The following is a 143,386-nucleotide window of genomic DNA, read 5'->3' as shown; positions in this document are numbered from 1 at the left end:
ATTCTTAACTGGAAACTCGTCGTCAAAATCTTCTCCATCAAATTCGTCTTCATCATCCCCAGCGACCCTGAGACAACCTGAACAGGATAATAATAACTTAGGCCATCGAATTGGTAGTTCAATTTTATTTTATTATTATTATTATTATTATTATTATTTTTCGTTTTGGGCTATTTATGAGAACTTTTTGACCATGTTAAACAAAATAGATTGATCATTGACCTTATAAAAAAAAACAGTGTGCTATGTAAAACAAAAAATAAAACTAATAAATTATCACTATTGGTACAACTCTTTTTGGATATTTGAAGAGTGACCTAATTAATATCAATGTCGATATTTGGGGAGTGCGTATAAAATCTAATCTAAAATTGGATATATAAAAATATTAAAAAATTACACATTCTGTAATAAATATTTTTGACTTATTGAAGATTTATATAAATGGTGGAATTTTGAGGGGGAACGAATCCTAATAATTTGAGTAATATTTACATGGATAACTTTTTAAAATTGGCTTATACATAGTAAATTGTTTTTCTAAGGTGAATGCAAATTGCAAAATATGAGGTTGAGGGACATCGAATGTAAAATTTATCGGACCTTTCTATTAAAAGAACATTATTACTTTATGTTTAGGGGGAAACAAATAGAAACAACAATTACGAAACGAACTAAACATGCATAGCTAGAAATTACGAAATAAAACGAAAAATTAGATTATTCTTCAATCATATTTAATCCGATACGTGGTTGAGCTTGAGGTTTCTAATCAAGCAATGGAAAACAACAAAATAATAAGTACGTGAAGCCACGAAATTAGTGGTTTGTGAATAAATTCCAGTAATTAATTAAATACATGAAACGAAAAAAAAGCTCGCTTCAGTTAGTTATTGTATATATCGAAGGATGTGTTTTCTACGAACTAATAAGAGTAAACACGATTGTGTTTTTTGACTTAGATTTTTTAAATTTATTTTTAGGAAGGCTCTTTCTTTTTGTTAACAGATTTTTATCGGTATAAAAGTGAGAAGCTAGAGCTGATTAAGCTATTAGTAAGCTTTAGATTTGGGAAGCACTACCATGTGACAAAAATCTGGTTATGTAGATGGGAAAAAGTAGTTGTAAATGGTTTGACTAGAAAAAAAAGAAAAAAAAAAGAAAAGAGAACTCTCATATTTGACTACCATGCATGGTATACCTCCTTTTACCACCCACCGGTGGTCTTGTACTTTGGGAGCGGAATTTGGTTGGACTCGATAAGCTTAATATCTTCGACGAAGATAATAAGAACGGGAATAGTGTAAAGGAAAAAAGAGTTTCAAAGAGGATATTAGAACTTTGTCTAAGTGTGAGTGATGGTTTGAATGAAAAATAAAAGAATGCAAGGCTTGCTTTTTATAAGGGGAAAAGAGTGAGGGGTGAGGTGGGATGTGGCTAGTTGTCACGGATGTGCTTTGTTAAATTTTTATGACATTTGAAAAAAAAGATGACGGCAAAAATGCTCAAAGTTTGCTATAATCGATATTTATACTCATTTTTTTCTTGGGCAAAAATACCCGATGTTACAAATTTAGTTACGTATAAATACTTTTGCCATTAAAATTTATGTTTGAACTTAACGGTGCAAGTAGTTACGGCGCTAGTAAATAGTAACATTTGGTATTTTTGCAAAAAAAAAAATTAGTATATAAGTAGTGTTTGGTCTAAACATTTAATATTTTTGCCGCTATTATTAGTTAATTGTCTCCTTATTAGGAGCCACAAATTTTGACGAAGCTATTTCCTGTAAAAATAAATATAAATAAAGATTAATACGCGAAATTTCTTTAATAATTGAACAAGTAAATAAAAGCATCGGTAATTATTATTTTTAAATAGAATATTCAAAGGATGAGCATTTTTGGATAAATTCTATACGATGCTTGTAACATAATTAAATAACATCGGAAAATCCAAACGGTTAATAAATATCATTAAATGAATGGGCATATTATGATAAATAAGTTATGGCATCAACCAACTATAGGAGTTAGTGCTGACCGAGCGATTAGTAAGCTTTGGATTTGGGAAGCACTATCGTGGGACAAAAATCTAAGCTTGTTATTTAGATGGGAAAAAGTAGTTGTAAATGGTTTGACTAGAAAAAAAAAAAAAATTTGTAAACAACTAGCCACTTGAGGAGAGAAGTTTTAAAATAATAGCCCAACTATTAGTTTATTAGGGAAATAGCCCAAATTATTTTGAGTTTCCAAAATTGTCCTTTACCCCCAATTTTATTTACAATTCGTACGTTCATTTTCTCCGGACCCACCTCTTCTTCTTCTTCTTCTTCGTCTTCTACGCGTCAAATCCCCAAATGCTTATTCTCCCTGCAACAAACTCTAGCCTAACCCTAAACCACCATAACGAAAATCCTTACGATTCCTCTTCATTCCTCTTCCCTCGCAAGGTCGCCGATCGCTCACATCCGAATCTTGTGGTCGTGTGGTCATGCTTCGCGTAGCTGTGACTCCGACGAGATAGAGCCTGGCGGGAGAGTCTTGGTGCTCAGCCTCGGCGGTGCCGGAGAGATCGGCGACGCTCAATGGCAGAGGATCAGCAAGAAGTGCCTCGCCGAGGCCGCGATCAGCGCGCTGATCGTCCACACCATGCGGCTCTTCAGCCCCAGCGCGAACTCCTAGTCTCCGGCGGGATCGGATCCCGCGAGAGGCTCTCCGCCGTCGTCGCGGATCGCGCGAAACCCTAGGATCGCGCAGCTCCTGAGGCTCCTCCCGAACTCGGCTCACCGCCGCTGGGGCCCAGCACCCACGGCGTCCCCGTGGCCGACATCGTCACGCCGGCGTTCTTCGCCGCCACCATCGTCATGCCGTCCCCGTTTCGGTTCGGTTTGGTTTGTTTCATTCCCGAATAACTTACCTTAAAAAGAGAGACATTTCAGAAAATATTTCAAGGTTTAAGACTAGTGCTTCCCCCTTTTTTTTTTTTTTTTCCAGACATTTTTTGATGTTGTGTTTGTTGTTGTTTTGCGTTCTTTCAAAACATGTTAAACAATTAGATTTTGCTTGACCTCTTGCTCATCAAGTACAACAGAATCAAAAAAATATGCTTTGCATTTGTTTTTTCAACGATTAGGGGCTGTTTGGTAACATTTTTGTTTTTTGTTTTTCAAAATACAAATTCTGTTTTGTTTTGTTTTCTAATTTTTAAAAAATAAAAACATGTTTGGTAATTGCGTTTTTGTTTTTTTTTTTTAAAACGAAAAAACAAAAACATGTTTGGTAATCACATTTTTATTTTTTTATGTGTTCGCTTGCTCGCTGGACCAGACCGGAGCGGCGGAGATGAAGCACGCCGTGGAGCGCTCCGGCGGATTCATGCTCTTGTCCGACTCCTTCGACTCCGCACAGCTCCGCGGCTGCCTCTCCCACGTCTTCGCGCTCGACGAAAACGACCCAAAAAAGCTCGCGATGTTCCTCGATGCCACCGCCGAGATCGTCACCACCGCGGACGTCAAAATCTCCGGCGCCCTCGGCCCCTGCGTCTCTCTCCGGAAGAGCCACAGCCTCGTCGACGACGGCGAGACCGGCGAGGGCGGGACCCACGCGTGGCAGCTCGGGTCCCTCACCGACAAGACCTGCATCGCCTTCTTCTTCCAGGCCAGCCCGGACCGAGAGCCCTCGCTCGGGTCGGCCTTTTTGGGCCAGATCTCGACCTGGTTCCGAACCGGGCCGGAGATTCGGAGGCGGGTCGTGGCCGCCGCGAGAAGGTGGGTCGCAGCAACCACCTCAAACTGAGAGCTCTGCCCGCGACGGAACCGAGGATCTCCGAACACCACCAGGCTGGGTCGTCCGACTCCGAGCACCACCCAAGGTCTGGGTCGTCCGACTCCGAGCACCACCCAAGGTCTGGGTCGTCCGATTCCGAGCACCCCAGATCTGAGACCTCTTCGTTTTTGTTTTCGTTTAAGAAAATAAAGAGACGATCGAGAGTTTTTATTTTTAAAAATTTGAAAACAATTTTTTTTTATTCTCCAGTTTTTGTTTTATTCTCTCTCCTATTTTAAAAAACAAAAAACAAAAATAATTTTACCAAACACGTTTTTTTGCCTAACGGTCAATTTTTTATTTTTTAAAAACAAAAAATAAAAAACAAAAAACAAAAAACAAAAATGTTACCAAACAAGCCCTTAGATTTTACTGAACATTTGGGACTATGTCTTAGTCAACGAGCATAAAGTAATGTTGCTCTCCAGGTCAACACAAAACAAGTCATGTGCAGTGGTAGGTAAAAAAAGCTAATCAGGCGTCAAAGAGGTAGAAGAGAAATCAAGTTTCGTTGTCTCTTGGTTATTACTAATTATTATGATAATTAATAAAATCCTTGAAATAGACGCGTCTTTGGGATGAACCTGAAGAGAACAAATCAAACGACTATTCTATATGAAAAATTTCATTTTGTAGACCCAAAAGTTATGAAAATATCTCAATTAGACTCACTAGTTCAGAAATATCTAAAATTAGACTTTTGTACCAATATCGGACAAAAATACCCCCAACCCATTAAAACATCTCTCTTTCTTATTCTCACTCTAAAAAAAAAAACCGCCCCCCCTCTCCTCTCAAAATCCGACGATCTCCTCTCAAAATCCGACGAGACCCAACCACCACATCCACAAATCCGACCGTCTCCGACCATCATCTTCAACCACCATCATCTTCAAGAACTCAAGAACTCAACCACCACCATAAATGTCAAAAAAGGTTTTTTTTTTTTGTTTTTTTCAAGGTTTTAGTTGTGTAGGATGATATAATACAAGATAAGTAGTTATTTAAGTTGATTTATATGTGATTTAGAGGTAAAACTAAGTTTTAGGGTTGTCAAATTTTCTGGAAATTTTTGGTTGAACATGAATACATTAAATAAAAAAATACCGGATTTTTTCATTTTTCTGGCAACCTGTCGGATCCGGTCGGATCCCGCCAGATCCCGCCAGATCTGGTCGGATCCGGTCGGATCCTGCCAGATCTTGCCAGATCCTGTCGGATTCTGGATCTTGCCAGATCCTGCCAGATCCGGTCGGATCCTGTCGGAATTTCAGCTTGAATTTCATCGGAAATAGTACTTAAATTTCATCCTAGACTATCGGATTTCATCGGAAATAACGTTAAATTCCGGGTTCTTTGACCTAAATCAACCAACTTTTTTTTTCCTACACAAACTATATCAACATAACTATAAAAGATGAATGAATGAGCATACTAACCCATTTCGACGGGATTGAACGATTGGATACTCGAAAAAGATGAAAACAAGAGGAAATGAGAGAGAACGAGAGGAAATGAGAGAGAATGAGAGATGAAAAATGGTTATACTACCTTGAAAGGGTATTTTTGTCCGAAATTGGTACAAAAGTCTAATTTTAGATATTTCTGACCTAGTGAGTTTAATTGGGATATTTTCATAACTTTTGAGTCTACAAAATGAAATTTCTCTTCTATATCTTCTATATCAGGCTGTGTTGCTATTTAGTTAAAAAAAAAAAAAAAAAAAAAAAAACAAGGGAAAGAATGGTTGGAGATTCGTACTTGGTTTGTACTAAGCCTGGTTGGATGAAATGATTTTGGAAATAAGATTTACTGTCGTATTTACTATTAGACTAACTAATAAGTAAATCGTATTTACTGTTAGATTAACTAATCTTCATTTCTGATACTTTTACTGTTAGATTTATTGTCATCAATTGTTCACAGAAATAATAAGTAAATCGTATTTACTGTTAGATTAACTAATTCTCAACTCTGATACTTTTCATGTTATGGTAAATAAGATTTATTGTCGTTTTTGTTATGGTAAATAAGATTTACTTTTATTCTTGTTACGGTAAAAAAGATTTACTTTTGTTCTTGTTATGGTAAATAATATTTACTATTATTCTTGTTACGGTAAATAAGATTTACTGTCGTTCTTGTTACAACAAATATGATTTACTGTAGTTTTTGGTATTGTTAAGTAGATTTACTAATTTTTTTGTTATGGACGATATTATTTACTATGATAGTTAATAATATTAATCTAAGGGTACTATTGGAATATTAGAATGTTGTCATGATAAATTGGCTATTTTCCTAAATATGTTAATAGTTGGGCTATACTTTTAAAGTAGGGGTGTTGTTTTTGCTAGTTGTTTAGCCGGCCAAAAAAAAAGAAAAAAAAAAGAGAACTCTTATATTTGACAAGCATGCATGGTATACCTCTTTTTACCACCCACCGGTGGTCTTGTACTTTGGGAGCGGAATTTGGTTGGACTCGATAAACTTAATATCTTCGACGAATTTAGTTATGTATTAATACTTTCGCCGTTAAAATTTATGTTTGAACTTAACGGTGCAAATAGTTACGGCGTTACTAAATAGTAACATGTGGTATTTTTGCAAAAAAAAAAAAATGAGTATATAAGGGGCCTGTTTGGTAGTTAACTCAAAAAGTTTTTATTTTTTATTTTCTAATTTTTGTAGTTGTACTGAAAATTATTTTGCAGTTATTTTTAAAAAGATGTTTGGTACAGTTTTCATTTTTGTTTTTGAGAAATTGAAAAAACTGAAAAAATTGTTTGGTACAGTTTTCATTTTTGTTTTTGAAAAAATGAAAAAAAATGAAAACTATTTGGTACACCTTTTGAAAAAATGAAAAAAAATGAAAACTATTTGGCGGCGATGGTGAGGCTCGGTGGTGATTGAAGAAGATGGCCGGATTTTTTTATTTATTTATTTTTTCAAGTCTTGCACGCGGGTGAGGAGAAGGAAGAGAGAAGAGAAGAATTTTTTTTTTTCCAAAAACACCTTTTATTTGTTTTCAGTTTTCTTTACTTTTTTACAAAAACAACTTCAAAATGTTTTAAAAATTTTTTCCGAAAACACCTTACCAAACACATTTTTCAGTTTTGTTTCCTATTTTCACCTCTTCAAAAGTCAAAAACTCTTTTTGAGTTGATTACTGTTTTGTCTAAAAATTTAATATTTTTGCCACTATTATTAGTTATTTGTCTCCTTAGGAACCACATTTCCCTTGGGTGTTTATGAGTTGAAAGGGGGAAGAGGGATATTTTATTTATTTATTTTATTTTTTATTATTAGCATGAAAGCACGTTCGTATAGTGAAGGACTAAGAAACACTGTCTTGATCATTTTTCCATACTTGCAAAATAAAATAGGAAATAGTATAAGCATGTTCACGTTTTAGCATGCTTCCATTTTTTTTTCTTTCTATTTTTTTTTACTGTTATTTGGACTCTTCTTTCATTGTGAACTATACCAGTTTATTTCTATCTATAGAAACTAAACTACGTTTTGGCATATTAATTGTATATGATTATCTATTGATGCAAACAAAAAAAATTAAAATTAAAATTAAAATGATAAATAATCAAGTAGTAAAAACATGAATGTAAAAATGGAATAAAAATAAGGGTAAATTAGCAAAATAGCCAAATCAAACTTTATGATTTGCTATATAGCCAAGGTTTTGTAATACTAAGTAAATAGCTACTCGGATGACGTGACCGAATAATATGTTTTTTCATATCCAAAATTTACCCCTGTTGCGTTTGAATTTCGAATTTTTATGAAATTTCTGATTATATAACTTCCCGTTTTTTTTTTAATTTAAATTCCTCATATAAGTGTGAACATGATTTAGTCAACTTAATGATTCCCTTTATTTTAGGAACTAATTTGAACGTGGCAGTTGCAATTTATTTGTTTACTATTATATTATTTTCTTATATTTACTACATGATTTATCTTGTCTTGTTTTATTATTTAAATTTCTTGTTTCTAATGCACATATATTTCAAACGTTGTTATATCTCTCTTCCACGCCAGGTTCATCCCAGTTTATTAATGTATTTACGTATATTTACATACTGTTATAATGCAGTATATTTACATGCTGTTATTTACGTATATTTACATGCTATTATAACGCTCATAAAGGATGTTCCTGTGGCGGCTATGAGCATGATTGCACTTCGGGGTAACTTTGAATTCAGGGTCCAGAGATCTAACAAAACCCGATATAGTATTGTTTGTTTGACCTACATCCTTGTAAATCCAAAAACACCAATTTTAAACTCATTTACAATGGTATTATGTGTAAATAATGACTTACAAATAATCTGGGCGTGTCTGAAATTTACACATATTTACTGAAAAATATGTCAATCATACTTCCTTCTAATATCCAAAGACACCAATTCTTCAAACACATTTACAATGGTATTACTCATACACTAACACACATTAAAACAGAATCAATACACTACTCAACAAGATCTAGATATAACACATCAAGTTGTAGACATCATACCCAAACCACCAACATTTAAACATTTAAAAAAGATTTACAATAAACATTTAAAAATGGAAATCAAAAGAAAATATATTCGTTAACCAAGTTCCCCTATAATTTTAACATATTTACAATCACTAAATGACACATGCATAGGTGTATTATAAACACAATAGTCGGATCCCCCAAAATACATTGTGAAGATTAGGGTTTTGTGAAATTTTTCGGATAAATGAACAATAATCCATTGATTCATTACACAGAGGAAGAATAATAAGCAATACCATCTTATTTCATAACCGATTCCTAAAAAAAACACTTTTTCCATGTTTTAATGGGTAAATCGATGTTGAACATTAGTAAATACGAGTTACAATCGGAATGAATTACACATGCATACATGTTTGAGATCCCATCGCTGAAATCGGTAGTCGGACAAGATGGATGCAGTTCGTCGGAGAAAGTGAAGCGAGTTGAAAAAAAAATTTGGGAGAAATTTTTTTTTTTTTTCTTAATTGCCGTGTGATAAGAGGTTGTGAGTTGATAGGTTTTAAATTTGCAGTTATTACTCCCCTCAAATCTCGGAATCACGTTTTTTTTTAAAAGTCAACTGCTGTGACTTATGGGCGGGAATCATTTGGGCGTTTTTGTAAATTTAGGAGTGTATTAAATGATATCTGGCTATTTACTTAGTATTTACAAAACCTTTGCTATTTAGCAATTTTAAAGGTTTGAGTTGGTTATTTTGCTAAATAATTGTAAAAATAATACTTCATTGATATTGATCAAGAAATGAATGATATATGAGAGGTTGAGCACATCCCAACTAGGTTGACACCCACTTAACTCTCAACATTTAACATTCAGTTTGTATTTACAATTACAACCATATATCCAATGGAATAGAAACAAACAACACCAAATAATAATTAGCTAACTAATGAGGAAAAAAGAGCCGGTGGACCTTGGCGTTCTCGGCTTTCTTGTTCTTGAGAACCTTTGTGATCCTTTCATTCACAGTCGTGCCTGTCTTTGTCGTGTTTTTGGCTCCGCGAAGCTTTTCCAAGAGCACCTTCATTCTCTTCCCGGGTTGTTCTTGCCCTCTCATCGCCGTTGACTTGTTCTTCGCCTCATCCTCTGCATCGCAATGCTTTTCCACAGCAACATCTTCTTCATACACTTCCCGCCTCCCACTTGTCCCGCCTTATAATAGTAAGACACTTAATCCAAAAATATCTTAGATTAAAAAGCCTAATAAAAAACATATGCTTAAAATATCACCAAAGTTGGTGTAATATTCTTGATGAAAACGTAATATCATTGGAGCAAAAAAAATATTTGGTGTAAAAGTTACATCCAATTTAGTGTGTGCATTGGAGATCGTCTAAGTAACAAAGTTTGAACGTTCAGCTGATTAATATTCTGGCTAAAATATTCATGTCACATGGTTTAGAGAGATACACCTTCGGACTTCATGAAATGCAATTAAAATCACCACATATCTGATATTCCATTCATCCTCTCATTACAATTGTAAACTATTACCCGCAGCGAATTAGCACGGGCAGCCAGCGAAGAAAAGCTGGGAAACGGAATCGGAATCATTATTATTTAATTTAAAATAACATTCCGTTATAGAGTTCCTTATTAATTATTAGTCCTGTTTGATAAAAGCTACAAGCTTAGCGAACAATTCCACAGCCTTCTCACTCTTCGGATTACCGAAATGAAAGCAGTGACCTTCTCCGAGAGTCTCTACGATCTCGACGCTCCCGGGCCAATCTCTCTTCCTCACTTCCTCCACGTAGCGCTTCCCGGGTCCCGCCAGAACGTCCTTCTCCGCCACGAACACCAAAACCTTCTCGCACCCGATCCCACCCAGATCCTCTGCGGTCGGGCTCACCGTAGGATTGCCCGTGCCGGCCTTGTTCCCGGGCCACATGTACATAATCATCTCGTCGTAGTGGGTCCCAGCGAAGTAAGGGTGGACTATGGCCGCCCCGGAGATACGGACCCCCGGTAGCCCGGCCCGGCCGAACCGGGACACGATATCGTGGGTTATGGTCCCGCCGGCGCTGTCTCCGGTGACGACGACGCGGCTGAGGTCCGCGTGGGCGTTGAGCCACGGATCGAGCCCGGCTCCGTCGGGGTCTGGAACAGAGATTCAGTCATATACCCAAAATATATACACGCGTATATACAAACACATACAAAGGAGAGAGTGAGAGAGAGAGTTAGATAGAGACAATGGCGACAAGGCAGAGTTGTTTTCTCGACGTCGGCATCGGAGGAGAACTGGAGGGAAGGATTGTTGTGGAGCTTTACAACGACGTCGTTCCCAAAACCACTGATAATTTTAGGGCTCTTTGTACCGGCGAGAAAGGCATTGGTCCTAACACTGGCGTTCCTCTCCACTACAAGGTTCGTTTATATATGTGTATACAAATAGCTTTGTTATACTGTCTATTTCATTGCTTTTTTTTGTTCATTTTACGAGAAATTAAATAGAAATGTTTATGCTGTGTAGCTTTTTGCCGTGAGTGAGTTGATTTTTTATTAATTTTTACTTAGACAAGTTGATTTGATCATTTTTGTACGGTCTGGACATGAATGTGATTTCTTAGAGAGGAAAACTACAGGACTCGACATTTCATTTTGTTATTTTTTCTTTCTATCTCGAAATCTGTTTTTTTTTTTGGTATCTTGATTCTCGGATTTGATAGAATCAAATTGTTTAAAAAAAAAAATAGAATTATAGTTTCGCTCCTGTGTGGAGTACTAGAGTGTTGATAATTTGTTAAGAAGTGTAGCTTTTGTTGCAGAGTCAGTGTGATTTTTTTTGCGATTGTGAATTAGGTTTTAATCTTGAAACCAGATTGCAAGAGAAAAAGTAAAATCATTTTGGATATCATATTCTGAGTAGTCTCTGCTGTGAATATTATTAGGGAGTTCGTTTTCATCGAATCATCAAAGGCTTTATGGTTCAAGGCGGTGACATTTCAGCTGGAGATGGCACCGGAGGAGAATCAATCTACGGCCTGAAGTTTGAGGACGAGAATTTCGATGTGAAGCACGAAAGGAAAGGCATGTTGTCGATGGCAAACTCTGGCCTCGACACGAACGGGTCTCAGTTCTTCATCACCACGACCCAGACTTCTCATCTGGACGGGAAGCATGTCGTGTTCGCGAAGGTGGTCAAGGGAATGGGAGTCGTCCGATCGATGGAGCACGTCGCGCTCGCCGCCGGAGATATCCCGGCCGTCGATGTCTCCATCGCGGACTGCGGCGAGATTCCCGAGGGGGAAGAGGACGGGACTTGTAACTTCTTTAAGGACGGCGATGCGTACCCAGACTGGCCCGCTGACCTGGACGAGACTCCCGAAGAACTATCTTGGTGGATGACTTGTGTGGACTCGATTAAGGCGTTGGGGAACGAAAGCTACAAGGTAATTATAAGATGTGGTGTTTGTGTTGTAGCTTGCAGTTTTGTTATTTTTGTTAATGGCATACAGTTTGATAAGATAAACCCGGGTATTTTGAGAGACCTGGAACTCTTTCAAAATCCTAAGCTTCCCTCTAATCTATTTTTCCACCCCAAATGATTGATTCTAACATCAATTTATAGGCTGATGTATTACCAATTATTCATGTTAAACAATACAACTCATGCTTAAAGTTTGATGTTTGTTTCATTATGGTAATAGATGCTTGACTACAAGATGGCGCTTAGGAAGTACAGAAAGGCTTTACGCTATCTGGATGTTTGCTGGGAGAAAGATGGTATCAATGAAGGTAGTTTATATACTTTCCTTGTCGAAAGGCAGATATAAATTTGTTGGATTTAACTAACTTTTAAAAGTAACCCAATGCATCATGGTTCGGGTTTGATCTTATAGTTTCTCTTTTTTCCTTGCTTCTCTGCAGAGAGGAGTACGATTTTGAGAAAGACAAAGGCGCAGATTTTCACAAACAGCGCTGCGAGTTTTTGTTCATTAACATTGTTTCTGTTCAAATGGTTTTGTATCACAGAATTTGAATTGAGGTAACCATTTAAGGAATGCTGAAACAAGTTCGTCCCACAATAAATAGCCCCAGTGTGTAGTTGAACTTAACTGTGAAGTCTTTTTTTCTTTGCTTCTTTTGTAAATGTGTCAAGCCATTCCTGAATTAAATGTGTTTCCCTATTTTAGCATCTTCAGATATATTATATTTGAACTGTCAACAATTTGCGTTGTGTTTAGGCTTGTAAGCTGAAATTGGGAGATCTGAAAGGAGCTTTATTAGACACCGACTTTGCGATGCGTGATGCATTGTTTTGCCAAGGTCAGGTGGGTATTTTTACTTTTTTCCTAGATAAGTAGTTAATTTCTTGATAGCCATATTCAAGTTCATTGTATTTCTAGAAAATTATTTATCCACAGAGTTACTCTTCTCAGCACCGTATTAAAATTGTTTTGATCGCACTTATTCTTTTGGGTTCTCAAATGAAGTTTTTATTTTTTATTTTTATTTTTGACTCTTAATTTAAGTGTTTTTCAAATCAGAATTAACTGGGTACGTTCTATCTTTTGGTCAGGCACATATGTTGCTCAATGACATTGATTCTACAGTTGAGAGCTTCATGAAAGCGTCGGAGTTGGAGCCAAATGACGGTTAGTGAAAATTACGAAGCTTTTTTTTTTTTTTTTTTTGTTAAGCCTAGTATCATAAGCCCGCTCAATGTGGTCATTCCAGCTTCGAAAGTTTGATATACTTGGTTGACTGTGATAAGAGAGAAAAAAAACTCCATGACCATTATTACGAGATAATATTGATGAATTAGTTCGCAGTGAGATTGTGCTATATGGGTCCTTGTTTGTATGTCTAATTCGCTATCAGTAACCAAAAAATTATTAAATAAATAATGAAAGAAATAAAGAAACCGTGCTATTTATCTATTTCTTTTTCTTCTTATTTTGTTGTGGAAGGTTGAAATAACTTGAATGGTCTATTTGCTGGCATTACAATAGCTAAGGTATATGTGTTGACTTGCTAAAGCTCATTTCTGGTTATTTGCAGCTGGAATAAAAAAGGAGCTTGCTGCGGCAAAGAAGAGGGTCTGTTTATCAATCATAAAACTTGCGACGGATTTATTTTGAAAATAACATAAATTAGTGCTCTTGTTTTGGCAAATAATTTCCTATTATTATCATTAACACAACGATGATTTTCCACACAGATCGCTGATAGACGCGATCTAGAGAGGAAAGCGTATCGCAAGATGTTTCAATAACAATTTTACAGTTAGCCGGTATACACACAATGTTTTCATTTAACAGAAGTTTTGTTTGAATGTCAAGTAATTAACTGGATATTATTTTCTGACTCACAGGATGCCCGCAAATTTCGAGGAAAAATGCCATAGTATCATGAACGTATTTGTAGTTAGAGTCAACTGGTTCAGGCTTTTTTGGTTTACTTTTTGACCTTCTGGAGGGAGATTCATATAGGTAATTGATTTTCAGTTTTACATACTGGCATTTACCTTGATGATTTTATTTGTTTTCTTGTCGTCTATTAACCTTTATAACCCCGTACTTTCTGATCTTTTTTTTTTAAAATGTTGTTGTAGGCTGTCCAATATTAAAGGAGAAACAGCTAAATCCCCCACATGATTATCACTGTAAAAAAAATTGAGGCTTGAACCAAAAAAATCTAATTAGAGTTACAGTTCTTTTTCGTTTTTTTTTTTTTTTTTTCCTTTTGTTCTGTGAGAAGTGTTGTAGTTAGAACTGGCAAAACTCGTGAATTTTGACTGGTTGGTATTAACTTTTGAGAATTTTATCTTTGGCAAGATTGTTGGTATATAAATTGAATTAAAGTTTTGGACCTATTATTTCGTGAAGCTTTTCATTTAATGGTTATTTTACATGTTCAATTGTTACTCTTATTATGTTAGGACCTGGATGTTATTAGCCATAAAACGGGAATCTTAATTATTCATATTTCCAATATATAAATAATAAAATTTCCAACCAGAGTGATTAACAATATTTGAGCAAAAAGAGTGATTAACAATATTTTTCTCGAGTTTTATAATCACTGAGTTTCAACTCGCGTTTGAAATGTTATGTCAGATTCCTGACCATTCTGATTTCTGATAAATAAGGTCAAGAAATTTCATTATATAGACCTCTCAGTAGGTGTATATATACATTATACACCATTAGACTTGCATTTTATCTAAAATAGACTTGTTCCACTTTTAAACCAAAGTATCCTTACGACAATTTTAAGACGGTTTCAAAACTGTTTCAAGACAATTTAGAAACGATTTCAAGATTGTGTTACAATTTAGAAACCAAAATTAAAACAAAGCATAGCCCAAAATTAGTCTTCCTAGATGTCCCAAATAAAGGACACTCGGCTCAATTTATTTTTCCTTAACCCAGAACTTTCCGGGGCAATAGCCAAATAGGCTGTCAAGAATATTCTTGTTACCTTCGATTATTAGTATTACTTCTTGAAAATTTCAGAATTTGATTTACAGGATCACCAAAAACACAGCCTGGTGAACAAAAGCACGTCGCAACTCTTTGAATGAACATAAGCACATAACTTCTCCCTGCTTCCTTTCTTTTTTCACTAAACATTGAAAATCTACATACTTTTGTCTCCTTCACTCTAGCAGAGGTCAAAACCATATCGACCAGACATAAATATTAGTGGACCCGTGTACAAGAGAAGACTGGCAAAAATGAGACTCACACAAAATAGAAAGAAATAGGTAAATTGAATAAATAGGAATCCTAATTTACCGGTACAGAACGAGATTGATTCACAAGTTATAGTTATCGAGTCCTAAATCCCGTAAAGCATCGGTGGCGGCTTCCTTACAGCTCTCGTGGTTTTGCTTGGCCCTCCTTATGTGCTTCTCTACGCCGTGGTTCAACATAAGCGTCCTAATTCATAACACAAACAAACAGAGTGATTCTTTTTTTTTCCTTAGCAACAAAGCCACAAAAGTGAGAACTTCAGTTAGAGAAGGGAATCGAAGGAAAGGCTTGCCTGTTTTCGGAGTTCCTCGCAACAAGATTGCGGATCATGAAACATGCGTTCCTTTGCATGAGCTGCGCCACCGGAAACCTTTGCATTGCTTGGATCGCAAGCTCTCCGGCCCCGGCTTCTACGGCCCGTGCTGCGATTTCCGGTAATCTCAAGCACAATACAGTGATGATTGACATGATCTGCGACGCAACGTGGAATATTAATAAACCCTAGTGAACGAAACTCATCGAGATTCAGTAGTTTCTTCTTTACCTCTAGTATAACGGAAGGGTCATCAGAAAATCTGGCAGAGAGATTGATAAGTCTGTCGAGGCCTCTCTTCTCAACAATGATATTCTTGTTCGCATCACTTCCCGCCAACTGAAAAATTGTAACGTAGATTGAGATTCACAAACCATTAAACGGAAGAATTTTATACGCATCTAACAGATTTTCATTTTATAAGGTTCATATGAAGTTCATAAATCTACTCGGCTGTTGAGCGGTAAAATAAAAATCACTATTTTGTGTCATTGTGCTACGTAATAAAAATTATTAATTTTTTTCAAACCTTGGAGAGTAAAGAACAGCAAACCATCAATGCCACCATTGTCTGCAATGGATTTACATATTTCTTCCTGAGAAAAAAAATAGGCCCCGTTAAGAAGAAGGATGGTCAGGTAATAGACATTTGGTAAGAATTGATACTACTGTAATCAATCAATAGCCATTAGATCCCTTCACTTCGCTTACATTAACAGAAAGTGCCCTTAAAGCAGTGCTAGCTGAAACCAAACTCGGAGAGCTAAGCTTGACCTGCAATGAACCCACGAGCGCTCCTGCTATTCCTATCTTAGCAAACTTCCTTGCATAGCCATACATCTGTAATTTAAAAACTATCACGATCTTTCTTTTGCAGGACCAATCCATATCTAATCTACCGGATCAAGAACAAAGCCTCAATAGTGAAAAAGCAGCACATTTAATTCACCCTAGTTATAAGGAAAAAGTGTCTTACTTGTGAAGCCACAACACGATTATCGTCGGGCGGTAAGTGAACATGTATTGCATCATACAAGCTTTGGACGCTTCCGTTGCCGTGCGTATCAAACGCTCCCATGATTAGCACGTCAATTTTGAGCTCCACGAACGACTCTTTCAAAACCTCATTTCCGGTTGAAGCCGCAGCAACCACAGCAAAACCGGCATCGAGGATATCTACATTCTGGGCACAGTCGTTCATAATACCCACCACGATTGAAGGCCCACCACTGGCCCGGAATATTTCCGTGCTTTGGAGATCTGGAATGGGATAAGGATACATATTCAACACCAAGAACAAGCTCACACAGTCTGAGCAGCAATTTTATGTCTTCGAAATTTATATTATAAACGGAAAAAAAAACCAAGCCCCAAAACCACCTCATATTTCCACATTCATATCTTCCACACACCTAGATCTAAGTGGTTATTTCAAACACTAGTTTATGTACATAAATATCACCATCCAAACAACTAGTTGTGAAAGAAAAAAAGGAACATTGTCCATAGACTGAATGGAAAAAGTGACGATCACATACCATGAAGCAAAACCGCCATCGCTTTTAAAGCCGAAAAAAGAGCTTTTTTATGCTCGACTCGAATCTTGCGACACAAGGAACACACCAACTCCAGCGCCCCGTTCCTTGTCGCTATCGCCGCCGCGTTCCCGGATCCTTCTTCGCAACAGAGCTCGGCGAGCTCAGCCAGAGATTCCTCGATCGAATCGAGACGATATCCGACATTTCGATCCTCGAAGGAGTCACAGTCCAGTTCCTTCAATCTATCCAAACACTGTATCACTGGATTGTATTGAAGATCAGCGATTCTCTGTGTTTTGGCAGATTACTTGTCGTTCAAGTAATTTGCTTGGTTTAAATAATTCTTGTCGTTTTAGTATACTGGGTGAAAAAGACTTGTCGTTTCTTATCCTTTGTCTGTATCTCTTTTGTTTAAAAAGAGTCTTTGTACTGTTTGATTGTTTGTGAGACATTTTTATTTTCAAAATGAGAAATTCTTCTTGAGCTCGATTCTGAGTCTCAGTTTCTTCTTCGTCTCCAAATCTTCTTTCGCAATATGGTATCAGAGCAATCCTGCTGAGAAACTCTGTTTTCTTGTTCATCTTGTTCGATCTAGATCTTGAATTTCCTCTGTCAAGATGTCAGCGCCTCAAGATTCTTCGAACTCGACTCTTTCAACCAACGTCGCCGGAAATCTTCAACCTAGGTCAAGGATTGAAGATCAATCCTCGCCGTACTATCTTCACCACTCCGATTCCTCTGGAGGTAGCCTCGTCTCCAACGTTCTGACAGGTACTAACTACATGCCTTGGAGTAGATCCATGCTCATTGTTCTTGAAGCCAAGAACAAGTTAGGGTTCATAGATGGAACGATCTCGAAACCATCACCTGAAGATCCAGAACTCTTGCGCTTATGGAGTCGCAACAATTCAACGATCATCGCATGGATCATGAATTCTGTCAGCAAAGAAATTGCATCGAGCATCCTGTTTGGAGGAACCGCTAGAGATATATGGAATGACTTGAGAGATCGCTTTCAGCAATCGAATGGACCAAGAATCTTCCAATTAAGGCGTCAATTCGTGAATCTCTCCCAAGATCAGCAATCTATTGGCGTCTATTTCACGAAACTGAAGTCTGTTCATCAAGATCTATGCGATTTCAAACCTGAGTGTACCTGTCCTTGTACGTGTGGAGGTAAGGCTAAACTGAGCGAATATGCAGAATCTGAGTATGTGATGCAGTTCCTCATGGGCCTCAATGAGAACTACACACATGCTCGTGGTCAAGTTCTTCTTATGGAGCCTATTCCTCCTATCAACAAAGTCTACGCCATGCTCACTCAAGAAGAGACTCAGAGGTCTGTCGGAATGGATTCAATTGCTCCAATTGATCAGTCAAACACCCTCGCCATGGCAGCGCGTGATGACCAAAAGAAATTCAAAGGGAAAGATAAACCGATCTGTACACACTGCAAGATTACTGGCCATACAGTAGACAAGTGCTACAAGATACACGGCTATCCACCTGGCTACAAATTCAAACCAAAGAATTCGGCCAACAATGTAGAAGGATCAAATAATGGAGGAGCCTTTGGGAATGTCACCTCAACTGATGCCTCCACAGGTCTTTCAGCAGATCAAATCCACCAACTCATCAGTCATCTCTCAAACCAGCTTTCTGCTTCAACAATGAGTCAACCATCGTCCTCCAATGAAGTCAATATGACTATGACTTCATTGCCAACAGGTTTACATGGTTTGGTCAACTCTATACCTTCTTACATTCCTATTCGTAATGCTTGGGTTATTGATTCAGGAGCCTCTAGGCACATATGTGCTAATAGGAATCTTTTTTGTGGTCTTCGTCCCCTATATAATTCCACTGTGACTCTTCCTAATAAGACTGTCATTAGTGTAGGTTTTATAGGAGATGTTAGATTGAGTCCTGATTTCATTCTTAACAATGTCCTGTTTGTTCCCAGTTTTAAAGTAAACCTAATATCTGTCAATGCTTTAACAAAGGAATCTAACATGCTTGTTATCTTTATGAATGATTATTATATTATACAGGATTCCAATCTATTGAGGACGATTGGCAAGGGTAGGAGCTGCAATGGCCTCTACACACTGACTCAAGACAACCTCATCAATTCTACTACATATGTGAATAAAGTCTCAGCTCAAGTGTGGCATCAACGACTAGGACATTTATCTTTCCAAAGATTGGATACTCTCAAACATCGGTTAGGTTTTAAGCCTCATGATGTAGATAAAATGCCTTGTTGTATTTGCCCTCTTGCTAAGCAACATAGACTACCTTTCAATTCTGCAAATAATTTTTCTGTTTCTAGTTTTGACTTGATTCATTGTGATGTTTGGGGACCCTATAAAGTTGCTTCCCGTTTAGGTCATCGTTTCTTTTTTACTCTTGTTGATGATCATTCTAGATTTTGCTGGATTTTCTTGATGAAGCATAAGACAGATGTCCATAATATCATACCTCGGTTTTGTGCTTATGTTACTAATCAGTTCAATAAATCCATCAAAATGTTTCGTTCTGATAATGCTAGGGAGTTAGTCTTTTCAGATTATTTCTCTAAACATGGTATTGTTCATCAATTTTCTAGCGTTGAAACCCCACAACAAAATTCTGTTGTGGAGAGAAAACACCAACATTTGTTAAATGTTTCCAGAGCTTTACTCTTTCAATCTGGTTTACCTGTCAATTACTGGACTGATTCCTTGCTGACTGCTACGTATATTATCAATAGAACTCCTTATGTCTTAGATAATAAGACTCCTTTCGAGCTGTTATACAATAAACAGGTCAATTATGATTCTCTTCGGGTCTTTGGTTGTCTTTGTTTTGCCTCAACTCTCAAGGCACAAAGAACCAAGTTTGAGCCCCGGGCAAGGAAATGTGTTCTTTTGGGATATCCACAAGGTGTAAAAGGTTACAAACTTCTTGACATAAACAATATGGAAGTTTTTATTTCCAGGGATGTTATTTTTTATGAGTTAGTTTTTCCTTTTCAAGATAAAAGTCATAATCATAATCAGTCCCAGGTAGAACCTTTTGAAGAATTACCTCTTCCTGTTTTAACCTCAAATGATGTGCCTTCATATGATAAGTTCAATGATCCTATTATACATGATGATGAGTCAACACATGAGAAAAGTGATAGCCAGGTTACTACAGTGGATCCTATACCTGAGGATAGGTTGATTCCACAATCAGCTCAAATTGACATTCCAGTAAGGAAATCAACAAGGAAGCAAATTCAACCATCTTATCTCAAGGATTATCACTGTAACCTCATCAAGACAGGTCAAAGTTATTCTTCCAAATACACTCTTGACACTTACTTATCTTATGAGAACCTGTCTAGTTCTTTTAAGTGTTTTGCTTTATCTGTTTCAGCCAACCCTGCTCCACAGTATTACCATACAGCAGTCAAGTCTGCAGAATGGAAAACAGCTATGGAGGAAGCGATTGAAGCAATGCACACCAACAAGACCTGGACAGTGATGCCACTTCCGAAAGGGAAAACTTCCATCGGATGCAGATGGATTTATACGAATAAAATGGATTCAGATGGCACTTTGGCTAGAAGGAAAGCACGCCTGGTAGCTAAGGGATATACTCAGAAACAGGGAGTTGACTTTATAGATACCTTTTCACCTGTTGCTAAGCTTGTGACTCTAAAGTTTTTACTTAGCATAGCTGCTTCTCAAAAATGGTTTCTATCTCAACTAGATATTAGCAATGCTTTTTTAAATGGTGATCTTTATGAGGAAGTCTATATGGATCTCCCTATGGGCTATGTTCCACAGGCTAAGACGTTTGTTAGTGAGGATAAGCTTGTTTGCAGGTTACATAAGTCCATTTATGGACTGAAACAAGCTTCTAGGCAGTGGAATTTAAAATTCACTGAATCTGTCAAGACAGCTGGTTTTACTCAATCTAAGAGTGACTACTCGTTATACACAAGAGGATCTGGTTCTACTTTTGTTGCCATTTTGTTATATGTTGATGATATCATCATTGCCGGTCCTAATGACCAAATTATCTATGAGGTCAAAAGTTTTTTGAGTGCAGCTTTCAGATTAAAAGACCTTGGTGATCTGAGATACTTTCTTGGATTGGAAATTGCAAGGTCTAAAGATGGTATTGTGCTGAACCAACGTCAGTATGCCCTTCAAATTTTAGAGGATGCAGGTTTCTTGGACTGTAAGCCAGCCAAAACTCCTATGGATCCCAGGGTTACCTTATCTCTGACTGATGGTGATATTTTAGATGATCCCTCTCAGTTCAGGAAGTTAATTGGTCGCTTGCTTTATTTGACTATTACTAGGCCTGATATCACTTATGCAGTACATACTATGAGTCAATTTGTGCAGGAACCGAGGACGGCTCATTTACAAGCAGTTCATCGCATCTTGCGATATGTGAAGGCTAAACCAGGCTATGGCCTTTTCTACTCCTCAGATTCTTCTATTCAAATTAGGGCCTTCTCTGATGCTGATTGGGCCACATGTAATGATACTAGGAGATCCATAACTGGTTATTGTGTATTCATAGGTGAGGCTTTGGTAGCTTGGAAATCAAAGAAGCAGACCATTGTGACTAGGAGCTCTGCAGAAGCTGAGTATAGATCCTTGGCAGCAGCAACAAGTGAAGTCATTTGGATGCAACAGCTTATGAAGGATTTTCAGTTGGAATCTGCAAGCTCGTCTGTGATTTATTGTGATAATCAAGCAGCCTTACACATTGCTTCGAATCCAATATTTCATGAGAGAACAAAACACATAGAGATAGATCTTCATTTCGTTAGAGATCATCTGCAGTCTGGTTTAGTTAAGCTACTTCCTATACGCTCACACCATCAGATTGCTGACATTTTCACGAAGCCTTTGGCTTGGCCGGCGATGTCCCACTTGTTATCCAAGATGAACTTGAAGATTCTTTTCAGTCCATCTTGAGGGGGCGTATTGAAGATCAGCGATTCTCTGTGTTTTGGCAGATTACTTGTCGTTCAAGTAATTTGCTTGGTTTAAATAATTCTTGTCGTTTTAGTATACTGGGTGAAAAAGACTTGTCGTTTCTTATCCTTTGTCTGTATCTCTTTTGTTTAAAAAGTCTTTGTACTGTTTGATTGTTTGTGAGACATTTTTATTTTCAAAATGAGAAATTCTTCTTGAGCTCGATTCTGAGTCTCAGTTTCTTCTTCGTCTCCAAATCTTCTTTGGCAATAGATTGTTCTTCGCACCACCCTCCCCCGGAACGCACGTGACTATCCCTGCAAGATCAAGCTCTCACAGATCTCAACCCTAACAATGCCGAGCTCCTAAATTTTCAGCATACACTCTAATCACCCTTCTAAAACAACCGGAGAGAGCGATTGAGAGAATTTTCTATATAAACATATCGATCACTTTCGGGGGAAATATCTAGCGGAGTAAGAAATAACTGGAAAAATATGAGATTAGCGGCGGCGAACCAGAGAGATCGACGCCCTGGAGAGAGAGGGGACGGCGTCGCTGAGAGCCTCGTCGGGGTCCATTCCGAGATCGTCGATATTCTCCTTCACGAGCTCGTCAAATGCCTCCTGAGAGATCGTACGGACGGTGGTTTTCGGAGGTCCCATTGTCTTCGCTCTCTCGGTCGATCGTGTCGTTTCGGAAATGACGAGAGAGAGAGAGAGACCTGAGAACTGGGTTTAGCAGAGCTTCAAACTTAAAAAATATGAGAGACTGATTTTAAAAAAATGAGAGAGAGAGAGACGTGATCGGACTTGGGCCATTTATCATCATAAAATAGAATGGGCCAAACGAGTTGGACTGTAGCCTGCTAACTTAAGAGTTAGAATGGTAATAGCCCTTTTTTTAACGGAAATTACGAAAATAACAGTTTTAGGATGAAAGATTTCCTAAATAATTAAGAGTTAGAATGGTAATATTCTACATTAATTTTTTATTTATTTTATGGATACATTAAATCTATTTTCTTCTCTCATTCAAACGGATTTTAAGTAAATAATAAGTTACGTTTACTAATTATTTCCTGTGTCTCTACTCTCACGTGGATCTCTTATGAATTCCTGCACTTTACTGTTTTTCATTGTCTATTATATTTCCTGATATGGAGTATTTGTTTTTCTTTCTTTTTGTTGTGTTTATTTATTCACCCAATGACATAAAAATAAAATAAAGCTTTGCTCTCTCTCTCTCAGATAAAGAGTCCACACACAGACACACACACAATCCATAACGTATCACAGATTCACAAATTCACAAGCTATTCATTTTTTTTCCGTAATTCTTCGTTCCGAAGCAAGACAACAATGGAAGAGCTCGCCACAGATCTGTCTCCTCTCCTAAAAATCTACAAGGACGGCCGAGTGGAGCGATTCATGGAAACTGACACGGTGGCTCCCTCCGTCGAAGACCTCACCGGAGTCGTCTCGTCTGACGTCATCATCTCCTCCGCCGGATGTGTGGTAATCTCTTAAAAAAATATTAACAAAATTTTGTAAGGGTTATATAGCTATATAGTCACCTAGCAAAATGCGATTATGGATTTGGCCATCATTTGGTTAATTTTCGGTTAATAGCCACACCCATTTATTTACAGTATAATAAAATACCAAAATGACCTCAATTGTTCCCGCCCATTTACATACCGAAAATAAAAACATTTAAAACAAATATTCGGATAATAACTAGTTATTAATGTTAGTAACTGCTCCCGCTATTCAAGGTAAGGAAATTAAAAGCCTTTTTAATGGGAAACGCTGCCACAAACCCAAAAAAAAAAAAAAAAAAAAAAACGCAGATCACAGATCACAGAGCAAGGCAACGTTTCAATATATTGAAATTTCGATTTACTTGAAATGAATTGGACGTCATCGCAGATCACAGCATTATGAGGTATCCAAATTATTTTTCCTCAACTTCATGTATGCCTTAATTATTTACATTTCACGATTCAAGCACTTTCATAATAACAGATCGAATAAAAGCCAGTTTCAACACCCCAATGAAAAGAATTAACATTTGACACTGCTCTCATTTGTATTTGTTTCTTTTCTTGTAAATATTTAGACAGCTGCGTGATTAAGTTAATTTCATACTCAATTTTTCGTTTTAATATATTCTTTCACTTGACACTACTTCTTTTTGGAACTTGTTTTTAATTTTCCTCAAACTTTTTTTCACCAGGGAGCATGGAGTGTTTGCTGCAGGCGGAGGAACAGCAAGGCGGAGGGTTATATTCCGGCGCGGCGGCGAGGTCACTTCGCGAAGAACAGTTTTTTTTTTTTTTTTTTTTTTTGTTGCTCACATTAATAGTATGTTCGTGTAAATAGAAAAAATATTTACAGTATGTTCGTGTAAATACGAAGCCTATTTACAGTATATTCACTGTAAATACAAAGCCTATTTACAGTATATTCACTGTAAATACAAAGCCTATTTACAGTATACTCGTGTAAATAAACTGAAAAATTCTGAAAATATTTTGAGCACGAAAATTCTGGAAATTATGAATATATGGAAGACAAAATAATATCAATGAATGAAGAATTAATTCGAAATTAATTACCTAATGAATTGCAACGAAAATAGAAACTAACTACCTAAAGTCAACGTTGAAAATTTCCAAATACATAACAATTAATGGCTGAGAACTTTCAAAATCTGCTCAAAATTCAAATTTCAAATTTGAAAACTTCCCTACTCGGTTTCAATATTTAATTCGAAATTTTTTTAAAAAAATGCCTGATTAAAATAGCGTAAGGACAAAAAGGTAAAACTAATTCAATTAATAAGCTGCCACGTAAGCAAGATGGCTATTTACGGAAAATTAACGAAAGATTGGCTAAATCCAAATTGCTAGTGTTTTAGATGGCTAAACAGCTAATTATTTGATTTTGTAATGCTATAAAAGAACGAAACCAGATAATTACAACAATACTAGCATTACACCGAAAAAGCAGTCGTAGACTCGTAGGTTTATGAATTATTATGGGCCTGAAAATCAGGCTTTTTGTTGTAAACAGAAGTCACAACCGAAACAACACCCTAAGGCCAAATAGTGAATTCTAAAGTTCAAGAATACTGATTTCGAAAAGGAAATTCTATAAATAGCGAGTAACTTCTAAAGCTGGAAAAGTAATCGATTTACCTTAAAATTTAGGACGACTTTTTCCGCTTTTAATTGTTCAAGTTTATATTTGCCTCAAATATTTATATTTTGACGACTTATGATATAAGGAAATTGTTTCAAATGGGTGACTAAAGTAAGTCCTCAATAAAAGAAAATTAACCATGCAATAAGTATACATTAAAAAAAAAAGCTCAACTCGTGATAAATTTATACAAATTCCCTCCTTTTTCTTCGCGATGACAATCAAAGTGAACTCATATCTCCAATTTGAAGTCATTTGGTGATAAGTAGAGAGAGAGAGAGAGAGAGAGAGAGAGAGAGAGAGAGAGAGAGAGAGAGAGAGAGAGAGCTTGCAAGTTGCTCCTTTATGAGTCAACGAAGCCGTTACAATTGATCTATTGGTTGGATATGCGACTATTTGGTATCAAATATTTTTATGGAGCACTTCGATCCTAAACTATTAATTTTATAGTAATTTTATAAAATTCTACACGTAAACAACTTAAAACATATCTACCAATTATAATCACTTGTTTATAATTTAAAATGTATAATATTTTAAAATATAATTTTCAAAAGCCCAATATTGTTTAAATTTACAAGTTTTTTGAGGTCAAAATATAATTTAATTAGTTTCCCTTAGAAAATTAAAAAGAAATTTTAATTTGTAATGTATTTGAGTTGTTTTTGTGTGGAATTCCATTGAAAAAAATCTATAAAGAGGACCAAATGCTACAATATCAATAATTCAGAGATCAAAATACTCAATTTTATTTTTGCTGGAACTCAAAATAGTAGTATTAAAGGGTTAAGTATTACATTCGTAAAAATGGAGAGGTTAATGGTGATTAACTATTTATATATTATTTTTGAAAAAAAAAAACTCTTTAGGAAATTTCCAATCCACTTCATAATGGAGTGAGAAGTGACAAAATGAAATTGTTTTTGTTACAATGTAATTTCATTTCTCACTCTATTATAGAATGAGAGAATAGTGAAACTCAAAATTTCACTATTTATTTCACTCCATTTTGAAATGAGATTTTAATAATATAATAATAATATAATCAATAACCATACTAGTTATAGTTATATATTTTGTGTGTAATTATATGAATTTATCACAAAATTACATATATAATTATTTTAATTTATTCTAATTTTATATAAATAATTAATCTTGATATTTGATAAAAAAAAAGTAATAATTACATTGATTACAAACGAACTATAAAATGAATAACATGAAATCACATATGGATAAAAAAAAATCTTGTATTTTTGTATGATATTGCTTATTAAATTTTGAATCAAATGTATACATGTTTGATGTGATCTGCATTTTAGAGTACAAAAAATTGTGTTTTTTAGATTTTGGGTTGGAGATGATCTTATATATTAATATAGAAACAGACTGATCTATGATTTACCTACCACCATTTTTTAATAAGAAAAGTTACATTAATTGAAATAGAAAAAAAGTTACAATATGATTTACCTACCACCATCAACTACACTAAATCCATAGCGGATCTCAGACAATAATAGAAAAAGATAAACCAGAATCGATTAGATTGCGATTCACTAGAATCTCGTACGTGTTTAGTGTTTTTCATTTGAACTATGGATCCTTGCCATACACCACCGGATCTTATTAAGAGAACGTGTAAATTTCCTTTAAGTTTGATTTGATGGAAAGTGATGCAGATTAGTTATCAGTTTTTAATAGAAAATATTAATATTATAAATCCTAGATATTTTGTAATCAAAATTAGTTTTATTAGTAGTTAGTAATATATACGTACTAATGATATATATACATGTTTATCCTTTCCACTACCCCGCTACATCAGAAAGGCACTTTCAAATTATTATTGCTTTTCAGTCTAAAAAGGGCTTGAAAAAGAGGGTAGGTAAATAATAACCACTTGTTGTTTTAATTTATTATAACTTTTAAGGATCATATTGAAAATTGCTATTCTAAAAAAATAAGGGGAAAAAACCGGTGTCTGAAAATCTTAATAGGGTATGGATAGGATTTGTATTTTATACTATCAAGTGTTTGTTAACATAAGATGCAATATCTCAACCAACAAGATATGATTTTGGAGATAAAATTTACTCTTTCTATACTATTAAGCTGGCCGCCCAGTGGTACCTAGGATAGCCTAGTGGTAATTCTACACCACCTCCTGTGTGGAGGTCGTGGGTTCAATCCCCACTGCAGCAAAGCTGCCTTAAAAAAAAAAAAAAACTGGCCGCCCAAATTTTCGTATAATTTATGTTTATTTTCATTAAATCCTCTAAAATTTAGGATTAAACACGTTGTCTTCTTCTGTCTTACAAAAATTTACATATGTTTTATTTTGCGTGATCCATATATATATATATATATATATATATATATATATATATATATATATATATATATATGGACGGAGTTACAGTAAAGTAAACAGAGGAAAGCTCAAGTCTCCCTCAATTTTTTTTGCACTTTTAGCTCATTTTTAAGAAAATGTACACTTTTTTACCCAAATATTTACAAATTATTAGCTCCCATGAAATTATATTTTTTTTCAAATTAGCCCCCTGGTTTTGTCCTTCAAATTAACATAATAATATTTCAAAAAATTAGTTAAATAGCCAACTAAAATATTTGGAATTGATATATAACTAACGTTTCGTAAATCTTAGAAAAATAACCATAAAAATGACGTGATTTAATAAATAGAAGTGACTATTTACCTTAAATTTACGTACGTAAATATATGAAAGTGAATATTTACTTAAGATTTACGAAACATTGACTATTTAACAATATCAAATTGTAAATGTGGTTATTTACCTAATAGACCCATAATATTTTAGTTCAAACAGTTTGCGGTATTGTCATATGATTGATTTTTTTAAGTCATAAACTAAATTTTGTAATTAGTGTTTGAACTAATATAATGTATTATTCATAAACTCACACGTAACATGAATGAACGTGACCATAAAATTTCACTAAATAATTATAATAAATTTACTTGCATGATTAGTAAATTAAAGCACATTTGGAGTTTTCACATTATATGCTAAAATTATATATCTTCCATCTCTTTCTCAGCTAAGTATACGCAATATATATATATATATATACTTCAAAATCTTTTGTTTGTTAAAATATCATTGCTGTAATAATGTATTTCGTTCTCTATGGACAAGACACCAAAATGAAACGGTGTGAGTAATACTGTTACGGGATAAATTAGTCGGACACCGAGTAGAATAGTCGGACTCCCGAGCATAAAGAGGAATCCAACACCGAGCTCAGGTTAAGTAAACCCAAGGGCCATCCATTGAAAAGGAACGAACCGTTCATAAGTTAAGAACGAAACCCACCGATCAGAACTTCGGAGAGAAGAGAAGAACGTGGGTCAAAGACTAGTCAAAAGCAAAAGAAAACATGTTTCAAACTCTAAAACGCACACCCCGACGGTTCAGGAACCATACGAAGAGTATTAACCGTCCACCTCATCGAGAGGTAAGAGGCAGTTACCCAAAACCGTCCAGAACGTGGGATTGATCACCCCATGTTCCCCAGAATAACCGCCAGAGACACGACCACGAGGCCACACCAGACGAGTATAAATAGAGGCTGCGGCACAGAACTAAGCAGAAACTTTTTCACTCACTTTCTCTCACTTAGAACCTCTAGAAAACACTGCTCTCTTGTATTAGATTCGTCTGTATAAAGAGAAAGTCTTGCCTAAATCATCTCTGTACTCGGAGCCCTTGTACTCGGAGTCTGTGTATTTTCGTGAGATATTGTTGTACTAATTTTACAGGTCAACAGTTGGCGCTAGAAGGAGGGGGACCAGCTGAAGAATATGGCTAGTTCGTCCGCACCCGTGAACGCCGTCTCTAACCAGGAGACGGAGATAGAGCACCATAACCGCACCCTACCTCTCACCTCGGAAGAAATAGCTGAACTTCTTCCGGAACCCAGGCTCGAAGAACAATTCAGACAGATGCAAGAGCGTCTCTCGGTCTTAGAGGCAAATAACAGGGAATTGAAGAGAAGGCTGCAGGCGAAAAAGGTCACACTGCGAAGCGCGATAGTGATCCCAGATGAAGAACCCTCACACCAATCAGGGAAAGAACCCATCGGGCAGGATCCGCAGGTTAAGAAACCTCGGAAACATGCTAGAGATCGGTATGAGAGGATGGAAGATGATTCTGAGTCCGAGAAGGAGCAGTACAGTCAGGAAAAGATTCTTGATCGGTACCAGCCCATCATGGACAAAGGTCATTCAAGCACTTTCAGGCACAGCTTAGAAAGCTCGGAGACCGAAGACAGTGCAAGCACCAACGAAACAAATCTTAGAAGATTGGAACGTCGAATCGAAGAGGTAGCCCTAGGTCAGAAGGAGTCTATTCCGAAAGCTGGAGAAGATGTCTCCCCTTTCACAGCACGCGTGTTAGAACACCCGTTGCCCGATCGTTTCAGGATGCCAAGCATTCCAGTATACGATGGAAAGACCGACCCGGGAGACCATATAGACACCTTTTCTTCTTGGATGCTGCTGCAAGGAGCCGGACCAGAAGTTATGTGCAGAGCTTTCTCTATCACTCTAACTGGCTCAGCCAAAAGGTGGTACAGAAAACTAAAGCCAAACTCCATAGGATCCTGGAAACAGCTATCCAGAAAATTCATGGAAGAGTTTGTCGACTCCAGCTCAGGGAAAACTCCCAAAGAAAGGATGCTAGCGGTGAGACAAGCCCATGACGAATCTCTAAAAGATTTTATTAATCGCTATTCGGAGCAAGCTCTTCAAGTTGACGATCTGAACGAAGACTTTAAGCTCTTCGGGATCTCCTCCGGCGTCCGAACAGAATCAGAATTCTGGTGGTCACTTCAGAAGACTAGTCCAAGGGATTACAACGATTTTCTGAAGAGAGCTCAGAAGTATATCAACGCGGAGGAAGCAAGGCTGGCGGCAAGAAAAGCAAAGCCGCCAAAAAGCTACCGAGAAGAGCACAAGGAACGACATTCTGAGGACAACCGCCCACTGAAAAAGAGCCGGTCGGGAGCAGGACCTCTGAAACCTTTTTCCAGTAAGTTCGATAAATATCATAAGCTCAATGCCCCGATAGAGGAGATATTTAGTCTTACACAGGACAAGGAAGATTTCCCTAAGCCAAGGCCGATCAAGAAAGATATCTCAAGGAGAGATAAAACAAAATATTGTGCTTTCCACGCGGACATCGGTCACCGCACTGCCCACTGTTTCAACCTCAAAGAAGCCATAGAAGCTCTAATCCGAAGAGGAGCGTTGAAGAAATTCAAGGCCGAGCAAGGGGAACAAGAGGAACAGAAAGGTGATGCGTATGCTGAAATCTCACTCATAGTCGGAGGACCACATGTGGGAGGAACTTCAAGGAGCGCTCAAAAGAGCTATGTAAGAGAAGCCTACACAGGTCCCCGACAAATCTTGTTTACAGCCGAGTAGAGGCCTAACAAGATAGCCAAACCTAGCTCGGAGCCTATCACCTTTACGGCAGAAGATGCTCGGTGGGTGATGTATCCTCACAACGATCCATTGGTCATATCAGCTCTTATCGGTAACAGGAATGTACACCGAATATTGGTGGACACTGGGAGTGCTGTCGACGTGCTTTATGAAGACACGTTCAACAAAATGGGTCTTAAGCAAGATGCATTAGCTCCTTCTCCTGAAAATCTTTATGGTTTCACAGGAGACTCAATCCAGCCAAAAGGAGTAGTACCACTCCCAATAACTGTGGGAGAAAGCCCGAAGAGCAAAACCACAAACACGACGTGGGTGGTGGTCCCCGGAAAATCTTCATTCAACGCGATCATTGGCAGGCCAACCTTGCAGTCTCTCAGGGCCATCGCTTCCGTAGAATATCTGAAGATGAAATTTCCTACCGAACACGGGGTAGGCGAAATAGTCGGAACTCAGGCTATCGCAAGGAGCTGCTATGCGAATTATCTCAAAGAGAGTCAGGACAAAGATGTCCACAAAGTTATGATGATCGACTCAGACTTCGACCCACGCCTTCCGAGCCGAGAAGAAATTGGCCCAGGAGACGAAGTCGAGGAAGTCGCTCCAGATCCAAAACAACCTGAGAAGAAGCTCAAGATTGGGAAATATCTTGAATCAGGTACCAAAAGTAACTTAATTACTCTCCTATCTAATAGCTTAGATATATTTGCCTGGTCACAGTCCGACATGACGGGGATAGATCCTCAAATAGCATGTCATAGGTTAAATATAGATCCTAAAGAAAAACCTATCAGACAAAAGAGAAGGGCTTTAAACTCCGAAAGGTATACAGCCCTAAAAGAAGAAGTAGACATACTGATTTCTAACGGATCAATAAAAGAAACTAAATATCCTAAATGGGTAGCCAACCCTGTCCTGGTCAAGAAACCTAACGGTAAATGGAGAACTTGTGTGGATTTTACAGATCTGAACAAGGCTTGCCCTAAAGATAGTTTCCCTATGCCGAGAATAGATCAGTTAGTAGACGCCACAGCAGGCCATGAAATTCTAAGTTTTATGGATGCCTACTATGGCTACAATCAAATCCCTATGTATGGTCCCGACCAGGATCACACGGCATTCATAACTGATCGAGGGCTATACTGTTACACAGTAATGCCCTTCGGATTAAAAAATGCTGGAGCAACATATCAAAGATTAGTAAATCGAATGTTCGCTGAATTACTTGGGATTACGATGGAAGCATACATCGATGACTTGCTAGTTAAAAGCCGAAAAATAGATGAGCATACGAATGATCTTAGAAGATCATTCGAACTTCTAAGGCAATATCGCATGAAACGAAACCCTCTAAAATGTACGTTTGGTGTCTCTGCAAGTAAATTTTTAGGTTTCATCGTTCATGAACGAGGCATCGAAGTGAATCCAGAGAAGATCACAGCCCTATGGAACATGAGACCACCACGAAACATCAAAGAAGTGCAAAAATTGACAGGATGCATAGCTGCATTGAGTCGTTTTATCTCACGGTCTACCGATCGAAGCGTTCACTTCTTCAATGTACTCAGAGGCTCCAAGGAATTTGAATGGACCAAGCAATGCGACGAGAGTTTCGAGTCTCTAAAAGAGCACTTGGCATGGTCTCCGACTTTAAGAAAAATGCAGGAAGGAGAGCCCCTGGAGATTTACCTAGCCGTATCGGAGCATGCAGTAAGTTCAGCTCTGATCAAGAATGAGGGAAAACACCAGGTCCCGGTTTATCATACTTCGCGGCGCCTTAACGAGGCGGAAGGAAGATACCCGGAACTCGAAAAGCTTGCTTTCGCCCTCATCACTGCTTCTCGGAAGCTAAAACACTACTTCCTCGCGCATCCGATTACAGTCCTCACCAATTTCCCACTGCGCCAGGTGCTACAAAAACCTGACGTATCCGGAAGGCTAATGAAATGGTCAATTGAGCTGACACAATATGATATACGCTTCAGCCCCCGACCAGCCATTAAAGTGCAGGCAGTTGCTGACTTCATTGCAGAATTCACGTACAGACCAGCTGAATTCCCAATTTGGGATATGTATGTAGACGGAGCAGTCAACGAAAAGGGGTCCGGGGTCGGAATTGCGCTGTCCAGTCCATAAGGTGACAATGTAAAATTCGCTTTAAAATTCGATTTTAATGCTTCAAACAATGAAGCTGAGTACGAAGCTATGATACATGGGCTACAAATAGCAAAAGATTTAGAAATAAAAAAGCTCAAAGTATATTCGGATTCTCAGTTAATTGTTAATCAAATGAAATGTGAATTTCAGGCAAAAGGCGAAAAGATGTCGCTATATGCCGAGAAAGCTAGAAACCTGGCAAGCAAATTCGAACTTTGCGAAATCACCCAAGTCCCCAGAGCCCTGAACGAAGAGGCCGATGCATTAACGAAGCATGCTACTCAAGGATCCGACTCGGAATCAATCCCAGTAATCAAAATTGGGCAACCTAGCATTGAGCAAGCTCCCCATGTGCTTCAGGTCGATCAACGAAAGTCATGGCAAACTCCGATCAGGGAATACTTGCAGCACGAAGCTCTGCCCAAAGAGAAAAATGAGGCTAGAAGCTTGAAGTTCAGAGCTGCTCGATATTTCCTAGAAGGTGAGAGTCTCTACAAAAGAGGATTTTCCCAGGCTCTACTCAAATGTCTAGACGAAGACGAAGCCGAGTACACTCTCAAAGAGATCCACGAAGGGATATGCGGAAGCCACATCGGATGCGAAGCATTGGCACAAAAAATCATCCGGCAGGGACTCTACTGGCCAACAGTCAAAGTCGATGCTCGGCGCATGACACAAAAATGCGTCAAATGTCAAAAGTTTTCTAACATCCCGAGGCTTCCACCTAATCCATTCATCTCCCTCTCATGCGTCAAAGATCTAATCGGAGCTTTGCCAACAGGCCGAGGCGGATGCAGGTACGCGATTGTGGCCATTGACTACTTTTCAAAATGGGTTGAAGCCGAGCCCTTAAATAAAATAACAGCCCATGCGATTGAGAAATTCGTATGGAAAAATATCATTACTCGGTTTGGAATACCAGTCAAAATTGTATCCGACCACGGAACTCAGTTCGACTGTGATTCCTTCAAAAGTTTTTGTGAAAAATATGGCATTAACAAAGTTTTTTCTACTCCAGTCAGACCACAGTCCAACGGATTGGTGGAGGCCGTCAATAAAACGATAAAACACGGCCTAATAACGAAGTTAGACGAACAGAAGTCAGAGTGGGTGGATATGCTCCAAGAAGTCCTCTGGTCATACAGAACCACCGAGCACTCCGCAACTGGCGAAACGCCTTTCTCCCTCGCATACGAGTCCGACGCGGCCATCCCGACCGACGTCATGATACCAACGGTGAGGAGAGAAAACTACTCAACAGAGGTAAACAACGACATTCTAAAAATTAGCCTAGACATGCTAGAAGAAAAAAGAGAAAAATACAGATTAAGAAATCTCGCTAACCAACAAAAGGTTACTCGGTATTTCAACAGGAAAGTCCGACCAAGATCTTTCAAAGTCGGTGAAAAAGTCCTCAGAAGAGTTTTTCTCCACACCAAAATCCACCAGGAGGGAGCATTCAACGCAAACTGGGAAGGACCCTACATAATCCGAGAAGACTTCGGAAATTGGGCATACCGACTACAACAGTTGAGCGGTGAAATGGAGAAAAACCCCTGGAATGCTGAGCACCTTCGCCGATTTTACGTTTAAAGTTTTTTATCTGTTAAATATTCAAAAAGCGGCTTGGTCGCAAGTGTTGTTTTTATATTTCAAAAAGCGGCTTGGTCGCACGTACTCTCAAAATTCATAAGTTAATTATCTTTTGCTCCAATACTCGTTGTTTAAATCGCATAATTTCTATTACTCTTGGCAAAGTAAACTAGGAGGCAGGATAATCAGCAAACACTTGTTTCAGTTGCTTTAAAAACTTAAAGAAAATCTACTTAGTTATACTTTATTTTGCCAAACTTCAGAAATACTGTTTACTCTTTTTTGCCAAAGTCAGAAACTATTATAAAATAAATCCAACCACGGATCAACTATTCAAAACCCGAACGGGTAAACAAAAATTACATAATAAAAGATCCGACCACGGATCAATTGTTCAAAACCCGAGCGGGTTAACAGAAAGTGAAAAGCAAAAATAAAATACAAGTTCTACTCCTAGTCGCCTCCTCCACCCAAATCATCGCTAGCTCTTGACTCCGAGTCGAGATCGAGGTCCGTCGCATCCAGAGTAGGATTCTTCGGACCAAGGAGCCGAATGGCCTCGGTCATTCCAGCGGTATAGAGATCATCGCGCATGTCGCGATAGTCCTCGAAAGCTTTGTACTCTTCCACCGCCGCTAAGCGAGCAGCCTCAAGATCTGCTCGGAACTTCCGGGCAAGCTCTGACCGAACCTTGGCTGTCTCGTCCCTGGCCGCATCTCTCTCCTTGAGAAATCGATCATTCCGTTGTCTCAAAGAGGTGAGCTCGGAGCCTAGCAGTCCGACAAGACCGGTCATGCTGACGAAACTCTGTGATGATCAAAAGGTTAGCCACAACATATTGTCAAGAAAGGGAAAAGATGCCGACTAGATGAGTAAAAACGTACCGAAACCACCGAGTCGGTGGCCTGGTTAAGCCTCTCTAAAGGCTCGGATCCGAGAACCTCCTGGACCTTCTCGGCAGGAAAACGCTCATGAAGGAAGGTAACAACCGGAGCCAGAGGGTCAGAGGCAGAAGAAGGTTCGGCCAGGCTTTTCACCGGAGAAGAGCTCGGAGGCTCCGAAACCTTCGAAGTAGACAAGGCCGCCCGCTTGCTGGCAGCCGAAGCCTTGGAAGCCTTAACACGTTTCGGATTGGGAGGGATCAGCTCGGGAGCGGACTTCTTTTTCGCCATCTGGGCAATCTCTGTTAAGAAACAAAAATGAAAATGAGAAAAGACTGGAACATATGCAAGTTGATAAGGGACAAATAGAATACTCACTCGAATATGGGTAATAATAATATTGGTCGAGCAGGTCTGGGTCCGACAACACAAATGTCGACCGATCAGCCTCTGAAATATCAAAGACCTCTGAGTGAAGTGGTCGCTCGTCCTCGGGATATTGTGGAAGGGAACCTGGAACTAAACATAAAACATATGAGGAAACCAGAACAAAAACCTGGCCCCAGTTTATCAAATAAGAATTATGAACCAGAGTCACACCCAGTTCCGAAAACGAAGCCCTTATGGGGCACCTCTCATAAGAAGCGTTCCCTTCAACCCAAAAGAAATAGTCTTTCCAATTCTTCTGGCTGGTCGAAAGGCGAGTAACCACCTTAGACTGATCATCATTGGCCCGAGCATAATAGTAACCATGCTGCCCTGGAGCCGACTTAAACGAGTAATACTGCGAAAAATCTTGCAAAGTGACAGGGCGATCATAGACTTTCGCCCATAGCACGGCCATCCCAACAAAAATCTTATACACGTTGGGGACGAGCTGAGTAGGGGAACAACCCAGGTCAGAAACGAACTGGGAAATTAGAGGATGCATTGGCAACCCTCCGATCACGTTCAAAATAGCCTTATTGAACGCTATCTTCCCGGCAGGAGGCTGATCGGCCCTCTCATGTTCTAAAGGTGCCGAGATAATAATTCCATCAGCTATCTCAAATTCCTCCCTCAGCTCTTGTATATATTTCTCGGTAACCCGAGAAGTCCAAACCTTGGCCGAAAACTGGCCCTCTTTCCGTTCAAAGACCAAGGCCTCGTCCTCTTCCTCTGGGAGATCGACCCCAAATGTCCTCCCACTCGGACCCGGAATGCCTTGAGAAGAGCCCTCTCCTCGGTCTTGCGAAAAAGATAGGCTCGTCGAATCACGAGATTCCGACCCGCTCTCCCTCGAAGAAGCGGACGAAGACGATATCTCCAAAACCATGGTATCCCTACACGACAGGGAAGACGAGTCAAAAACCTTTTTCTCGTTATCAACCCCCTCGGACTCAGGACTGGGATACACGCATGATTCATCGTAAGCCATTACAGGGCGGTCCCATCGTATCTCTGGAACATGGTACCAAACGCGACTCCTGAGGAAAGGAAACGTGGACCCATCCGACAAGATAACGCTATCGGGATCAGGCTCCGACCGTCGAACGACGCGAGAGTCGAAACTCAGATCAGGACGCGCAAATCCGCCCATAGCCCTAAGGAAGGTGAGAAACTAAGATCCCTAAAGTCCGAAGGGTCCGAATACGAGAAATAAATGAATATACAGATCACCGAATAACGATCTCAAAACAAAGAAAAATGCATCAGATCAATAATAAAAAAGCCTTACCCGCGAAATTGAAGATCGGAAGATCCGAGCAAAAAGCGAGAAAGCTAAGAGCACAGTCTGAATAAACAGATCAAGCCGAGAACGCTTCGAGACTAAAATTTAGACGAAAAAGCAAAATGAAGCCAAAAGTTGAGAAAAGGCCTTATATAAAGACCACACGAACGGCGAGGATTAAGCTTGTCCAAGAAGCCAAACACATCTGACCGTCGAAGCAAAAGGACGCCACGGTTCAGCAATGCCAAAAGACAAACGACGTCGTACGATGTCCTGCAAAAGAGAAAAGAATGTAGAATTCTACTCGGATCGTCCCGAGACAAATAAGCAAAGATGAACACGGTCATGAGTAAAACCGAAATAGTTCCTTACCATTTTTGCTAATAATACTAAGAAACTGGAGGGCAGCTGTTACGGGATAAATTAGTCGGACACCGAGTAGAATAGTCGGACTCCCGAGCAGAAAGAGGAATCCAGCACCGAGCTCAGGTTAAGTAAACCCAAGGACCATCCATTGAAAAGGAACGAACCGTTCATAAGTTAAGAATGAAACCCACCGATCAGAACTTCGGAGAAAAGAGAAGAACGTGGGTCAAAGACTAGTCAAAACCAAAAGAAAACATGTTTCAAACTCTAAAACGCACACCCCGACGGTTCAGGAACCATACGAAGAGTATTAACCGTCCACCTCAGCGAGAGGTAAGAGGCAGTTACCCAAAACAGTCCAGAACGTGGGATTGATCACCCCACGTTCCCCAGAATAACCGCCAGAGACACGACCACGAGGCCACACCAGACGAGTATAAATAGAGGCTACGGCACAGAACTAAGCAGGAACTTTTTCACTCACTTTCTCTCACTTAGAACCTCTAGAAAACACTGCTCTCTTGTATTAGATTCGTCTGTATAAAGAGAAAGTCTTGCCTAAATCATCTCTGTACTCGGAGCCCTTGTACTCGGAGTCTGTGTATTTTCGTGAGATATTGTTGTACTAATTTTACAGGTCAACAAATACAATACAATCACATCACAACATTTTTTTTATTAATATTTTAAATCACAAGAAAAAAAAATAGTTAAGAAATCCTAGGGCCAAGCCAAGGAATGGATCGAAGATATATCTCATCAGCATTATTAGGGTCCAAGATAAGATCGCGTTCTTGGCCGTTTGTATGTACTTGTAGACAGAGTTTCAGCTTATCTTTAAACTTTGTTTGTCATTCCGTTTTCAAAATAGCATGTCATAAGCTTATTAACTTGAGCTCGTCGTAGAAAGATCACGATGAGCATATTTGACGAAGATATTACTATAAGAAAAATATCCATGAAATTATTGAGACTTTACGTACTAAGGAAGGAGGGGTCAATTTCTTATCAACTACATAATAATGTCGATTATTTTAGTCGGCATGAGTGGGAGAAGTTTGAAAAAAAAATGTATGACAATATACAAAACACTAATAATAAGGCTCCGTTTGGAACCCGGAAATAAGAGAGAAAATAATAGAAAAAAATAAAAATTCTAATTGTGTTTGGAAGTCATGAAAAATATGAGAGAAAATTGACGGGAAAGTAACGATGAGACCAAAGATTGAGCTAACTCAAGTTCAGGGTGGGTTCCAGCCCCCCTCAAATTTTTTTATTTACATTTTTTGCCCATTTTTAGAAAGTTTTACATTTTTTACCCTAAAAAATTTACACTTTTGACCCAGTTTTTTTAAAAATTCATTTTTACCATGAATTTTTTTAATTAGCCCCCCTCAAATATTTTTTATTTACATTTTTTTGCCAATTTTTAAAAAGTTTTACATTTTTTACCCTAAAAATTTACACTTTTGACTAATTTTTTTTATAAAAAAATTCATTTTTACCATGATTTTTTTTAATTAGCCCATCTAAATATTTTTTTTCAAATAAGCCCCCTATTGAGCTTTTCTGGCTCAGTCCCTGGACGAAACACACAAATATGATCCTCTCATAGAAAAATTTGGAGATATTCTCATTTTCTATTTGATTTTCGAAGGAAAATGAAATTCTCATTTTAGTTATACACTTTCCATCGCATTTTTCATATTCTTAAAGTGGACCTTTTCGTTTTGCAATTGTACTTTCGTTTTGTTAGTCGGCCATTGCGAATCGGATCATACTGAGTTAGTATGTATACAATTGTTCCAATTGATGAATAGAAAGAATCACTTTGGTGTTACTTCATGAGATTTTGATCTTACTGTTTAAGCATCAGATTAAGATGATATAAGTGTGTTAGAGAATCATAATTTGCCAGCTAGCTTGATATGATTATGATTAGTTAGAGCTGTTTGTTGAGTTCAGTTGTATCAAACTCAACCTTGCGTTAATGATACAGTTGAAACTTTCCTCCTTTATCTCTTCTCTCTGTTGTAATAACGTATCTGCAAACAAACATGTCATGACTCATAATCTCATTGGGTTGATTCTCTTTGCAGTCTCTTATCGTCTTTGCAAAGCCGATCAAATTTGCAGAAACCAAGCTTCAAACAACATTTGTAGACATGAAATCCGTTGGCACCGTGATCTTAGCCATCTTTGCAATCCTTTTGGTAAGTAGTATTTATGAGTTTACTACATCACATATGTAGTTTATTATTACAATTAATTTTGGAGCAGTTTACTGGTAGCACTACGGAATCAAGAAATGGCCCGGGAGGCGAGTATTGGAGAGAGGTGATGAAAGATCAAGCCATGCCAAAGGCGATCAAGGGCTTGATATCTCATCACAACACCAAAACGAGCAGCGCTTTCACTGATGACATCGAGCCCGTCCCCAATGTTACGGCTTATCCTAACGATCGAAGTGCTTTCACCGATGACATCGAGCCCGTCCCCAATGTCACGGCTTATCCTAACGATCGAAGCGCTTTCAGCGATGACTTTGAGCCCGTCCCTAATGTCACGGCCTATCCCAACGACCTAAAATCGACCGACCATGCCAAAGATCACTAGTCATTTGCTCAAGAGTTTGAGCCAAGCCCTAATGTCTCCGTCTATAATGAATGAAGAAAGTCTGGAGGGCTGGAAATAGGGACCATTATCTATATAATAATGATGATGATGATTTTGATATAAACATAGACGACAAAATTAAGAAGTGTTTGTCTGTTCGCAATATGTAAGCTATAATAATAATAATAATAATAATAATAATAATAATAATAATAATAATGTACGTTTACGTGCGTATGTGTGTACGCGATATGTATGCTACAATAATGTACTATTGGACAACTTCTCAACAAAAAAAAGTACTATTAGAGTGTTTTTGTTTTATTAAATTATTAGTGTGTGTTTTATTTTAGAGAAAATACTATATTAAACGCAAAATATCTGTTTTTTTAAATTATACTCATTTTGGTAAAATAACAAGTAAAAATTACTAAAAATATCGATTATAGAATTTATACAACAGTTGTATCAATATTAAATGTTATTATGATTAATTATGGCGCAAAAAACGGATAAACTTTGTAACTTCAATAAAAAAAAAAAAATGATAATTTAAACAGTAATGAGATACGTACCGAGAGTAAGAGCAGAACTAGAATTTTAAGATGAGAGTGCCAGGTAATATAAATTTTGTATATATATGTGTATATATATAGTTTAAGTAGGGTAAAAACTATTTAAAAATGTGCATATTATGTAGTTAAAAATACTATGTAATTATTAACGATCTGTATAAATATTGTTTTAATTTTTCTAAAAAAAATAGGGATGGCCTATGCAGTACTTAGTTTTCGCCACTCAGACCATACTTTTTATGAAAAAAAAAAAAAAAAAAGACTGAGACCATATTTGAGTAAAACTTTTGCTTAGGAATGATTTTTTTTAACACATACACCATTCAAGACCTGCATCGCCTTCTTAACCTCGAAGGTGGGTCGCAGCAACCACCTCAAACTGAGAGCTCCGCCCGAGACGGAACCGAGGATCTCCGAACACCACCAGGCTGGGTCGTCCGACTCCGAGCACCACCCAAGGTCTGGGTCGTCCGACTCCGAGCACCACCCAAGGTCTGGGTCGTCCGATTCCGAGCACCCCAGATCTGAGACCTCTTCGTTTTTGTTTTCGTTTAAGAAAATAAAGAGACGATCGAGAGTTTTTATTTTTAAAAATTTTGAAAACAATTTTTTTTTATTCTCCAGTTTTTGTTTTATTCTCTCCCCTATTTTAAAAAACAAAAAACAAAAACAATTTTATCAAACACGTTTTTTGCCTAACGGTCAATTTTTTTATTTAAAAAAAAAAAAAAAAAGCAAAAAACAAAAATGTTACCAAACATGCCCTTAGATTTTACTGAACATTTTGGACTATGTCTTAGTCAACGAGCATAAAGTAATGTTGCTCTCCAGGTCAACACAAAACAAGTCATGTGCAGTGGTAGGTAAAAAAAGCTAATCAGGCGTCAAAGAGGTAGAAGAGAAATCAAGTTTCGTTGTCTCTTGGTTATTACTAATTATTATGATAATTAATAAAATCCTTGAAATAGACGCGTCTTTGGGATGAACCTGAAGAGAACAAATCAAACGACTATTCTATATCTTATATTGATGGCTGTGTTGCTATTTAGTTAAAAAAAAAAAAAAAAAAAAAAAAAAAAAAAAAAAAAAAAAAAAAAAAAAACAAGGGAAAGAATGATTGGAGATTCGTACTTGGTTTGTACTAAGCCTGGTTGGATGAATTGATTTTGGAAATAAGATTTACTGTCGTATTTACTGTTAGACTAACTAATAAGTAAATCGTATTTACTGTTAGATTAACTAATCCTCAGTTCTGATACTTTTACTGTTAGATTTATTGTCCTCAATTGTTCACAGAAATAATAAGTAAATCGTATTTACTGTTAGATTAACTAATTCTCAACTCTGATACTTTTCATGTTATGGTAAATAAGATTTATTGTCGTTTTTGTTATGGTAAATAAGATTTACTTTTATTCTTGTTACGGTAAAAAAGATTTACTTTTGTTCTTGTTATGGTAAATAATATTTACTATTATTCTTGTTACGGTAAATAAGATTTACTGTCGTTCTTGTTACAACAAATATGATTTACTGTAGTTTTTGGTATTGTTAAGTAGATTTACTAATTTTTTTGTTATGGACGATATTATTTACTATGATAGTTAATAATATTAATCTAAGGGTACTATTGGAATATTAGAATGTTGTCATGATAAATTAGCTATTTTCCTAAATATGTTAATAGTTGGGCTATAATTTTAAAGTAGGGGTGTTGTTTTGGCTAGTTGTTTAGCCGGCAAAAAAAAAAGAAAAAAAAAAAGAGAACTCTTATATTTGACAAGCATGCATGGTATACCTCTTTTTACCACCCACCGGTGGTCTTGTACTTTGGGAGCGGAATTTGGTTGGACTCGATAAACTTAATATCTTCGACGAGGAGCTCACAGTGCACCTTAACCTCAACGTCAGTTTTCCCGCCAACGGCGCTTGCAACCTTGACCCAACGGTCAGGGGTTTCCTTGTCGAACAAGACAAGAGCACGCTCGAAGGCCTTGTTTTGCTTGTCGGTCCATGACGGCATTGTGGAGGAAGCCATTTGTGTTTTGAGCTTGAGAGAGATGGGGAATAGTGTAATTGAAAAAAGAGCTTCAAAGAGGATATTAGAACTTTGTCGAAGTGTGAGTGATGGTTTGAATGAAAAATAAAAGAATGCAAGGCTTGCTTTTTATAAGGGGAAAAGAGTGAGGTGGGATGTGGCTAGTTGTCACGGATGTGCCTTGTTAAATTTTTATGACATTTGAAAAACTAAAATGGCGGCAAAACTGCTCAAATTTACTCTAATCGATATTTATACTCATTTTTTTCTTGGGCAAAAATATCTCATGTTACAAATTTAGTTATGTATTAATACTTTCGCCGTTAAAATTTATGTTTGAACTTAACGGTGCAAATAGTTACGGCGTTACTAAATAGTAACATGTGGTATTTTTGCAAAAAAAATGAGTATATAAGGGGCCTGTTTGGTAGTTAACTCAAAAAGTTTTTATTTTTTATTTTCTAATTTTTGTAGTTGTACTGAAAATTATTTTGCAGTTGTTTTCAAAAAGATGTTTGGTACAATTTTCATTTTTGTTTTTGAGAAATTGAAAAAACTGAAAAAATTGTTTGGTACAGTTTTCATTTTTGTTTTTGAAAAAATGAAAAAAAAAAATTAAAACTATTTGGTACACCTTTTGAAAAAATGAAAAAAAAATGAAAACTATTTGGCGGCGATGGTGAGGCTCGGTGGTGATTGAAGAAGATGGCCGGATTTTTTTTTTTTCAAGTCTTGCGCACGGGTGAGGAGAAGGAAGAGAGAAGAGAAGAAATTTTTTTCCAAAAACACCTTTTATTTGTTTTCAGTTTTCTTTACTTTTTTACAAAACAACTTCAAAATTTTTTAAAAAGAATTTTCGAAAACACCTTACCAAACACATTTTTCAGTTTTGTTTCCTATTTTCACCTCTTCAAAAGTCAAAAACTCTTTATGAGTTGATTACTGTTTTGTCTAAAAATTTAATATTTTTGCCACTATTATTAGTTATTTGTCCCCTTAGGAACCACATTTCCCTTGGGTGTTTATGAGTTGAAAGGGGGAAGAGGGATATTTTATCTCTTTATTTTATTTTTTATTATTAGCATGAAAGCACGTACGTATAGTGAAGGACTAAGAAACACTGTCTTGATCATTTTTCCATACTTGCAAAATAAAATAGGAAATAGTATAAGCATGTTCACGTTTTAGCATGCTTCCATTTTTTTTTTCTTTCTATTTTTTTTACTGTTATTTGGACTCTTCTTTCATTGTGAACTATACCAGTTTATTTCTATCTAAAGAAACTAAACTACGTTTTGGCATATTAATTGTATATGATTATCTGTTGATGCAAACAAAAAAAATTTAAATTAAAATTAAAATGATAAATAATCAAGTAGTAAAAACATGAATGTAAAAATGGAATAAAAATAAGGGTAAATTAGCAAAATAGCCAAATCAAACCTTATGATTTGCTATATAGCCAAGGTTTTGTAAATACTAAGTAAATAGCCACTCGGATGACGTGACCCAATAATATGTTTTTTCATATCCAAAATTTACCCCTGTTGCGTTTGAATTTCGAATTTTTATGAAATTTCTAATTATATAACTTCCCGGTTTTTTTTTTTAATTTAAATTCCTCATATAAGTGTGAACATGATTTAGTCAACTTAATGATTCTCTTTATTTTAGGAACTAATTTGGACGTGGCAGTTGCAATTTATTTGTTTCCTATTATATTATTTTCTTATATTTACTACATGATTTATCTTGTCTTGTTTTATTATTTAAATTTCTTGTTTCTAACGCACATATATTTCAAACGTTGTTATATCTCTCTTCCACGCCAGGTTCATCCCAGTTTATTAATGTATTTACGTATATTTACATACTGTTATAATGCAGTATATTTACATGCTGTTATTTACGTATATTTACATGCTACTATTATAACGCACATAAAGGATGTTCCTGTGGCGGCTATGAGCATGATTGCACTTCGGGGTAACTTTGAATTCAGGGTCCAGAGATCTAACAAAACCCGATATAGTATTGTTTGTTTGACCTACATCCTTGTAAATCCAAAAACACCAATTTTAAACTCATTTACAATGGTATTATGTGTAAATAATGACTTACAAATAATCTGGGCGTGTCTGAAATTTACACATATTTACTGCAAAATATGTCAATCATATTTCCTTCTAATATCCAAAGACACCAATTCTTCAAACACATTTACAATGGTATTACTCATACACTAACACACATTAAAACAGAATCAATACACTACTCAACAAGATTTAGATATAACACATCAAGTTGTAGACATCATACCCAAACCACCAACATTTAAACATTTAAAAAAGATTTACAATACACATTTAAAAATGGAAATCAAAAGAAAATATATTCGTTAACCAGGTTCCCCTATAATTTTAACATATTTACAATCACTAAATGACACATGCATGGGTGTATTATAAACACAATAGTCGGATCCCCCAAAATACATTGTGAAGATTAGGGTTTTGTGAAATTTTTCGGATAAATGAACAATAATCCATTGATTCATTACACGGATGAAGAAGAATAAGCAATACCATCTTATTTCATAACCGATTCCTAAAAAAACACTTTTTCATGTTTTAATGGGTAAATCGATGTTGAACATTAGTAAATACGAGTTACAATCGGAATGAATTACACATGCATACATGTTTGAGATCCCCTCGCCGAAATCGGTAGTCAAAGAAGATGGATGCAGTTCGTCGGAGAAAGTGAAGCGAGTTGAAATTTTTTTTTGGGAGAAATCTTTTTTTTTTCTTAATTGCCGTGTGATAAGAGGTTGTGAGTTGATAGGTTTTAAATTTGCAGTTATTACTCCCCTCAAATCTCGGAATCACGTTTTTTTTTTTAAAGTCAACTGCTGTGACTTATGGGCGGGAATCATTTGGGCGTTTTTGTAAATTTAGGAGTGTATTAAATGATATCTGACTATTTACTTAGTATTTACAAAACCTTGGCTATTTAGCAATTTTAAAGGTTTGAGTTGGCTATTTTGCTAAATAATTGTAAAAATAATACTTCATTGATATTGATCAAGAAATGAATGATATATGAGAGGTTGAGCACATCCCAACTAGGTTGACACCCACTTAACTCTCAACATTTAACATTCAGTTTGTATTTACAATTACAACCATATATCCAATGGAATGGAAACAAACAACACCAAAAAATAATTAGCTAACTAATGAGGAAAAAAGAGCCGGTGGACCTTGGCGTTCTCGGCTTTCTTGTTCTTGAGAACCTTTGCGATCCTTTCCTTCTGTCTTTGTCGTGTTTTTGGCTCCGCGAAGCTTTTCCAAGAGCACCTTCATTCTCTTCCCGGGTCGTTCTTGCCCTCTCATCGCCGTTGACTTGTTCTTCGCCTCATCCTCTGCATCGCAATGCTTTTCCACAGCAACATCTTCTTCATACACTTCCCGCCTCCCACTTGTCCCGCCTTATAATAGTAAGACACTTAATCCAAAAATATCTTAGATTAAAAAGCCTAATAAAAAACATATGCTTAAAATATCACCAAAGTTGGTGTAATATTCTTGATAAAAACGTAATATCATTGGAGCAAAAAAAATATTTGGTGTAAAAGTTACATCCAATTTAGCGTGTGCATTCGAGATCGTCTAAGTAACAAAGTTTGAACGTTCAGCTGATTAATATTCTGGCTAAAATATTCATGTCACATGGTTTAGAGAGATACACCTTCGGACTTCATGAAATGCAATTAAAATCACCACATATCTGATATTCCATTCATCCTCTCATTACAATTGTAAACTATTACCTGCAGCGAATTAGCACGGGCAGCCAGCGAAGAAAAGCTGGGAAACGGAATCGGAATCGGAATCATTATTATTTAATTTAAAATAACATTCCGTTATAGAGTTCCTTATTAATTATTAGTCCTGTTTGATAAAAGCTACAAGCTTAGCGAACAATTCCACAGCCTTCTCACTCTTCGGATTACCGAAATGAAAGCAATGACCTTCTCCGAGAGTCTCTACGATCTCGACGCTCCCGGGCCAATCGCTCTTCCGCAGTTCCTCCACGTAGCGCTTCCCGGGTCCCGCCAGAACGTCCTTCTCCGCCACGAACACTAAAACCTTCTCGCACCCGATCCCACCCAGATCCTCTGCGGAGTTGTTTTCTCGACGTCGGCATCGGAGGAGAACTGGAGGGAAGGATTGTTGTGGAGCTTTACAACGACGTCGTTCCCAAAACCACTGATAATTTTAGGGCTCTTTGTACCGGCGAGAAAGGCATTGGTCCTAACACTGGCGTTCCTCTCCACTACAAGGTTCGTTTATATATGTGTATACAAATAGCTTTGTTATACTGTCTATTTCATTGCTTTTTTTTGTTCATTTTACGAGAAATTAAATAGAAATGTTTATGCTGTCTTCCTTTTTGCCGTGAGTGAGTTGATTTTTTTATTAATTTCTTACTTAGACAAGTTGATTTGATCATTTTTGTACGGTCTGGACATGAATGTGATTTCTTAGAGAGGAAAACTACAGGACACTGACATTTCATTTTGTTATTTTTTCTTTCTATCTTGAAATCTGTTTTTTTTTTTTTTTGGTATCTGGATTCTCGGATTTGATAGAATCAAATTGTTTTAAAAAAAAAAATTAGAATTATAGTTTCGCTCCTGTGTGGAGTACTAGAGTGTTGATAATTTGTTAAGAAGTCTAGCTTTTGTTGCAGAGTCAATGTGATTTTTTTTGCTATTGTGAATTAGGTTTTAATCTTGAAACCAGATTGCAAGAGAAAAAGTATAATCATTTTGGATATCATATTCTGAGTAGTCTCTGCTGTGAATATTTTTAGGGAGTTCGTTTTCAATCTACGGCATGTGGTCGATGGCAAACTCTGGCCTCGACACAAACAGCGCTGTGAGTTTTTGTCTTTGCAGAGAGGAGTACGATTTTGAGAAAGACAAAGGCGCAGATTTTCACAAACAGCGCTGTGAGTTTTTGTTCATTAACATTGTTTCTGTTCAAATTGTTTTGTATCACAGAATTTGAATTGAGGTAACCATTTAAGGAATGCTGAAACAAGTTCGTCCCACAATAAATAGCCCCAGTGTGTAGTTGAACTTAATTGTGAAGTCTTTTTTTCTTTGCTTCTTTTGTAAATTTGTCAAGCCATTCCTGAATTAAATGTGTTTCCCTATTTTAGCATCTTCAGATATATTATATTTGAACTGTCAACAATTTGCATCGTGTTTAGGCTTGTAAGCTGAAATTGGGAGATCTGAAAGGAGCTTTATTAGACACCGACTTTGCGATGCGTGATGCATTGTTTCGCCAAGGTCAGGTGGGTATTTTTACTTTTTTCCTAGATAAGTAGTTAATTTCTTGATAGCCATATTCAAGTTCATTGTATTTCTAGAAAATTATTTATCCACAGAGTTACTCTTCTCAGCACCGTATTAAAATGGTTTTGATCGCACTTATTCTTTTGGGTTCTCAAATGAAGTTTTTATTTTTTATTTTTATTTTTGACTCTTAATTTAAGTGTTTTTCAAATCAGAATTAACTGGGTACGTTCTATCTTTTGGTCAGGCACATATGTTGCTCAATGACATTGATTCTGCAGTTGAGAGCTTCATGAAAGCGTCGGAGTTGGAGCCAAATGACGGTTAGTGAAAATTACGAAGCTTTTTTTTTTTGTTTTTTTTTTTTGTTAAGCCTAGTATCATAAGCCCGCTCAATGTGGTCATTCCAGCTTCGAAAGTTTGATATACTTGGTTGACTGTGATAAGAGAGAAAAAAAACTCCATGACCATTATTACGAGATAATATTGATGAATTAGTTCGCAGTGAAATTGTGCTATATGGGTCCTTGTTTGTATGTCTAATTCGCTATCAGTAACCAAAAAATTATTAAATAAATAATGAAAGAAATAAAGAAACCGTGCTATTTATCTATTTCTTTTTCTTCTTATTTTGTTGTGGAATGTTGAAATAACTTGAATGGTCTATTTGCTGACATTACAATAGCTAAGGTAAATGTGTTGACTTGCTAAAGCTCATTTCTGGTGATTTGCAGCTGGAATAAAAAAGGAGCTTGCGGCGGCAAAGAAGAGGGTCTGTTTATCAATCATAAAACTTGCGATGGATTTATTTTGAAAATAACATAAATTAGTGCTCTTGTTGTGGCAAATAATTTCTTATTATTATCACTAACACAACGATGATTTTCCACACAGATTGCTGATAGACGCGATCTAGAGAGGAAAGCGTATTGCAAGATGTTTCAATAACAATTTTACAGTCAGCCGGTATATACACAATGTTTTCATTTTACAGAAGTTTTGGTTGAATGTCAAGTAATTAACTGGATATTATTTTCTGACTCACAGGATGCCCGCAAATTTCGAGAAAAAATGCCATAGAATATCATGAACGTATTTGTAGTTAGAGTCAACTGGTTCAGGCTTTTTTGGTTTACGTTTTGACCTTCTGGAGGGAGATTCATATAGGTAATTGATTTTCAGTTTTACATACTGGCATTTACCTTGATGATTTTATTTCTTTTCTTGTCGTCTATAATGACCTTTATAACCCCGTACTTTCTGATCTTTTTTTTTTAATTGTTGTTGTAGGCTGTCCAATATTAAAGGAGAAACAGCTAAATCCCCCACATGATTATCACTGTAAAAAAATTGAGGCTTGAACCAAAAAATCTAATTAGAGTTACAGTTCTTTTTCGTTTTTTTTTTTTTTTTTTTTCTGTGAGAAGTGTTGTAGTTAGAACTGGCAAACTCGTGAATTTTGACTGGTTGGTATTAACTTTTTGAGAATTTTGTCTTTGGAAAGATTGTTGGTATATAAATTGAATTAAAGTTTTGGACCTATTGTTTCGTGAAGCTTTTCATTTAATGGTTATTTTACATGTTCAATTGTTACTCTTATTATGCTAGGACCTGAATATTATTAGCCATAAAACGGAAATCTTAATCTTTCATATTTCCAATAAATAAAGAATTAATTTTCCAACCAGAGCGATTAACAATATTTTTCTCTAGTTTTATAATCATTGAGTTTCAACTCGCGTTTGAAATGCTAGTTCCGATTCCTGACCATTCTGATTTCTGATAAATAAGGTCTAGAAATTCCATTATTTAGACCTCTTAAATCTACTTTTAGACCAAAATATCCTTGCGACGATTTTAAGATTTAAGACCGTTTAAAGTCAATCAGAAATGCCAGCATAGCTAAAATAAAAATCATTATTTTGTGCCATTGTGCTACGTCATAATTTTTTTTTTTTTTCAAACCTTGGAGAGTAAAGAACAGCAAACCCTTGCCACGGTTTTGTTTCCCTGCTCGCCACTTTCGTCAATGCATCGAAGCACTGCATCAATGCCACCATTGTCTGCAATGGATTTACATATTTCTTCCTGAGAAAAAATAGGCCCCGTTAAGAAGAAGGATGGTCAGGTAATACACATTTGGTAAGAATTGATACTACTGTAATCAATCAATAGCCATTAGATCTCTTCACTTCGCTTACATTAACAGAAAGTGCCCTTAAAGCAGTGCTAGCTGAAACCAAACTCGGAGAGCTAAGCTTGACCTGCAATGAACCCACGAGCGCTCCTACTATTCCTATCTTAGCAAACTTCCTTGCATAGCCATACACCTGTAATTTAAAAACTATCCCGATCTTTCTTTTGCAGGACCAATCCATATCTAATCTACCGGATCAAGAACTAAGCCTCAATAATGAAAAAAGAGCACATCTAATTCACCCTAGTTATAAGGAAAAAGTGTCTTACTTGTGAAGCCACAACACGATTATCGTCGGGCGTTAAGAGAACACGTATCGCATCATACAAGCTTTGGACGCTTCCGTTGCCGTGCGTATCAAACGCTCCCATGATTAGCACGTCAATTTTGAGCTCCACGAACGACTCTTTCAAAACCTCATTTCCGGTTGAAGCCGCAGCAACCACAGCGAAACCGGCATCGAGGATATCTACACTCTGGGCACAGTCGTTCATAATACCCACCACGATTGAAGGCCCACCACTGGCCCGGAATATTTCCGTGCTTTGGAGATCTGGAACGGGATAAGCATACATATTCAACACCAGGAACAAGCTCACACAGTCTGAGTTTCTAAATTTAAGAGACTATTTCAAACACTAGTTTATGTACATAAATATCACCATCCAAACAACTAGTTGTGAAAGAAAAAAAGGAACATTGTCCATAGACTGAATGGAAAAAGTGACGATCACATACCATGAAGCAAAACCGCCATCGCTTTTAAAGCCGAAAAAAGAGCTTTTTTATGCTCGACTCGAATCTTGCGACACAAGGAACACACCAACTCCAGCGCCCCGTTCCTTGTCGCTATCGCCGCCGCGTTCCCGGATCCTTCTTCGAAACAGAGGTCGGCGAGTTCAGCCAGAGATTCCTCGATCGAATCGAGACGATATCCGACATTTCGATCCTCGGAGGAGTCACAGTCCAGTTCCTTCAATCTATCCAAACACTGTATCACTGGATTGTTCTTCGCACCACCCTCCCCCGGAACGCACGTGACTATCCCTGCAAGATCAAGCTCTCACAGATCTCAACCCTAACAATGCCGAGCTCCTAAATTTTCAGCATACACTCTAATCACCCTTCTAAAACAACCGGAGAGAGCGATTGAGAGAATTTTCTATATAAACATATCGATCACTTTCGGGGGAAATATCTAGCGGAGTAAGAAATAACTGGAAAAATATGAGATTAGCGGCGGCGAACCAGAGAGATCGACGCCCTGGAGAGAGAGGGGACGGCGTCGCTGAGAGCCTCGTCGGGGTCCATTCCGAGATCGTCGATATTCTCCTTCACGAGCTCGTCAAATGCCTCCTGAGAGATCGTACGGACGGTGGTTTTCGGAGGTCCCATTGTCTTCGCTCTCTCGGTCGATCGTGTCGTTTCGGAAATGACGAGAGAGAGAGAGAGACCTGAGAACTGGGTTTAGCAGAGCTTCAAACTTAAAAAATATGAGAGACTGATTTTAAAAAAATGAGAGAGAGAGAGAGAGAGACGTGATTGGACTTGGGCCATTTATCATCATAAAATAGAATGGGCCAAACGAGTTGGACTGTAGCCTGCTAACTTAAGAGTTAGAATGGTAATAGCCCTTTTTTTAACGGAAATTACGAAAATAACAGTTTTAGGATGAAAGATTTCCTAAATAATTAAGAGTTAGAATGGTAATATCCTACATTAATTTTTTATTTATTTTATGGATACATTAAATCTATTTTCTTCTCTCATTCAAACGGATTTTAAGTAAATAATAAGTTACGTTTACTAATTATTTCCTGTGTCTCTACTCTCACGTGGATCTCTTATGAATTCCTGCACTTTGCTGTTTTTCATTGTCTATTATATTTCCTGATATGGAGTATTTGTTTTTCTTTCTTTTTGTTGTGTTTATTTATTCACCCAATGACATAAAAATAAAATAGCAGTGTAATTCCTGGAAAGAAATTGACATTTAATTCTGAAAGAAAAAATAAAAAATTTGACATTCAAACAGTGGTGAAACCCCTCTCTCCGCTCGCCTCTACGTACCCTCTCCCACGAACACCGAGGAACAGGTTCGTTAGATCTTGGGGACTCTCCTCCGCACAATTCTTTTTCTTTTTTTTATCATTTTTTACAATTAATTGGCCAGATAAGCCTTACAAACAGTGGCAATTACGTTTTAGCCAACATTTTGTTAATTTTTTGTAAATAGCCATTGCGCCTACGTGGCAGGATATTAACTGTTTTTTGTTACTTATTTGCCCTTATTAATTATCATCACTCATTATATGCGGCAGTTTTTTTAAAATTTAAAAAAAAAACTGAATAGTAAAGTAGTTATATAGGAAAGTAGTCATGTAATTTGACTCATTAAAATCGCATTAATTATGACGCTGGTTTTTTTTAAAATTTGGTATAAACTGAATTGAATAGCAGTTATTGTATTCTCGAAATATTTTGGATTTGGTTTGAGAAAATTTTGCGAGCTTACTTACACGTTATCTGATGTTAATTGATTTGACAGCTTATTTACAACACGAATACACTGTAAATAGGCTTTGTATTTACAATAAATATACTGTAAATAAGCTTCAAATTTACACGTATATACTGTAAATATGATTTCTATTTACACGAACATACTGTAAATAGGCTATCTATTTACACAAATAAATAAGCAAGCACTTGCAAATATCCCCACCGCCAACGTCCTCGTCACCTCCGGCGACACCTTGTTTTCCCGCGCGGCTTCGTTCTTTCCAGAAAAACGCCGGCGATTCTCTGGCCGCTGTGATTGCAGCTTCAACAGCCAGCTTCCGGGGACGGTGTTCATTCCGCTCACGCTTTTTGCCGCCTCGCCGCCGGTTCCGGACCACGTTCTTACACAAGCGTTCCAGATCGGGATGAAGAGGTTCATCCAGAGACTCGTCTCTCGCGGAGGCCTCCATCGCCGCCGCTTCGTCCACGATCGAGTTCCACAGCGCAGTTTCCGGCCTCCCGATCCGTCGCCTCCGAGCGTCCTCAGTCCGCCTCTGAAGGCACGATGTCGCCATGGATCCCGGCCATCCGATGCAGATGTCGGTGAAGACTCCTCTCGGATCCACCACGCCCTGGACGGTTTTGGAGTACGAGGTCTCTGGTTCTGCTCTTTTTTTTTGGGATTTCGTTTTGAATTTGTGGTTGAATGAGAGAGAATATTTGTGTATCTTTGGTATTAATTAAGGAATAGCGTAATTATGGCCTTGATAACCGCGGTAGTTATTTGCCGAAATATTGATTTAATTAATTTATTTTGTAGGCTGTATGGGCGGGAACGGTTATGAGGACATTTTGGTATATTTGTACATGTAAATAAATTGGGCTGGCCATTTACCCAAAATTAACAGAATGTTGGCCATATCCAAAACTGTATATTTATAGGAGGCTATTTAGCTATAATACCCTTTATTTTATTTTATTTTTTCCAGTAGTCATAAATTCAGTATTTTTAAAATAAAATTGGTAAGAAAAATTTCATTGTATGAACCAATGATTGAAATACCGTTACCAATATCGTACCGTGACTCATATTTTGCTGGGTTACCGGAAGATATCAATGGTTTACCAGAGTATCAAGTGAGGATAAGGGTAAACTGTACCGATGAAGTTATCGTTACCGGCGTAGTTTACCAAAAAATACCGGATTTACCGAGGGGTATCCAGTGAACACATCATTATATATATATATATAAATATATATATTCTTTTTAAACATAGGATAAAAATGTAAATAATCTACAATATATTCATTACAATACATCACGTTTTGCATTTCTATTATTTAACACCCACGATCATGAACTTAAAATTTCAAAATTTTCAAAGGTCGACCCACGATCATTGGTTGAAATTTTTTAAAATTTAAAAAATTAGCCCAATTTTTTTTTTTTTAATTTTTTAAAAAATTGACCTAGTTTTCTGGATTTCGGTAATCAATCCAGTTTTCTTCCGGTTACCGGCGGTATTCTCGGTATCTAACTGTTTTGTTCATACCGCTATCGACAAGTGCCAAAAACCGGCATACCGACCGGTTTTCTTCCGGTAAGCCCGGTATTTCAATGAACCTCATTATTAAAAAAAATCATTAGATATATTATTCCGAAAATATATGAAATTAGATTTTTTTTCATTTTTAAGACGAAAATGACAGTTTAAATTTTTAATTTTACTATATTTTCATTCATACATTTTATATTTGATTACGTGAAATATTTTAAGCTCATATTACAAATAATTTGCATATTGTCTTTGCGATGGCTTGAATCCATATTCTCACGCACGAGTAGACCTCACAAATAAGAGTTAGTGTTATCTAAACTAGATGCTTGGATGTTATTTAACTCATATTTATCTTCGAAAATCATTGAAAACCATCGAAAAAAAAAGTAATCATAAATTATAAAAGATTATAGATTTTTTAAAGAATTTTAGGTTTAAATACTCTCAAAATCATATTTGTTCTGACATATTTTTTTTTTTTCAAAAGAATCGGTTATTCGAGATATTTTACCAAATATTAGGTACAATAAAATGATATTTTTTCTCCCTGATGACGACTTTAACAACTTGTCTCCCGAAATTTTAAAAAAATGCATTTTCCCCCCTTTACGTTAGACTTTAATTTCTTTTTAGTCCTTCTGTCAAGTTTAACATTAAAATAGCCTGAAAATGGCCACGTGCTTCTAACGTGTGGCCTAAAAATAAGGGTATTATGTAAACGTATTTTCAATGTAAAATAAAGTTCTCTCTCTCCTCGGACGAGGATCAATTCTTTAGCGTCACTGACAAAGCTCCCATACTCGACCCGATCAGTCTCAGTGGCAAATTATTATTGGGTGGCGGTTTACTTTTATCTTAAAAAAATTATTATATATGGTTATAAAAAATAACACATTTATACCCTGTGTTTCAGTGAAATGTCGAGTTTAACCCTCGGTTTTCAAAAATGTAGAGTTCATACCCTCTGTTTAACTAAAATGACGAAATTATACCATCTGTTTAACTAAAATGACGAAATTATACCCCGAAATGAATAACAGCGTCACAAATTTCCCTTTCATTGATATTAACTCTTATATAAAAAAAAAAAACAAATCAGTATTTTTAAAATAAAATTGGTAAAAAAAATTTATGAACCATGTATTGAAATACCGTTACCGATACCGTACCGAGACTCATATTTTTAAAATAAAATTGGTAAAAAAAAATTTATGAACCATGGATTAAAATTAAACTGTACCGATGAAGTTACTGTTACCGACGTGGTTTACCGAAAAATACCGAATTTACCGAGGGGTATCCAGTAAACACATCATTATATAATTTTTTTTTAAAACATAGGATAAAAATGTAAATAATCTACAATATTTTCATTACAATATATCACGTTTTGCACTTCAACATACCCATTGGAGTAATCAACTCTCTATTATTTAACACCCACGGTCATGAACTTAAAATTTCAAAATTTTCAAAGGTTGACCCATGATCATTGGTTGAAATTTTTTAAAATTTAAAAAATTGGCCCAATTTTTTTTTTTTTAATTTTTAAAAAAATTAACCTGCTTTTCGGGATTTCGGTAACCAATCCGGTTTTCTTCCGGTTACCGGCGGTATTCTCGGTATCTAACGGTTTTGTTCATATCGCTACCGACAAGTGTCAAAAACCGGCATACCGACCGGTTTTCTTCCGGTAAGCCCGGTATTTCAATGAACCTCATTATTAACAAAAATCATTAGATATATTATTCCGAAAATATATGAAATTAGATTTTTTTTCATTTTTAAGACGAATATGACAGTTTAAATCTTTTTTTTTTACTATATTTTCATTCATACATTTTATATTTGATTACGTGAAATATTTTAAGCTTATATTACAAATAATTTTCATATTGTCTTTGCGAGGGCTTGAATCCATATTCTCACGCACGAGTAGACCTCACAAATAAGAGTTAGTGCCATCTAAACTAGATGCCTGGACGTTATTTAAATCATATTTATCTTCGAAAATCATTAAAAACCATCGAAAAAAATTTAATCATAAATTATAAAAGATTATAGATTTTTTAAAGAATTTTAGGTTCAAATACTCTCAAAATCATATTTGTCTAACATATTATTTTTTTTCTAAAGAATCGGTTATTCATGATATTTTACCAAATATTCGGTACAGTAAAATGATATTTTTTTCTCCCTGATGACGACTTTAACAACTTGTCTCCCGAAATTTTTAAAAATGCATTTTCCCCCCTTTACGTTAGACTTTAATTTCTTTTTAGCCCTCGTCAAGTTTAATGTTAAAATAGCCTGAAAATGGCCACGTGCTTCTAACGTGTGGCCTAAAAATAAGGGTATTATGTAAACGTATTTTCAATGTAAAATAAAGTTCTCTCTCCCCTCGAACGAGGATCAATTCTCTACCGTCACTGACAAAGCTCCCCTACTCACCTGATCAATCTCAGTGGCAAATTATTATGGGTGGCGGTTTACTTTTATCTTAATTTCGGAAATGATTTTAGGCACGTGTTACGACCCACGATCCTTCCCCACAAAAGTGATAAACACTGTTTAAAATTATACACTTATCAATACTTGAGTGGATCGTTGAAACTCGTGAATCGGGACGAATAACAGTGCTTTAAAAAAAATTATTATATATGGTTTTAAAAAAATTATATCTTTACATCAGCCATTTAAAGAATTTGGGTCTGACACGTGGCACATTTTGAATTTTTTTTTTTTTTTTTTTTTTTTTTTTTTTTTTTTTTTATCTTCTCCACTGGGCCCAGCAGAAGCTCCTCCCAATGGTGGTCTACTTCCACGGCGGTGGTTTCCTCATCGAGTCGGCCTCTTCGCCGACTTACCACCCCCTCCTCAACTCTCTCGCCGCCGCCGCCCCCGCAGTCGTTGTCTCCGTCGACTACCGCCTCGCCCCCGAACACCCCCTCCCTGCCGCCTACGACGACGCCCTCGCCGCCCTCCGCTGGCTTCCCTCCCCCTCCCTGCCGGAGACAGCGCCGGCGCCAACATCGCCCACCGCGCCGCCCTGCTCTCCGGAGGCGTCGGGATCCGCGGCGCGGTGCTGGTTCACCCTTACTTCTGGGGCTCCGACTCCGGCGTGAAGTCGGAGATGGTGGACGGGCTGTGGATGGTGGCGAAGCCCGGGACGGAGGGGATCGACGACCCGTGGATCAACCCCGAGAAGGACCCGGATCTCGGGAAGCTCGGGTGCAAGAGGCTCTTGGTGTGCGTGGCCGAGAAGGATATTCTCAAGGGAAAAGGAATCCGTTACGACGACGGGCTTAAGAAAAGCGCGTGGGGTGGGACCGTGGAGGTCGTCGAGTCCGGTGGCGAAGATCACGTGTTCCATCTCCGCCAGCCCACGTGCGATAACGCGTTGGAGCTGATGCGCAAGATATGCGCTTTCATCAACTGCGACGACGATGCTTGATGATATTGTCGTTTTATATATACATGTATTGTTTGTGGTTCTACCACCGTATTTTTAAATTAATGTAATGAATAAAGAAAAACATTACTACACATTCAATAATGGTCCCGTTTGGTTCAGTTTTTCAGGGATTGTTTTTGCTTTTTGAAAAAACAGAATTGAGAAAAAAAAACGTTTGGTGAAACAGCTGTTTCTAAAAACTTTAAAATCGTTTTTCCATTTTGAACGTAACTGCCGAAAGCTACGAATCGTAGCTTTTGCTAAAAGCGATTAAGTATCCTGAACCAAATTATTGGAATGTCCTCATTATTTTATCCCGAAATTATTTCCTAATAAGCCTCTAACAACCAGACTTCTTCAACTAACGTACACATAATCATCAACAGATTATCAGAAGAAATGGTAAACAATTATCTGCTTAAATTTCTCAACAGATTTTTATCAAAAATATTTGTATACATAAATTAACAGATTATCATAAATACACAAAAATACATACAGTTTCAAATACAAAAATGAAAACCTGTAAGCACTTACGGATTTGATCGAACATTAAGCTGGGGAAGGGGAAGAAACGGGAAAGAATTTATTCAAGGTTAGTCTATTTTATTTTTTTGTTCTTCCAAATAATCTGAGTATAATGTCTATACACTGAAAACTTCTTGGTATGAAGATATGAAACATACCTATTTGCCGGTATCAATTGACGTATGTTCCTGATCGAGTCAGCCCGGCCGTTCGTCCGCGGCGAGCTGGAGAAAGTGGACCCACGTCTTCGATCGCTAGCGTTCTCCCTAAAAAGAAATCAAAACCCTAAAAATAATCCCGGATTTGAAGTGATGAACCGTAGCGCCGATTTCTTGCGATCTTCGACTCCTCCACCGCCTGCTTCCCTGCCGAGCTCTGCTCAGAAACCCCCAAACTCCCTAGCTGAAAACCCTCAAACCCTCGAACCTAGAAATCAAAACCACCTAACAAAAAAATCAGCTCAACGAAGTTGATGAAAAACCTAGAGCTCAACCGAAATGAAGAAAAAATCAAAGAATGTAATCAAATAATCGCTCGCTCAGTCGAAGAGAACTTAGAAATCAAAACCCCTAAAAAAATTTAGATCAACGTAGATGAAAACCTAGACCGAAATGAAGAAAACAAAATTAAAGAATAGCTCGCTTCCCAGAATTCGCTCGCTCGACTCGAACAAGATAACCAGAATTCGCTCGCTCTCTCTCTCTCTCTCTCTCTCTCTCTCTCTCTCTCTCTCTAAAAATGTTGCTACCAGTTTTTCTTGAGAAAAAGTAAAACTTAACTCCACCGACTGAATGAAATGAAGCTGGGAATAAAACTTAACTCTGGTTAACTTTGAGCATATCATCTTACTTTTTTTTTTTTTTTTGCCAATTTTATTTTTCTTTCTTTATGGAATTTATGAATGTATTTTTAAATAGAGTAAAACTATTTTTTGCCAATCTTACTAGTTTATTTTCATAGCAATTACTTTGAGTGGCCTATTTTCATTTAAAGCTTAGAAAATCCTTATGATTTTATTAACTTTATATATTAATTAGGTCTGCCAATTTTTGATTAACAGCTTCAATTGATAGTTTTATTTATTTATATAAATGGTCTGACCATATTTAATTGAAATCATAGTTCAAGTATTTTAATATTAAAAATAATATCATGCATTGCTCATTATTTTTCCTTCTTTTGTTTACCCTTTTTTTAAGTATCTATTTTCTTTAATATTATAATGCGAAAATACATGCGAAAATATTTATGTAGTACAAATAACTATTTTTTTAAATATTGTTTTATTGCTTTAGTAAAAATTTATCTGAATTTAATGCATACTTGTAGATGACTGAAAATCAAAATACCCGATCTCGACCAAAAGCAATATGGGATAATGATGCGGTTGAAATCTTATGCGGCGTCTGTATTGCGGAGATTGAAGCTAGAAATCGACCGGGAACAAGCTTCACCAAAATAGGACGGGAGAATATGGTGAAAAATATTTCTCAAAAAACACAAAGAGTATACGTTAAAGATCAGTTGAAAAATAAGCTGGAGTTATTGAAAGGTGAATGGAAACTCTGGAAGCAATTGATCGGAAAAGAAACTGGCCACTACTACAAATATTATGTTTTAAGACATTAAAAACATGACTTAAAAAAGATTCAAAGTCGTACCAAAAAACGACCTCTAAGTGAGTGACTTAAAAAGTCCATATATTTTAAGACGTTTTAAAAACGTCTTCAAATTTATAAGAAAAGTGACTTTAAAATTGTAAAAAAACGACTTAAAACTAGGGGTGGCAATTCGGATTACGTGTCGTGTTCGTGTCGTGTCTTATTCGTTTTCATGTATTTTTTGACAGACCCCCATTTATTAATCGTGTCTAGGAGCAAAACCCAAACACGACCCACTATTTTTTTTTCAAACCCAGACCCAACCTACTATGACCAATTTATTAATCGTGTCTTAATGGACCATGTAACCCACGAACACACTTAGACTCACAGACCCATTTAGACCACTAAACCCATTTGAACACTCGAATCGGTTTAGGCCCTTAGACATGTTTACTTCAAAATATTGAAATTCTCTATAACAAATTAGTCAGAATAAGTAATTAATAAAAATACTCCATATAATCAACTAAGCCACCAACATAATATTTTTACTACAAAAGAGAAGTTCAAACACAATCCGTTGGGTCATTATGGGTCTTTATCGTGTTTACCCATTAACAACCCATTTAATATTCGTGTCTAATTGGGTCCCAATGGGTTGTCGTATTCGTGTCGTGTTCACCCGTTATTTAATCGTGTTAATCGTGTTCGACACGGATGGACCCAGATCCATTTTAGGTCGACCAAAACTCATTTGTACCGTGTCGTAACCGTGTCATGTCTCGTGTACGGTCCCAAATTGCCACCCCTACTTAAAACATTGTCCACGTAGGCAGAAAAATGCTTAGGTGGAGCCAATTATTAAAACGTTTAAAAAACATCTCCAAATGCATAAGAAAGTCGTCTAGAAATTTAATGAGAACGTCTTCAATTAGGGATCCACGTAGGCATAAATACTGACATGTAGGCATTTTCAAAGACGTTTAATTAAGTGTACCTATATAGTAATTTATTTTGTGTATAAATAAATGATCTTGTGCAGATGTATAAGCAAAATAACAACACACATAAGAGCCAATATTTTTTGTTATTAATACAATTAAAAAATTCAAAAATTGTAAAAGAAATTACATGTTGCTAATAATAATAAAATATATTAGTAGTTCTGGATGTTCTAACTTTGAATAAATTAGGACTCTGTATTTTTTTTTCTTCAATATTTAGAAATCCCTTGTTGGGTTCTTGTTAGCGGCAACGAACGGCAGATTAGTGGCTCCTTGTGTCATGAAGGACAAAAGTTTCCGAATATCTTTCCGTCTCTGTACGTTGTACCTGTAAACAAATTTTCAGGAAATGAAATGGAAAATAATCAAGTCAACAAATAAAACAACTTTCACGATCCAGCCAACAATTACAACAAAGCATTCAATTTTTCTCGTTCTCAGCATTACCTAGAACCACCGCAAAAACTCCTTTCAAAACAAAGCAACATCGTCGTGTCGTCGCTCAGCCACACGTCCTGCACGTCCTTGAGATAGTATTTGAGGAATTTCATCGAGCACCTGGGAGGCTTCGTTAAAACTCTTCATGAACAACTCAAAATTTGGCCCTCAATATACAGACAAATGAAAAATAACTAATATAAAGCGAGACTTAACTGAGGAAAATGAAAACATGATTTAAATATCCATAGAGATCAAGGATGTAGTGAGGATGGCCGTCGTAGTCTTGTTACCCACGACGGCAGTGTGCTTGGAGGGAGGCAAATCTCCCGCATCGTTCCTATCTCTTTTTATATCTTCACTTCTCCTTGGGCGGTATATGCTTGAAGGCTCATATTGAGTATTTGTTAGGCTAGGGTTCCCAACTCTTCTATTCTTCTCTCTTAGAAGCCGCAGTATCTTCCGGAGCTATTAATGGCATGACCGACGACTCTCGTACTCGTACTAGTAAAGAATATAAGTAAAAACTAATAAATGGAAACAAATTTGACGGTTTCAATTCAAGAGGCTAAATTATAGTTTTTAAACCCATTAAGAAAAATACAAATTAAAAAAAATCAGTTTATTCATGTATAGTATAAATATAAATAATAAACAACTATAATGATAATATTTAAAATTATGTGTTAAAAACAGTTTTCTTAAAAGAAAAAATGACAGTTTTTGAAAAACGAAAGTACACTAGTACAAAAAAGACCTTTGGGTGCGACTTTTTTCGCACCCAAAAGTCAATTTTCTCACCAAAAGATATCTTTAGATGCGACTTTGGGTACGACTTTTCCGCACCCGAAAGTCCGTACCTAAAAGTCTTGGGTGCGAAAAGTCGCACCCAAAAGTCTTGACTTTCGGGTGCGACATTTAGGTGCGACCTTCCGCACCTAAAGTCGCACCTAAAAAGTCACCACAAATTAAAAAAAAATGGCGCATTGGACTGGTAATACACGGCCAAGAATACATACACGGCCAAAAATACATACACGGCCAAGAATACATACACGGCCAAAAATACATACACGGCCAAGAATACATACACGGCCAAAATAACAACCTCACGGCCAAGTCCAAAATTCACGTCCAATTTATCCAAAAAAATCAAACAATCCATCTTACACATAATCTCAAGCATACCATCAATCCAAGAACACCAAAACCATCTCAAAATCATAAAATCACGTCCAGAATATTAAAATCCCCAAAATGAATTTCAAACCCTAGATTCACAAATCTAACTCGGGTAAGATCCGCTCTTTCCCGACGTCTCTTCCTCGGGCGGCGGCCACAGCGACCTCGCGGCGGTCCTCGTCTCCTCGGCCACGACGCGCGGTGCTCGGGTTTGATGGCTGGATAGCGCGCGCTCAAGGAAGGAGAAGATGAAGAAGGAGAGGTGGATGATCGGCCGATTCTCTTTTTGATTGTTGATGTTTGTTTTTTTTTTCTTCTCTCTTGTAGGTGCCGCTCGAGCGAAATGAAGAGGAAGAAAGAAGAGAAGAAAAACGAGAGAGAGAGGGGCTCGGAATGTGAGAGAATGAATGAAAATCGCAGTGAAAATTTATTTTATATCCTGACCTAGAATTTGGGTGCGACTTTGTCGCACCCAATGACACTTTTGGGTGCGACAAAGTCGCACCCAATGATATTTGTCAGTATCTTTGGGTGCGACAAAGTCGCACCTAATAGTATTTCAAAAAAAGAGGGGGAAAATTTGACCGCGATAAAATTTAAGACATTAGTACTATTGGGTGCGGAAAGTCGCACCTAATAGTATTTCACAAAAAATTGGGAAAGTTGACCGCTCAAAAGTTTAAAGACTATAGGTGCGACTAAGTCGCACCTAATAGTTTTGATGAAGCATTGGGTGCGACTAAGTCGCACCCAAAAGCTTTGACGGACTTTTGGGTGCGAAAAGTCACACCCAAAGTTTAAAAAAATCAGCGAAAATTTTATATGCTGGTTTAGTTTTGGGTGCGACAAGTCGCACCTGAAAGACTCATTTGGTGCGAATTTTGGGTACGAAAAGTCGCATCCGAATGTCTTCCGCACCGGAAAATAGTATTTGTAGTAGTGGTAATTTGTACATGTGGATGAGATAAAGTCATCGTAAAAATTAAGACTTCATACAATATGTTTGTTAAGACGTTTATAAAATGACTTAAAACTAATATTTTGAAGACATTCATAAAATAACGCCAAAACATATTTGAGGACATTCATAAAATGACTTAACATTAAAGATGTGATATATAAAGTCGCTTTATATAAGACTTCAGCTATTATTTATAGTCAAAATTTAAAGGTCTTAAAATTATGTATACATTTGAAGTCATTTTCTAATTGTCTTGAAATATTTTACGTAGACATTTTAAAATCATTATCTTAATTGACTTTGAAAAGAATGTTGGAGACGTTTTCTAAACGACTTGCAAAGCCAATTAAAAACTTTGAACTATTGAAGTCGTACGATTTAAAGAATGTCTTAAATCTCATGTCTTCTAATGTAACTTATGTAGTAGTGGGCCTTTGATGGAATGGTAACAATAATACCGTTAACGCAAGTGAAGAGTGGTGGAGCATTAAAATAAAAGTTTGTATAAAAAAAACAAATAAAATTAAAAACTTAAAATTTAAATTTCAACTAAGATAACACTTTTTTTTGTATGAGAATAAAAAATTCGGAAAATTTCGCAAAGAAGGCATTTCTCCGGAGTTCGAAGATAAACTGGATACGATGTTCAAGGATATAGTTGCAACTAGAGCGTATGCATTTTCATCTACAACTAACACTCGTCATTACAATGTAGTGAGGCATTTCCTAGTGCTGACATCTTAGAAGAAAGAAGTGATGAATCGGAGGATCCCGTATCTTAGCCGAATCCTCAAAAGAGTTTTAATAACAGCAGCAAAAATTCCCTAGACATCAATAATTTTCCAAAGTTTAAAAGGGCTGGTGGACGGAGCAAAGTTAGTGGAGCGGCTAAATTATCTTCTCAAATCGAGCGTCTTGTGAAGGCGACGAAAGAGCGAAGCGACACAGTATACGTAGTACGCAAAGACGTGCCTGGTACTAGTATCGCTGAAGTAATAGAAGTTGTTTTGTCACTGCCTGGTATTCATGTAGGACATCCAACGTGTCTTTTTGCGATTGGACTATTTCAGAGTCGGGAGAAAAGAGAAATGTTTGCAACAATACCAGATCCGCATACTAAAATATGTTGGCTCGATTACGAGTATAATCTAGTTCATGGCTCTACTCTAGGAGGCGCTCCAAACAACTCGAGCTTTTGAATTTTAATCAATCGTATTTAATAAGCATTCTTATATGAGAACTACATTCATTGTTTTGCAGTTGTTTTTTATTTTGTTTTACTATAATAATCAAACAATACGAGAACGCTAGTCTCGTTTATATTCCCTGATTACTTACTATTTTTTTACGCAGTAGGTTATATATTTTTTTTCAGGAACAAATGGATATCACTTCAGATGATGAGTTCGAAATTATTGCCAAAAAGGAAAATGACGAACGCATTGTCCTTATACGAAAAACTGCTCATTTGATGAAAATTTATTATGATACATACATACATAAAGTTCCTTGTATGGATTCAAAAAAACGGGGCATATTTTCATTCAAGAGCTGTTGAGGGGAAACATAATTCGGTGCCAAAGAATGTTCAGAATGGAAAAATAGGTTTTCATAAGTTTGTGCAATAACTTGGAAACAAGTTACGGATTCAAAGGTTCAAGACATATGACTGCATTGGAGATTTTAGGAATGACTCTAATTATTTCGGGACATGGTCTAGGAAACCGATTAGTGCAAGCGATGTTTCAACATTCTGGTGAGACGATAAGTCGATATTTTTCCGAGACGTTGGATATATTATGTCTCATGGGAGTCGATGTCATAAAACCTGTTGATCCAGAATTTAAGAGTACTCCCAAAAAAATATCAAACGATCCAAGATATATGCCACATTTTAAGGTATTAAAATAATATTTTTGTGATTTATTTTCATCGATACGTTGGATAAATTAATTGAGATATTTGTTTTTTTAAAGGATTGCATTGGTGCTATAAATGGTGTTATACCGTCATTTTTCTTATGGTAAAAACGACGTCTCAATTGCTAAAACGACGTGACAATATAAAAGGACAATTTAGTCAAACGGGCTAAAAATACGCATGACTAAGTCAAGCGCAAGCGACAAGCACAAGCGACAAGGGACAAGCGCCAAGCGCAAGCGACAAGGGACAAGCGCCAAGTGACAAACGACAAGCGCCAAGCAACAAGCGACAAGCGACAAGCGACAAGCAACAAGCATCAAGATTAATACTCTATAAATAGCTCAACTCAGAACTCAAAACTCAATTCACTCTCAAGTCATTCTCTCAACTCAAAATCCTCTCTCGACTCAAAATCTTCTCTCAACTCAGAATTCTCTCAACCTAGAATTCTCTCAACTCATAAGAAAAGACCGATGATCCGACTCGACGAAAAAGAAAAAGAGAAACATTGAAGATCTGATTACCCAACAAAGTCAGCGAATAGAAGACGAAGAATCCAACAAGAACAACCAAGAAGGCAACGAGAAGATATTCTCTAATCCGAAGGACTCTCAGGAGGACAGCACGTCGTCACGATCCTTTTTAAGAACCGAATAAACGTGACTCCGGCAACACAAGATCGAGACACGTCGCAAGCTCGCACCCCGACACGTGTCCCGCAAATGTTATCAGAGAAATCACATTAACATTTTGGCGCTAGAAGGAGGGGATCTCGAGAACAACCACGACATTCCCGCCAGCAATTCTTTTCTCATCCGAAGGAAAGCTCACATCCACCTGAGAATCCTGACTCAAGAGGCGATGCAAGGAATCTCCGCAAGATGACCAACCGTGCCGCCGCTTCTGGAAGCAACGCCCCTCAACGGGCAGAAAGCGTAGCGCTTCATACGCGAGCCCGGACTCAAGCTAGACATAGCCAAGTCCAAGAAACATCGCCACCAAGCGTCGTCCCAGCAGCAAGAACCGTGCCATCGTTGCACCTGAATCCCACCGGCCTGGTGAATCCCGCTGCACGTAACTCCGTCTTTATTGAACGAGACGATCGCATGGAGCGCCTCGAGAACAATGTTTTACTGCTGGCAAGCGAGTTTGCAAGGGAGCGAGAAGAGAGGGCAATGACATTACACTCCCAAGCAATAGAGAGACGCCCGAGGAATGCCCGCTTGGGAGGTCAAAGGCATGAGACAGAACAAACACTTAACGAGGAACCTTCCAACGAAGGTGGACAAGACGAAGCTCCCGACCCAAGCATTCAAGACATCGATCATCACCACCAAGCAGAGTGGACAGAGCAGCCTCAGCACTCGCGAGAAAACCAAAATGAGGCACCAAGACAACAACTCCCTCAAACCGCACGCTCTACGGCAGGAGCAAGGACTGGGACAAGAAGAGGAAGTGGCAAACAGCAGGGACGCAAGACATTTTTCGCCACCTAGACGTACCGGGTTGACAGGACGCCTCGAACCCAATATGGACCTAAGAGGCCATCTCAACGCCCGGTGGGAGATGCTAAGGCGCCAAGCCGCCCCTGAGCCGCAAGAAGCCGTCCTTCCACCAACCACAACACCACCTGTGCCACCTGTCACTCAAATTAACCAAGCGTCGAACGAAAGAAGGCACACTACCCGATTTGCGCCCGCCGTCCTTCAGGGAAGAAACGACGAAGTAACCAACATGTTCAATGTGTTAAGGGAGGAAATACGAGAAATACAAGCGGCACAAACCAAGACCCCGATCGTGAGAAGCATGATCGAAGGAGTAGCCTCGCCGTTCGCTACGAACGTCCTCGTCGAAGATGCCGTAGGAAATTTCCGCCCGCCAATCATGGCACTCTACGATGGGAGCACCGACCCACTCTATCATATCCACCAATACCGAATAAACATGAAAATGGCAGGGCAAACACCCTCGACAATGTGCCAAGCATTCTGCCTCACATTCACCCACCGGAACCGCGTTCGAATGGTTCCAAAGGCTAAAACGGGGATCAATTCAATCTTTCGAGTACCTTCAAGAAAAATTTCTCACGCGTTTCGCGCGTTTCGCCGCGTCACGCGTCCGAAGGAAAGAAAAGTCGTATCTCCTAACAATCAAGCAATGACACCACGAGACCCTTCAGCGTTACCTGAACAGATTCATCGAAGAGTCAAACAAGGTAGATGAGTACGATGACAGCGATGCTATTTTTGCCTTTATCGATTGGCTCAAAACCATCAACTTTCTGATATCATTGGTGAGGCAACAACCAACAACCATGTCAGAACTAATCACTCGCGCTACCCAGGATATCTCCGTCGACGAATACCTCGACAGTTGAAAAGCTAACGATATGGGAAGCCGTCAGAGAGAAGATGAACAATTCGACAACGACTTACGAAGAAAGAAGAACCGGGCCACGACAGTCACGGTCTTGGACGTCCGTCCCCTGCCAAATCCATGACCCCTGCTTGCTGAGAAGTTCCAAAGAAACGCAGACTTTACTCCGCTCAAAACCACGCCAGATAGGATCATTTCATTGCATAGGAACATGTTCACCAACCCGCAGCCCATGTATACAGATCCATCCATGCGAGATAAAAGGAAGTATTGTGAATTCCACAAAGATCACGGCCATCTCACCGCCGACTGCATTCAACTCAGGAGACAGATCGAGGACCTCATCCAAAATGGAGAATTAAAAGATTTCGTCCTATTGATGGTCACCAATCCAGATGCCGCTGAAAGAAGACGGGCGACTCAGATGTTCACCAACCCGCAGCCCATGTATACAGATCCATCCATGCGAGATAAAAGGAAGTATTGTGAATTCCACAAAGATCACGGCCATCTCACCGCCGACTGCATTCAACTCAGGAGACAGATCGAGGACCTCATCCAAAATGAAGAATTAAAAGATTTCGTCCTATTGATGGTCACCAATCCAGATGCCGCTGAAAGAAGACGGGCCACTCAAGCCAACAAGCAACAAGACCGCGGAAAGAGACCCGCCACCGATGACCACAACCGCGGCACTCAAAGAAATGCGGTGAACACCCCGCTTAACATCGTAACGACCATCTTTGGTGGACCTGAGACGGGGGACACCACCCACGAGCGAAAGAACTACGCACGAATAGCGACCGGGGAAGCCCACTCCCACCATATCAACCTTACAGAAAATAAATGTCCGACCACTCCATACGAAACAATTCGCTTCACGGAGGAGGAAGCACTCCAAGTAATGCACCCGCATAACGATGCGATCGACGTTAAAGCGCAGGTGGCCAACAACATGGTAAAGAGAATTCTCATTGACAACGGAAGCTCCGCCGACATCCTGTTCAAAACGGCCCTCAAGCGGATGGACCTCGGCGAAATCTACTCAACCCCGGTCAAGACCCCGCTTTTCGGATTCGCTGGAGAACGCGTCTACACAGAAGGATCCATCAGTCTCCTGGTTACCTTCGGAACAGAAGGGGAAGCTCAAACCACACGATTAGTCAACTTCTTGATTGTAGATCGTCCCTCTGCCCACAACATCATTATAGGCCGACCGACGCTCAATAAACTTCGTGCCGTCACCTCGACATACCACATCCTCATGAAGTTCCCAACAACATCGGGGATTGGAGTGATGAAAGGAAATCAGGCGGATTCAAGAATGTGCTACGTCCAAGGGTCCCGCAGCAAAAATGTTGACACCACTAAGAAATGTGACGGAAGGATAGATGTTGTATATCATATCGGAAAAGATCTTCCGAGCCAGAGCGGCAAAGCCCAAATGTTTGAAGACTTGGACCCGAGGGAAGAGGCCAACACAAAAAATAGAGAGCTCGCGGAGTCGAGACCTCTCACACAAAAAAATAGAGAGCTCGCGGAGTCGAGACCTCTCACAAAAAACAAAAATAGAGAGCTCGCGGAGTCGAGACCTCTAAAAAAAATAGAGAGCTCGCGGAGTCGAGACCTCTAAAAAAAAGAATAAGAGAGCTCGCGGAGTCGAGACCTCTAAAAAAAATAAGAGAGCTCGCGGAGTCGAGACCTCTCACAAAAATATTGAGAGCTCACGGAGTCGAGACCTCTCTAAAAAAAATAGAGAGCTCGCGGCGTCGAGACCTCTCACAAAAAAAAATATAGAGAGCTCGTGGAATCGAGACCTCACACAAAAAATAAGAGAGCTCGCGGAGTCGAGACCTGTTGGTAGTGGTATTAGTGGTGGAGCCTAATCTAAGTAATTGTAAAAAGTCCCACATCGGTTAGGGATAGTAACTTTGCTCTATTCCTTAGTATATATAAAGGATGCTATGTGTTGTATTCTTTTGTACCTAAAAATAGAAACACTTGTACTTGTAAACTTTCCCAATTGGGTTTATAGTATTGCAGCGGCAAAGTGGACGTAGCTTTCTCATTGAAAGTGAACCACTATAAATCTTGTGTCTTTTCTTTGTTATTTGTTTATTTTTCATTTTCTGTTAGAAGAAGAATGAGGTTTGACAAAGCAAGCCTAACGGTTTGGGCGAACTGAATCCAAAGACGTTTGGACGAAGTGACGAAGCCAATCCAGCTCGACTGGACGAGGTGACAAGGTCAAAATCCTAACAACTAGTATCAGAGCTTCTAGGTTTGCAGTTTCTTGTTGAAACATAGTGCGGCTTGTGGAGAAGAAGCGAAGTAGAAAAACAATGGGAGGCGAAGAAGGCACGGTGCACGGGATCGGGAAGTTCGACGGGTCGGACTATGCATTCTGGAGAATGCAGATTGAGGATTATCTGTACGGAAGAAAGCTTCATCAACCGTTGAGCGAGAAACCAGAGAAGATGGACGAGGCAGATTGGAATCTCCTCGACATGCAGGTTCTGGGAGTCATTCGACTGACGCTGTCGAAGAACGTAGCTCACAACGTGGCGAAGGAGAAGACCACGGCAGGAATGATGAAGGTCCTGACGGACATGTACGAGAAACCCTCGGCGAACAACAAGGTGTTTCTGATGAAGAGGCTTTTCCACTTGAAGATGGATGAAGGAGCCGGGGTAGCCACTCACGTGAACGAGTTCAACACGATCGTCAACCAACTGTCATCGGTTGAGATCGAGTTCGACGACGAAGTGCAAGCTCTGATTCTTCTCGTGTCCTTGCCGAATAGCTGGGAGTCGATGAGGGCCGCGGTCAGCAACTCGGTTGGAAGTGCGAAGTTAAAGTTCAACGACGTATGAGATCACATCCTCGCCGAAGAGGTGCGACGAATTGATTCTGGAGAGGCCTCGACGAGTTCGGCCTTGAATGTGGAGAACAGGGGAAGAAACCACAACCGGAGTCAGAACCGAGGGAAGGACAGGTCGAAGTCACGGAGTGGGCGAGGTCAGTCCAAGTCAGGGCGACCTTTTGCGTGCTGGAATTGTGGCGAGTCCGGCCACATCAGGAAGTATTGCAAGAAGCCAGCCAAGGAGAAAGGCGGTGCCCACGCTGTCACTGAAGATTTAGCAGATGCGTTACTGCTAACGGTGGACAGCTCGATTGACTCTTGGGTGCTCGACTCAGGAGCGTCTTTCCACACCACGCCCAACAGTGACATTCTGGAGAACTATTTCGCTGGAAATCACGGGAATGTCTATGTAGCTGATGGCGAGGCTCTAGACATTGCCGGTGTAGGCGACGTCAGACTGAAGATGGGTAACGGGCAAGTCTGGAAGATCAACAAGGTCAGACACGTGCCGAAGTTAATGAGGAACCTAATCTCGATGGGTCAGCTCGATGATGAAGGTTACACCACGACGTTCGGGAATACCTCGTGGAAAGTCTCGAAGGGAGCTATGGTGGTAGCTCGCGGACAGAAGACAGGCACGCTCTACATGACGTCGAGCTGCAGAGACATGGTGGCCGTGGTCGACAACACCGCGAAGACCGAGCTGTGGCACCGCAGGCTCGGGCACATGCGCGAGAAGGGAATGAAGATGCTTGTGAAAGACGGCATGATCCCGGAGTTGAAGACGGTGGAACATCACCAATGCGAGAGCTGCATTCTCGGGAAGCATAAGCGAGTTAGCTTCTCGAATGCGAGCAGAGAGCTGAAGGCGGAGAAACTCGAGCTAGTACATACCGACGTATGGGGACCAGCTCCAGTCCCTTCACTTGGAGGATCTCGCTACTACGTGACGTTCATAGACGATTCCACAAGGAAGGTATGGGTTTATTTCCTGAAGAATAAATCTGACGTGTTCGCTACCTTCAAAATGTGGAAGGCGATGGTCGAGCTGGAGACGAGCTCGAAAGTGAAGTGCTTGAAGTCCGACAACGGAGGGGAGTACGTCGATTCCGACTTCAAGCGATATTGTGCCGAGAACGGGATCAAGATGATGAGAACGATCCCGGGGACTCCCCAACAGAACGGAGTAGTGGAGCGAATGAATCGCACGCTGAATGAACGAGCTCGGAGTATGCGGATTCGCTCCGGCCTGCCCAAGACGTTCGAGCCGATGCAATCAACACGGCAGCCTTCTTGATAAACCGAGGACCGAGCGTTCCTTTGAATTTCAGAATTCCAGAAGAGGCGTGGAATGGGAAGAAGGTAAACCTTTCTTATCTGAAAGTGTTTGGTTGTTTGTCATATGTTCATATTGATGAATCTATTCGAAGTAAGCTCGATCCGAAATCTAAAAAGTGTTATTTCATTGGTTATGGTGACACTGAGCTCGGCTATCGTTTCTGGGATGCCCACGCAAGAAAGATAGTCCGGAGCAGGAATGTTGTCTTCAACGAGCAGACGACGTACGGGGACGAGCTGAAGGGGAGCCCGATGAAGAAAGCTCCTGAGGGCGAGAAGTCAATGATCGACTTAAAAGACTTCTCGACGACCGAGCTGGAAGAAGAAGACACTTCGATGACCGAGGTGAGATCAGGCCGAGCTGATGAAGGTCACGAGATCGAAGAAGGCACTTCGATGACCGAGGTGAGATCAGGACGAGCTGATGACGGTCATGAAATCGAAGAAGCTGATGAGAACACCGAGCTCGAGGTGAATCAGCGGACTCCGATCACCGAGCTGCGGAGATCGTCAAGGGTCAGAAAATCGGTACACAAGTTTTCTCCGTCTCTTAACTACATCCTCCTTACCGACAGAGGAGAGCCGGAATGCTATGAAGAGGCTATGGAGGTCGACGCCTCGACCAAGTGGGAGCTCGCCATGAAGGACGAGATGGATTCATTGATCACGAATCATACTTGGGAGCTGGCGGAGTTACCAGCTGGGAAAAAAGCACTGCACAACAAGTGGGTGTACCGGATAAAGGAGGAGAGCAATGGAAGCCAACGGTTCAAGGCGAGGCTGGTGGTGAAAGGTTTCCAGCAGAAGGAGGGAATCGATTTCACAGAAATCTTCTCTCCGGTCGTCAAACTCGTGACGATTAGAACCGTGCTGGGGTTGGTGGCCAAGGAAAATCTGCATCTGCAACAGATGGATGTGAAGACCGCATTTCTTCACGGTGATCTCGACGAAGAGATCTACATGAGGCAACTCGAAGGCTTCGAGGTGAAAGGAAGAGAGGAGCTTGTGTGCAAGCTCCAGAAGAGTCTCTACGGGCTGAAGCAAGCCCCACGGCAGTGGTACAAGAAGTTTGACAACTTCATGAAGCGAGTTGAGTTCTGCAGATGTGAGGCCGACCACTGCTGCTACTTCAAGAGACTTGAAGACTCCTATCTGATTCTTCTGCTCTACGTCGACGACATGCTGATCGTAGGTGCCGACCTGCACGAGATTGACGAGCTGAAGAAGAAATTGTCCGAAGAGTTCGCGATGAAGGATCTAGGAGCCGCGAAGCAGATTCTCGGGATGAGGATCAAGAGGACGAGAGAGAACATCGAGCTCTCATAGGAGGAGTACGTGAAGAAGGTGCTCCAACGCTTCAACATGGAGGACGCGAGGTCGGTCAGCTCACCGCTGGCCAGCCACTTCAAATTGTCCAAGCAACAGTCGCCAGTGACAGAGGACGAGCTGGCGTACATGGACAAAATCCCTTATGCTTCGGCCATCGGAAGCTTGATGTACGCAATGGTGTGCACGAGGCCGGACATTGCTCATGCAGTGGGAGTTGTGAGCAGGTTTATGAGTAACCCGGGGAGAGAGCACTGGGAGGCTGTGAAGTGGATCCTCCGATATCTGAGAGGCAGCTCGACTTCGGCGTTGGTATTCAGGAAGTCTGAACTGGAACTCCAAGGTTACGTCGATGCTGACAATGGGGGCGACGTCGACAGCAGAAAGAGCACGTCCGGTTATGTCTACACATTCGGAGGGACGGCTATCTGCTGGGTGTCGAGGTTACAGAAGATTGTTGCCTTGTCGAGCTGCGAGGCGGAGTATGTGGCCATCACCGAGGCCACGAAGGAAATGATATGGCTGCAGACGTTTCTGGACGAACTGGATCAAGACCATGAAGGGAGTGTGTTGTACAGTGACAGCCAGAGCGCCATCCAGTTGGCGAAGAACCCAGTGTATCATGCTAGGACGAAGCATATACAGCTGAGATACCACTTCATCGGGTCGGCTTTGGAAGATGGTGTATTGGTACTTGAGAAGATCGCAGGGATTCAGAATCCCGCCAACATGTTTACGAAGTCTGTGCCATATGACAAGCTGAGGCTGTGCTCGACCCCAGTTGGACTCCTCGTCTGATGAGTTGAGTCGCCGCTGCAAGAAGGAGACGCGTGATGAGATTAGTCTCCAAGTGGGAGATTGTTGGTAGTGGTATTAGTGGTGGAGCCTAATCTAAGGAATTGTAAAAAGTCCCACATCGGTTAGGGATAGTAACTTTGCTCTATTCCTTAGTATATATAAAGGATGCTATGTGTTGTATTCCTTTGTACCTAAAAATAGAAACATTTGTACTTGTAAACTTTCTCAATTGGGTTTATAGTATTGCAGCGGCAAAGTGGACGTAGCTTTCTCATTGAAAGTGAACCACTATAAATCTTGTGTCTTTTCTTTATTATTTGTTTATTTTTCATTTTCTGTTAGAAGAAGAAGGAGGTTTGACAAAGCAAGCCCAACGGTTTGGGCGAACTGACGAACTGAATCCAAAGACGTTTGGACGAAGTGACGAAGCCAATCCAGCTCGACTGGACGAGGTGACAAGGTCAAAATCCTAACAAGACCTCTCACAAAAATATGGAGAGCTCGCGGAGTCGAGACCTCTCTAAAAAAATAGAGAGCTCGCGGCGTCGAGACCTCTCATAATAAAAAAATAGAGAGCTCGCGGCGTCGAGACCTCTCACAAAAAAAATATAGAGAGCTCGCGGAGTCGAGACCTCTCACAAAAAAATAGAGAGCTCGCGGCGTTGAGACCTCTCACAAAAAAAATAGAGAGCTCGCGGCGTTGAGACCTCTCACAAAAAAAAAATAGAGAGCTCCCGGCGTCGAGACCTCTCACAAAAAAAAAATAGAGAGCTCGTGGCGTCGAGACCTCTCACAAAAAAAATATAGAGAGCTCGCGGTGTCGAGACCTCTCACAAAAAAAATAGAGAGCTCGCGGCGTCGAAACCTCTCACAAAAAAAAAAATAGAGAGCTCGCGGCGTCGAGACATCTCACAAAAATAAAATAGAGAGCTCGTGGCGTCGATACCTCTCACAAAAAATATAGAGAGATCTCGCGGCGTCGAGACCTCTCACACAAAAAAAATAGAGAGCTCACGGCGTCGACATCTCTCTAAAAAAAATATAGAAAGCTTGGGAGACCTCTCACAACAAAGAATAAGAAAACTCGCCTCGTCGAGACCTCTAATAAAAAATAAATGAAGAAATAAATAAAACAAAACAAAAAGAAAGAGTGCCGACAAGACTACAAAGTTTTCCGCACGACAAGTCGCACGCGAAACTGGGGGGTTAATGTTATACCGTCATTTTTCTTATGGTAAAAACGACGTCTCAATTGCTAAAACGACGTGACAATATAAAAGGACAATTTAGTCAAACGGGCTAAAAATACGCATGCCTAAGTCAAGCGCAAGCGACAAGCGCCAAGCGCAAGCGACAAGGGACAAGCGCCAAGCGCAAGCGACAAGGGACAAGCGCCAAGCGCCAAGTGACAAACAACAAGCGCCAAGCAACAAGCGACAAGCGTCAAGATTAATACTCTATAAATAGCTCAACTCATAACTCAAAACTCAATTCACTCTCAAGTCATTCTCTCGACTCAAAATCCTCTCTCGACTCAAAATCCTCTCTCGACTCAAAATCTTCTCTCAACTCAGAATTCTCTCAACCTAGAATTCTCTCAACTCATAAGAAAAGACCGATGATCCGACTCGATGAAAAAGAAAAAGAGAAACATTGATCTGATTACCCAACAAAGTCAGCGAATAGAAGACGAAGAATCCAACAATAACAACCAAGAAGGCAACGAGAAGATATTCTCTAATCCAAAGGACTCTCAGGAGGATAGCAAGTCGTCACCTTTTTAAGAACCGAAGAAACGTGACTCCGGCAACACAGGATCGAGACACGTCGCAAGCTCGCACCCCGACACGTGTCCCGCAAATGTTAATCGAGAAATCGCATTAACAGATGGTGTTCACGTTCCAGCTTCTTTACCTCAAGCAGATCAAGTACCGTTTATCGGTAGAAAGAAAATTCATACTCAAAATGTTCTGGCTGTATGTGATTTCAATATGAAATTCACTTTTGCGTATGCTGGTTGGGAAGGTAGCGCGCATGATTCAAGGGTATTCTCTGCCGCACTTCATGATACTGAGATTAACTTTCCAAAACCTTCAGAAGGTATGACTTTAATTTTTTTTTAATAGTTTTGTCTTGTATACAGTTTACTAAATCATTATATTCAACTTGATATGTTACAAGAAAGTACTATCTGGTTGACGTTGGTTATCCTTATTTGCCTGGATATCTTGGTCCGTATAAAGGTCAAATATACCATCTGAAGCATTTTCGTGCGAGAAGAACTCAACCTACTACAAGCAAAGAAATCTTCAATCGCGCGCATTCTTTTCTGAGAAGCGTCATCGAGCGAAGCTTTGGAGTGTGGAAAAAAAGATGGAGAATCCTGAATGTCATGCCGAGTTATCCATTAAAAAATCAAGTAAAAATAGTTATCGCAACTATGGCACTGCATAACTATATTCAAATGCATGCAAGACAAGAGATGGATTTGGAAATATTCGACGAGACAGAGGGAGATGGCGAGGGGGATGAAAACGACACAACTGAAGATCAAGATGAAGATTGTCAGACTTCTCCGACTAGTATGGACAAGTTAAGAGATGAGATTGCTGCAAGTTTAGTTGAAATGATAAATTTGTAGTTTACATTTTTGTCAATAATTAAAAAACTTTATATTAAAAATAAAATAAATTTTTGTCGTCCATATTTTTCTAGTTTGTAATTATAATTCATATATATATATATATATATATATATATATATATGCATATAAATAAGCATATAAATAATTATTATTTAATTTTTAAGACCATGTCTATTTTAGTCTTTTGACCATAATATATTTATTTTACTAAACGCTAAATCAGCTTTTGTTACCAACAATAACTGTTTTATAAACAGTTTACCAAACACCTGTCAGTTAAAAAAAAACATTTTTTTTAAAACAGAAACTAAAAGCATTTTTAAAAAAACAAAGCTGTGTCAAACGGTACCAATATAGTTAAAATAAGACCGTCTAAATTTCCTTTTATAATAATGCCATCCTCAACAATAACAATAATACCAAGAGACAAACATTGGCACAAACGGTACGCAGGACTATGGAGAAGAATGATTAACGAAAGAGGCGATCTTGTTGAGCAAAGCGACGACATTGTCGCAAGTGGGATCGGCCAAGTGGAAAACGTGATCGGACCCTCGAGACTCCAACATCTCGACCGTCCCGGCCCAGCCGCTCTTCTCCAAGGTCTCCTTGTAGAACCAACCCCTCTCCCTAAGCCCGTCCTTCTCCGCCACGCACACCAAGAACCTCTCGCACCCGAGCCTCCCCAAACTCGGGTCCTTGGCCGGATTCAGCAACACATCGTCCGACCCGTCCCGACTCGCGGGGCACACGAACCGCCATATCCCCTCCGCCATCGCCCTCTTCTCCGGCTCCACCGGCTCCGCCCCGACCGCCTCCGACCCCCAGAAATAGGGATGCACCAGCACAACTCCGGCCAAAACCACCCCCAGAACCGCTTCTTTCCCGGCTCGGACGGCGAGGTTGTGGGCTATGTTGGCCCCGGCGCTGTCGCCGGCGAAGTAGACTCGCGAGAAGTCGGCCCGGGAGTTCAGCCACTCGTCCGGGCCGGCTCCTCCCGCGTGGGCCGCGGCCCAGAGGACCGCGGCCCACGAGTCTTAGAAGGGGATCGGGACGGGGTTCTTGGGAGCGAGGCGGTAGTCGACGGAGATTGCGACGGCGTTGGACTCGGCGACAAGGGACGTCACGGCGGAGTGGTATTTTGCGCAGAACGGGGTTTCGACGCAGAATCCCCTGCCGTGGAAGTATATCACCACCGGGAGTTTCTGATTCTGATGATCTTCTCTTTTTGCGGGGAGGTAGAGCCTGGCGGAGAGGCCGGTCTCGGCGGAGATCACGGCGTCTCTGGACTCGACACCGGTTTCGGGGTCGAGCGAGGGAGGGACGAAATCGACGCCGACTAACCGCTCGATGTGGCCGTCTTTGTAGATCTTCAGGAACGGAGAGAAATCGCGAGCCACTTCTTCACTGGGAGACATGGTTGTTGTTGTTGTTGTTGTTACTGTGGTCTCGGTCTCGCTGATTGAAGCTTGAAGAGGTTTGAGACTCAGAGAGCGAGTGGAGAAGAGCGGGTTTCTTCTTCTTCGGCTGTGATGATTTGTGTTAGGGAATAATGTGGGTAAGTTGGGGGTTGTTTGGTAGTTAACTCAAAAAGTTTTTGTTTTCTATTTTCTAATTTTTGTAGTTGTACTGAAAAATTATTTTTCAGTTGTTTTCAAAAAGCTGTTTGGTACAGTTTTTATTTTTGTTTTTGAGAAAGTGAAAAAACTGAAAAAAGTGTTTGGTATAGTTTTCATTTTTGTTTGTGAAAGAATGAAAAGAGAAGATGAGGAGAAGGAGGATAGAAAAGAAGAAAAAAAATTTCCAAAAACACATTTTATTTGTTTTCAGTTTTCTTTACTTTTTTACAAAACAACTTCAAAATTTTTTAAATTTTTTTTTCCGAAAACACCTCACCAAACACATTTTCCAGTTTTGTTTCCTATTTTCACTTCTTGAAAACTCAAAAACAGTTTTTGAATTAAGAAACAAACAGCACCTTGGATATCGGAAATGTGGTTGTTATTAGAGAGTGAGCTCGGATTGAGCTTGACAGCAAATACATTATTCGTGGAGATATTTTTAATTGTTTTGGTGTAATAATTAATGTGTATATATATGTATTTCGTGTGGCCAAGAAAAAAAAAAACCTTGTTACGGACTAGGAAGTCGTATTGAGCTTTACTTCTGTGCAGGGTCGTTTTCGTGAGCGGGCATAATTACGTATCTGTAGTTGTCATGTAGGGTTATTATTATTATTATTATTTTTTGTTTGTTGAAAAGGTGTGTAGGGTTATTATTGTTCACAAACAACATCGTCAGCGATTTTGAACAGTGATGACTGGTGAAAATAAATAAATTGTAAAAAAAAAAAAAAAAAAAAAAAATCAAACAAACTCGTTTTAAATTCATGACTCAAAGTTGAAAAGTAGCCAGAAAAAGGGACCCTATAGTTTATGTCCACACACACGCACGCACGTGGCGGTCCCCATTTCTTCTTTGTCTTCGTTGGTTTGTGATTCACAGGAAACAGGGATTATATATTGCGTTTTGTGACACATGCGACAATGTGATTCATGGGATATTTACTCAATAAGATCGCCTCAATTTCGAAGATAAACCCTAACCTATCAATAAAATATAAACATGTGTTGGATTCCGATGATCAATAATTTACACAAAATATAAGCTGATCTTCTTCGACAAAAACCTCTATAATTAAATTATAAATCAACCGAAAGTACAATATATATTAATGAGCTATATCAACACTACTTTTTATTTTTTAAAATTTAAAATCGCGACTTTAAATCTGTATAGCATGGTGTTATCTTGTGTCTATATTTTGTGGTATGGCTGATAGATCAATTAAGATCAAGAGACCTCAAAAAAAATAAAATAAAATAAAATAAAATAAAATAATTAACGTCTAATTTTTAAATTATCAAGCAGTATCGTGACTATCGTCGTTGCAGTTGATGAAAGCGCGGATCTTGAGCATCATCTCCGAGGCCTTATGGCATGTGGGTTTATAAAGATGGAACACGTGACCTTCGCCTATGGTCTCGAAGACCTCCATGCTCCCGCCCCATGCGCGCCTCCCAAGCGCGTCGGCGTAGCGTAAGCCTCTATCCCTGAGAACGTCTTCCTCGGCCACGCACACCAACACTCTCTCGCACCCGAGCTTCCCGAGATCCGGGTCCTTCTCGGGGTTGATCCACGGGTCGTCCATCCCCTCCCTCCCGGGCTTCGCCGCCGTCCATATCCCCTCCAAGAGATCCGACTTCACGGCGACGTCAGAGCCCCAAAAGTAAGGGTGAATTAAGACCGCGCCGCGTGACTTGACTTCGGATATTAGTGCGGCGCGGTGGGCGATATTGGCGCCGGAGCTGTCTCCGGCGAGGAAGACTCGGGTGAGGTCGGCGCGGGGGAAAGCGGCGGAGGGGAGCCAGCGGAGGGCGGCGAGGGCGTCGTCGTAGGCGGCGGGGAGGGGGTGTTCGGGGGCGAGTCGATAGTCGACTGAGATGACAACGGCGGGGACGGCGGCGGCAAGGGAGTCGAGGAAGGAGTGGTAAACTGCCGAGGAAGTGGACCCCACCAAGAATCCGCCCCCGTGGAAGTACACCACGAGTGGGAGGAGCTTCTGAAAAATTAATTTACGCGGACTAAAACAATTAAGTCGGTATTCTAACAGTCCAATTTTCTTTTGAAAAATAAATAAAATTTATTTTATTAAAAAAATAATCCGTTAGGTCTAAATTAACTGTTTAATTAGTTAATTTTTAATAAAATAAATTTTTTCCTAAAATCTTAAATAAAAGTTAAGAGTGGCTAATTTAAACAAATTTGTATTCAAGGTAAAAAAATATTATTGAAATAGGGGTTAACATATTATTTAATAATTATTTTGCATCTAAAATTCATAATTGTTGAGAAATCTAGATCTATCAATTAATAATTTTTATTTTAAAAATTACTGAATTATAGACTTCCAGAATAAACACATAAATTTTAAAACACATAAATTTTAAAAAAGAGCCATTAATAGTGTTATATAGAGAAATTTATTATATGATAAAAAAAAAAAACCCTTTCATGCAACTAACGGACCTGTTCCTCTGTGAGCGGGGGCGAGGGGACGTAGAGGCGAACGGAGAGAGGGGTTTCTCCGGCGGAGGAGATGATGACGTCAGAGGATGCGACGCCGGTGAGGGCGTCGACGGAGGGAGGCACGGCGTCGGTGCCGATGAGGCGCTCCACTCGGCCGTCCTTGTGGATTTTGATGAGAGGAGACAGATCTGTGGCGATTTCTTCCATTGAATGAGACCGATCGACTGTGACAATGCACTCTTTAATTTGTGTCGTGTGTGTGTGGTTTATAATATAAGGCGGGTAAGGAAGTTAATTGAGAGATTGACTGTTCAGTTTCATGCTAGTTAACTCTTTTATTTGTTTTTGAATATTTAAGATTATCGAGAATGCAAACGTGAAAGACTATTTAGTAATTCTCCAAAAAAGAGGGTATTATTAATTACAACCTTGATAACAATAAGTCAAATGGTTTGGAATGTGGGTGATGAAATATGGATATGACATAAAAAAAATATATAAAACTGAAATAACACGTGGCAACAACCATGCCAAAGATTACCTGATTTCTGATGAAAACTTCTCGTAAATTTTTATTTTATTTTTAAAAAGGAAAATATCAACATTATCCCTTGTATTTAATAGAAATGCAAGATTTATCCCTTCGATTTTTAAAAATATCAGACATATCCCTTCAATTTAATATAAATGACATATATCCCCTCTAAAAAAATATTATATTACAAATATCACCCTTTTAATTTATCTTTTGCAAAAAAAAAAATAGAATACCCCAAAATATCCTTAATGAAATAATTTTTTATTTTCTATTCTATATACAAAAAAATTAAATTAAAAAATTCATTATAAAAAGTTAAGGATTTTTTTTATAAAGAGAGATTTTGATTTTTTTTAATAAAATAGTAAACAAATATTTATTATATTAAGGGTATTTTGGGGAGTTCAAATTATTTTTTATAAAAAAATAAACGAAAATGTGATATATGTAATATAACATTTTTTAGGAGAGATATATATGATAAGGAAATTAATTGAGAGATTGACTGTTCAGTTTCATGCTAGTTAACTCTTTTATTTTCTCTCAAAAAAAAAACCTCTTTTATTTGTTTTTTAATATTTAAGATTATCGAGAATGCAAACGTGAGAGACTATTTAGTAATTCTCCAAAAATGAGGGTATTTTTAATTACAACCTTGATAACAATAAGTCAAATGATTTGGGATGTGGGTGATGAAATATGGAATATGGATATGACATATATATATATATATATATATATATATATATATATATATATATATATATATATATATAACTGAAATAACACATAGCAAGAACCATGCCAAAGATTACCTCATTTCTGATGAAAACTTCCAGTAATTAAAAAAAAATATCAACATTATTCCTTATATTTAATCGAAATACAAGATTTATCCCTTCGATTTTTAGAAATATCAGACATATACTTCCAATTTAATATAAATGATATATATCTCTTCTAAAAAAATATTATATTACAAATATCACCTTTTTCGTTTATCTTTTGCAAAAAAAAAAAAAATTGAATACCCCAAAATATCCTTAATAGAACAATTTTTTTATTTTCTATTCTATATACAAAAAAATTAAATTAAAAAATTTATTATAAAAAGTTAAGGATTTTTTTTATAAAGAAAGATTTTGATTTTTTTTAATAAAATAGTAAATAAATATTTATTCTATTAAGGGTATTTTGGGGAGTTCAAATTATTTTTTTTATAAAAAATAAACGAAAATTGTGATATTTGTAATATAACATTTTTTTAGGGGAGATACATATCATTTATATTAAACTGAAGGGATATGTTTGATATTTCTAGAAATCGAATTAATAAATCTCGCATTTCGATTAAACACGAGTGATACTCTCGATATTTTCCGGGAAAAAAAACCATGCCAAAGATTGAACAAGCAAAAGACAATATTTAAAAATTAAATAATATAATCTGAAAAAAAAAAAAGTTAAATAAGCCAAATTCGGCTCGGTTCGGTCGACTGCAGGGCGGCAATGGCGCAAGCGTGTGTTGGATTTGGACTTGCCTAATCCCTTGGTCCTTTAAAAAATTGGGTCACCCTTGAGAATCAAGACCCATTTTAACAAATTAGCTATATAAATTCACACATTTGTCTATTCTCATTTCATATAGGACTCTTGATCAACCACATTACATATAATGTCCTTCACAATATTTGATCTTTATCAACATATAATGAACATCAATTTATCATTTATCTTAACTCTGATTTTGAAAAATAAATAATCGATTTTACACCTCTCGTAATGAGGAGTAAGAATCTGTTCAAATTTTTCAGCTTAGATGATTGGACCTCACTTGAATATTTTCCACAAATCAGCCACTAGAATAATATTAAATATTCTTTAATTAATATCATGAATTACACACTTTATTCCAACACTTTAAGACCCCTCAATATTTTTTTTTACACTTTTTAGCATTTTTACTCTAAACATTTACAAGGTTTATTTGTAATTCTTGCGAGAGATATAAGATCGAATATTTATCTCACAAAATCAAATTTATGTGTTGTGATTGAGTATATACATACAAAAGTCTCACATGAAAAATATACATGGACTTTGTGGTGTTAATATATATAAAAAAAAAAAAAAAAAAAAAAAAAAGGTTAAACTTTTGGGGTCCCAAGAGTGACTCGATTTTGTAAATGACCTGGGCCGCAAGCAAGCCTAAGTTTAGCACAAGCACATATTATGACAATGCACTTTTTGTGAGGAAATTGTCTAAATTATTAGCAAGTTTGAAACTTTAGATCAATATATATATATATATATATATATATATATATATATATATATATATATAATTATTGTTATTTGTAGATTTATAAGTACACAGATTATGACAACTGTGTATTTTCGTGTTTATGGTTACGAGTAAAAGTGTCCAAAAATATTATTTGATTTATTTTGATAAAAAATATCAAAATTGCTGTGATAATTTATATATATATATATATATACTAGATAGTAACACGTGCTACGCACGTGGTTAATAAGGATTTACTTAAAAAAATATAATTTAAAATTAATCAAAGTTACTTAATTAACGAATTTTAAATACTTAGTCTCATATTCATAAATAAATAAATAAAGTAAATGTTTCTCATAATTTTTCAATAAACATACACAATCACAAAATACTATAATAAAATATAGATGAAAAAAAGTAAATAGCATAGAAAATACATGATGTCCTTTAAATAAAATAAAAAAATAGTTTAATCAAAGCCTAAGTTTTTTGTTAGAGGTGGATGTTGCAGATGAGTGATCATCATCTTTGTTTTCCAATTCTTGGTCGATAAAATTAAGTTCAGTGAGCTTATAAACTTGACTAACGGTGAAATCATGTTGCATTCCTATTGAATTTAGAATTTTCGTGTCTTGAATATGGAATGCTTTTGTGATAGCTTCTTTGGCCTAGAATAGTGGCCTTTCAAAGAAGATTTTTTGTGAACTCTAATGTTGCAAATGTGAATAACGATTAATTTTGTAAATTATTACAAAATTTTTAGATAAGCAAAACATTTTTTTATATATTGTTTTACTTGCTCCGAAATGTTGGATATTTGTGAAGTCTTACATGAAAACATTTTTGCAACAGTGTAATCAAAGCACGCAGCTTCGAACTTCTTTGAACCATCCGTCAAAATGAAATTAATAACCTATAAAGTATTTTGTCACATGAGAAAAATATTGTCATGTGAAAAAATATTTTGTCACGCGGATTTTTTTTTTTTTTTTTAAAGAAGCAAATATTGGCAAGACTAATCTTTGATTGGATAATCCTCAGTTGGATTTTCCTCTAATTCTTAATTAGCAAATTGTTACGCACGTGATAAATTTAGGTAATAATTGGCAACGATATTAATTAGATATTTCAATGTAATTATCTAATTTTAAGTAATTCAACTCCGCCGAGACCCTGAATACAATCTCACCCTTTTATGTGTGCAGAACCCAAAACACTGAAAGAAAAAAAAAATATGAGCAATATACATTTTTTTTATAAATTATGAAAAATATTTAATAGCATCCGAGAGCTTTGATTCAGCATCCAAGCTTGAATCATCGCGGTGTTTTGCTAATGGGATTAATAAATATCGTCATTTTAATTTGTTCTATCAAGGTCCACCGAGGCAATTAAATCACTGAATTACAACACGAAAAAATAAAAGGAATTAAGAAATGAAGAGAAAACGTTAGCTAATTTCTTCAATAAACTTGGAGAAGATTAAAACATGTACCAATAAAAAAGTTATACAGATCGTTATTAACAACAACTTCATTTCGAAGAATTATGGTAGTCAATAATAGAGAGCAACTACAAATATAAATAAAATTTCCGAAAATATTCCTCAACTCAAAACGCAAAATCTAGCTTCACCAACTCAAGCTGCATATTAGCAAAGTAAAAGTAAGAACCTGAATTTAAAAATTATTTTCGTGTTCCCAGTTTAGTCTAGGATATCACCGGAGAAGATGACCTAGACACGGAAAAACTGAAACAAACCCAAATTCAAGAACAAAACATGAACTGATCCATTCGAAATTGACATCCAAAACCTAAATAATCTAGAATCAACAATAATGTTTGTCCATATATCTGCCACCTGCAAATAGATCAGCCTGAATAGCTTAGTTCTTGCATTATGAGAATCACTTTTTCTTGAACTCTCTGGAGATTCGTATGATATCTTTTCTTTTGAGAAATTTTATAAAAAAATATGACTCATAACTCACAAGTCATGATATTGCGTTTTTACTCGCCAAATATTTGAAACATATGAATATTTGGACCGAAATCCTCAATGACTGAGAAAATACAGCATATAGCCACGTATGGCCGCAGCCGGAAGCAAAAAGATAAAATACCATTGCAAGCAGCCATATGTGGCAAAACATAGCCTTTTTAATAATCGATTAGGGTATTTTGGTCAAACATGCCATATTTTTTCCAATTTTTACAGGTTTGGATGGCGATCCATTTCTTCATAAGCAGTTGCTCTGCGTTGTATTCTGCTCAGCGTTTTGTTGATATCGAGACACCTTTCTAGTGTGAACGTGGGACATTTCATTGCACTCAGAGTTTTACCTGCCTGCAAATACTCAAACCATCTACAAGCATTTACTCTGGATCGAAAAGCGGATATAAAAGTATAAAGCTTTGAGCTTAAAGAGGGCTTAAAAAGAGAAGATTCATTCATAGTTTCAATTGAATTTGCTGAAAAGCGAACATGATTGCATTCTCATCGGTTATCTTCGTACTCTTAGTTACCTTCTACGATCATAATTGGCTCTTCCCAATGGGCTTACGATTTGATTTCACTAAAAGGGAATTTATTTGTGATTACTAAGCGTGGATCCGGGAGCCATGGCATCGAAGATCCGAAGAAACTCTAAACTCAAGAAAATCGGAATAAAACGTCTCATTATGGCGTTTGTACATATTGGAATAAATATAAAAGAAGGCTGACCGGCAACAAGTTAAGCGAAGCGTAGTCGGTGGAGTCCCGGGTTAGCTTCGGACGGTGGTGCTCGCCAATGATACTCGAGCTAAAGAAATTTCAAATTTAGAAAAAGAATTGAACAGGCTAAGAGCGACCGCCAAATGCAAAAATGGTAAGTTAAAGCTTAGTTGATGCATTTTATCGAACACATAGCGGACCAAGGGATTGTTATGATAACAGAGAAACGCCATTGCGGCTCTTCTTACAAGATGTACACACCATATTCATCGCATGTGCATTTTAGTTCATCATCATGGAAACAGTGTTTAAAAAGACGGTTTGTAGGCGCGCCTGCTCTAAGGCTTACGCCTGGGAGTCTTTCTGGCGTTATGCGCCTCAGTCGAATAAGGCGAGCGCCTTAGGCGGTAGAATCGCCCTTTACCGCCTTTGAAATGAGAGGTTTTTTAAAAAAAAATCTGGGCCAAAATAATCGGTCGGGCTTGTAATTCGGGCGTTTTTAGGTTTTTTTTTAATGACAATTAACTATAAGTAATTAAACCACACCACTCGGTATATGAACCGTCTCTCACGCAACCCTCTATGTCCCTCACGTTGATATCATGGAAGATGATGACGATGTTGTTTGATCACCTAGATGATGACGAGGACATGGAAGATGATGACGATTTTTCAGAAAACGAAGAGCTAGAAGACTGGATCGGTTCGGTTCGGTTTTTGACATTTTTAGTATCCGAATCCAAATTTTCGGTTTTTTAAAACTCGGTCCAGTATCCGGTCCAATTTAGTCTAAAACCGAAATTCGGTTATCCGAATATTCGGTTATCCGGTTTCTTAAATCCAGTATCCAGTCCAGTATCCAGTTTTTAAAATTCGGTTATCCAGTTTGTAAAATTTCAGATCCAGTTTAATATCCAATTTTATAAAATGGATATTCATTTTCTAAAATCCAAATCCGGTTTGTAAAAATTCAAAAAACGAGTACAAACCACTCTTATAAAGCTCCAAAATGACAATACATAATCTAAAACTGAGTAAAAAAAATAAAATTCAAAAGGATACTCGTCTCCAACTACATGAACATGTAAATATCATAATATAAAATTAAAATTACAACCCTAATGATCATAACAAACCATACAACGATTGAATTTGTGTGTTACTTTTATAGATCACATAATCAAGTTGTAGTAGCAGTATGAGTTGATATATGAGAAGTTTGTTCTTCTAATGTTGATCATCATCTGTTAATAATAATGACATAAATTTAAAATAAATTTGTTTTAATAAACAAACAACAAATGAATATGTCAAATAACTTATCAAATAATTATCTAACCCAAAACAACTTGCTTAGAATCATTTAGTGCTTCCACTTCAGTAAAATCTGATTTGGGAAAAAAATAAAAATGCTAGGTCTCTCTCAAAATTAGGTCAAGTATTTTTTTTTTAATATATATTTATTTTTAATTAAAAAAAAATCGGTTAAATAACCGATATCCAGATTTTTTCAAAATCAAATCCGATATCCGGTCCAGTTTTGTAAACCGGATCGGTTATCCGAATCCGAATTTCGGTTAGCTGACGTGGCTCCGAATTTCGGTTTCGGTTCGGTTTGGATATCGGTTTTATCCGATTTTCGGTTCGGTTTTGTACAGCCCTACTAGATGATGACGAGGACATGGAAGATGATGACGATTTTTCAGAAAACGAAGAGCTAGAAGACTATGATTTGTTTGATTAGTGTCGTCGAGTTTAATTTATATTTGAGTCTAAAACTCATTTTTTTTTTAGTTTTTGTTTTAATACTTATGAAAACTTGAAAATTACTATGAATTTTATATATATTATATATTTTCTATATTATTTTTTAGGCTTACACCTCGTACCGCCTAAAGGCTTACCGCCTCCGCCTAGAAATGGATTTTGCCTCAATTCCCGCCTCCGCCTATTTAAAGAAATCTGAAAACTTAACGACACCATGAATCATAAAAGGAAACTGTTTCGGGTTTTAGTACAAGATATTCTTCTCAAAGATTACACTTTTATCATACATTCAATGCAATGTAGTTATACAAAAGAAATTGGGTGAATTAGAAATGCATCATCACCAACATTGTTTACTATTTCAATAAGAGTGCAATACATCACCAATGGTGATGCATTACCACGTGAAATAAAACTGACACCTGGGCTGCACTAAGTCTTGAAATTTTGAGAAATGATGTGGTGTTGCAACACCCTAAGATGATATGTGTCGATAAATGTTTTTTTTAAGCGCTACCCAGAAAAAGAATGTAAAATGATACTCACCTTGACAACTGAAGCAAAGTTATCATCTAAGATAATAATATCTGAACTTTCTTTTGCAACTTCAGTTCCTTGAATCCCCATAGAAGACCAATATCTGCCTAAAATAGAAATTGTCGTAAATGCATTAAACTACTACCAATAATTATTATAATAATAAATAAAGAAAACAAAACATAAAAAGAAAAATAGATCAATTAACACTGACAATATCTTATCTTCGCAGTGTAGAGTAGAGGAAAACATTATTATGCAGAAATGAAACACAATGCGGATATATTTATCCATTAAGATATTTATAACTATTCAAATTTGAATTTGCTTTTCATATCCTGTTGTAAAATTGATTGGCATTTCAAGATTGACGACGGTATCATGGCCCTTTTATGTTGACACCCCTACGAAATCCCAAAAACTCACCAGCCCCACAAGGACAATATTGGACCACAAGAAATATCCTTCTCAAGTTGGAAAAGTGCAATGATTTTTTTTTTTTTTTAAAGAAACAACAGCCATGAACAATGAAATTATGAAATGCACAATGATGACAGACCTCGTGAAGTGCAGGTGCGTCATTGGTGCCATCTCCAGTTACAGCGACGACTTCTCCGGACTTGCGTAATGCTTGGACAAGCAATAGTTTGTCATTCGGTGAAGATCTTCCCATTACCTGTATGATTGCTTCAACTTTAGTACATTACTACTGCAAGACTGGGTTGTCCAGTGGACGGATACTATATTTAATAGCTTAACATTCTCTTTAGTGGGTACCGTTATCTTCTTGGCAACTTGTTCCCTTTCCTTCTCCGAGAGCGCGGAAATCTTTTCCTTCAATGATGTTAGGATGAGTAGCGTCTTCTAGAGAACGGAGTATTCCACACTCCAATGCGATCGCTTTGGCTGTTTGTAGATTGTCACCAGTAATCATGCGTACCTAGAGTGCAAAGCAAGGATCATGTCGCATCATTGATATAAGAAGAGACAAAAAGGTTCTAAAAGACCATTTTGCAATTACATACACATAGCATAGCAGTCTAGAGGAAATTGGAGTACCTTAACACCAGCAGCTGTGCATATTCTCACAGCATCTTGAACTCCAGGACGAAAAGGATCCTACAGACAAGGCATGGTGTCAGATCATTATGTAACGAAATATATCACAGGAACGGACCTTAGTTTGCTACAAGCCATAAAGCTTGTAGAGTCGCCATTGTTTGATGAGCCAATGACAATACATCATTTGATACTAAAATGGAAATAGGGGTAAAATATCCTTTGTTTCCTTAAGGTTGTACACTTGAAATCAAGATCAATACACTCGAACTGAGAAAACTCTGCCTCACAAGTGGGGGAAAAGAAGAGGTTCACACCTCGGTAATTTTGAAGCTTACTTAAATTTCACATAATATGACCTGAACATAGCTGCTGCGTAGATTTTTTTTTTTTTTTTAAAGCTCTTGTTCATATCCAAGTAAAAAGGAAGGATAACAGATGGATGATACAGTAAAACAACGATAATAAACCGGAATAAGGGCATCGTTTTCACTTTAGCAGTGTAAAAGAGAATGCACATATAAACGTGGGAGTGAGCTTATTTATTTATGGAAATATATATTTACATTAAATTACTTGAAGAGTTTCTCAGTTCCATCATGCACAATAATGTCTCTATCTAATAAAAAAAATAGCAAGTTAAAGCTTAGTTTCCATTTAAAATATGAGCTTCCTCTTTTTGGTGGCCGAATCAATTACACAGAGAAGAAGAAGAAAAAGGGAAGGGAAAACAAAAAAGACAACACAAAACCCTAGTATTTAATTATAGAGCGATGAAGATCATCAATTCAATTTCAGTTTTCGATTTTCATTCGGACCTCATTTTGTTGAGCTGGTTCAGCGCTGGCTGAAGAATGTTGTACAGAACCCAGCCGATCGCCGGCGCGATCACCCAGTAAAAAAAATAACAATCTCATAATACAAAAGCAGTAAAACAGAGGTTTTTTTTTTTAAAAAAAGGGGCTAATACGATTCATGATGAAAACAAATAAAAGAATAAAATTAATTCAGGAAGAGAAATTAGACCTCAAGCAACGGAAGACCACTGATGAAGAGAAGCAACAGAGTGAGGAAGATCGGGATCTCAAAAGAAAAACTCAACCTCAGAGAAAAACTGTACACATAAAGTAGAGTTTTTTGTTTATAACTAACCTCCATCGGCGAAGAGGAGCTGCAGAACTTCGCCACCAACATTAGTCTGCTCATCATATTAAGAGCAAGTCAGCATGATATAGAACTGAGGTCTAGAAATTTCTAACACTACAGACACCATTGAGGCACTGAAGGTAGAAATCATACCTTCACTGGAAGTTCACTGCCAAATCAATCCACATATACAATTACTTGTCCCTCTCTGATGAGATCTCTCTGAAAATCCATAACTAAAATAAATAAATATAAAACCAATTCAGAATCGCAAGTTAACTCGATCAAATTTACGTAAAAAATATGAACAACGATTACAGAGTGAGTACGAATATGAGACGAAGAGCGATCCAAGCAAACCTTTACCTGTTTAGGTTTCGGCCAATTAACCTAGAGAATTCGAACCATCTGCTTCCCTAAATGTTCAGGGAAAAACTAAAATTAACGAAACAGCTCAGCCAAACAAACGAACCAAAAAAAAAAAAAAAAAAAAAACAAAGAGTAAAATCCTAAGGACAATGATATTAATTTTGTTTCACCTGAGTCTAACAAGACATTCCAAGAGAAGATAACAATCTCGAAGAACAAGAAACCTGAATAACAACCGGTGCCAATATAGCATAGAGAATTGACATCATCATGACACAACATAAACATCGAACCCTACATCAGATTCACGAAAGAAGAATATGGTTTACACAAGAGGCAGCCATCTAGAAATTCAAAGCAAACCAAATACAAAAATAGATATTGGCAATAACAGAAAGGTTCCAAAGGAAACAATAGATCTATAGCCTTTCCGATCATTCCAGGTTCATAGATAACCCTAAGAAGACGCAGATGAACCTTCAGAGACGAGTAAGACAAGGGCCAAGGAACCACAATTCATGTAAAACCGTCCTAATTGTTATATGACAGGTAAGTAACGAAAAATCAAAAGTAACTTCAGGAGAAAAAATCGAGAGATCGACAAACAGAAGAGGTCAATTAAACGAAATATCCATATATCAGGTGATGGAATACCAGAGACCTTGTGATGCGATACGAGCCTCTTGAAAAAAATCCTAACACAACTTGAAAAACGCAAAACCGAAATAATTCTAATGCGCTAAAAAACAATTACCTTGTTAAAGAATTCTTAAATCTTAATTGTTTGATAATTCAAAAGAGATTACAGATCCTATAGCGATGAAGTCGAGAAAAGAAACATGCCGAAACCATAGAAACCCGCGGAAGATAAAACTGAATTGGGCTAAAATAAATTACAAAAGTAAACCGCCGACTTTTTTACGCTTTAAAGGTTTTTATTTTTCAATTTCATTTGAAGATTTCACGGTTTGAATCGGCGGTTTGGCCGATTCGAAACTGACCAAGAGCTATTTTACTTCAGAAATACCCAAAAACGTGAGAGAGACTGAGAGACAGGGGATATAGAAAAAGAAATGAATTCGAAGGAGATGAAGTGGAGGGACCTGGAGATCGAGAGTGGCGTGGTAAAAACTTAGGTTTCAACATGGTGTAGGGTCTGAGTCCACCATCGCAGAAGTCGGTCGGCGATCGGACCAGCGAGATCGATCAAGCAAAAATTATTTGGGTCTGGACTTGGACTGAATACGTAGAAGATAAGATGGGAGAGAGAAGCAGAAGATATAAAAGAACATAATTTGAAAAGACATGCCTAACGGAATGGACACGCCGGTTTACTTTTATCGAATGGATCAATTTTTGCTGGATTACGAAGATGAAGCGACGTCATTTTATTGAGCGTCCACAAAAAAAAAAAAAAAAAAAAAAGAAAAAAAAAGATTACGTGTCATATTATAATTGGTTAAAAACCTTATGAACAGTGTTTTCGGATTTACACTTATTATATTTTAATAGATATATATATATATAATTATTGTTATTTGTAGATTTATAAGTATACAGATTATGACAACTGTGTATTTTCGTGTTTATGGTTACGAGTAAAAGTGTCCAAAAATATTATTTGATTTATTTTGATAAAAAATATCAAAATTGCTGTGATAATTTCTCCTCCTTGGGTGTCGTGTGTGGTTCAGGTAAGATAGATAAAAGGAGAGACAAACTGTTCAGTTCATGCTGGTCAACTCTTTTATTTGTTTTTAAACATTTAAGATTATCGAGAAAGCAAACGTGGAAGACTATTTAGTAATTCTCCAAAAAAGGTTGTTATTAATTAAAATTGTAATTGATACCTAATAAAAAGTCAAATGCTTTAGAATGAGGGTGAAGAAATACAATATGATAAAACTGAAATAACACATGGCAGCCAAGAACCATGCCAAAGACAATATTTAAAATTTAAAGATTAAATAATATAATTTTAAAAAAGAAGTTAAATAAGCATTACGTACCGTTCTTGGTTTCCACTCTTACACGCACGCACTAACGGAGTTAGAAATTGAAATCAAGAGTCCAATTTAAAAAAATAAATAAAAACGAGCAAATTTAAAAAAAAATGATATAAATTTAGTTAAAAAATAAAACCTGATCAAAATTTTAAAGTAAAATTTCTAATTTTTAAAAGTGAGCGGGAGTTGGGGTAGCATAAGTCCTCCTCAATTTTTTTTTTTTCACACTTTTTTTACCATTTTTTTTCTACTCTGAACATTTAAGAAATTTATTCGTAATCTTTATTGCTAGGGATATAAAATCAAATATTTATTTCCCAAAATCGAATCTAAGTTCAATGACAAATTGGAAAAAAAAAAAAAAAAAAAAAACACCAAAGTGAAGAAATGGATGTGTTGCGATTGAGTTTGTATATACAAAAGTCTCACATAAAAAATAATAATTGATTTTGTGGTGTTAATATAAAGAAAACTTGGATAAACATTTGGGCTCTTAAGAGTGAACCAATTTTGTTAAGAGCCTAGGACAGCAGACAAGTTTAAGTATGGCGCACGCGCGTCGCCGCAATACAGTCGGCCCAAGCCGAGCTGGGCTGAGCTTGCCTTGGGAGATTAACTTTTTGGGCCAGATTTTCTTCATAATTCGAATAATTTTATTTAATTATTAAAAATTATTCGAATAATGTGTATTAAATCCTAGGCTACTGTTTTCGCATGGGTTTATTGGCTATAATTATACATTAATACTGTTGCTATGGCGAACGATTTAAAAACATTCAAGCGGAGTTTTAATACCCAATAAAGGCCTTTGCCGAGAGAATCAATGTTGAAGGATCAAAACCGTTGTCAACCTCTCCTATAAAAGGACGAAGTCTCTCATCCTACACACCGAACCAAGAGTATAAAGCATTCCTCTCCTCTAGAAATTGTAGTCTAATTTTCTTGTAGTCCCGATGGTAGTTTCTGACCAAGGTTCTAGTTCGTCGTAGATGTTCGTAGTGGTGCTCCGCTCGTCTATTCATCGTTTTATCCTGAGAATTTTGCATTCAAGAATTCTAGCACATGTGGGAGGATGTTTAATTTTTTTTTTATAGAAACGATCTTAACGCTTTCACTTTCTGATTTGCTTTACCGGTCAAGGTTTACCCAATCTTTAGTTTTTTATTCTTCATATTATCTCTACTTCTATTTTTTTTATTAGTTTTCTAAAATTAATTATTTATTTAATTAATTTTGCAAACTGTTCTATTCCCGCAAATATTACTTTTAATATTATTGTTAACAAAATAAACTTATAAGTGTAATCTCTATTGTAACTAGACGCCGAACAACGCAACACAAGCAATCTTGTAAATTCACTTTCATTTTCGATAAATCTTACTCTATGATCGAATAAGTTTTAAAATCAACTCCCATCTCATCATCAATGTGATTGAACTCGAAGTTGCCCTCCGACGATCAAGGCAGTTAACAAAAGCCGTCTAACGATGGCTATTGAGGAGGTGGTGTTGGACATTCACAAACTTGGATGACTAATAAGTGACCTTTAAAAGTACAAAGGTTTACGTATGGCTGTAGTTTCCACATTTAAGACAAGGGTATGAAATTATTCATTCAAGTTTTTGCAAACGATTTGATTATGGGTTAAAAAAGCTTTTGCTATTCCGTATTAAATTGAATTTCTAGCAGAAAACATTCAAAACTTATCTATAATAAAATTATAAAAAAATCAAAATTAAACAATTCTAACAAAACAATTTCAAACACCAAACCAATGCACAAAATATCCTAATTGCTTCTTATTTCTAGTAAGAAAGTTATCGCACGTGGGCTGACGGAGATGGAACACGTGATCTTCGCCACCGGACTCGACGACCTTAACGGTCCCACCCCACGCGCTTCTCTTAAGCGCGTCGACGTAACGGATTTCTTTTCCCTTGAGAATATCCTTCTCGGCCACGCACACCAAAAGCCTCCTGCACCCGAGCTTCTCGAGATCCGGGTCCTTCTCCGGGTTGATCCACTGGGAGGAGATTCTGCGGGGCCCAGTGGAGGAGGAGCAAAAAAACACAATTCAGAAGGTGCCACGTGTCATAATCAAACTCCTTTAAAAGGAGGACGTAAAAAACATATAAACGTTTGTAGAAGTCAAAAGTCCATTCAATTTGAAAGAGTTACAGTTTTTTTTTTTTTTTTAAATACTGAATTTAAAAGAAGTACATTAAAAATGATAATAGTAAACAATATTAAGAAGACCACAAAGAAGTCCATAATTTCTTTTAAAAAAAGATCACTAAAATGCCAATGAGAAAGAGAAGTTATTAAGTGAAAAAACAAATATTAAAAAAAAGAATTGTGTGGAGGAGAATCCCCCAAGATCTAACGAACCTGTTCCTCGGTGTTCGTGGGAGAGGGTACGTAGAGGCGAGCGGAGAGAGGGGTTTCTCCGGCGGAGGAGATGATGACGTCAGACGAGATGACTCCGGTGAGGTCGTCGACGGAGGGAGCCACCGTGTCAGTTCCCATGAGTCGCTCCACTCGGCTGTCCTTGTGGATTTTCAGGAGAGGAGACAGATCTGTGGCGAGCTCTTCCATTGACGTACGTTATGGGAATGAAGGAATTATGGAACAAAGATCTTAGAACTAGATGATTTTCACAGAACATTAGGGATTGAGAAAACTTACCTCGATCCATGACGAGAGTGACGGTGACGGCAGCGGATGATCACCGGAATTGGTTTCAGTTTTCTTTTGATGGCTCAGGAAAACTACGTTATGGGTTGAGAGATTACCAATCCCTAGAGTTACTTTAAATAGACTCACGATTAGAGTACAAAGAGAAGTTACCTTTTATTTATTAATCAATAGAATTTATCTTATTCATTATTTAACTAATGGGTATTAATACACGTGAGTCATAATTGTTTCACACATACAAACCCACGTTGTGAGCCTAAGTTATTATTATCCTGTTCAGGTTGTCCCATCGCTGGGGATGATGAAGACGAATTCGATGGAGAAGATTTTGACGACGAGTTTCCTGTTAAGAATCATCTTCAGCTTGATCACTCAGATTAGAATCCTCTTGCCAATGACTCGGTAAAAAAATATTATTTTCCGGAAGATCTATTTGAAGACATTTTCAGGGCAATTATAAATAATTATTTATTTTACAGGACGGTGGAGACAACCCTAACAATAATAACAGTAATCAGCAATGGCAGCCCAATGTTCACGCTTTCTCTGTTGGAGGAAGTGGTAATTGGATTTCCTAATCGATATCAGAAATATATATATAGACATTCAATTAATTAAGTTGCTGTGATTGGAATGTGTAGTTGCTGGTAAGGAATTTGATGGAGAGAGAGAAGGTTATGGCAATGAGTCCAATGAGGAATGGAAAGACAGTGTAAAAGTGGGAAGCGAGGCAAGAAAAGAGAGGAAATGTGCTCAGCAAAGACGATGTAAACAACGTTGAAGCCGATGAGGATGATTACATGCAATTCTCAAATCACCTCTCAATAAAAGAATAAATAAAAATTACTCACAACTGAATAACAAGAGTAGGCCAATTTTTATTTATTATTGAGCTATGATTAAATGGACAATCTTAACATTAAAGTTGTGTGCTTGAAAAAGAAAGACAAGAAAGTCACCAATAATCTCCACAAGAGCAATTCCCATCTTTATGATACTAACTGAAGAATAGAAGTAAAATGAAACAAGGTGTAGTATAATTGTTGAAAGAAATTACCAATAATCTCCACAAGAACAACCTCCATCTTTGAAATGGTGAAACCTACTAGCGTCCCTGAGAACGATTTCTCTCCTGGCGACCAAAGCGATCAACTTGATCGCGGAGTGGCAATCGCCGCTGACCCGATGGCCCTGCACGATCTGCAGCGACGTCCCGTCGGAAGTACTGATGATCCCGAACGAGATCGCGAGTTTCTCGCTCTGATGCGACGACCGTTCTTCGCGTTCGTCGAGCACAGAGCCTCGCTCGGGGACGTACCCGAGCTCTGTGATCTCGGCCGTCAGTTCCTCGAGTTTCCGGTAGATTTTTTCGGTTTCCGCATGGGTCTTGTCTCCAGACCGAAACACGTGGGCCTGTTTATTCACCTCTATCCAAGTGCACGCCGGGAAAATCCTCAGACCCTTCCTTTTCAGGGTCCGAAGCACGGAAGAAGCTTCCTTTGCCTTTCCTGTGGCCTTGTATATTCTCAAGAGGACTAGATAGCCGTTGAGCTTTTCCGGCTCCATTCCGTAGATCTTCTCGGCGGCGATTCTCCCGAGCTCCAAATCCCCGTGGACCCGGCAAGCGGTGAGAAGCGCGGCCCACATGTTGACCGTGGGCTCGAACGGGGCTTTCAGTATCATCTTGTGGGCTTCTTCCAACCAGCCTTCTCTCCCGAGCAGCTCGATCATGCACGCGTAGTGCATCGCCCGAGGCTTGACCTTGTGGTCTCTGCTCATTGACTCGAAGATCGCCCAGCCTTGATCGGAGAGGCCCGAGTAGGAACAAGCCGAGAGGACCGCGAGGAACGTGACGTGATTGGGGATAGTCTTCCGGTTGTTCTTCATCCTCTCGAAGAGCTCGATGGCCTCACTCCCGAGCCCGTGGTTGCCGTACGCGGCGATCATCGCGCTCCACGTGATCACGTTCTTGAACGGCATTTTGTCGAACACGTTGCGGGCGTCCTCGGCGCTGCCCCACTTTCCGTAGAAGTCGACGAGCGCGGTGTTGGCGACGAGGTTGAATCCGTAGCCGTGGCTCACGAGGTCGGCGTGGACTTGCTTGGCGTGCGCCATCGAGGCGAGCCTCGAGCAGATCTTGATGACTATGGAGAACGTGAATGGGTCGAGTTTAACGCCCGAGTCTCTCATCTCGTAGTACGAACTCAGGGCTTCCTCGGTGTGTTCGTGGAGCGCGTTCGCTGCGATGATCGAGGTCCAAGCCACCGTTGTCTTCTTCGCCATCCTGGAGAACACGAGCCGAGCTTCTTTAATGGAGTTGCACTTGCTGTACATGTCGATCAGAGCGCAGGCCACGTAGGCGTTGGCCACCACGTTGGACTTGACCGCGCAGGAGTGAATCTGCCGTCCGATCGTCATGATTCCGAGGCCCGAGCAGGCTCGGATCACAGGGGTGAATGTGTGGTCTCCGATCTCGGAGAATTTCTCGTGGACCACGACGAACAGACTGATCGCCTCGGCAAAGTGCCTCGAATCCACGAGGCCCGCGATCATCATGGTGGATGAGACCAAGTCCCTCTCGGGCAATTCGTCGAACAGTGTGCGTGCTACTTTCATCATCCCGCACCTCACGTGCATATAAAGAAACCTCTTCCTCATGTGCAAATCCAATTCAAGGCCAGTCCTGTAAACAAATTCAGAGAGATTTTTCACTCCTCTAACGGAGTTCAATCCGATGCAAGCCCTTACCAGTGAATCGAGAGTACTGGTCCGGATTCCATTACAGCCAGCGATCTCCAAAACCCCGAAAAGCTCGAGTGCTTCTCCGTATCTCTTCCCCGAAACAAGCTTCTCTATCTCGTCGAAAATCCCACTCATCGACCTCGTAGCCACCTTCGGCTCCTCGATCGATGCCGTTTTTTCCCTCTCGCCAACGTCCACCGCGAAACGTTTCGCCTCCGGGCGTGGCTGTAGAGAGCACTTTGCGCGGGGAGCCACAGCCTTCGGCGGCGATATCAGAGATCTCCGGCGCTCGAAGGACCGAGTATCGGAGGAAGAAAATCCGAAGACGCAAGAAATTGTGGCGGTTCGAGATCCGAGCGAGATTTCCATGGCTATAGAGATGAGATCGTAGCTTTGGAAACACACGCAGAGAAGAAAAGATCAGAGCGAGTTTCGTTCGGAGATTTGCTTCGGAGAGTACGCAGGCCCGGCCCTATAGGATAAGACGTCCGTGTTTGAGGTGTTTGAGTTGTGTATCGGGTCAAGCTGATATATATAGCCAAATAGTAATAAAGGCATTTGCAAAATAGCCATTGTTTGTCGATTATAAACAAACTAACTCAAGTAAGATTAATCTAAGCTGAATTAAATTTAATTCCAACGAACTATAAAAACAGAATTTAAGTTTTATGAAGGCTGAATTAAAATTAATCGAGGCAGGATTAAAAGTCGCAGTACTCTCAATTGGCTATTTTGTTATACCTAATGAAACTATGGCTATTTTGCAAAACTCATAGTTTGAATTAGCTACTTCATATCATTTTTCCTATATTTAATTATCCTTTTGCTCTTTCTCTTTTGTCATTGACTCCTCTCTCACATCCTCTCACAAATACCAATATTCATCCGGTCAAAGTCAAGTACATGGCTCACATTCATAACAAAAAGTACGTGACTCAATCCAAAAAAAAAAATGAATTTGTACTAATAAATTATTGACCAAAATGATGAAAAAAATATATATAGAGAAAAATCATAATAAAAAGGAGCAAAATGTTATGGCCTCATTAAATTATAAACCTAGTGATCAATAAAAGAATTAGTGATGACTAAAATGTTACAATGATAAGAGGTTATGGACTATTTACATTAAAAAAAAATAATGCCTAATTATTTATTTTCTCTTAAGGCCTTAGTATGCCTTGGGCCTGCCCTGAGACCGACTGTGATACGATATATTATATGCACTGCGTGTGTGTGTGAGTGCGTGGATCCTTAATATAGAGGCGAGAGATACAGAGAAAGTATAAGTGCCAGCTTTGTTTATATTTATTTTAAGAATGATCCAACCACATCATTGAATATGTGGGTTGAATGTCAATTTCTTTCCTGAAAATATAAACACAGCCAAAATAAGCAAATACTCATATAAGGAAATATGATAGACAATGAAAAACGGCAAAAGTGCATGAATTCGTACGAGATACACGTGGGAGTCGAGACGCAGTAAATAAAGACTAGATAATATAACATATTAGGTCAATGGACGTAACTTATTGTGAGTTGCGTGACTGAAAGAAGTTTTTATTTTATTTTATTTTGGTTATTAGTAAAAGCGTGATTATATTTGCTTTGAATCCGGTTCAGTGAGAGAAGAAATCGATATAATGTAGGATACAGAAGTGAAAACCTACCATCCGCGTTAACTTATATATAAGAAGCTCGATAAAAGGTCACACGAAGTTTTGAACTACCAACCTTTCACTCCCATGTTTAATTTTCCCTCTTTTGAATTGTTATAAGCATTTGAGTTCTTATAAATGTTTGTATTTCTCGATCTGTTCATTGTCTAGCATGGAAGATTGGTTAGTCATTTTCACTTATTTTTTTCCTTTATCCCGCCTTTTATTCAGGATCAACAAACTGGACTGTGGAGTTTCGAATTCTCAATTGAAATTTAAAAAAAAAAAAAAAAACCTCGATATGTTTTCCTTGGGAGTTGGAACTCTAAGCCATGACTTATTTAAGCCGGAACTTTTACAAACCTAGAGATATAACAAAGAAAAACACATTCAATCCAATAACATTACACGGAAGCAGCCCAAATTGTTTTAGAGACAACACAGTACTTCCATATATATATATATATATATATATATATATATATATATATATATATATATGTTACTATTACTTTTCAACGACCTAATGAAAGCCAAGGCTCGAGGAGGAGGAAGTTGCCATTAAAGCACCACAGTCCTATCTCGATGATTCTCTTGCACATTGTTTTGGTTAGAGAACTTAAATCTGACGACGAATACACCATGTTTTAGATGCGAACTGGATTCGCTCCACCTGCAGAGTGGGGAGATTATGAGCTTAAGGGTGTCAATATGTAATTACGGATATTTAATTAATAAATCTCAATTTATTAATTGAGAATATAATTTATATAAAAATGACGGTTAAAAGTAGGATATCATAATATAAATCTCAATTCATTAATTGAGAGTATAATAAACGCGAGCATATCGAACGGCACAAACTGAAACCAAACGTTTCGGCCGATTAGCATAATCTTATTCCAGTTTGTACCTAAGAGCATCTCCAATACATTGCACAAAACTCTATAAATAGAGTAAACACTCTTCAACGATAAAAAACTCTAAAATTTTTATTTGGTGTAAATATTACACTAAATATTTAAGCATTATTTTAATCTAATTAATTCATAATTCTAAATTATAATTTATAAGTACATATTTTAATTAATCCAAATTCAATCAATATGTTTGTCGGCTCATATTTCGGAAAACCCAAAGGAAATGGGGTCCAACCAAACCAAAAAGCACCTTTGCCTCTCTGCCAGCTGCCAGACCTGCCTGCCAACTCCCCATACATGCAAGAAGAGTGTCGCCCACTCTCCTTGCTGCTTCACGCCCAAATGGGCTTGGTGAGCCCGCCCGCGTTTTGCCTTTTTGTCCGATAACGTCATCCGCTCAAATGCTCACACCAACACAACCCAAACATTATAAATACCCCATTCACTTCACCAAATTCTCTCAAGAAAAGAAAAACCTAGGCAAACTCATGCCAAATTTCTCTCTCACTTCTCTCGCTTGATTTTTCTCCCACAATAACACTTAAGATCAAAATAACACCACATGAAAAAGAGAACCAATTTTCTCTCATCTCTTTCACCCAAAATAAAGAGAAATAATCTACTTCCATTCTCTCTAAAATGGAAGAAAAAATATTTACCGTCTCAAAAACATTTTTCTCACAAAACAAGGCTGATCAAGCCAAATTAGACTTCCCTCTAAAAGTGTTCAAGAGTTTGAAAAATCAATTTTCATGCTCTTCACTTAGTAAGAGAAAAATCCCGTCGACCCGTGATACGATTCAAGATCCTCTGAAGCTCTTGGACACGTTGGACCTTGTCCTAACTTTCCTCGAGCCGTTTGGAATCTTGAAAAAAGTGATTTCTCCTCCCAAAACACAATTTTTAAAAACTCATCTGAAGCTCTCGGCTACTTTGGGCATTGTCTTAAACTTCCTTGAACCCTTTGGAATCTCAAAGAGTGATTTTGGGTCCATCAAAGATTAGGCACGTGACTATTCCAAGTACATCGAGTGTCAACAAATGTTAAATCCAAAAAACGGTTTAACAATGTTTTAAATTGTTTGGAGATTTTTTTATAATTCAAGTTAATTTCTTCAATTCCACTTAAATTAAATCAATAATTAAAAAAAATTATATATTTCAAACCAAATTAAACCGATAATTAATATTAATAATAATTTATTGAAATTTATTCTCTAAAAATGTTGTATTATTTATGTAATTAAATTGATTAATTTTCACTTTTATTAATTAATTTTTTTTTTATTTTTAAATAATTTATTATTGATTTATAATATATGTTACACATAATTAATAAATAAAATACAATTACTGTTGACGTTTAGAGAGAGAGAGTCGAATCTGGAGAGAAGATAAAGAAATAGAGAATCGGAGAAGAGAGAGAGAGCTCAGAGACTTTGAATATTTCTTATCTTTGATATTAATTTGTATCACCTATTTATACATATGGTGGGTACAAGAGAGAGTGTAATAAATACATGTGTAATAACTACTTCTAGGAAAAAGAGAATAATAAATATACACAGAGAACAAGACATAGGAAATAACATGAGAAATAAATGCGACAATTTCCCATGTGGAATGAGTTCCAAGGAGAGGACTTCCGAGGCAAGCTTGTCAGCGGAAGGGCGAGCTGGCGAGCTCGACGCGGAAGGGCGAGCTGACGAGCTCGATTTCAACACTCCCCCTCAAGCTTGACTGTATATGTTGAGTAGGTCAAGCTTGCTACATAGCTCGGAAAAGGTTGCTCGCGGAAGGGCTTTGGTGAGAATGTCGGCGAGCTGATGACCTGACGGAACGTATTCCATATCGATTATTTTTTCTTCAATCTTTTCACTGATGAAGTATCGGTCGATCTCGATATGTTTTGTTCTGTCATGATGGACTGGATTTTTGGCTATGCTGAGAGCAGCTTGATTATCGCAAAAGAGCTTGATAGGACCTTCGATGATGATCTTGAGGTCGTCGAGAACTCTCTTCAGCCAGATGTCTTCACATACTCCGCTTGCTAAGGACCTGAGTTCGGTTTCAGCACTACTTCTTGAGACAACGGACTGCTTCTTGCTTCTCCAGGTAACAAGATTTCCCCAGACGTATGTGCACATGCCTGATGTTGATCGTCTGTCTGGAACATATCCGGCCCAGTCTGCATCTGTGAATACTTCGACACCTCGACTTCGTCTTTTCTTGAAGGAGAGACCAGTCCCTGGGGCAGATTTGAGGTATTGGAGAATCCTCATGACTGCGTCCATGCGAGTTTCTGAGGGATTACTCATGAATCGACTTACCATACTCACTGCGAATCCAATATCTGGTCTCGTGTGAGTTAGGTAGATGAGTTTTCCTACGAGCTGCTGAAATCTTTCTTTGTCGGTGGCGGCCTCGTTGGTGCGCGCTAGAAGTTTCACATTGGCATCCATCGGAGTGTCAACTGGTTTGCAGCCAAGCATGCCAGTTTCTTTGAGGAGGTCCAACGTGTACTTGCGCTGGGAAACAGAGATGCCCTTTTCTGATCGAGCTACCTCCATGCCGAGGAAGTATCGTAGGCTGCCGATGTCCTTGACTTCGAACTCAGATGACAAAGTTTGTTTCAGTCTCCTGATCTCTTCCAGGTCGTCTCTGGTGATGACTATATCGTCCACATACACACTAAGAATTGTGTGCTTGCCTTGTGTGGAGATTTTTGAGAAGAGTGTTGGATCTGCTTGACTCTGCTCGTAGTCACAACGTTTGAGCACGTTGATGAATTTTCCGAACCATGCTCGAGGGGACTGTTTTAGTCCATATTGTGACTTCTTGAGTTTGCAGACTTTGTTGGCTCCTTGATCTTTGTCAAATCCTGGTGGGAGTTGCATGTAGACTTCCTCTTCCAGTTCGCCGTTTAGAAAAGCATTCTTTACATCGAGCTGGATGAGAGGCCAATCTAAGTTGGCTGCTAGTGAAAGGAGGATTCTGATGGTATTGAACTTTGCAACTGGAGCGAATGTTGCTTGATAGTCAATGCCATACGCCTGCGTGTACCCTTTTGCGACAAGTCGGGCTTTGTATCTCTCCACTGTCCCATCTGGATTGTGTTTGATGGTGAAGAGCCATCTACATCCAACAGTTCGCTTGCCTGGTGGTAGCTCGACGATATCCCACGTATCATTCTTTTCGAGGGCTTGGATCTCAGCATGACTTGCGTCTCGCCACTCGGGACTTTGAAGGGCTTCCTCGATGGAGTTCGGTACTTTTCCTTCTGTTAGGAATATTGCCCACTTGAAGATAATGAATAAATGATTACTAAATTCGATAATAAGATTACTTTATTAGCATTATATGATTAGTGGGTTGAGTTCTAAACAATTAGAATCAATAACAACTATCTTCCATAGCCTCCGTATCTAACTGAGTCACGTGCTGGGCACCTGAGTTCGGGCGGTGAGCTAAAACGAGGTCGATGACTGATATACGCCTGGAAAGCTATATCTAAAGTCATATATGTGGAACACATGGGTGAAGGCTGATCACTATGTGGGAGCATTCTACACTTGTGGTAAGTGTACGACCCGGACAGGTCTTGGTGTAGATGTGTCGTTTAAGGACCGTTACGACACACTAACCGAGGCCACTATGATGGTCACAGTGAGACTTGATCTAAATCCTGAAGTGATCATGGACACTGGGTTATGTTACTGAGCTCTTTGACTCATTTGCTAAAAGGCTATTCATGCTAATCACAGCTTATGTATTGGGAGTTTTCTCAGAGCATAATTCGAGTGGGAAATGATTTACCGATACGGAATCCAGCCTTCCTGAAAGAAGGTTAATGTTCACTCACCTAAGGGTTGATTCCAGAACCGATAGATTGCTAGCACTTTCGAAGTAAGTAACGTTCGAAAGAATCTTTCGCTGGGGAAGCAACAATGCTTAGGGCTGATATGTATCAAGAGAAGTATAACGGATAAATTGACTTCTCTTGACACGGGTTGAACCTGGAGGATCTTGATCACGAACTGACTATATCAGTGGACACTCGTCACGATGAGTAAATATAATTCTAGTATAAAGGAGAGTTCAATCTTGGCTTACAAGGTGGAGTATTTGACCAAGATTAGACGAATCGATGGACAAAAGAGAAAGGACTATTTCGTCTTTTTCATCGGATTTGTTAAGCTCCTATTACTAGGTCCATAGTCCCCGATTCGGCTCTGATAAAGGCGGATAAGAACTTTCGTATAATGATGTCTATCATTATTAATCTCACTTGTTGTAATTGTGATTGACAACATTAATTCTGGAAAACGGGTATTCGCATAATTAAATAAATATTTATGGTAGAATTGTTTATTTATGTTTGATCAAGTAAATAAACAATTATTAATTATTCGTTTATTGTTGGACCAAGTAAATAAATAATTAATTGGGTTTTAAGCAATTGGGCCTTGCACAAAAATATGAAAGTCGGATTTAGGGTTTTGGCACTAGGGTTTGCGCAAATCCCCTTGGCCGTGTGCCTAAAAACCGATTTTTATAATATTGGTATTTACCAATATTTTCTCTTTAGTTGTTTAAATAAAGGAGAGAGAATAATATAAGATATTTTCCTATATTTTCTCCTTATTTAAAGGAGAGTATTTAGGAGAATATTTAGGAGAATATTTAGGAGAAAATTTAGGAGAATAATATATTCTCCTTTATTATCTCACTAAATAAATTATTCTCTATTTAAATATCCCATAGATATTGATCTGATGGATGAGAGAAAAAGTAGGATTCACTTGTTGAGATCCAAGGGCCTAGATTAAATCCATTAGTGTGAACACAATAAAATGAAATAAAATATTATGGAAGATTCCATGAATATCTCCTTTTTACTACTATAAATAGAGGTTAATGAGAAGGCAAAAATTAAGTTTTTTGACCTAATAATTTCGTGCAACCTAGCCCTCATTGGCCGTGCACTTCTGCTTCTCTTCCCCTCGGAAATTCGTTTCCATTCTTAGTAAAATAAGAGCGAGATCTCGAAACACCTAGTTTCGTGATCTAGTGAGATAAAGACTGTGCCCACTCATCTTTCTTATTCGCCTCGGAGATTACGTTTCGGAAGACTAAGGTGTCATCCTCGAGTCCTTCATCAAGACGACTCAAGACGAAGACGGATTGTGAAAGCTTTCAGTTCGTGAGCCAAAAACTGTAAGTATTCGTTTTTCGCTCTATATCGGTTGCTTGACTTATATGCTCTCGTGAATTAAATTAATTAAACATAACTAGATCTTGTTAATTATAACCATAATTTAATTAGCTTATGATCAGCGTAATTAATTATTTTTCCGCATTAATATGGTTATATGGTGGAATCATCTCTAAAGAGGCGCGTCGGAGCGATCGTTCGTGTCCGATGCGCGCTCGATCCACCAACAAGTGGTATCAGAGCTAGATGTTATGATTAATTAATCGATTCGTTCTTGTAATTAATTTAAATATGGTTTGAATGAAATTATATGTGGATGTGAATTTCATGCAATTCAATATATGACATGTGAATTGTGATTCGTGGTTTGATCGTAGAATATTTGATTCTCGCTTTTCTAAAATTTTTTGTAAACCCGAAATTCAAAGGGTATAGGTTTTATGTAATTATTATTATTATTGTTCTAATCCGATGGTGTGACGTTCTTGATCACGACGATCGGCGAGAGACGGACACACAACGAAGAAGCATAACGGACGAAGAAAGCCTCCACGATTACGCCACAAGAAAACTTGTCACAAAATTTTGTGACAAGTTTCGGCCGTCTTTTTTTTTTTGTGCCGGGCCGCGCCCTCGTGGCGGCGGCGGTCCGGTGCAGCCTCAAGTCTAATCTTGACCTAGGTCAAGATTAGAGGATTCGTCCGGGCCTCAGCCCGGAAACCCTAGTGGGCCCACGGGCCCACTCAATATAAAAAAAAAATACCGAAAAAAAAAAATTAAGTTTTTAAATGTTTTATTTAATTAATTGTATGGGCTGAGCCCTAATGATTTTTATTTAAAACATTACAAAATAAATGATATGATATCGATTTATTTTAAATGAGACATTAGAATGGACCCTTACTTAATTAGTTTTTCGATTAAAAAATTAGAAAAATTAAATAATTTGATATTGATTTATTTTTCTAAGGGACATAAGAATGGGCCCAATTGAATCCATGGGCCAATATGATTGGGCTCATCTTGATTTACTTTATAGAATCAAATAGGAAACGATCACCAAGCCGATAAGAGGCTAAGCTGAGAGGTACTTAAGAAGACCTAGTGTCTCACCTTCTCTACTGGGAGCTTTTCCGTGATGGAATACTTTTAGGATAATCAAGACTAGATGTCACGAATTCCTAATCACTAAGCTATATTGAAACATCTGTTTTTAAGGGTAGCTTAGAAACACTCGAGTTTTTAATATGACTTAGTTAACTTGAGTGGATCACCTAGATTAAAGTTAATGCTAGGAAAATTAAAATACTGAAAGTATATTGAGTCGTAGGTCTCCAACATTGACACAACACCGTGAGGATGAAAGATCCCCTCGTGACCGTCGGTTTTCTAAACATGGTGGTCAGTTCCATTCGGAAGGGCTTTTCTGATTCCAATACCAAGGTTGTGTCTCTGACGATAGGTGGGAGGGTTGATCTCTGCGTGTACTAGTTACGCTAGTGCGTATGAGCTAGATTTCTTTCACTGAAATGTTGGGTTGACTCATGCATGAACCAACCGGTGGTTGCTCATGTGGCCAAAGATTCCTATAAAATTGGTAGTTAGTGAGCATAGTTATGAAGGTGCATGTACTATGATTGCTCACTAATCTGAGATGGTTCTCATTTTCACTAGGTGCACTCCGTTACGTCACCAGAGTGAAACGGACTGTGGCTATTAGTATAATTACCTTGGAATATAAAAACTGGGTTCTTTTGTTTAGTATTTTATCCCGTGCATGTTTGCATTATAGTTTTTATTTCCTAAATTATATTGATAGTTGTTTCTTTTCATATTGCCAATAAATGTGCTTTTTATGTTTTTAGTAATCATGTCGAACCATATTATGGCCCTGTTATCGAAAGACGTCCTGACTGGAGATAACTTCCCTAAGTGGAAGTCGAATCTCAACATTGTGCTTGTGAGTGAAAGCATTCACTTTATCCTCACTGAAGACAGACCTCCTCTTCCTGCTCATGGTGCCTCCAAAAACTTGAGGGAGGACTATGACAAGTGGACTACTGCCAATAACAAGGCGGTGGCCTACATGCTCGCAAGCATATCTGATGCGTTGCGAACTAAGATGGAAGGGAAGGAGACCGCTGTGGAGATCCTTGACTCGTTGCAACAAATGTTTGGGATGCAAAGCGAGCAAGCCCGCATTGAGCTCAACCGTAAGTGCACTAGCACTAGGATGACTGCGGGAACTCCGGTGAGGGATCATGTCATGAAGATGACTAACTACTTCACCGAAGCTGAACTCCATGGGGCACAGATGGATGAGGTTACTCAGGTGGGAATAATCCTGAATTCCCTTTCGAGTGACTTTATACAGTTTACGTCCAACTACATCATGAACAAGTTGACGTATGGACTGTCTCAGCTGTTGAATGAACTACAGACTTTCGAGTCTATCACTCGACATGGGAAGAACAAAGGGTCAGCTCTCTATGCTGACAAGAGTTCTTCGCCTAAAACCAAGAAGAAGTTGACTTCTGGTGCTGAGTCATCTAAGGCACGCCCGAATACTTCAAAGGGGAAAGGTCCCGCTAAGGAAAGGAAGAACTTCAAGAGAAGTGGAAAAGGAAAAGAAAAGAAGCGAGAAAGCATTGGTAAATGTCACCACTGCAACACTGAAGGCCATTGGAAGAGGCATTGTCCTTTGTACTTGGCTGAGCTTGAGAAAAACAAGAAGAATGCTGGTATCGTACCTTAAAATTCATGAATAAAGATATCCTAAAAATGTTTTGAGGATAATTATTCATGAGCATACTTCTTTTCTTGTTGCAGAGCAGATCTGATAGAGCACACGTGTGTAGATGAGCTTGCTGAACAATGTCGGATTCAAGCCCGAATTGTAGAGAAGCTCATGCTCCGTTTGAAGATCTAATTTCCCGCTAGTTTTATTACTTTCATCTTTGGATTTATTTTTTGAACATGGGATGTGTCATTTAATAATCCGAGGTTTTCTGGATTGTAGCCTTCATGGCTATTCCAGAAAGGATGAATCTTTCTTTCTTTATGTTTTATTACATTATTTATGAACACAAGGTTGTGTCTTTAAATATTTCCTTCTATTGAATGCCTTGATTGCTTTTATGATATTTGAATATGCATGAATGCTTATGTCCTTATGAAAAAGATATAGAATATGAAGGTCACGTTTTTCCGTTCATATGCTATATAGAAGCACAATAAATAAATATAAATATTTTCTAAGTTATTATCTCTGTTAGAATTTAATTAGCTTTTATTGCTTCATTAAATTCTTATGTTGAATATGTTTTATTGTTTAAGAACTATTTAGAGCTTTGAAAGCGTCTAAATAAATATTATCATTATTCGACAATGACTTGTGTGCGAATAATAAGTAATAAAGGAGACACAACTAAAAGTTAGTGTTGATGATGAATTAAATTAGTGGGAGCTTCCTTAATTGGAACCTAGTCACTAATATTCGTATTGATTGAGTGGGAGCATCCTTGAATGGAACCTAGTCACTCTAGAGTGGGAGCATCCTTAATTGGAACCTAGCCACTCTAAAATTCAATAATCGAGTAGGAGCATCCTTAGATGGAACCTAGCTACTCTTATTCATTGACATAGTGGGAGCATCCATAAATGGAACCTAGCCACTAAATAACCAATATTATTGAGTGGGAGCATCCTTAATTGGATTCTAGTCACTATTGTTCAATAAAAGAGTGGGAGCTTTCTTTAATGAAATCTAGCCACTTGTTGTTCGATAAATAGCAACATCCTTCACAGGATTAAACCCATCATTGAAGATGGCATCCTTAACCGGAATGAATATGCTATTATTCAATAATTAAAGTGGAAGAGTAATCAATGATTACCTTGCCACATAAATCAATGAATTGAAAGGAAAGATATTTTTGAATTATCTTGTCGTTAAAATCAATAACCTAGTGGGAGCATCCTAGAATGGATCCTTGTCACTCTCATCAACAATAAACTTTCCTTAAATGGAAAGACATGATCTTGAGATATCACTCTCGATCATACTAACTTGTCTGAAAGTTATTAGCCCATATTTAATAGATCTACCTGTTAAGCTATTAGCTTAAAGGAATAGAGAGATCTATAAAAGGATTAATGAAATGGTTTAAGCTTTATAAGCTATAAGGTAAGGGATTGAGCCCTTAAGGAGAGACATTATCATCAATGATACTCTTCTTTCTGATACCACGAACCACTTCATTAGGGATCTTCAAAATTGAAGATGAACTATCATTTGAGGATGAAATTCCAATAACATAGACATGGATCGAAGTAGTTATACTACTAAACCTTTTGAAATATGAAAGGTAGATCCTAAGTACTTAACAAACTAGTCATGATTGTACATGGATGTTTGTTATAATCGATATTTTGAGAATGATCGATAAGTATAGCTCCTAAACAAGTGTCATGAATAAAGTCATTACTATTTTAGTTCTAGACCTCATTATGACACAAGTAAATTGACTGAGCTAACTGTTTCTAAAATTAAATTTAGAAACGACATGCTCATTCCATTATGTCTCAAACATACTTATTGATATAAGGTATGAGCTCAATGTTGAGGTTATTGACATTGTCTTTAAAAGGACTAATATTTAGACCTTAGACAATGTCGTATTTCCGAGAATAACTACATGTGTTGTAAACACTGTAATTTCTAGAAATAGTGAGATACTTAGTTATTTAAATATAGTAGATCCTTAAAGTCCTGTGTATATATTGAATATGAACACGACAAACAAGGATGAACTATAAATAACCAAGTAATGGAAATAGGTCAATAAAGTTCTTATTTAAACATGTTCAATAAATCACACTATAGTAAGTGGTGATGAGATCAAACCATGCTATGGTGCAACCTGTTTTGGCACCAAAGGGATGTACACCTTGATAGGGAGACTTGTTATCTTTAGATTTACAGTCTGGTGTATAATCTAAAGGTATGCGAAGTGTTAATTTGTTCTAAAGTAAATTTATTTACTGTGAACAATTTGACTTGACCTCAAATGGTAAGTCAAAGCTCACTTGCAAAAATGCATGAACTAGAATAATATGAAAATGGGACATATGTCAGATCGACATAAATAATAGAGAATAGATAAAAGTGGGAATCCATATGATCGGAATCTCAATCCTGGGTCAAAGTCTAAACCGTATATAATGACGGCAAAGAATTAAATTGGCTGAAGGAAACTTATCTTCTCTGGTCAAAGTGGGAGATTGTTAAGAATATTGCCCACTTGAAGATAATGAATAAATGATTACTAAATTCGATAATAAGATTACTTTATTAGCATTATATGATTAGTGGGTTGAGTCCTAAACAATTAGAATCAATAACAACTATCTTCCATAGCCTCCGTATCTAACTGAGTCACGTGTTGGGCACCTGAGTTCGGGCGGTGAGCTAAAACGAGGTCGATGACTGATATACGCCTGGAAAGCTATATCTAAAGTCATATATGTGGAACACATGGGTGAAGGCTGATCACTATGTGGGAGCATTCTACACTTGTGGTAAGTGTACGACCCGGACAGGTCTTGGTGTAGATGTGTCGTTTAAGGACCGTTACGACACACTAACCGAGGCCACTATGATGGTCACAGTGAGACTTGATCTAAATCCTGAAGTGATCATGGACACTGGGTTATGTTACTGAGCTCTTTGACTCATTTGCTAAAAGGCTATTCATGCTAATCACAGCTTATGTATTGGGAGTTTTCTCAGAGCATAATTCGAGTGGAAAATGATTTACCGATACGGAATCCAGCCTTCCTGAAAGAAGGTTAATGTTCACTCACCTAAGGGTTGATTCCAGAACCGATAGATTGCTAGCACTTTCGAAGTAAGTAACGTTCGAAAGAATCTTTCGCTGGGGAAGCAACAATGCTTAGGGCTGATATGTATCAAGAGAAGTATAACGGATAAATTGACTTCTCTTGACACGGGTTGAACCTGGAGGATCTTGATCACGAACTGACTATATCAGTGGACACTCGTCACGATGAGTAAATATAATTCTAGTATAAAGGAGAGTTCAATCTTGGCTTACAAGGTGGAGTATTTGACCAAGATTAGACGAATCGATGGACAAAAGAGAAAGGACTATTTCGTCTTTTTCATCGGATTTGTTAAGCTCCTATTACTAGGTCCATAGTCCCCGATTCGGCTTTGATAAAGGCGGATAAGAACTTTCGTATAATGATGTCTATCATTATTAATCTCACTTGCTGTAATTGTGATTGACAGCATTAATTCTGGAAAACGGGTATTCGCATAATTAAATAAATATTTATGGTAGAATTGTTTATTTATTGTTTGATCAAGTAAATAAACAATTATTAATTATTTGTTTATTGTTGGACCAAGTAAATAAATAATTAATTGGGTTTTAAGCAATTGGGCCTTGCACAAAAATATGAAAGTCGGATTTAGGGTTTTGGCACTAGGGTTTGCGCAAATCCCCTTGGCCGTGTGCCTAAAAACCGATTTTTATAATATTGAATTTACCAATATTTTCTCTTTAGTTGTTTAAATAAATGAGAGAGAATAATATAAGATATTTTTCTATATTTTCTCCTTATTTAAAGGAGAGTATTTAGGAGAATATTTAGGAGAATATTTAGGAGAAAATTTAGGAGAATAATATATTCTCCTTTATTATCTCACTAAATAAATTATTCTCTATTTAAATATCCCATAGATATTGATCTGATGGATGAGAGAAAAAGTAGGATTCACTTGTTGAGATCCAAGGGCCTAGATTAAATCCATTAGTGTGAACACAATAAAAGGAAATAAAATATTCTGGAAGATTCCATGAATATCTCCTTTTTACTACTATAAATAGGGGTTCATGAGAAGGCAAAAATTAAGTTTTTTGACCTAATAATTTCGTGCAACCTAGCCCTCTTTGGCCGTGCACTTCTGCTTCTCTTCCCCTCGGAAATTCGTTTCCATTCTTAGTAAAATAAGAGCGAGATCTCGAAACACCTAGTTTCGTGATCTAGTGAGATAAAGACTGTGCCCACTCATCTTTCTTATTCGCCTCGGAGATTACGTTTCGGAAGACTAAGGTGTCATCCTCGAGTCCTTCATCAAGACGACTCAAGACGAAGACGGATTGTGAAAGCTTTCAGTTCGTGAGCCAAAAACTGTAAGTATTCGTTTTTCGCTTTATATCGGTTGCTTGACTTATATGCTCTCGTGAATTAAATTAATTAAACATAACTAGATCTTGTTAATTATAACCATAATTTAATTAGCTTATGATCAGCGTAATTAATTATTTTTCCGCATTAATATGGTTATATGGTGGAATCATCTCTAAAGAGGCGCGTCGGAGCGATCGTTCGTGTCCGATGCGCGCTCGATCCACCAACACCTTCATCTAACTTCGCCACATAGGCTTGGTAGCCCGTAGATAAGTTCCCATAGTACACGTAATCCTCCATCCTGTATTGACCACACGACCGAGCAGGTTTTCTTACTGCAATGGGTAAGTCTGGAGATTCGATGTTACCTTGTTCAATTGTGTCGTGGTTCAGGTTCGGAGAGACATCTTGGTCGCGAGCTTGTACCGGACTCTGGGTGATATTCATTTCACATGGAGAGGGTTCAGAGGCTTGCGAGCTGGGAATTTCTTGAACAGGCGAGCTGGGAATTTCTGGAACAGGTGAGGTCGGATTTTGAGGCGAGCTGAATTCTGGGTTTATGATGAGCCAATTTGGGAAGTCATTTTCGTCATTCTCCCCCTGACGAGCTGAATTGGCGAAGTAAGGACTGAACTCATGAAAAGATACATCCATTGAGACTATGAATTTTCATGATCGGGGTTCATAGCATTTGTAGCCTTTCTGGGTTGCTGAATAGCCAAGGAAGATGCATTTGAGCGATTTTGGTTCAAGTTTACCTTGGCCATAAGAATGGGTGAAGACTGAACAACCGAACATTTTCGCAGGTAGGGTTGAGATGAGTCGACAGTGAGGGTATGTCTCTAGAAGGACTTGAGATGGGATGTTATAGCCAAGGACACGAGATGGCATTCTGTTTATGAGGTAGGTGGCTGTGAGGACAGCTTCTCCCCAAAAATGAGATGGGACGTTTGAGGAGAACATGATGGCTCGGGCGACCTCGAGAATGTGTCGATTTTTCCGCTCGGCTACCCCATTTATTGCGGGGTATGAACACACGAGCTGGAGTGAATTATGCCATGTGTTTTGAAGAAATCGCCGAGCTCAGAATTAAAGTAATCTCGAGCGTTGTCTGTGTGGACAATTTGAATGGATATATCGAACTGTGTTTGGATCATTTTGTGAAAGGTTTTGAATAGATTGGATGTTTCAGATTTTTGTTTCATCATGTATATCCAACTGAGTCTAGTGTGGTCGTCAACAAAGAGAAGGAACCATCGAACTCCAGTGATATTGGGAACTTTTGAGGGCCCCCATATATCACTGTGAATTGTGGCAAAAAGACGAGATGGTTTGTACGAGGTGGGGTGATACGAGCTTCGAGAATGTTTGGCGAACTCACACATGTCACACTGAATGGAATTGATATTTTTATTGATAAACAAAGAAGGAAACATTCTTTTGAGATACATGAAATTTGGATGCCCTAGTCTAAGGTGATTGAGCATGATCTCTTTGTACTGGGGTGAATGTTGGGCGAGCTGACACATGGCGGGCTGATCTGGCTTGATGACATAGAGTCCGGTACTCAGCTCGGCATTACCAATCTGTCTCCCCGTGACCTGTTCCTGAAACACACATGAACTTCCATCAAAAACAGTTCGGCACTTAGAGTCTTGGTTGATCTTATGCACAGATAAGAGATTGCATTGTAGTTGAGGCATAAAGAACACCGAGTCTAGCCTCATGGACTTCGTCAAGACAACGGTGCCAATACCAATGACTTGAGTTTTGGCTCCGTTGGCGATGGTAACTGATATGCTTTTATTACAAGCGGAGTAAGTTGTGAATAGACTTCGATTACCAGTCATGTGATCAGTGGCACCGGAGTCGACAATCCATGCTGTGGGATTCTCTGAGCTTACATTGAGGGCTCTAGGAGAGTTACCTAGAGGGCCAATGCCCGAGTGTTCTCCACTGAGTTGGACTTGTTGAAGAAGCTTCTGGAGAATAGCGAGCTGGTCGTTGCTGAAGGGAGATGAGTCTGAGGTCGAGGTCGAGGCAGCGGACGAGGTGGATACTAAGTTTCCGACTGAGTTAGGATCCTTAGTATCTTGGGTTGACTTCGAGCTCGGTGGTTTCCCATGCAGCTTCCAGCAGGTTTCTCGGAGGTGTCCAGGTCGTCTGCAATGATCGCAGTAGGGGCGAGGTTTGTGAGGTTTCTCTGTTGAGACGCGGGCTGCAAGAACTTCGTCTCCATGTGTGGTGAGGGCGGACGAGTCTTAGGATGAGCCCGGAAGTGAGCTCGATTTGATAACTCCCAGCATGAGTTTCCTCCTGCTTTCCTCGTGTCTGACCGCGGAGAAGGCTTCACGGAGAGATGGTAGTGGTTTTGTACTAAGTATCCGACCTCTGACCTCATCAAGGTCTTGGTTGAGGCCGGATAGTAGTTTAAACACACGTTTGGTCTCCACTATCCTGCGGTAGATTTTTGAGTCTTCGGAGCTGGTCCACTGGTGCTGTTCGTAGAGGTCGATCTTCTGCCATAGATGTGTGAGCGAGCTGAAGAACTGAGTAACATACATCTCTCCTTGACGTAGGTCGTGGAGAGTGTTCTCAGTTTCAAACAGCTTGGACATATCTTCTGAGTTGGAGAAGATTTCTCTAGCTGCTTGCCAGATTTCTGCTGCCGTTCGGTAAAGGAGGAAGGTTTCTCCGATTTCGGGGATCATAGAGTTTATGAGCCAGGACATCACCATGCAGTTTTCGGCCTTCCAACTCTTGAACGTCGGATCTTCGATCACAGGAGATGTGGCCACGCCTGTAAGGTAGTCATCTTTACCTCGTCCCGATATGAACATGAGCACAGATTGGGACCACTGTAGGAAGTTATGGCCATTAAGTTTGTGGCTCGTGATATGTTGGGAGAAGGATTCAGATTGCGACTGAGTGGGCGTGGTCTGAGTGGTGTTCATTGTGGTTGATTTTCCCTGCTCTGATACCATGTTGATGTTTAGAGAGAGAGAGTCGAATCTGGAGAGAAGATAAAGAAAGAGATAATCGGAGAAGAGAGAGAGAGTTCCGAGACTTTGAATATTTCTTATCTTTGATATTAATTTGTATCACCTATTTATACATATGGTGGGTACAAGAGAGAGTGTAATAAATACATGTGTAATAACTACTTCTAGGAAAAAGAGAATAATAAATATACACAGAGAACAAGACATATGAAATAACATGAGAAATAAATGCGACAATTTCCCATGTGGAATGAGTTCCAAGGAGAGGACTTCCGAGGCAAGCTTGTCAGCGGAAGGGCGAGCTGGCGAGCTCGACGCGGAAGGGCGAGCTGACGAGCTCGATTTCAACAATTACATTTTTATATATGTACGTAATTAGACTTTACAAATAATTAATAATAGTAAGACACTTAATTAATCCAAAAATATCTTAGATTAAAAAGCCTAATAAATAACATATTCTTAAAATATCACCAAAGTTGGTGTAATATTCTTGATAAAAACATAATATCATTGGAGCAAAAAAAATATTTGGTGTAAAAGTTACACCAAATTTAGTGTAAAAATTACATCCAATTTAGTGTGTGCATTGGAGATGGTCTAAGAAACAAAGTTTGAACGTTCAGCTGATTAATATTCTGGCTAAAATATTCATGTCACGTGGTTTAGAGAGATACACCTTTGGACTTCATGAAATGCAATTAAAATCACCACATATCTGATATTCCATTCATCCTCTCATTACAATTGTAAACTATTACCCTCAGCGAATTAGCACGGGCAGCCAGCGAAGAAAAGCTGGGAAACGGAATCGGAATCATTATTATTTAATTTAGAGGAAATGGCGGCATAAGTGCCCAAAGTTTTCGGGTTTTTACACTTATGTACCCAAACTTTTTTTTTCGCGGCATAAGTATCCAATGTCGCTTCTCCGTCACGCTTTTAGTGTTTTGGACGTTAAATGTTGTTTTGGACGTTAAATGTAAACCCCGAGCCACGTGTCTTCATCCTGGTGGGTCTGAATTATTATATGTGACTGATTTGCTTAAATAAAATAATTTTGAAATGAAAAAAACAACGGCGGCGAATCTCCGCCGTCGAACACCGCCATCGAAGTACGTCGTCCTCACCAGGTACCGCCGCCCCGCCTCCGCCGGCACCTGATCGAACACCGGCGGCGAATCTCCGCCGTCGAACCCGCCGTAGAAGTACGTCGTCGCCTTCGCCGCCGCCTCCATCGCCACCGTCTCAAACGTCGCCGCGTGATCGAACACCACCGAATCCCACCACTCCCTCGCCGCCACCGCCGTTACTCTTCCCCTCCGCCGCCGCCACGTCATCATCCTCGCCCTCACCGCCACCGATAAAAAAATCATACCAGGCACTTGATGGATACATGAGTCGCTACAGTAGCAAAGCAGTGTGTACTACATAATTTTGCAGAGAATGGCAATATCATCGAAAATCTGTACACAAGGATTATGATTCAACAAAACTTTTCATCAGTGGTCACAAAAGAATCAATTCAAATCAAAAAAAAAAAAAAAAACCTTGAAGCAAAAATGGCCTTTTAGCTGTGGACTTTAAAGCACGTCAAACGCGGGAACAGCTGAAGCAATTCCACGCGGGAACGGCGAGGGAGTGGTGGGATTCGGTGGCGTTCGATCACGCGGCGACGTTTGAGACGGTGGCGATGGAGGCGGCGGCGAAGGCGACGACGTACTTCTACGGCGGGTTCGACGGTGGAGATTCGCCGGTGTTCGATCAGGTGCCGGCGGAGGCGGGGCGGCGGTACCTGGTGAGGACGACGTACTTCGATGGCGGTGTTCGACGGCGGAGATTCGCCGCCTTTGTTTTTTTCATTTCAAAATTATTTTATTTAAGCAAATCAGTCACATATATTAACTCAGACCCACCAGGATGAAGACACGTGGCTCGGAGTTTACATTTAACGTCCAAAACAACATTTAACGTCCAAAACACTAAAAGCGTGACGGAGAAGCGACATTGGATACTTATGCCGCGAAAAAAAAAGTTTGGGTACATAAGTGTAAAAACCCGAAAACTTTGGGCATTTATGCCGCCATTTCCTCTTTAATTTAAAATAACATTCCGTTATAGAGTTCCTTATTAATTATTAGTCCTGTTTGATAAAAGCTACAAGCTTAGCGAACAATTCCACAGCCTTCTCACTCTTCGGATTACCGAAATGAAAGCAATGACCTTCTCCGAGAGTCTCTACGATCTCGACGCTCCCGGGCCAATCGCTCTTCCGCAGTTTCTCCACGTAGCGCTTCCCGGGTCCCGCCAGAACGTCCTTCTCCGCCACGAACACCAAAACCTTCTCGCACCCGATCCCACCCAGATCCTCTGCGGTCGGGCTCACCGTAGGATTGCCCGTGCCGGCCTTGTTCCCGGGCCACATGTACATAATCATCTCGTCGTAGTGGGTCCCAGCGAAGTAAGGGTGGACTATGGCCGCCCCGGAGATACGGACCCCCGGTAGCCCGGCCCGGCCGAACCGGGACACGATATCGTGGGTTATGGTCCTGCCGGCGCTGTCTCCGGTGACGACGACGCGGCTGAGGTCCGCGTGGGCGTTGAGCCACGGATCGAGCCCGGCTCCGTCGGAGTCTGGAACAGAGATTCAGTCATATACCCAAAATATATACACGCGTATATACAAACACATACAAAGGAGAGAGTTAGATAGAGACAATGGCGACAAGGCAGAGGTGTTTTCTCGACGTTAGCATCGGAGGAGAACTGGAGGGAAGGATTGTTGTGGAGCTTTACAACGACGTCGTTCCCAAAACCACTGAGAATTTTAGGGCTCTTTGTACCGGCGAGGAAGGCATTGGTCCTAACCACTGGCGTTCCTCTCCACTACAAGGTTCGTTTATATATGTGTATACAAATAGCTTTGTTATACTGTCTATTTCATTTGTTAGTCGGTAGAGAATATTAGCTGCGCCTATTTTAGGAATTAGCTTTAATTGTATTATTTGTTTTTATTCTGATTTTATTATGCTGTAATTATAACAGATTTTTATTGCTTTATTTTAGGAAGTAGTTAACCTAATTGTACTCTATAAATATTTCCGATTAATGAGAATAGAACTATTCCGCTCAATACTTTTCTCATATGGTATCAGAGCAGCAAACACCCTAAACACTTATCTAATCGGTTCAGTCAATTATCATGACTGATCCGAGTATTATTAGTACCGGTTCAACCTGAAATTCCCCTCGGTCTGGTGGACCGAGTTCCTCTACTGGTCATTCCGATCAAAACCATACCAACACCCTCTCCATAACCTTTCACAGGCTGAATGGAGGAAGTTTCATGGAGTGGTCTCAATCGGTCAAATTGTATGTCCAAGGTAAAGGAAAATTTGGCTACCTTTCAGGATCTACTGTGCAGCCGAAAAAATCTGATGTAGCCTATGCAACGTGGGAGGCTGAAAACTCCATGATCATGTCGTGGTTGGTGAATTCTATGGAGACGAGTCTAGGAAGATCATACCTCTTCCTACCAACCACTAGCGAAATCTGGAGTGCAGTAAAAGAGACCTACTCGGATCTCGGCAACGCTGCCCAACTGTTCGAGATAAAGACTCGTCTGAGAAAAGCAAGACAAGGTGAGAAGACTGTCACTCAATACTATACTGATCTAAGGACTCTATGGCAGGAACTAGATCTGTATTGCAGCTATGAGTGGAGCTGCTCCACCGACAGTGCACTCTATCAGAAAATGATGGAGAAAGACCGAGTCTTCGACTTCTTGGCCGGGCTAAACAAAGATCTCGATGAAGTCAGGGGAATCCTCGGACGAGAGCCACTGCCCAATTCCCGAGAGGCTTTTGCAGAGGTACGAAGAGAAGAAAGTCGTCGCCAGGTTATGCTCGGGCCGAAAGGCAATGAACCTGCAAACCCGGTTGAAACTACGGCCATGACGAGTCGCTTCCAAAAGAGAGGTGAACGTCCCATCTGCGACCACTGCCACAAACCCGGCCATGTGAAAGCCAAGTGCTGGAAACTTCATGGAAAGCCTGAAGACTTCCAGCCATCACATCGATCAGCTCGTGACAAGGCTGCCTCCCACGCCACTCACGTCTTCACCGAGTCAGCAGCTTCCGAACAGCCCTTCTTCACCAAAGAAAACTTAGAACAAATGTTTAACTTGTGGAATTCTCATCAGTCATCATCATCCACAACCCCATCCTCTTCCTTAGCTCAAAAAGGTACCTTTATATCAGCCATGAATGTCAAAATCAGAGATACTAATCCTTGGATCATAGACTCTGGAGCAACAGACCATATGGTAGGATAATCTTATGTTTTTAGCTCCTATTTTCCTTGTTCAGGTTCCCAAAAGGTAAAAATTGCTAACGGCTCTTTCCTACCAATTGCTGGAAAGGGTTCTGTCATTGTCTCACCACTCCTTACCCTAAATAATGTGTTACATGTTCCCAATCTTGCATGTAGCCTTTTATCTGTGAGCAAACTTGTCTTCGGTTCTTTCTACCAGTTTACCTTTAATTCCTTTGGTTGCTTTCTTCAGGACCGGCGCTCGGGGAAGATGATTGGCTTAATGTTAAGGAAAGTGGGGGACTCTTCTACATAGACTCCAACTTGAGTAAACAAATTCAGCAACCTCAGACTTCTAGTTTATTATCATTATCTGATGAAATATTGTTATGGCATTTTCGGTTAGGTCATCCTAGTTTTGGATACTTAAAACATTTATTTCCTGTTTTGTTTAAGAATAAAGATGTGGACTCTTTGCAATGTGAAATCTGCCAACTAGCTAAACATAAAAGATCTGTTTTTCCTGCTCTAAAGTACATGCCGAGTAAACCTTTTTCTCTAATACATAGTGACTTGTGGGGGCCTTCAAGGGTTACAAATCTCTCAGGATCTAGGTGGTTTATCACTTTCATTGATGACCATACTAGAAATACTTGGATTTATTTATTAAAAGAAAAATCTGATGCTGCTAGTACGTTCAAATTTTTTTACAAAATGATAAAAAATCAGTTTCAAACTCATATCAAAATTCTCAGAACTGATAATGGAAGGGAGTACTTCAATAAAATTATGGGAGATTTTTTAAATGAAAAAGGCATAATCCACCACAGTTCGTGTGTTGATACACCGCAACAAAATGGTATTGCCGAAAGAAAAAATAGACATCTACTAGAAGTTACCCGAGCTTTAATGTTTTCTATGAATGTTCCAAAAAGATTTTGGGGTGAGGCAATACTTACTGCTTCATATCTAATTAATAGAATGCCAAGCAAAGTATTGAACTATAACACACCAATAAATACTCTTCAAAAATATTTTCCTGAAAACCGATGCTTTACACATGTTCCTTTGAAAGTCTTTGGTTGTGTTGCCTTTATTCATGTTCATGATAAGAATAGGGGAAAATTAGATCCTAGAGCCATTAAGTGCATTTTTTTAGGATATTCACCGACTCAAAAAGGTTTTAAATGTTTTGATCCGAGCTCGGGTAAACTCTTCACAAGTAGTGATGTCACATTTTTTGAATCAAAACCTTTTTTTGAAAAAACTTCTCTTCAGGGGGAGATCACTCATATTGAAGATCGTTTTTGGGAATTAACTGATGTTTTACCAAGGCAAGTAACAAATGAAAACTTAGAACCTGATAATGTTAATGCCACACCGAATATTTCACCAGATAATGACACTCAAACTAGTTCTGCTGAGGACCCAACTTCTGAATTACGTGTTCACTCAAGGGGGAGTCACGAGTCTCCGATACTTGAAACAATGTCTTCATCGGATCCAAGCTCCAGTCAAGGTAACAATTCTCCCACTCTTTCTGATGAAACCTTAGAAGAACCGGCCCATATTGAACAAAGTAACACCTTTGAACCATTACAAACTCAATTTGAGGACCCAATAGCCCTTAGGAAAGGTGTTCGAGAATGCACCAAACATCCCCTTTATCCATTGTCAAACTATGTATCCTACCTGAACCTATCTCCAGCCTTTAGAGCGTTTATCACCCGCATAACCACTGATGAGATCCCGAGTTCTATACAGGAAGCACTAAGTATTCCCCGGTGGAAAGAGGCTGTCTTGGAAGAGATGCGAGCACTCAAGAAGAATGACACGTGAGAGGTGACACACCTGCCTGAGGGAAAGCATGTTGTTGGTTGTAAGTGGATATTCACGATCAAATATCAAGCTGATGGTCAGGTAGAGCGTTACAAAGCCAGACTTGTCGCTCGAGGTTTTACACAAACCTACGGGCTGGATTATGAAGAAACATTCGCTCCGGTGGCAAAGCTCAACACGGTACGAGTCTTATTGTCCCTAGCTGTGAACCAAGATTGGCCTCTGTTACAGTTTGATGTAAAAAACACATTCCTAAATGGAGACTTGGAGGAAGAGGTGTTCATGCAACTTCCACCTGGATTTGACAAACATCCTAGTGGAGATGTGTGCAGACTAAAGAAGGCGCTATATGGTCTCAAGCAATCACCTCGAGCATGGTTCGGAAGATTCTCCAAGGCCATGAAGGAGAAGGACTATCGGCAAGCTCATTCTGATCACACAATGTTCTACAAACATAACAAGGAAGGTAAAATCGCCATCCTAATTGTGTATGTAGATGATATAGTGATGACAGGCAGCGACGAGAGTGAGCTGACTGAGTTAAAAGAATTTCTGGCAAAACAATTCGAGATTAAGGACTTGGGAAATCTCAAGTACTTCTTAGGAATGGAGATAGCTCGATCAGACCGCGAAATTGCCGTTTCTCAACGAAAGTATGTGTTGGATTTGTTAAAAGAAACCGGTCTACTTGGCTGCAAACCGTGTTCTACTCCGATTGATCCAAATCACAAGCTCCGAAGAGAAGAAGAAGATGTTCCAGCAAATAAAGGGAGATATCAACGACTTGTTGGAAAACTGATTTACCTGGCTCACACTCGACCTGACATTGCCTATGCTGTGAGCCTGGTTAGTCAATTTATGCATAATCCTTCAGAAAAACATCTCGAGGCAGTTTATAGAATCCTGCACTACCTCAAAGGAAGTCCAGGAAAGGGTCTACTCTTCACTAAAAATCAGAGCAGACAAGTTGAGGTCTTCACAGATGCTGATTGGGGAGGAAACTCAGACGATCGAAGATCTACCTCAGCCTATTGCACGTTCATTTGGGGAAATCTTGTGACATGGAGGACAAAGAAGCAGCATGTGGTCTCTAGAAGCAGTGCTGAATCGGAATTTAGAGCTATGGCTCAAGGATTATGCGAGGTGATGTGGTTGAGAGGCATCCTGGAAGAATTGAAGATCAATTTCGAAGCTCCTATGCAACTGTTTTGTGACAACAAATCAGCAATCAGCATTGCACACAATCCAGTCCAGCATGACCGAACTAAGCACGTGGAGATTGATAGTCATTTCATCAAGGAGAAGTTGGAGAGAGGAGAAATCTGTATACCTTTTGTTCCAACAACGGAACAACTCGCAGATGTACTTACCAAAGGGCTTTATCGTCAAAAGTTTGAAGAACTCGTTAGCAAGTTGGGCATGATAGATATCTTTGCACCAACTTGAGGGGGAGTGTTAGTCGGTAGAGAATATTAGCTGCGCCTATTTTAGGAATTAGCTTTAATTGTATTATTTGTTTTTATTTTGATTTTATTATGCTGTAATTATAACAGATTTTTATTGCTTTATTTTAGGAAGTAGTTAACCTAATTGTACTCTATAAATATTTCCGATTAATGAGAATAGAACTATTCCGCTCAATACTTTTCTCATATAATTGCTTTTTTTTTTTTTTGTTCATTTTACGAGAAATTAAATAGAAATGTTTATGCTGTGTAGCTTTTTGCCGTGAGTGAGTTGATTTTTTTATTAATTTTTTACTTAGACAAGTTGATTTGATCATTTTTGTACGGTCTGGACATGGATGTGATTTCTTAGAGAGGAAAACTACAGGACTCGACATTTCATTTTGTTATTTTTTCTTTCTATCTCGAAATCTGTTTTTTTTTTGGTATCTTGATTCTCGGATTTGATAGAATCAAATTGTTTAAAAAAAAAAAAATAGAATTATAGTTTCGCTCCTGTGTGGAGTACTAGAGTGTTGATAATTTGTTAAGAAGTGTAGCTTTTGTTGCAGAGTCAGTGTGATTTTTTTTGCGATTGTGAATTAGGTTTTAATCTTGAAACCAGATTGCAAGAGAAAAAGTAAAATCATTTTGGATATCATATTCTGAGTAGTCTCTGCTGTGAATATTATTAGGGAGTTCGTTTCCATCGAATCATCAAAGGCTTTATGGTTCAAGGCGGTGACATTTCAGCTGGAGATGGCACCGGAGGAGAATCAATCTACGGCCTGAAGTTTGAGGACGAGAATTTCGATGTGAAGCACGAAAGGAAAGGCATGTTGTCGATGGCAAACTCTGGCCTCGACACGAACGGGTCTCAGTTCTTCATCACCACGACCCGGACTTCTCATCTGGACGGGAAGCATGTCGTGTTCGCGAAGGTGGTCAAGGGAATGTGAGTCGTCCGATCGATGGAGCACGTCGCGCTCGCCGCCGGAGATATCCCGGCCGTCGATGTCTCCATCGCGGACTGCGGCGAGATTCCCGAGGGGGAAGAGGACGGGACTTGTAACTTCTTCAAGGACGGCGATGCGTACCCAGACTGGCCCGCTGACCTGGACGAGTCTCCCGAAGAACTGTCTTGGTGGATGACTTGTGTGGACTCGATTAAGGCGTTGGGGAACGAAAGCTACAAGGTAATTATAAGATGTGGTGTTTGTGTTGTAGCTTGCAGTTTTGTTATTTTTGTTAATGGCATACAGTTTGATAAGATAAACCCGGGTATTTCGAAAGACCTGGAACTCTTTCAAAATCCTAAGCTTCCCTCTAATCTATTTTTCCTCCCCAAGTGATTGATTGTAACATCAATTTATAGGCTGATGTATTACCAATTATTCATGTTAAATAATACAACTCATGCTTAAAGTTTGATGTTTGTTTCATTATGGTAATAGAAGCTTGACTACAAGATGGCGCTTAGGAAGTACAGAAAGGCTTTACGCTATCTGGATGTTTGCTGGGAGAAAGATGGTATCAATTAAGGTAGTTTATATACTTTCCTTGTCGAAAGGCAGATATAAATTTGTTGGATTTAACTAACTTTTAAAAGTAACCCAATGCATCATGGTTCGGGTTTGATCTTATAGTTTCTCTTTTTTCCTTGCTTCTCTGCAGAGAGGAGTACGATTTTGAGAAAGACAAAGGCGCAGATTTTCACAAACAGCGCTGTGAGTTTTTGTTCATTAACATTGTTTCTGTTCAAATGGTTTTGTATCACAGAATTTGAATTGAGGTAACCATTTAAGGAATGCTGAAACAAGTTCGTCCCACAATAAATAGCCCCAGTGTGTAGTTGAACTTAATTGTGAAGTCTTTTTTTCTTTGCTTCTTTTGTAAATGTGTCAAGCCATTCCTGAATTAAATGTGTTTCCCTATTTTAGCATCTTCAGATATATTATATTTGAACTGTCAACAATTTGCATCGTGTTTAGGCTTGTAATGAATTTGGGAGATCTGAAAGGAGCTTTATTAGACACCGACTTTGCGATGCGTGATGGAAACAATGTGAAAGCATTGTTTCGCCAAGGTCAGGTGGGTATTTTTACTTTTTCCTAGATAAGTAGTTAATTTCTTGATAGCCATATTCAAGTTCATTGTATTTCTAGAAAATTATTTATCCACAGAGTTACTCTTCTCAGCACCGTATTAAAATGGTTTTGATCGCACTTATTCTTTTGGGTTCTCAAATGAAGTTTTTATTTTTTATTTTTATTTTTGACTCTTAATTTAAGTGTTTTTCAAATCAGAATTAACTGGGTACGTTCTATCTTTTGGTCAGGCACATATGTTGCTCAATGACATTGATTCTGCAGTTGAGAGCTTCATGAAAGCGTCGGAGTTGGAGCCAAATGACGGTTAGTGAAAATTACGAAGCTTTTTTTTTTTTTTTTTTTTTTTTGTTAAGCCTAGTATCATAAGCCCGCTCAATGTGGTCATTCCAGCTTCGAAAGTTTGATATACTTGGTTGACTGTGATAAGAGAGAAAAAAAACTCCATGACCATTATTACGAGATAATATTGATGAATTAGTTCGCAGTGAGATTGTGCTATATGGGTCCTTGTTTGTATGTCTAATTCGCTATCAGTAACCAAAAAATTATTAAATAAATAATGAAAGAAATAAAGAAACCGTGCTATTTATCTATTTCTTTTTCTTCTTATTTTGTTGTGGAAGGTTGAAATAACTTGAATGGTCTATTTGCTGGCATTACAATAGCTAAGGTATATGTGTTGACTTGCTAAAGCTCATTTCTGGTTATTTGCAGCTGGAATTAAAAAGGAGCTTGCTGCGGCAAAGAAGAGGGTCTGTTTATCAATCATAAAACTTGCGACGGATTTATTTTGAAAATAACATAAATTAGTGCTCTTGTTTTGGCAAATAATTTCCTATTATTATCATTAACACAACGATGATTTTCCACACAGATTGCTGATAGACGCGATCTAGAGAGGAAAGCGTATCGCAAGATGTTTCAATAACAATTTTACAGTTAGCCGGTATATACACAATGTTTTCATTTAACAGAAGTTTTGTTTGAATGTCAAGTAATTAACTGGATATTATTTTCTGACTCATAGGATGCCCGCAAATCTCGAGGAAAAATGCCATAGTATCATGAACGTATTTGTAGTTAGAGTCAACTGGTTCAGGCTTTTTTGGTTTACTTTTTGACCTTCTGGAGGGAGATTCATATAGGTAATTGATTTTCAGTTTTACATACTGGCATTTACCTTGATGATTTTATTTGTTTTCTTGTCGTCTATTAACCTTTATAACCCCGTACTTTCTGATCTTTTTTTTTTTTTTTAACTGTTGTTGTAGGCTGTCCAATATTAAAGGAGAAACAGCTAAATCCCCCACATGATTATCACTGTAAAAAAATTGAGGCTTGAACCAAAAAAATCTAATTAGAGTTACAGTTCTTTTTCGTTTTATTTTCCTTTTTGTTCTGTGAGAAGTGTTGTAGTTAGAACTGGCAAAACTCGTGAATTTTGACTGGTTGGTATTAACTTTTGAGAATTTTATCTTTGGCAAGATTGTTGGTATATAAATTGAATTAAAGTTTTGGACCTATTATTTCGTGAAGCTTTTCATTTAATGGTTATTTTACATGTTCAATTGTTACTCTTATTATGTTAGGACCTGGATGTTATTAGCCATAAAACGGGAATCTTAATTATTCATATTTCCAATATATAAATAATAAAATTTCCAACCAGAGTGATTAACAATATTTGAGCAAAAAGAGTGATTAACAATATTTTTCTCGAGTTTTATAATCACTGAGTTTCAACTCGCGTTTGAAATGTTATGTCAGATTCCTGACCATTCTGATTTCTGATAAATAAGGTCAAGAAATTTCATTATATAGACCTCTCAGTAGGTGTATATATACATTATACACCATTAGACTTGCATTTTATCTAAAATAGACTTGTTCCACTTTTAAACCAAAGTATCCTTACGACAATTTTAAGACGGTTTCAAAACTGTTTCAAGACAATTTAGAAACGATTTCAAGATTGTGTTACAATTTAGAAACCAAAATTAAAACAAAGCATAGCCCAAAATTAGTCTTCCTAGATGTCCCAAATAAAGGACACTCGGCTCAATTTATTTTTCCTTAACCCAGAACTTTCCGGGGCAATAGCCAAATAGGCTGTCAAGAATATTCTTGTTACCTTCGATTATTAGTATTACTTCTTGAAAATTTCTGAATTTGATTTACAGGATCACCAAAAACACAGCCTGGTGAACAAAAGCACGTCGCAACTCTTTGAATGAACAAAAGCACATAACTTCTCCCTGCTTCCTTTCTTTTTTCACTAAACATTGAAAATCTACATACTTTTGTCTCCTTCACTCTAGCAGAGGTCAAAACCATATCGACCAGACATAAATATTAGTGGACCCGTGTACAAGAGAAGACTGGCAAAAATGAGACTCACACAAAATAGAAAGAAAGAGGTAATTTGAATAAATAGGAATCTTAATTCACCGGTGAAGAACGAGATTGATTCACAAGTTATAGTTGTCAAGTCCTAAATCCCGTAAAGCATCGGTGGCGGCTTCCTTACAGCTCTCGTGGTTTTGCTTGGTCCTCCTTATGTGCTTCTCTACGCCGTGGTTCAACATAAGCGTCCTAATTCATAACACAAACAAACAGAGCGATTCTTTTTTTTTTCTTAGAAACGAAGCCCCAAAAGTGAGAACTTCAGTTAGAGAAGGGAATCAAAAGAAAGACTTGCCTGTTTTCGGGGTTCCTCGCAACAAGATTGCGGATCATGAAACATGCGTTCCTTTGCATGAGCTGCGCCGCCGGAAACCTTTGTATTGCTTGGATCGCAAGCTCTCCGGCCCCAGCTTCTACGGCCCGTGCTGCGATTTCCGGTAATCTCAAGCACAGTACAGTGATGATTGACATGATCACGCAACGTGGAATATTAATAAACCCTAGTGAACGAAACTCATCGAGATTCAGTAGTTTCTTCTTTACCTCTAGTATAACGGAAGGGTCATCAGAAAATCTGGCAGAGAGATTGATAAGTCTGTCGAGGCCTCTCTTCTCAACAATGATATTCTTGTTCGCATCACTTCCCGCCAACTGAAAAATTGTAACGTAGATTGAGATTCACAAACCATTAAACGGAAGACTTTTATACGCATCTAACAGATTTTCATTTTATAAAGTTCATATGAAGTTCATAAATCTACTTGGCTGTTAAGCGCTAAAATAAAAATCACTATTTTGTGCCATTGTGCTACGTCATAATTTTTTTTTTTTTCAAACCTTGGAGAGTAAAGAACAGCAAACCCTTGCCACGGTTTTGTTTCCCTGCTCGCCACTTTCGTCAATGCATCGAAGCACTGCATCAATGCCACCATTGTCTGCAATGGATTTACATATTTCTTCCTGAGAAAAAATAGGCCCCGTTAAGAAGAAGGATGGTCAGGTAATACACATTTGGTAAGAATTGATACTACTGTAATCAATCAATAGCCATTAGATCTCTTCACTTCGCTTACATTAACAGAAAGTGCCCTTAAAGCAGTGCTAGCTGAAACCAAACTCGGAGAGCTAAGCTTGACCTGCAATGAACCCACGAGCGCTCCTGCTATTCCTATCTTAGCAAACTTCCTTGCATAGCCATACATCTGTAATTTAAAAACTATCACGATCTTTCTTTTGCAGGACCAATCCATATCTAATCTACCGGATCAAGAACAAAGCCTCAATAGTGAAAAAGCAGCACATTTAATTCACCCTAGTTATAAGGAAAAAGTGTCTTACTTGTGAAGCCACAACACGATTATCGTCGGGCGTTAAGAGAACATGTATTGCATCATACAAGCTTTGGACGCTTCCGTTGCCGTGCGTATCAAACGCTCCCATGATTAGCACGTCAATTTTGAGCTCCACGAACGACTCTTTCAAAACCTCATTTCCGGTTGAAGCCGCAGCAACCACAGCGAAACCGGCATCGAGGATATCTACATTCTGGGCACAGTCGTTCATAATACCCACCACGATTGAAGGCCCACCACTGGCCCGGAATATTTCCGTGCTTTGGAGTGCTTTGGAGATCTGGAATGGGATAAGGATACATATTCAACACCAAGAACAAGCTCACACAGTCTGAGCAGCAATTTTATGTCTTCGAAATTTATATTATAAACGGAAAAAAAAACCCAAGCCCCAAAACCACCTCCTATTTCCACATTCATATCTTCCACACACCTAGATCTAAGTGGTTATTTCAAACACTAGTTTATGTACATAAATATCACCATCCAAACAACTAGTTGTGAAAGAAAAAAAGGAACATTGTCCATAGACTGAATGGAAAAAGTGACGATCACATACCATGAAGCAAAACCGCCATCGCTTTTAAAGCCGAAAAAAGAGCTTTTTTATGCTCGACTCGAATCTTGCGACACAAGGAACACACCAACTCCAGCGCCCCGTTCCTTGTCGCTATCGCCGCCGCGTTCCCGGATCCTTCTTCGAAACAGAGGTCGGCGAGTTCAGCCAGAGATTCCTCGATCGAATCGAGACGATATCCGACATTTCGATCCTCGGAGGAGTCACAGTCCAGTTCCTTCAATCTATCCAAACACTGTATCACTGGATTGTTCTTCGCACCACCCTCCCCCGGAACGCACGTGACTATCCCTGCAAGATCAAGCTCTCACAGATCTCAACCCTAACAATGCCGAGCTCCTAAATTTTCAGCATACACTCTAATCACCCTTCTAAAACAACCGGAGAGAGCGATTGAGAGAATTTTCTATATAAACATATCGATCACTTTCGGGGGAAATATCTAGCGGAGTAAGAAATAACTGGAAAAATATGAGATTAGCGGCGGCGAACCAGAGAGATCGACGCCCTGGAGAGAGAGGGGACGGCGTCGCTGAGAGCCTCGTCGGGGTCCATTCCGAGATCGTCGATATTCTCCTTCACGAGCTCGTCAAATGCCTCCTGAGAGATCGTACGGACGGTGGTTTTCGGAGGTCCCATTGTCTTCGCTCTCTCGGTCGATCGTGTCGTTTCGGAAATGACGAGAGAGAGAGAGAGACCTGAGAACTGGGTTTAGCAGAGCTTCAAACTTAAAAAATATGAGAGACTGATTTTAAAAAAATGAGAGAGAGAGAGAGAGAGACGTGATTGGACTTGGGCCATTTATCATCATAAAATAGAATGGGCCAAACGAGTTGGACTGTAGCCTGCTAACTTAAGAGTTAGAATGGTAATAGCCCTTTTTTTAACGGAAATTACGAAAATAACAGTTTTAGGATGAAAGATTTCCTAAATAATTAAGAGTTAGAATGGTAATATCCTACATTAATTTTTTATTTATTTTATGGATACATTAAATCTATTTTCTTCTCTCATTCAAACGGATTTTAAGTAAATAATAAGTTACGTTTACTAATTATTTCCTGTGTCTCTACTCTCACGTGGATCTCTTATGAATTCCTGCACTTTGCTGTTTTTCATTGTCTATTATATTTCCTGATATGGAGTATTTGTTTTTCTTTCTTTTTGTTGTGTTTATTTATTCACCCAATGACATAAAAATAAAATAGCAGTGTAATTCCTGGAAAGAAATTGACATTTAATTCTGAAAGAAAAAATAAAAAATTTGACATTCAAACAGTGGTGAAACCCCTCTCTCCGCTCGCCTCTACGTACCCTCTCCCACGAACACCGAGGAACAGGTTCGTTAGATCTTGGGGACTCTCCTCCACACAATTCTTTTTTTTTTTTTTATCATTTTTTACAATTAATTGGCCAGATAAGCCTTACAAACAGTGGCAATTACGTTTTAGCCAACATTTTGTTAATTTTTTGTAAATAGCCATTGCGCCTACGTGGCAGGATATTAACTGTTTTTTGTTACTTATTTGCCCTTATTAATTATCATCACTCATTATATGCGGCAGTTTTTTTAAAATTTTTAAAAAAAACTGAATAGTAAAGTAGTTATATAGGAAAGTAGTCATGTAATTTGACTCATTAAAATCGCATTAATTATGACGCTGGTTTTTTTTAAAATTTGGTATAAACTGAATTGAATAGCAGTTATTGTATTCTCGAAATATTTTGGATTTGGTTTGAGAAAATTTTGCGAGCTTACTTACACGTTATCTGATGTTAATTGATTTGACAGCTTATTTACAACACGAATACACTGTAAATAGGCTTTGTATTTACAATGAATATACTGTAAATAAGCTTCAAATTTACACGTATATACTGTAAATATGATTTCTATTTACACGAACATACTGTAAATAGGCTATCTATTTACACAAATAAATAAGCAAGCACTTGCAAATATCCCCACCGCTAACGTCCTCGTCACCTCCGGCGACACCTTGTTTTCCCGCGCGGCTGCGTTCTTTCCAGAAAAACGCCGGCGATTCTCTGGCCGCTGTGATCGCAGCTTCAACAGCCAGCTTCCGGGGACGGTGTTCATTCCGCTCACGCTTTTTGCCGCCTCGCCGCCGGTTCCGGACCACGTTCTTACACAAGCGTTCCAGATCGGGATGAAGAGGTTCATCCAGAGACTCGTCTCTCGCGGAGGCCTCCATTGCCGCCGCTTCGTCCACGATCGAGTTCCACAGCGCAGTTTCCGGCCTCCCGATCCGTCGCCTCCGAGCGTCCTCAGTCCGCCTCTGAAGGCACGATGTCGCCATGGATCCCGGCCATCCGATGCAGATGTCGGTGAAGACTCCTCTCGGATCCACCACGCCCTGGACGGTTTTGGAGTACGAGGTCTCTAGTTCTGCTCTTTTTTTTTGGGATTTCGTTTTGAATTTGTGGTTGAATGAGAGAGAATATTTGTGTATCTTTGGTATTAATTAAGGAATAGCGTAATTATGGCCTTGATAACCGCGGTAGTTATTAGCCGAAATATTGATTTAATTAATTTATTTTGTAGGCTGTATGGGCGGGAACGGTTATGAGGACATTTTGGTATATTTGTACGTGTAAATAAATTGGGCTGGCCATTTACCCAAAATTAACAGAATGTTGGCCATATCCAAAACTGTATATTTATAGGAGGCTATTTAGCTATAATACCCTTTATTTTATTTTATTTTTTCCACTAGTCATAAATTCAGTATTTTTAAAATAAAATTGGTAAGAAAAATTTCATTGTATGAACCAATGATTGAAATACCGTTACCAATATCGTACCGTGACTCATATTTTGCTGGGTTATCGGAAGATATCAATGGTTTACCAGAGTATCAAGTGAGGATAATGGTAAACTGTACCGATTAAGTTATCGTTACCGGCGTAGTTTACCAAAAAATACCGGATTTACCGAGGGGTATCCAGTGAACACATCATTATATATATATATATATATATATATATATATATATATATATATATATATTCTTTTTAAACATAGGATAAAAATGTAAATAATCTACAATATTTTCATTACAATACATCACGTTTTGCATTTCAACATACCCATTGGAGCAATCAAATCTAAATTATTTAACACCCACGATCATGAACTTAAAATTTCAAAATTTTCAAAGGTCGACCCACGATCATTGGTTGAAATTTTTTAAAATTTAAAAAATTAGCCCAATTTTTTTTTTTTTTAATTTTTTAAAAAATTGACCTAGTTTTCTGGATTTCGGTAATCAATCCAGTTTTCTTCCGGTTACCGGCGGTATTCTCGGTATCTAACTGTTTTGTTCATACCGCCATCGACAAGTGCCAAAAACCGGCATACCGACCGGTTTTCTTTCGGTAAGCCCGGTATTTCAATGAACCTCATTATTAACAAAAATCATTAGATATATTATTCCGAAAATATATGAAATTAGATTTTTTTTTCATTTTTAAGACGAAAATGACAGTTTAAATTTTTTATTTTTACTATATTTTCATTCATACATTTTATATTTGATTACGTGAAATATTTTAAGCTCATATTACAAATAATTTGCATATTGTCTTTGCGATGGCTTGAATCCATATTCTCACGCACGAGTAGACCTCACAAATAAGAGTTAGTGTTATCTAAACTAGATGCTTGGATGTTATTTAACTCATATTTATCTTCGAAAATCATTGAAAACCATCGAAAAAAAAGTAATCATAAATTATAAAAGATTATAGATTTTTAAAGAATTTTAGGTTTAAATACTCTCAAAATCATATTTGTTCTGACATATTATTTTTTTTTCCAAAGAATCGGTTATTCGTGATATTTTACCAAATATTAGGTACAAAGCTCCCATACTCGACCCGATCAGTCTCAGTGGCAAATTATTATTGGGTGGCGGTTTACTTTTATCTTAAAAAAATTATTATATATGGTTATAAAAAATAACACATTTATATCCTGTGTTTCAGTGAAATGTCGAGTTTAACCCTCGGTTTTCAAAAATTTAGAGTTCATACCCTCTGTTTAACTAAAATGACGAAATTATACAATCTGTTTAACTAAAATGACGAAATTATACCATCTGTTTAACTAAAATGACGAAATTATACCCCGAAATGAATAACAGCGTCACAAATTTCCCTTTCATTGATATTAACTCTTATATAAAAAAAACCAAATCAAATCTAAATCAGTGCCCTAATTTCCAAATTTTGAATTTTGAAATAAAAATAGCTTTAAATTGAAATTAAATAATAAAACTCATACCTCCTAATAAATGACTTCATTCCGTGTTCGAATTGTAACTCTAAATCCTGGATTCTCTGTTCGAATATGCGATTTTGATGACTATCAACTATCGATGTTTACCCATTTGCCTCTTTCTGTGTTCTTCACGATTAAGAGACTGTTGTTTATTTTTTAGTTTTTAAATAAATTACAGATATGGCGCGAATGCATAAAGATAATTGGTGTTTATATATAAATATTATAGTCAACGTCAATGAAAAGTCAATAAAAAGAATATTCGTAACACTGTTGTCTATTTTAGGGTATAATTTCGTCATTTTAGTTAAACAGAAGGTATAATTTCGTCATTTTAGTTAAACAGATGGTATGAACTCGACATTTTTGAAAATCGAGGATTAAATTCGACATTTCACTAAAACACAGAGTATAAATGTGTTATTACAAGAATGGATGGGAAATGTAAAGTGTGAATATTTTACTCACAAAAATGAGATAATCTTATTGTGGCAAACTTAAAGAGCGAATAAATAAAATAAAAATAAACAAGGGTTATTTGAAAGAAACACAAAATATGCAATTATAACGAACAAATGAAAGCAACTAGCCTTTTGGTAACTAGTCCTGACCAAGGAAATTCAAACAAAATCAGAGAGATAAAACCACCACACATTCTATGGCTTGCAAGTTAGTGACATAAAGCTTGCATTACCCAACTCACGATTATGAACTTCGAGTGTAAAATGCTTGTATCGTCATGATATAGGGAACACATAAACAGAATTAGATCCAGACTAGGAAACTGTGTACCAAAACTGAGGCCATTTACATGAAAGTGATAATAAAAATTGCTCAATTGTTCTTCGATACACAAGGACAAGTCACAAAAGCTGTTAAATCTGTGTATTCAAGAAATTGTTATTTTTTTTAGACATAAATACTCGAGAAATAGTTACCAGGCCATACTTCTCTCTTTTTAATATATATATATTTTTTATTACGGGTCTTAATTCTCTAGTATTCTCCAAGTATTTTACAAAGGGGTCTCCAAGCCCCAAGACAAAAACAACATAATAGACACCCGTGACATGTAAGTAAAAAAAAAAAAGTCATGAAAAATGTACTGAATATTAATAATGGAACGTTAACGGCGACATAACGTAAGCAGAATGATCATTAACTGAATTTATTTATACAGATCTCCAGTCACTCACTGGCATGGCCTTGAAAGACAAAGGAATGATTGGAAAGAATGAACCAAGAATAAAAAGGTGGCAGAAAATTGAATAACCACAGAAGAATAATTAGGTTTGAACAAACAAAGCCTTGTAACTGTTTCCAAATCAATATTATCTTATACCAAAGGATTATAAGTCTTGTACAGATGGTTTAGTCCCCTTTCAATTAGAAAACTAAGAATCGACTGACTACCTCCAGGAAGAGACAATTTTTATGGATATGGAAACACTCTTGTTGAGGTTTTTCATGGACATGAAGCCGACCAAAAATTTGTAAATTACAGCAAGATGAGGTTTTACATCAAGTTCCATACCAAAAATTTGTATGAAAAATTATTTTCAATTCCTTTTTAGTTTGAGCATTTTGTTACACCAAAATTTTATATTTTATTTTTATCCACGGAAGTTTTATTTTGATTCTCAAACCCCACTAATTTAAGTTTCAGTCTCTGCCCCTGCCTAGAACACAGTCTTCCAAATAAAAATAGAAGGCAAATAGTTAGAACACGTAGAAAACAAAGGAAGATTAGAAAGAGAAAGGTAAAGAGAAACTGCCTACATAAGGATAGTGAAGATTTTAATTTTTTACAAGTGTCAGACAGAAACCATCGCACTCCAACTGAAGGAATAGTGAAGTGAAGGAAAGTGTCCTGGTGGCAACAACCACAGAAGAATAGTACTAATTATTGTTAGAACTAACAAAGCCTTGTAACCGTTTCCTAATCAATAATATCTAACTCAGAAGGAAATAGTTAGATTGCTCAACGAAGAGACAATTTTAAGGATATGGAAACCTTTGTTCCCAATTCCAAGAATCACGTGTTTGGACAACTAAACCCTTTGACTAGATCTTCTCGCTCACAAGGCAGACAAGTAGACTAAAACACTGGAGAGAGATAATACAATCCTGAATGATAAAAAAACAGCAAAGCAAAAGTAACTGCATAATTGGTGGTAAGTGCCAACTTGAACCTCGGTGAACTTGAAAAATGGCCATCTCGAGAAAATTTGATGGATATAATGTCCCCCAAAGACGGCTCAGCGGCGGCGACGAATGGTGTCAGCAAGCCAAGGGAAATAGGACCCAGAATCCACATTTGGAGCAAGTGCATTATGAATGAAGCCATTGAATAGGTCTTGATGCTTTTCTGCAATAAAAAAAATTTCTGCTTCTTTTCTTCGGACAGACAACATACAATGGAATTTACAAGGCATAAGACTCTGTGGCTGAACCTTTGGAATAGTTTGATACGCTCCGACTCGGAATCGCCGGTGCTTCGCCTCGCCGTCGCCGGATCCGAAGAAGTTCCGACCTGCAACAGTACCTCACCCTCACAAAAGATCTCCCTTCCCCTCTCTTCTGTTTGTAATATTGAGTAATAATCTCGCTGAATATATTGGAGTGTGTTTGTAAGGAAGAACAATGAATATCAGTGCAAATGGAACCAGAATTCTTTGGTAAGGAAATGATAGTTCACAGGCTTTCGAGAGGCCTGGATCTCTCCTATGGAGCACAGCTCACTTGATTACAATATTCAGCATAAAAAAACAAATAAAGAAAAGCGCAATATTTAAAAGGCTGCCCCATCTCTGCCACGTCACCAGTCCTCCCGGGCCCCACATTTTCTTAGCCCACTCTAGAATATGTGATCCTGATAGGAGGCCTAACAATACCTCCCGCCCAAACCGCCACCTTGTCCTCAAGGTGGAAAGACGGAAACTGGTCGCGAATCACGTCAAAGTTCTCCCATGTAGCTTCAAAATCTTCGAGTCCGCGCCATTTGATGAGAACTTGAATCTCTCCCACTCTCGTAGCGTTAGGTCGGATCCCAAGAAGTTCCTCGGGTTCGACGACCATCTCAAGGTCACCGGAGAGTTCGGACGGCAACGCCGACGCGGGGTGGCTCGTGCCGAGAGCCCGACGGAGTTGCGAGATGTGGAAGACCGGGTGAATCTTCGAGGAAGCGGGAAGGTCGAGACGGTATGCCACCTTGCCCACTTTGGCTGCCACTTTGTACGGGCCGTAATAGCGGGCCGTGAGTTTCTCGAAGCGGCGCCGCGCCACGGATTGTTGTCGATATGGGCGAAGCTTCAAGTAAACCTCGTTCCCTACGTCGAAGGAGTCGTCACGACGGTGGAGATCGGCTTGAGCCTTCATGCGGTGTTGGGCACGAAGCCAATTCATCTTCAAGTCATCGATGATGTTGTCGCGATCCACGAGTTCTCGATCCACCTCGGACACCGCGGCCGCTCCGCGAATGTAGCGGAGAATAGGCGGAGGGTCACGACCATACAATGCCCGAAATGGCGTGCACTTGGTGGTGGAGTGGTGCGAAGTGTTGTACCAATACTCCGCCCACGAGAGCCAACGTGCCCAAGTGCGGGGTTGGCCGGAGGCGAAACACCGGAGATATGTCTCGAGACACCGGTTTACAACCTCGGTTTGGCCGTCCGTTTGAGGATGATGCGCCGAGCTACGCTTGAGGGTGATGCCTTGGAGACGGAAGAGCTCTTCCCAAAATCGACTCGTGAAGATCCGATCGCGGTCGGAGATAATCGTCCGAGGAAGTCCGTGCAAACGAACAATCTCATGCATGAATTTTTCCGCCACCGAAATCGCCGTGTAAGGGTGCTTCAAACCCACGAAATGGCTATATTTGCTTAAGCGGTCGACCACCACCATAATGGAGTCAATGCCATTGGACTTGGGCAGCCCCTCGATGAAGTCCATCGTCACATCATCCCACACTTGAGCCGGTAGTGGTAGTGGCTGAAGTAAACCCGCCGGAGTCATCGCCATCGTCTTGTTTTGTTGACACACGACACAACGTCGAACGAAGTCCGCTATGTCCTCCTTCATTCCCGGCCAATACACTTCCGCCGCCACCCGTTGGTACGTCTTGGTCTCTCCTGAGTGGCCTCCCATCGGGGAGCAATGGAAGTCCTCCATGATTGCCGCCAACAATGTGCAAGTCTTCGGAAGCACCAACCGACCCTTGTATCGCACTACGCCGTCTTCCACCGAGAACCCCACGGGTAACTCCTCGCCGCGGTCCTCTTGGTCACGCAAGCGGCGGAGGAACTCGTCCATATCGAGTTCCCTCTTTAGCTCATCCCATTGCGCCCACACCGGTACCTTCATCACTTGAAGCTTGACCCCGCCGGTGATACGAGAAAGAGCATCGGCCGCTCGGTTACTCGCTCCGCTCCGGTAAATCACCACGAAGTTGTAGCCCATTAGCTTCCTCACCCAATGGTTATACTCCGCGCCAACCACCCGTTGTTCGAGAAGGAACTTGAGACTTTGTTGGTCGGTCCGGACGGTGAACCGACGCCCGAGCAAGTATGGTCGCCACTTGGTCATGGCGAACACAATGGCCATTAGTTCCTTCTCATAGATGGACTTGAGTCGGGCTTGCGTTCCCAATGTGTGGCTAAAGAACGCGATTGGGCGGTCTTGTTGGAGTAGAACCGCGCCTAGGCCGTATCCCGAAGCATCCGTATCCACTACAAATTCCCGGGAGAAGTCTGGCAAAGCTAACACCGGCACGGTCGTCATGGCCGTCTTGAGCCTTGCGAAGGCTTCCTCCGCTTCCTCGGACCATGCGAAGGCGTTCTTCTTCAATTGGTCGGTGAGTGGCCACGCTAGCCGAGCATATCCTTCCACAAACTTGCGGTAGTAACCCGTCAAGCCTAGGAATCCTCGCAACTCCTTCACCGTACGCGGTGTTGGCCACTCTTGCATGGCTCGAATCTTATCCGGATCCGCCTCAACTCTGTCACTCGTCACGATATGGCCCAAATACGCCACCCGGTCCTTGCTGAACTCACACTTGCCTAGGTTGGCGTAGAGCTTGTGGCGCCTTAAGACTTCTAGAGTAGTCGCCAGATGCTCCCGGTGATCTGTAAGGGTAGGACTATAAACCAAAATATCGTCAAAAAACACAAGAACAAACTTTCTCAAAAAGGGACGAAATAGATCGTTCATGAGTGATTGGAAAGTTGCCGGTGCGTTGGTGAGGCCAAACGGCATCACGAGGAACTCGTAATGCCCGTCGTGTGTTCGAAATGCGGTCTTGGAGATGTCCTCGTCCTTCATTCGGATTTGGTGGTAACCCGATTTAAGGTCGAGTTTGGAGAAGACCTTCGCTCCGAACAACTCGTCGATCACCGGAATCGGGTACTTGTGTGGAACGGTTATCTTGTTGAGGGCACGGTAATCCACACAAAATCGCCACGATCCATCTTTCTTTTTCACAAGGAGCACCGGGCTAGCAAAGGGGCTCTTGCTCACTCGGATAATCTTGGCGGCAAGCATCTCCGAGATTAGCTTTTCCACCTCGTTCTTTTGTGCATGCGGGTATCGATATGGCCGGACGCTCACCGGGGAGATCCCCTCGTAAAGCACTATGGAATGTTCGTGGTCGCGTCCCGGTGGAAGAGTGGGCGGCATCTCAAACACGTCCTTATACTCCCCGAGCACATCGTCATACTCGCTGCCCCTTTTATCGGTCTCTTCTACGTCTTTCTCCAAGCGGTTCAACTCCACGAGCACCCCGGAGCCTTCCTTGGAGATGGTCTTCATCATGCTCTTGAGCGAGACTAACGATCGCCCGAGAGACGGGTCCCCTCGAATAGTTGCCATCTTTTTCCCAATTTTGAACTTGATAACCTTGGTCTTCCAATTCGTCCTTGTTTCTCCCAAAGTCTCCAGCCATTGCATACCCAAGATGAGGTCGGAGCCGCCAAGTCGCAATGGGAGAAAGTCCTCGATAATGTTCACGTCTTGAATCATCAAATGCACTCTACGACAAATCCCCTTTCCTCGCACGGTCTCCCCCGAACCCAACGAGACTCCGTATTCTCCGGTTTCGGTTACCGGAAGCCCGAACTTCTTCACCACTTCATAGGAAATGAAGTTGTGGGTGGCCCCCGAGTCAATGAGGCTCACTACTTCGTTTCCCTTCACTTTTCCCCGTACCTTCATGGTCTTTGGTGATGTGAGACCGATGATTGAACTCAAGGAGACTTCGATGGTTTGCTTGATCTCGGCCACCTCAAGGACGGCTTCCACCTCCTCCACCGCGTCGACAAACTCCGAGTCACTCTCATCCTCCTCGCCTTGCACGATTAGCACGTTGAGTTGTGTCTTGCAACGGTGTCCCGGATTCCATTTCTCGTCGCAAGTATAACACAATCCCTTCTCGCGCTTCTTACGGGCTTCGGCACTTGAAAGGCGTCGGGTCTCCCCGCCGGTCCGGCTTCCCCCGGTACCTCCGCTTCCGCCGTGGTTAGCCGTGGGACCTCCATATCCCGCGCTGCCGGATGGTGGGGTTGTCGAGCGAGCGTTCCACGGAGGTCGAAGTTGGGAAACCCGATTAGGAATGGCCCGTTGTTTCTCATCAAGTGAGTGGGCGAGCTCCATAGCTTTCCCCAAGGTCGTCCTTCCGAACACCCGGAGCTCGTACTTGATCTCGGGCTTGAGACCATCCACGTATTTTCCCATGGCGAAGGCTTCGGGAATAGGGCCCAACGGAGCCGATAATTCCAAGAACCTACGGGTATACTCTTGCACGGTCGTCTCTTGCGATAAGGCACTCCATTGCTCGTGTAGAGTGCCTCCTTGTCCCCTACGGAAGTAGTGGAGAAGGCGGAGCTTCATCGACTCCCACGAGTCGAACACCCGCGTCCTCTCCTCCCATTGGAACCAGTTGAGCGCATCACCATCTAGAGCCCAAATCGCGTGTTCGAGTTTCTCTTCTTCGTACAAAGCGTAGTATGCAAAGTACCGCTCCACCTTCACCAACCACGCGTCGGGGTTTGAACCGTCGAAAATGGGAAGTTCAACTCGCCGTGGGCGGAGTTCCTCACGCGGAGACGTCGGTCCGTGCTCCGGCCGGAAACCTGGACCTCTCGGTGGCGGCACCCACCTCCCGGGGTCGGCCCCATAGGGCGGCGGCGCCTCCGTTCGAGTGTGTCCTCCGTGTCGCCAAAGCTCCGTCCTTTGAAATCCTGGTGGGTACGCGGGGTACGGCTCGGTGTCAACGTACGGATTCGGGGCTGAACTGCTTGGGTTTGCGGTTCTTTGTGTTGAGCTTCGGCTCTGGTTCGCCGGTCGTCCAAACACCACAGCTGGGTCATCGCCGCGGGTAGGTGGTCCAAGGTCGTGGATGAACTCCGGGCCTCGACGGACCTGGATCGGGTACCCACGCTCGTCAGATCTGGCGGTGGGGTTTTGGAATTCCGTCGTCGTCGGCGGCCAGTTCGCTCCGCCGTGAGCTGGGTTGGCGGGCTGTCTCCGCCCGATGAGGGTTTCGGTCGCCGGGTTCGTGGTTTCCCCTTCGTTCGTGGCCGCCGGTTGCACGTCTTGGGTTTCAACTGCCTTCCCTTTCTCCGCCAAGCGTCGTGCCGCGCTCTCCGCCTGGATCTGAAGGAGTTGATCGAGCTTCTCGCTGAACATCGTCTGCAACGTCTGCATCGCGTCCTTCACGGTGCCGAGGTCTCCTTCGATTGTCCCGATCTTGCCTTCCATGGAGTCTATTCGCTGCGTGTTCGTCTTTGAGGTCGCCATCGTAGATCGTCACTGCTCTGATACCACTTGATACGCTCCGACTCGGAATCGCCGGTGCTTCGCCTCGCCGTCGCCGGATCCGAAGAAGTTCCGACCTGCAACAGTACCTCACCCTCACAAAAGATCTCCCTTCCCCTCTCTTCTGTTTGTAATATTGAGTAATAATCTCGCTGAATATATTGGAGTGTGTTTGTAAGGAAGAACAATGAATATCATTGCAAATGGAACCAGAATTCTTTGGTAAGGAAATGATAGTTCACAGGCTTTCGAGAGGCCTGGATCTTTCCTATGAAGCACAACTCACTTGATTACAATATTCAGCATAAAAAAAAAAATAAAGAAAAGCGCAATATTTAAGGTTGTGTTTGGTAGTTAACTCAAAAAGTTTTTTGTTTTCTGTTTTCTAATTTTTGTAGTTGTATTGAAAAACTGTTTTGTAGTTGTTTTCAAAAAGTTGTTTGGTACAGTTTTCATTTTTGTTTTTGAGAAAGTGAAAAAACTGAAAAAAGTGTTTGGTATAGTTTTCATTTTTGTTTTTGAAAGAATGAAAAGAGAAGATGAGGAGAAAGAGGAGAGAAGAGAAGAAGAAGAAAAAAAATTTCAAAAACACCTTTTATTTGTTTTCAGTTTTCTTTACTTTTTTCCAAAACAACTTCAAAATTT

General features: G+C 38.9%; 6 protein-coding genes, 1 long non-coding RNA gene and 7 pseudogenes across 11 annotated transcripts; 5 read left to right on the top strand and 9 right to left on the bottom strand.

The window, feature by feature from the left end:
- The first annotated feature begins 9,871 nt into the window (after nucleotides 1-9,871).
- On the top strand, nucleotides 9,872-14,272 carry LOC149387511 (peptidyl-prolyl cis-trans isomerase CYP40-like). Its single transcript, XM_089623071.1, has 10 exons — nucleotides 9,872-10,770; nucleotides 11,295-11,795; nucleotides 12,054-12,141; nucleotides 12,274-12,326; nucleotides 12,591-12,677; nucleotides 12,926-13,001; nucleotides 13,408-13,445; nucleotides 13,568-13,639; nucleotides 13,721-13,838; nucleotides 13,961-14,272. Exons 1-8 carry the CDS (start codon nucleotides 10,597-10,599, stop codon nucleotides 13,619-13,621), a joined length of 1,071 nt encoding a protein of 356 aa, XP_089479197.1. The 5' UTR covers nucleotides 9,872-10,596; the 3' UTR covers nucleotides 13,622-13,639; nucleotides 13,721-13,838; nucleotides 13,961-14,272.
- A 677-nt stretch (nucleotides 14,273-14,949) lies between these two features.
- Nucleotides 14,950-22,683, bottom strand: LOC149387510 (uncharacterized; annotated as a pseudogene).
- Nucleotides 22,684-39,448: 16,765 nt separating this feature from the next.
- On the top strand, nucleotides 39,449-40,063 carry LOC149387509 (organ-specific protein P4-like). Its single transcript, XM_089623073.1, has 2 exons — nucleotides 39,449-39,537; nucleotides 39,605-40,063. The coding sequence occupies exons 1-2, from the start codon at nucleotides 39,490-39,492 to the stop codon at nucleotides 39,938-39,940; spliced, it is 384 nt and encodes a 127-aa protein (XP_089479199.1). The 5' UTR covers nucleotides 39,449-39,489; the 3' UTR covers nucleotides 39,941-40,063.
- A 7,443-nt stretch (nucleotides 40,064-47,506) lies between these two features.
- Nucleotides 47,507-49,470, top strand: LOC149387508 (uncharacterized). Its single transcript, XR_016300693.1, has 7 exons — nucleotides 47,507-47,569; nucleotides 47,834-47,920; nucleotides 48,169-48,244; nucleotides 48,656-48,693; nucleotides 48,816-48,887; nucleotides 48,969-49,088; nucleotides 49,212-49,470. It is a non-coding gene; the product is annotated as an uncharacterized LOC149387508 (long non-coding RNA).
- Nucleotides 49,471-49,880: 410 nt separating this feature from the next.
- Nucleotides 49,881-51,513, bottom strand: LOC149387507 (uncharacterized). Its single transcript, XM_089622170.1, has 6 exons — nucleotides 51,367-51,513; nucleotides 51,256-51,280; nucleotides 50,857-51,165; nucleotides 50,388-50,671; nucleotides 50,123-50,251; nucleotides 49,881-50,009 (listed from the first exon to the last, which is right to left on the bottom strand). The coding sequence occupies exons 1-6, from the start codon at nucleotides 51,511-51,513 to the stop codon at nucleotides 49,881-49,883; spliced, it is 1,023 nt and encodes a 340-aa protein (XP_089478296.1).
- A 500-nt stretch (nucleotides 51,514-52,013) lies between these two features.
- LOC149387506 (putative carboxylesterase 2 pseudogene) lies at nucleotides 52,014-57,733 on the top strand (annotated as a pseudogene). Its single transcript, XR_016300629.1, has 3 exons — nucleotides 52,014-52,018; nucleotides 52,154-52,214; nucleotides 56,973-57,733. The product of XR_016300629.1 is annotated as a putative carboxylesterase 2 pseudogene (transcript).
- A 19,236-nt stretch (nucleotides 57,734-76,969) lies between these two features.
- Nucleotides 76,970-78,180, bottom strand: LOC149387505 (putative carboxylesterase 12 pseudogene; annotated as a pseudogene).
- A 1,329-nt stretch (nucleotides 78,181-79,509) lies between these two features.
- Nucleotides 79,510-81,041, bottom strand: LOC149387504 (putative carboxylesterase 2). The gene is made up of 2 exons (XM_089623072.1): nucleotides 80,709-81,041; nucleotides 79,510-80,241 (listed from the first exon to the last, which is right to left on the bottom strand). The coding sequence occupies exons 1-2, from the start codon at nucleotides 80,913-80,915 to the stop codon at nucleotides 79,543-79,545; spliced, it is 906 nt and encodes a 301-aa protein (XP_089479198.1). The 5' UTR covers nucleotides 80,916-81,041; the 3' UTR covers nucleotides 79,510-79,542.
- Nucleotides 81,042-85,748: 4,707 nt separating this feature from the next.
- Nucleotides 85,749-92,470, bottom strand: LOC149387503 (calcium-transporting ATPase 9, plasma membrane-type-like). Its single transcript, XM_089622168.1, has 7 exons — nucleotides 91,128-92,470; nucleotides 90,915-90,983; nucleotides 90,768-90,813; nucleotides 89,616-89,675; nucleotides 89,334-89,496; nucleotides 88,566-88,663; nucleotides 85,749-85,883 (listed from the first exon to the last, which is right to left on the bottom strand). Exons 3-7 carry the CDS (start codon nucleotides 90,807-90,809, stop codon nucleotides 85,749-85,751), a joined length of 498 nt encoding a protein of 165 aa, XP_089478294.1. The 5' UTR covers nucleotides 90,810-90,813; nucleotides 90,915-90,983; nucleotides 91,128-92,470.
- A 2,179-nt stretch (nucleotides 92,471-94,649) lies between these two features.
- LOC149387502 (putative carboxylesterase 12) lies at nucleotides 94,650-96,361 on the bottom strand. 2 transcript variants are annotated; one of them, XR_016300691.1, is made up of 3 exons: nucleotides 95,822-96,361; nucleotides 95,525-95,712; nucleotides 94,650-95,172 (listed from the first exon to the last, which is right to left on the bottom strand). XR_016300691.1 is itself a non-coding variant. In XM_089623074.1 (3 exons), the coding sequence occupies exons 1-3, from the start codon at nucleotides 95,829-95,831 to the stop codon at nucleotides 95,041-95,043; spliced, it is 342 nt and encodes a 113-aa protein (XP_089479200.1). In that variant the 5' UTR covers nucleotides 95,832-96,361; the 3' UTR covers nucleotides 94,650-95,040. The 2 variants fall into 2 exon arrangements, 1 of the variants encoding a protein (XP_089479200.1); XM_089623074.1 differs by having other exon boundaries at nucleotides 95,525-95,724.
- A 326-nt stretch (nucleotides 96,362-96,687) lies between these two features.
- LOC149387501 (pentatricopeptide repeat-containing protein At5g50390, chloroplastic pseudogene) lies at nucleotides 96,688-99,046 on the bottom strand (annotated as a pseudogene).
- Nucleotides 99,047-118,692: 19,646 nt separating this feature from the next.
- On the bottom strand, nucleotides 118,693-119,283 carry LOC149387500 (putative carboxylesterase 5 pseudogene; annotated as a pseudogene).
- LOC149387499 (peptidyl-prolyl cis-trans isomerase CYP40-like) lies at nucleotides 119,154-127,857 on the top strand (annotated as a pseudogene). The gene is made up of 10 exons (XR_016300692.1): nucleotides 119,154-119,484; nucleotides 124,882-125,382; nucleotides 125,641-125,728; nucleotides 125,861-125,936; nucleotides 126,178-126,277; nucleotides 126,525-126,600; nucleotides 127,012-127,049; nucleotides 127,172-127,243; nucleotides 127,325-127,442; nucleotides 127,569-127,857. The product of XR_016300692.1 is annotated as a peptidyl-prolyl cis-trans isomerase CYP40-like (transcript).
- A 461-nt stretch (nucleotides 127,858-128,318) lies between these two features.
- Nucleotides 128,319-131,367, bottom strand: LOC149387498 (uncharacterized; annotated as a pseudogene). Its single transcript, XR_016300479.1, has 7 exons — nucleotides 131,122-131,367; nucleotides 130,612-130,920; nucleotides 130,039-130,322; nucleotides 129,774-129,902; nucleotides 129,538-129,660; nucleotides 128,996-129,351; nucleotides 128,319-128,889 (listed from the first exon to the last, which is right to left on the bottom strand). The product of XR_016300479.1 is annotated as an uncharacterized LOC149387498 (transcript).
- Nucleotides 131,368-143,386: the final 12,019 nt, after the last annotated feature.

The sequence above is a fragment of the Urtica dioica genome, chromosome 8 (genome assembly GCF_054948205.1).
Source record: "Urtica dioica subsp. dioica isolate 48M chromosome 8, U.dioica_male_clone48M_v1_H2, whole genome shotgun sequence".
NCBI lineage: Eukaryota > Viridiplantae > Streptophyta > Magnoliopsida > Rosales > Urticaceae > Urtica > Urtica dioica.
The sequence above is the reverse complement of the archived record's forward strand: the minus strand, read 5'-3'. Positions and strand labels throughout refer to the sequence as shown.

Coding starts and splice junctions, on each gene's coding strand:
- LOC149387511 (XM_089623071.1), top strand. CDS start 10,597: ATGGCGACAAGGCAGAGTTGTTTTCTCGACGTCGGCATCGGAGGAGAA. Junction 12,678..12,925: donor CATTGTTTTGCCAAGGTCAG/GTGGGTATTTTT, acceptor TCTTTTGGTCAG/GCACATATGTTGCTCAATGA. Junction 13,002..13,407: donor GGAGTTGGAGCCAAATGACG/GTTAGTGAAAAT, acceptor GGTTATTTGCAG/CTGGAATAAAAAAGGAGCTT.
- LOC149387509 (XM_089623073.1), top strand. CDS start 39,490: ATGAAATCCGTTGGCACCGTGATCTTAGCCATCTTTGCAATCCTTTTG. Junction 39,538..39,604: donor CCATCTTTGCAATCCTTTTG/GTAAGTAGTATT, acceptor ATTTTGGAGCAG/TTTACTGGTAGCACTACGGA.
- LOC149387507 (XM_089622170.1), bottom strand. CDS start 51,513: ATGGGACCTCCGAAAACCACCGTCCGTACGATCTCTCAGGAGGCATTT. Junction 50,252..50,387: donor ATCGTGTTGTGGCTTCACAA/GTAAGACACTTT, acceptor TTTAAATTACAG/GTGTATGGCTATGCAAGGAA. Junction 50,010..50,122: donor TAAGGGCACTTTCTGTTAAT/GTAAGCGAAGTG, acceptor ATTTTTTCTCAG/GAAGAAATATGTAAATCCAT.
- LOC149387504 (XM_089623072.1), bottom strand. CDS start 80,915: ATGGAAGAAATCGCCACAGATCTGTCTCCTCTCATCAAAATCCACAAG. Junction 80,242..80,708: donor CCCCGCTCACAGAGGAACAG/GTCCGTTAGTTG, acceptor TTAATTTTTCAG/AAGCTCCTCCCACTCGTGGT.
- LOC149387503 (XM_089622168.1), bottom strand. CDS start 90,809: ATGTTGGTGGCGAAGTTCTGCAGCTCCTCTTCGCCGATGGAG. Junction 89,676..90,767: donor GCTCCTCTTCGCCGATGGAG/GTTAGTTATAAA, acceptor CCTTGTCTGTAG/GATCCTTTTCGTCCTGGAGT. Junction 88,664..89,333: donor AAGTTGCCAAGAAGATAACG/GTACCCACTAAA, acceptor TTTCTATTTTAG/GCAGATATTGGTCTTCTATG.
- LOC149387502 (XM_089623074.1), bottom strand. Junction 95,173..95,524: donor CCACGAACACCGAGGAACAG/GTTCGTTAGATC, acceptor TGGGCCCCGCAG/AATCTCCTCCCAGTGGATCA.